A 144,179-nucleotide genomic window follows, 5' to 3' on the forward strand; every position below is an offset into this window, starting at 1 on the left:
GAGCTCAATTTCATATTTATATTCTCTCTCTAAAGTAAGTCATAATGTGTAACTTTACAAAAGACTTAATATCTAACCTCATACACAAAACATTTCTTACATTCCTAACATACATTTGCAGATGCAGAGACTAGGTTTTAAAAAATGAGAATGTGAACATTATTATACAAATGTGCAAAATTAATCTAGGTTCTCATTTGTTGTACTTGTTGAATGTAAATTGAAGAAATGTGTAAAATGGTATCCAATATTAATGACAAGGGCTATAGGGAGGAAGTAGAGCATTGTGGTCAAGTGCATATTATCTGTAACTGTGCTTTCTGTGATAGAATTATTATTCCACTGCTTATAAAATGTGGGCTGTGAACGAGTTACTCATTTTTTCTATACCTCAATTTCTTTGTCTGAAAATGAGTATATATATATTTTAAAAAGAATATGTACTCATTGGTTACAATGAGGAATTGATAAATCTTTGTCAAATAATCAGAACAGTGCTGGGCGTATGTCTTTGCTAGAATATTTTTGTATGTTCACATTAAAAAATTTGGAATAGCTATTGATTCTGGGATGTGGGGATGACAGTCTGGATATCTGTTTTCAGAAAAAGATGTGGTTTTCAGAGTATATTCTTACACTGTACATTTCCTACCAAATTTTTTTTACCAATCATATAGCTTAATTTGAAAAGACCCAAAATAAACGAGAGTACAACCAGTAGAATTTCACAACCATAAATTGCATTTGCCAGTACAATCACAGGAAAGTAGATGGCAGATATCTGTGATTTTATTTTGGACATTTGATCATATTATTTTATACTATGAAAAAACTGAAAAACCGAGAAAACTGTTCATTTCAGAAGCACTGTCCTATACTTTAATATCCTATATAATTTTCATAAGATATTCTTCCTTTTAAGTAGTTCAAATATTTTTGGCTAATATACATTTAAGATTTTTCCCATATATAACTATATATTCAATTGTCAGTTTGATCCCATTTGGAGAGTCTCCTATTTTGGACAATAGGAATGGATTTACAACAGTGTCTCTACAACCTAAATACTAAAGATGAGTCAGAAAAAAAAAAAAAGCTTTGCACACAGAAATAAATACAATATAGTACCAGGACAGCTGTGTCCTAGACATTATGGTAATGTTTAAGAGGGGCTATAGTCTATTTGACTCTGGGACCCCTGTGCCCAGAAGAGGATAGAATGTTAGGTTCAAGCATAAATTTTTAGTACCTTCGGGTGGGAATAAAAAGGAATCAATCCAATTCCCAGGATTAGCATTACCCACACAATAAGAGAGAGAATGGGCCACTGTACTTCTAAATGTTGAATGGTAGAGACTCCTGAGTTGGAAGGAATGAGAAATACAGCAAACTGGAGAGGGACCACACTATGAGTCTCTCCTCAGAAGGCAGTTGTCAGTCTCAGGGGAAGGAGTGAAACACAGAATTAGCGTAGTGGAGAGCTGAGAGCAAGGACAGTCTCATTCTTGCCTACAGGTTTATTATCTTACTATTCTTGTGATTTAAGTCATCCGTTGAATTACCAATATCTCTCTCTTTGGTATTACAAAAGCTTTAGAACCTCTTGTCCTTATGCCAGACTCCCCCCCTCCCACCCCCCATCCCCACTTTGGCATTAAGCATAAAATATTCTCCTTAATGGGATTTTTCTTCCAAATACCTCAACACTTTGTCTTCCTTTTCTGGTAGCAGACATTTTGCCAAGTAGTGTAGAGGAAATGTCCTTTCCTGTCACCCCAGCATGCCAGATGATAAATGTTTACATTTCTTTCAGATGGCAGCATCCAAGAGAACTACATGTTGGTCTTTGAGCCATAGGCTAAGGGCTCCTGTGTGTCTCTGCAGTAAGCTCCTGAGGATCACCCTGGTGGGGTTACAACTTATTTTCCCTCCCATCCCCAAGGTTACGGTTAGTAGGAACAAGAGGTGTTCAAATCTTAGGGAATATGATTTTCTGACTTCTTTATGTGGCTAGCTACTAGAAAATAAGGATCCAAAGTAAACACACATGGCACAAGTAATAAAGGTGTCTCAGTCACCTTCCAAGGGACTGCTATAACTATTATTGTTATAAATAACATATGTGAATTGAGTTAATATTTCATGTAATCTAGAATCTAAAACTTGGTGCCTTCTAGGCTTCAGGCTTCTCTTAGCACCTTCACCCCTATGAGGCTTCATACCCTGAAACTTCCTTCTGCTACAACAGCCACTGCAAAGCAAATGAATGAAACCTGCTGCTGTCAAGAAGTATTTCTATGGTGACAGTAGGTGACAAATCCCTTTTTTTATAGATGACTAATATGGACTTGCCTGGGGACCACTGGCTATGAAAAGGCAGTAATGCAAAGCATTCAGGACATCTTACAGCATGGACTCCTATGTAATTGAAGTGGCAAAGTGTGTCCTATTGTTATATTGTAAATCAGTGAGCTTAACAGAGGACGCCTTAGTAAGCCAAATCTGGAGTCTTTATTATGCTAGTGGTCTCAGAGGAGTTGTCTCTCAAAGTCTGAGCAAAAAACATGGAGGAAATTTTCCCTTTATACTTTCTCAATGTCTTTGTCTCCCAAATATGGGATTATACTTCCAGACCTTTCTCGGGCTTTGCAAAAAGCCCCATGTGCTGGGATGGGGGCACTGAGACCATATCTCAAGGCCTGGCCTGGTGCCAGCACTGATAACTGTGTCTGGGGGTTGTATTGTTCATGGTTTATGGCCTCTCTAAAATGGAAGTAGTACTTTGGGTAAACAGGTCTTGCAGGACCAGATAAGTGAGCTCACTTTTCCCTATTATTCGAGCAAGCGTGTTTACAGAAACCAAGAATAGCAGAGTTAATTCACAGAACAAAGGACCATTTTAGTGGAAAATTTCAAACAGCAGTTTTTTACAACATAGAGGTTACTGGAACAAGATGGCCTATGCTTCACTATAATTTAGGATGTGGAAAGTGTATCAGAGAATCAAATTTCCTAATTTACCTTCTCTTTAGATGCCTATTCAGAATCACATTATTTGAGAGTTTAGTTTATAGATATTTTTTGTCTTAACATACCTTAATATTATGAAAACTAGAATTCTACTTGCTACAGAGATGTTTTCAGCTTCTGACAAAAATAAGAGAAGGGAAGAGAGAATAGGATGGTGCTGTAGGCCCCAATGGAACTAACATGAAAAATACATCTGTTGGAGTTGCTTTGAGGCTCTAAATATTGTGAGTTCAGAATTCTTTTTCTATAGCCAACTATCTCCTTGCCTTCCCCTGACACAGAATGATATGGATTCCACAACACTGTTAACAACAGAGCTCAGGGATTTTCTTTTAAGTCATTTCTTACCCACAAGCATTTAATAACCTAACACTATACTAGGTTCTTTATTTCTTTTCTTTTTGGGAACAAAGAAAGGGAGGCTATAGATGTGGTTCCAATATTCATCTAGTGAAATGTACCATCAGAAAAAATATTTTGGATATAGAAAAGAAAGACACAACAGATTTTTCTGCAAAAGAGAGGTTCCATAGTAAATGAGGATGTAGCTTATCGTAAAGGAGACTGCTGTATCTGGCCTTTCTCAAGGATAGGGGAAGAGGAAGAAATGAACTGGTAACTTTTCTCTAAATTATATGCTTGGAGTTCTTGTATAATTGTCAGAAAGAAGAGACCAGTCCTTAAAAAGAAGAGAGGAAGCAGAAGCATGCTGCCTCCTCCTCTGAGTTTGGGAAGCTCTCTTCATGGCAGGAATCAGCTAAAGGGCATTGACATGAGCTGATATATGGGAAGTGTTTAGAGCAGTTGGCACTCTTATTATGCTCAGCACATCATACAGGGCTTGGAACATCATTGGTAATCAGTATGTATTTGTTAAATTAATAATTCAAGAAATGCTGGGCTCATGTATCATAGATGTTCAAAATATGTGAATACTGGGTTGCAGATGTATAATCATGGAAATAAACTAAGGAAAGCTATTGGTCAAATCTGTAACTGTTAACCTATGGAGCTGTGTGAAAGGGAAAGTTGAGAATTTAGAGTCTTTCTGGGTTGGGAATTTTAGCTCTATTTTGAGATAACGAATATGCAAATAACTAAATAAACTCTGAAATATAACATTTACAAAGGTTTTAAAAAACAGAATACAAAGTATGTTTGATTTTACAAGTGAGTCCAGATGAGAGATGTAAAAAAAGTAGGAGTAAAATAAACACACACATATATGTACTGGGATATGTACTGTTTTTAAATGCTCTGGAAATATTAAATTTTTTAATTATGCAGAGTGTATGGAAGATTTGCAAATTCATATGGAAACAAAAAATGAAATGTAGGTCAATATAATTACAAGAATGAATTCTCCCAAAAGGTCAGAAAGTGAAGAGACAAAAATATATAAAGTACGGAGAATTATCATGCAAAAGAATAAAACATAAGGTTTAAAGAGCAAAAATTGATATTCTTTACTACATGCTCAATTAATTAAGTTATAGGCTAGAAAATTAAAGGTGAAGATATTTAGACAAAAATAGCAAAATCACAGAATAAACGAGTAATTTTGCAGAAAGGTTTAAGGTTATGAAAATAGCAGATCAAGAAAGATTCAATATTTAATGATTGTGCAGGACAACTTCTGGGCACAATTAAAATGTGGTAAGATATAAAACTGTAAATAGGCTGGCATGAAAAATAAAAGAAACAAGAATAATTAACATTAATACATTAGAAAGGGGAAAGAGAGGATATAACAATTAGTATGATTGTAATATTCTATTCAAGAATGTTTTTATAAAGACCGACAAAAGTAGCCCAAATCTGAGCAACCAAGGTACAACAATACATAATAGACCCAAAATAGATGATTTCCATGGGAACTTAAAGAAAATGGATCAAAGGATGGAGTGGGGATATTTTTTAAGTTTAGATCACCAAAATGCTTCTGTTTCAGTAAGTTCTGATGTTCTCTTTCAGATTATGATATGATAGTTATGTTAATGGAAAATTAAATTTTATTTACTAAGGTAATCCTGTATATCACAGTACATGTTACTTTGATAGGCAAGGAACATAATGGAATAAACTGAACCTTATGTTTTGATATGCCTGGCTTAAACTCCACTTCAGCAATATTTGAGGTATATGTGTATCACTGTGTGATTTGGGGTTAGTTCAATTTTTTTGAGGTTATAATTTTTTTTCACCTAAAAAAAGATTACGAGTAGAGGTAAAATATGTAAAATAAATTGCACAGAATCTGTTCAAGGTATTCAATAATTGGTTCTTCTTTCCTCTCTTCCAAATTGCACATTTTTCTCTACCTTCTTTCTGAAGTGGGGATGTATCTTAGAAATGTCAAAAGAAACTTGCTGGCCACCAGGACAAGGAGTAGGTTTCTATTGCCTTTGCTTGTGAGGTTCCTTTTTACAGAGGTTCCTTTGATTGTCACCTCAATAGATTCACTTAAATTGATAACTAATTCCACAGGCAATAGAATAAGTTATTTCTGAATTCCTAATTCTGGCTTAAAGTGTCTTTGGAAAGACTGCATTGTGATGCCGCATTGAAATGTAAAGTTACATTGTGTACAGAAGATTACTTGTCACAAGCCAAGTAATTTAGTGACAGAAGAAATCTCTCAGAATAGAACATAGAAATTTTCAAAGCTAGCAGAGGTTGAAGTGACTGATGAGTATGCTATAAAAAACCATATCACTCAGATGCTATCAACCATCTGTCAAAAATTTCCAGGTGACTAATGAGAAGTGTTTAACTTCCATTGATGATACATACTTCAATTGATGACACAGAGAGAGGAGAGAGAGAGAGAGAGAGAGAGAGAGAGAGAGAGAGAGAGAGAGAGAGAGAGAGAGAGAAATAATTTAGTAGGAACAACAGGGAGAAAAGCCCAGAATTTTTCAATATGTCTTATTGTCCAGCAAAAACAAAACAAACAATAAAAACCAGAACCCCCAAAACATAAAGAACAGGAGCTACAATAACTATGAAAATCTGTAGTCTCCATGATGACGTATGTGTTAATTTTAAATATATTTTAAAGTTATGTCATAATAGTTACTATGAGCCAGGTATTTCTATATATTATCTTAATTACAAACTAACTTATTTAATCACAAATTAACTCATTTAATTTAGAAATATAAACTCAATTTTTCTAACAAATCCATTTATGAATGAGGAAGTTGAGGGATAGAAAAGATGAAAAGGTCACAGAATGAGTAAGTGGTAAAGCCAGGATTCAAACCTCTAGAGTCTATGTTATTCTCTAAACTGCTGTCCTTGAGACTTTGTATATAGGGAAACTAGTCTCAGTCTACCTTAACAGGTTCTGTTCTTAACATTTTTTTAAATGTATAAATAAGTTTAAATCTTGCAAGTTCAGGAGGTAGATACAATTTCTTAGAGCTACATAGAGGTGAGGTAAATTATCTTAACCATTAGGCTGAGATTTGTACCTAGGCAGCCAGCCTGGCTTCAGAACACAAGCAGCCAGTCCAGTCTGGCTTTAGACACGTGCCTGTAAACTGTGAAGCAATTTCAAGAAGAACTTAAGTAATTAAAGATGCAATACAACTGTAGTTATCCAAACTTTGTTTATTGCCACAAAGTCTTCTCTGTACAATTGATTTTCTTCACAAAATGGAAGCATGACAGTGGATTACTGCATATAACAGCCCTAAGTGCTAAATTGAAATAATATGCTCATATATCTATTTATTTATCAACTCTGCTATGAAAAGGAAAATTTATCTCACCTCATAATCTCCTTTTTCATCCTTCAAATGTTTGTTATAATAATAAAAGTACCCCTATTTTGTGTTTAATCAACATTCCTCAATATCTTGCCATTGCTTGATATAAAATAAGAATTATCATGATATCTCCTTTCTCTGTTTTTACTTCCTACCTTCTGTCAGTTATACTTTTACTTTTATGTTGCAAAGACTACCAATGTTTACATTCTGTTCTGCAACCCAAACCAAGGATTAGTGCATTGTCCACAGGTTGACTTTAGATGTTGAAAATTGGTAAGCACACCATTTATTTTATTATGACACCAGATATGTTTTACACCCAGAACAACAAGTATTTATTCAGTATTTACTAAGTGCCTATCATGTGTCAGATACTGTTTTAGGCACCAAAAATATTAACAGTAAACAGGATAGGTAAATAACCTATGCCCTTAGAGAACTTGCATTTTCTTGAATTTTTCAACTCTGTGGAGCCAATGTCACTGTCACTGCCTACCTAAAGGAAATGTTTCTAACAAGAAGGTTTAAAGTTTTCTTTCAATTATATCCCATTCATTACTTAAAATCATACCATATTTTACTTGTTACTGTTTATTTTTAATGGAAATGATGAGTAACTAATTTAGCACTTAATATGTGACAAGCATTCTGCTAAATATTTCATGTATATTTTTATCACATCTCTGAGATAGGTATTGATATTATCATTATTTTATAGATAAGGAAAAGAAGATATAAAAAGGTTAAATATGCCACAGAAGGGATGATGAATCTATAATCACTGAATAGAATCGCACTCAAATACATGAAAAAAAAACTATTAAAGATACAGGGAAATATTTTCAGAAATATAATCATATGGAGAGCTTTTTCAAGCTGTAAAAATAAATCTATAAAACATAATGTAAGAAAATAAAGGTGCTAAATGACAAGGTTTATTTGAAATCTATAAAGAAAAACTCTTATAATTTATAGAGAATATAACCTTTCCCATGTGGCAATGGAATAATTATAAACATTTTATATAGTTTTAATAGTGATTTAAAATTATGGAACACAAAAATTTATAAATTCCAAACATGTAGAAGTTATTGAGACTATATAAATTGATTCTTTTCCTTTCTAGCTTCCTTTCCTGCTGTTTCCTTCCTGGAATAATTAAGTGATGACCATGCTCCAACATCCATGTTGGAACACAAGGAAACTGAAGTTGAAAGTCATGCACTGAGGATGGCCAAATAGAAACATAAACACTAATGACCAAGAAACAGTAATATCAGTCCTGGCCTGTTTCAGGACTTCTTTAAAATTGAGAGAAAAAGAGCCCCACATACATTTAGCTAGTAGTATTGCTGGATTCTGTTGTTTCTGTTCCATGCAGCTAAATCTCATTCTCACTGATAGATAATATTGCTGTCATTTTTATTCTATTCCCAACCTCTAACTAAAATAATCTAAGGCGATATGGTCTATAGATGGTATTATCTTTTAAGTAAGATCTTGATATGGGAAACAAAAGATAATTCTATCTGCTTAACCCACTGCTTTGTGTAGATTTATAGGGGAGGTCCCTAAGATGCATAATTTCTCATTTTTGGTATTACACTACCCCCCACCTTTGTCTATGGGTAATATGTTCCAAGACCCACAGTAGATGCTTGAAATTTCAGATAGTACTGAATCCTATATATACTATGTTTTTCCTATGCATACATACCTATGATAAAGTTTAATTTATAAGTTACACACAGTAAGAGATTAACAACAATAATAAAATAGAGCAATTATAACACCATGCTGTAACAAAAGGTCTCTGAATGTGGTATCTTTCAAAATATCTAATTGAACCGTACTCACCTTCTTGTGCTGAGAGACAATAACATGTCGAAACAATTCCTGAAACTGTGTAACCATCCCTTACCTGCAGTAAAAGGTTCGATGTTACTTCTTTCATGGGATCCCTTGGTGAAGTCTCGGTGTGAGGCTCAACGCTCCCTGGCCCAACATGTTGCCTTCAACTGGAGCACATTCTCTGTTCATGTCTTCCACCCACATATTAATGCCTTCTCCATCTTAACTAAGCATGTATCAGGCACCGTGGCTGTAACTTTTGCAGTTTCAGGTGAGAGAGCAAAACTAACACGAATTTCTTTTTCCTTCTTCACAGTTTCATGGATAGAAGACCCCCTTTTCACCATAGATCTCAGCAACCTCAGCAAACGACGTTGCTTCCTTATTACCTGGAGAATTTTCACATAAAAGAAGCACTACGGTAAGGTGACCAGACGTCCCGATTTTTAACAATTTGTCCCGAGTCCCGTGGTGTTTTAAAAAAGTCCCGATTTTTGGAAAGAATGCATGACAAGCTAGGGAATGATGGGAGAACGGGAAGGGAATATACGGTTTTCGGCGGCCATGTGGCTATTTAGCCAGGATATGAGTTTTATATTATTTTTGTTAATTTTATAATGTTAAACTTTAATAATAACAAATAATTGTTGAGAACTGATTTTCAAGAACTGCTTATCAAAGTTCGCATTATTGATCAGTTGTTAGAATTCGACCACCATTGTTTGGACTTAATGAACAATGGCATTTTTTGGGATTGGCAACGACGAAAACATTTTGTAACTGTCTCTCAGACGATACACTTCGTACTGCGTGCTAGTAAGCTAGTTAAACAAGTGATGTCATTACAAATCAGCTATTCAGATAATTTAGGTAAGTAATTTATGTATTTATTTCATAAATACATAAATTTTCTTTAATTTAGCAGACAGTACTCGTATTATTTATATTTTATAGTGGCGGCAAAAAGTCTAGCGCCGGCCTTGAAAGTGACACTTACGACTTACGTTACGGCAAATTCAGAGGGAAAATAATACAAGTTAGTATTGTTATTATTTAGAAAGAAATATAGGATTAAAATAATTTTTAATCAATCAAATTAATTTAATTTATAAACTAACAATAAAATATGTTCATGTAATTATGTACCTACTTACTGTGTTTTTAAGCAATATGTCTATAATAATTTATAATATAATTTTAAATTATTTTTTTTAGATTTTTAACATAATGAGTAAGAAAAGAGGATGCAAATTCAACGATGATCTAAGAAGTGAATTTCCTTTTATTAAAAAAACCAAAAGCGATTACAATATAGACCAAATTTTTAATCAAGAACCGCCCCCCCCTTCCCCCGTGCTGAAACCGGTTTGGCTCAGTGGATAGAGCGTCGGCCTGTGGACTGAAGGGTCCCAGGTTCGATTCCGGTCAAGGGCATGTACCTTGGTTGCGGGCACATCCCCAGTAGGGGGTGTGCAAGAGGCAGCTGATCCATGTTTCTCTCTCATCGATGTTTCTAACTCTCTATCCCTCTCCCTTCCTCTCTGTAAAAAATCAATAAAATATATTTAAAAAAAATAGACCCCCCCCCCTCAACCCCCCCCCCCCCCCCGGGTCAATGGTGTCCCGCTTTACCAATGTTAAAATCTGGTCACCTTACACTACGGGCTTCCCTTTGCACACTGGAATCGCAGCATCACTAATTTGCGCGTTGGGGCCACTGTTAAGTAAAATAAGTGTTACCTGAACACAAGCTGTGGGAAGCCTCACAGCGCAGAGTCCATTCCGTCCAGGTGGCAAGATGGCGGCGGCCGCTGTGCGTGACCGAGGGGCGGGAGGGGTGCAGATTCCCGTCCTGGGAGAACCTCGCGAGAGTTCATCACCGCACCTCAGAAGGGTGTGCAATTTAAAACGTATGAATTGCTTATTTGTGAAATTTTCCACGTAGTATTTTTCGGGCCACGGTAGGCTGTGGGTAACTGAAACCACAGAAATCAAAACTGCAGATAAGTGGAGATTGCTGCTGTTACAACCTCCGCCCACAGCTGCTTCAAGGATTCAAGGTAAGCATTACCGCGCCTTCCGAAGTAGAGCCCATAAAACAATTTTAAAGAAGGGGGTCTAAGCAATCTCTGTGTGACTAGAAGTTATCTGGTGTTTAATGTGTTTCCACAATATAACCACAATCCACTTTAAATAACTAGATTTCTGTCAGAAGTTACACTCGATAGAAACATATGGTTGAGAGGTAAATGGAAAAGAAATATATCCTTATTCAGAACCCATTTTGGGGAGGGGTACATGTTGCCATCTCCCTTAACCATGAGTATTTTGTTCATCATTACAATAGTCTCAGCCCTAGCCGGTTTTGCTCAGTGGATAGAGCATTGGCCTATGGACCAAAGGGTCCTGGGTTCGATTCTGGTCAAGAGCATGTACCTCCCCAGCCTGGGCTCTGATCAGGGCACGTGCAGAAGGCAACCAATCGATCTGTTTCTCTCACATCGGTGCTTCTCTCTGTCTTTCCTCTCTCTTCCACTCTCTCTAAAAATCAATGGAAAAACATCTTCAGGTGAGGATTTGGAAAAAAAAAAAAGTCTCAGTATCCATGAGCATTTATATTTTTTCGGACCACAGTAGACTGTGGGTAACTGAAACACAGAAATCAAAACTGCAGATAAGTGGAGGTTGCTGCTGTTACAACCTCCTCCCACAGCTGCTTAAAGGGTTCAACTTAAGCATTACCATGTCTTCCAAAGTAGAGCCAATAAATATTCTGTCCACTCAGTGCCTTGTTTTTTCACTTAAAAAAAACGTATTACAGATGACTCATTCATACTATAAAAATACACACTTTACATAATCATTTTCCTGCTTAACAAAATTCAAACACACTATTGCAAGACAGACTTGAATGAGAATGATGAGAAATGAATAGAGTTTTTGCTGTGATCTTAATGACAGGACTGCAATTAAGCTTTCAGAAGCTAAGAGAGAGGGGGCACATGTGCACTCTGTGTTTGCCTGGAGAACGCTGCTCAAGCGGAGCACATTATGTACAACAGATTCAAGGAAGCAGTCCGCATATCTGACATACAATGGGCGATGGGCCGTGAGATGTTAGTCCCTGGAAACAGCTCTACCATAGAGCTTACTCACTTCACATAGTCTGCATGTATGCATGTTTACCTTTATATCTGAGTAGAATGAAAATATAAGCAGATCTAAAACTTCATACTGTAAATGAATAGGCTTTAGAGTGAGTGATGATTTGAGTGTTTGAGGACTTCCTTCTTAGGTCTCATGCACCTTGGTAGTGTGTGTTCAGGCACCAGAAGGCTGAGTCATATTTGACATCTCTGAGGTCTTAAAGCAGCTACCTTCTTTTGGGCAGGGTAACTGTTTCTCATGCTTTCTTATTAGTATCTTTGTAGGCTCAGAGCCCAATAAAAGTTACAAGATTTTTTTTTCAATGGACATGTTAGCAGTTTGTATCATCTGAGAAGGATGCTAGGTCTATATAGCTCAGGTCCTGCAGGTGCTCCTTTACTATAAGCCATATTTTTTTCATGAATATAAAATATCTATGGAAGATTTGGAGGACAAAACAAATCTTACAGAAAAATGGGAGTAAAATCAGCCTATCCAAAAGGTCTGTCTTCAGTAAAACTTAGTCTTCTTTTGAAGTTTTTGTATTTTTCTGGATGACATGCCATTGCTCACCTATTGTTTCAGCTTCTAATGGACTCAATTGGAATAAATGTGTGCAGTGCCTTATTTAGAGATGTGTCAGCAAAGTCATTAAAAGATGTAGGTTTTCTTGTTTCATAAAAGATGGGCTTAAAATGTAAAAGTCATGAGTCTGAAATATTTAAAAACTCCTTAAATGCAATTTTGCCATGGGAGGCTTTGGAAAAGGCACATGTAGTGGTTAATTTTATGTGTCAACTACACTGGACTCTGGGGTGACCAGATATTTGGCCAAATATTCTGTGTATTCCTATGAGGGTGTTTTTGGATTAAATTAACATTTAAATTGGTAGAGTAAGTAAAGCATATTGAACCACCTCCCTAATGTGGATGGGCCTTATTCAATCAGTTGAAGGCTTAAGTATTTAAAAAAGTCTGAACCTCTCCTGAGTAATAGAGATTCTTTCTTTCTTTATGGTCTTCAAAGGGGGACAACAGGTATTTTCCTGCCTTCAGACTTGAACTAAACACATTGGCTGTTTTGGGGTCTCTAGCCTGGTGGCCTTTGGATTAGAACTACACCACTGGCTCTCCTGGATCTCCCGCTTGCCAAGTCACACTGTAGATCTTGGGGCTTGCCAACCCATGATCGTATGAGCCAATTCCTTAAAACAGTTTTTTTTTTTTAATATATCTTACTATTGGTTCTGTTTCTCTGGAGAACCCTGACTAATACAGGACTTTTCATCCTTTTCATGTTGGGTTTGAGAATTATTCTTCATTACAGGTGATCTGCATGTATGTATTCGGAAGCATCATAAGACCCTCAAATGGGAGGTGCTCTCCCTATACCCCAAAGAAAGGAGCATCCTTATCTCTGAAGACTGGAGAGACATCAAGAGGAATCTGAACAGTACTTGCTAAGTTTCCCCCAGTTTACTGCACTTGGTTCGTACCCCTTTGTCCTATCATATTTTTCCACAGCTTTCTGCTCTTCATCAAGCCCAGTACAAAAATGTTCAGATTTAACATTTACTTATGAATGTTCCCATGTCAGAATAAACTTATATTAGACAAATTTGTGCTTTACTCATATATATATATATATATATATATATATATATATATATATATATATATATATATAATTTGCTTTTCAGTTGTAGGAAACTAGCTCACATTTTAAACAGTAACTGTAGCTTACACAGAAAGGCATATGGTGTTTTTTTATTTGTTTTAAAATAAAGAAGTTAATTTTTAGTTTCTACCTTACAATGAGGTTCGTAGTCTCCATGACTTAAAATGGCAGTTCATTCCAGCATGAAGTTAACCCCAAATTTTCTCAGTTAAAAAAAAAAAAATGCTTCATTGTTTTTTCCACCCCCACTGGCATTCTTCCTAAAGACTTGGCATGGCAAGGGCAATGCTTATATGGTTATCAAATTTCATTTTCTTCTCCCTGGGTACACTGGAATACAACATTTCCCAAGCTCCCTTTTAGTTAAATTGGGCACAAGTGACTGGGTCTTGGCCATTTTCTAAGGTAAGTTACACATAAGTCTGTCCCTTAAAATCAGCTCACAGTATTTCTTCCTCTGAGGTGGAGACTTTGGAAACCATATACTACAGAGATAGCTGCAAGATGGAGGAGGGTTGGCCCACTCATATTGGATTTGATATGAGCAAGAAATAATCATTATTAGATTAAACCACTAAGATTTTAGATTTCTCTTTTTTTTCTTTTCACAAAGTATAGCTAGCTTATCATGACTAAGTCATGTGTGCTAAACCTATATAAAAGTTGATACAAAAATATTTATTAAAAATTAAAAGATACTTATATAAAGGCATTTCCAAACATACATCAACATTTTCACCAGTAGTCTTCCAGAAAATTTGATATCTTATCAGATAAATGATAGTACTTTAATGCCAGGAAGAAAATAAGTTGTCTTGAAAAACCAAAATGCAGATTGGAGAAATCTAAATGTATTTAAGAACACTTAATAAGGCAACATTTTGAGTCAAAGTAAAATGTGGGGCTCAGGGTGCAGACTTCTCATGGGTCCTTGTCTGAGGAAGTTGAAGAATAAATTCGTTGACTAAAGCCTTCTATACTAATAAAAGCCTAGGTGGCCCTTGCGCCCTCGTGCAATGCCCTCACGTTATCACAAGATGGCCACCCTCATGTTGTCACAAGATGGCCACCACAAGATGGCTGGCAGGGGAGAGTAGCTATGGGTGGCCAGGCCAGCAGGGGAGGGCAATTGGGGGCGACCGGGCCAGCAGGGGAGTGGTTGGGTGTCAATCAGGCTGGCAGGGGGAGGTTAGAGGGCGATCAGGCTGGCAGGAAGGTGAGTGGTTAGGAGCCAGCAGTCCCAGATTGTGAGAGGGATCGGACCTAAACCAGCAGATGGACATCCCCTGAGGGGTCCCAGGTTGGAGAGGGTGCAGGATGGGCTGAGGGACACCCCCCAGTGCATGAATTTTGTGCACCGGGCCTCTAGTCTTTAATAAAAATGTAGAAGTTTATTGGAAGCATATATAAACTTCATCTAGGTGAAGGGAGGGGGAGGGTGTCCCCTTTGGGAAAGGCCTGCTCTCTCTCTCTCTCTCTCTCTCTCTAATGGGAAAAAATCTAAACAATCTGAATCTGCTGAGTCTCTTGTTTATAAAAGCTCTTTGTCTGAACATGACCTTTTCTAATTGATCCCTTTCCTTAATTTGGGATCCCCATGCTTTCCCCATTGGTCACACTACTACATAGTATAAGTTTCAAAGCTCAAAGCCCACGTGGTGCCCCCCTCTTTGCTCCCCCTTATTTTGCGGGTTAGAGTTGCTTTTATTCTCCCAGCTGCTCAGGCCAGAGATACCTCTGTCCTTGGTTTATGGCTGTTTTAATTGCTCAGGCCAGAAATGCCTCCATCCTTCCTGGATCTCCCCTTCCTGTCTGCCTAATTAAGCTAGCTAGCTAACCCTTATCAAAAGGCCATTGAGAACCTGCAGATGCTGGAAAAGCTCTAAAAATAGGATACATTTTATTTTTGTAAAAAAATATTTACATTTAAAAAGTAAATTTCTATTTGGATGAATTTATCAGGAAGAGGAGTCCTCTTCAATAACTCTTACAGTGGAGAAGACAGGGACTTCACTATGCATAATAAGCCTTACTAAAGCAATCCTTGTTTCCATACATTTCCTGATCACCTTTCCATAATTTGTGTACTTGATGATGGTTACTGCACATGCAGCCTGTGCAATAGCCTCACAAAAAGATGTCTAGGTGCTGGAGAGGAGAAAGAGAACACTGCCAAACCTGTCTGAGTGGCCAGGAAGATAAACTCTTGCTTTTGCTGCTTCTATACCAGTCTGTATATTACCATCAAACCTTCCTTTATTTCCCCTCAGAATTAATGTCTGCTTTCTTTAAATGAGCTAATGAATATGCCAGAGTCACACATAGAGACGGGCAAATGTAGAAGCTTTTAAAATGGTTGTACCTGAGATGATTTTACTTTACACTTCTAGGACATCCTACTTAGTATTAGCATTGGTAGAATGTTTGTCTCTGCCAGGAAATTATAAATCCCTCCAGGGTGAGACTTAATTTTGTTATCCCACAACTCATCCATGGTACCTCATTTTGGGCCTTATTTAATCTGTATTGCATGGTTTATTTATGTGTTTTTCTCCTTTTTACTAGATTATGAATTCCTGGAGGACTAGGTTGTGTCATCTTCATCTTTGTGTTTCTCATAACATCTAACACTACTTGATACATAATAAAGCTCTAAGGTTGTTTTGTTAAATTTGAGCAGTATCTCCTCAGGGTAATCCTATCTAATAAAAGAGTAATATGCAAATTGACCATACCTCTGCTACACCCACAAGCCATGCCCACGAGCCAATCAGGAGCGAGTATGCAAATTAACCCAACCAAGATGGCTACAGCCACGGAGCGAGCAGGAGGCTTGGGTTTCCCTGGCAATGGATGAAGGCAAGCTTCTTGCACACCTTGGCCAGCCCAGGCCTCTGCTCAAGGCTACAAAGTTTCAATTATAGAAGGTAAATAAATCCCAGATACCAGGGCCTCAGCTTGGGTCGCCAGGGAGCGTGGCAGGCCTGAAAACCACCACAGGCATGCCATGCCCCAAGAGAACCCCCACCCTGATCTGGGACACCCTTCAGGGAAAACCAGCTGGCCCCCACCCCTGCACCAGGCCTCTACCTATCTAATAAAAGAGTAATATGCAAATTGACCATCACTCCAACACACAAGATGGCTGCCCCCATGTAGTCAAAGATGGCTGCCTCCATGTGGACACAAGATGGCCACTACAATATGGCCAGCAGGGAAGGGCAGTTGGGAGGGACCAGGCCTGCAAGGGAGGGCAGTTGGGGGTGATCAAGCCTGTAGGGGAGGGCAGTTAGGGGTGACCAGGCCGGCAGAGGAGGGAAGTTGGGGGTGACCAGGCCTGCAGGGAAGGGCAGTTGGTGGGGGGACCCAGGCCTACAGGGGAGGGCAGTTGGGGGGACCAGACCTGCAGGGGAGGGCAGTTAGGGGTGACCAGGCCTGCACGGGAGGGCAGTTAGGGGTAATCAGGCTGGCAGGAGAGCAGTTAGACATCAATCAGGCTGTCAGGGGAGTGGTTAGGGGGTGATCAGGCTGGCAGACAGAAGTGGTTAGGGGCAATCAGGAAGGTAGGCAGGTGAGCAGTTGGGAGCCAGCAGTCCTGGATTGTGAGAGGGATGTCTGGCTGCCCGTTTAGGCCCGATCCTACCGGGATCAAGCCTAAACAGGCAGTAGGACATCCCTCGAGGGGTCCCAGATTGGAGAGGGTACAGGCTGGGCTGAGGGACTCACACACCCCGTGCATGAATTTCATGCACCGGGCCTCTAGTTTTATTTATAAAACATTTACACTTGAATAGGACTTGTTTTATCAAAATGATTTATTCTGAAGATTAAGATGATTGTGAATGAAGCTAGAAGACATGGAAAACTTTAAAGTATAGCTTCAGACTTCATTAGAGTTTAACAGGGTTATACAGTATAGGATGGCAAGATGAATGGATGCCATTTGGTACCTACTAGTAGTCATTTTCAGATTGTGTTTCTTATGAGAGGGTAAGGTAACCCTTGGGGGCTTTTTACAAAATGGGGTAGAGGCCCTAAAAATCATATCCTTTAAAAGACCTGCATTCTTTGTATACAAATTTTAGCAGTGATGAACTTAAGTTTGGACCATTCAATAGAAAAAGAATAGCCAAGAAGCTGCGCTAAGCACTCCGCTCAAATAATTGAGTTCTCAGAGAGAAATGTTTACTTATTTAATTGGTTGCCTAAAGCTGATGTTTGAGGCAGAAAACCTTTTAGTCAAAGGTGGGAAGACAGGGAAGGAAGTTCTAAAAATGATTTATATTTAATTCTTTTATCTTCAGTTCTATAAAGATTTTTTTAAAAGCCCACCTGATATATAAAATGTGCTCATTCATATGTATAGAGTATGCTTTTATTCCTGTTTTGGAACCTCTGCTGTAAAAAATATCTCTCTGTATCAATTTGTAGATATCTATGAAGCCTTTCTTAATTTCATTTCAGAATTGATCATTGATTTGTTTGACCATTCTATTAAGATAACACTTTGACATCATTGGAATTATTAAAATTAGTCCTTGAAGTTGGAGAGAACCAGGATTTGAAAATTATTCATTGTCTCACCCAAAGTCCAGCGAGTCCGCCGAGGGTCAGGAAAAGCCCAGCCTAGAATAAATATCCTCAGCATCCAATTGCTCTGAACTCAGAATGCTTGAGGACTTTGGTATTTGAACAGGTGAGAGAGTATGCCGTTTTCCAAGGGGCCTAACTACTGTTACAACTTACAGGGAGCTTCTTTTAATAGTAGCAGTCAGAGGTTAGCCTACATCTCCCCTGAAGAATTAATTTCTCCAGTGAAAACCTGCTTATTATGAAGTCCTGTGGATATAGGCCACCTCTGTCTTTGAAAAGGAACTTCTCTCATATTAAAGTTAGACTTCACTCTGCTTTGCTGATGGATATGGCAAACATAATTTATCACCCAAATTGAGACAATGAGAGTGAAGGGCACACTGATACTATACACAAGAATCCCAGTTATAAACCAGCACTGTCTCAGGATGTATATGGTCACCACACCAACAGAAATTCTGATAGTATGTTTGGTTCTGTTACTACATGAATCAGATTGTTTTCTTTTTTTACTTGTTTTATTTTTGGGGGATTGGATTGTGAGTTTATCTAGACTGGGTATCAGATTGAAAGTTTCTCAAGGCAAGACATTATCTTTATTTCATTTTGAGGAAACTGCAGAAGAGTCTTGTTTTATTTTTGTTTGTTTGTTTTTTTGTTTTATTCCACATACATCTATGTGATAGTGTAACTGGACAATCAATGGGTCCATGTTGCCTGTCACTACTTGAGTCAATTAAGCAAGAGACAGGGTTGAATCATATGAGCATTTATTCCAATACTGCCAGCAGTATGGGAGAGCAGCAGGTCATCCACAAAAATCTGCTCTGCCCCCCACCATAAGCCAGCTGCTTATATTGGGTAGGACAAAGATTACATGGGGAAGTAGGCAAAAGGGCATGCCAAATGGGCAGTTAGGAAATGCAGGCTGGAGATTTGCAAAGACCTGAGGGTATGCAAAGGGCTGGAAGTCTTCAAAGAGCTGGCATCTCTGGTTTCTGCAAAAAGGTTGTTAATCTTTCCATGATAATAGGCATGATGGGGAGGATGGGCTGCATTTCCAGGTGAGCTTGCAGGTCCCATATGCAACTCCCAGCCAGGTTAGAATGTGCCTCCTTTAATCAAAACAAAACAATCACTGTTAAAAGAGCATGATTAATATTTCTTACAATTTTAGCTGGTCCCCAATAATCTATTTCTGCCCCTATCAATAGGAATAAAGGAAAATTGCTTATAAGTCTTTTTCTTTCCTTTTCATCTCCATCTCCTCCCCAAACTTGTTCTCCCATTTGGCCCAGGTTTCTAAGGAGGAAGAATGACTTGTAGCTTGGTCAGCTAAAAGTCTTTGTTGTGCTCACAAGACTCTAAACGTGCTGAATATAGGAGTAGGGACACTGGAAGAAACTGAGAGGATAAGATGATCACCAGTATAGGAAATACCAAAGAGAAATTTGAGATTGGAAGTCAGGGACTTTGTTGAATTTTGCTTTAGAGACTCCAGTCACTGCTATTTAAAGTGACACTTAGAGGGAGTTGGGAACGTTTTACTGTTTAATGTGGAAAGTAATTCCAATACATTTTCAACTGAACTGTAATAAAGGTCAGCAATATTCTTAATGTTTTAAGGAACTGGACTTCTATATCTTTTGAATGTGATAAGATAACATAGTTTTGTGTATTGTATCTATTAAGCACATATCAGATAGCAGGCAATCTATTTGAGGAGGCAATGTTGAATAAAGCATATGTAATAGAGGATGTTTGTTGAGTGAATGAACAATGAGTGCGTGAATAAATGACCCACGTGGAAGATCAGAAAGTTTTTCTCCTCTGGAAAATTTAAGGCAAAGTTGCATACATTATGACCCTCTACCCTTAGTGTATTGTTCACTGGATCTTCTGAGAAGTTTTTCTAAATCTTAGTAGACTCTATTGGTGGCTCAGGAAACAATAGGAGGTCTAGACAGATTTAAATTGGTGAGAGCTTCCAAAGGTACCTAAAAGGAAAATTTGCAAACTTGTTACTGACAGGTCAGCACCAAGATGTAAGACTGCAATTCCTTGCTGCTTATTAAAATTTTTATCTTTTCAGTTAAGTTAAATAAGTTTTTAATTAGTTACTAGCATTTAACATAGAGATTTTGGCTGCTCTTTAAAATATGGAAGAGGTCAATGCGGGGGTGGGGGGGGAGACATATGTAATATTTTCAACAATAAAGAATTTTAAAAAAAGATATGCATTTACAAGACAACAATCTGCTATAGCTAATAAGCTGCTGACTTCTTTAGATGAAGTATATGGTTTGGTCCCTGCCACGCCTGTTTCAATCATTTATATTCCCTGCCTGGCTCTGGGAGGCATTTGAGTTTTTGACATCTCTATTAAGGGCTTGGAAGCAGCCTGTTTCAGGAGGTGGAAACAGGGCCATGTCAAGGTGATAATTGCCCTCAGAGAACACACAGAACTCGGGTGTTTCTTCTGTGGCTCCTTTGCCTTGGCCCCTGCTGTGGGTGATATTTCTTGAAAAAATGACGGATTGACGGACTGACCCCAAGAGTCACTCTGACTCCTTAATTACAAACCTCTGAAAACCTTTCAGCCCTAGCGAGTTAACAGTTGTGATAGAGGAGGCAGTGGTCTCACTTAGACACAGTATCCACGCATGAGGCCAGGGCCAAGGACAGACTCATGAAGCTTACACTCTTTGTTCAACTGGCAAGGCTTCCATCTTGCTGCTATTGGACTGGCCATTTCCTAAGAGGGACCAGTAGAGGTAAGGAAGAAACATGGAAGCCATTGATTGGGTCGGTCACATATATAAATGGCTTCCTGTCATGAGGTTGACTAATACTCTTCTTTGGATTCCTGTTGCAAATGAGTAATGTCTACACCCTTCTTTAGCTGCTCACACTGCTCCTGGCCCTCTCAGTGGGCGCTCCATTATAATCTTATGCTACTCTATCCCATTCACTTTGCTTCAGGCAACAGCTGTAGGTCTCCTGCAGGTTTTGGATGTCTGTATTAAAGGTTTGGAAGTAGTCTCTTTGGGGAGGTGGAGAACAGGGCTATTTCAGTGTAATAATTTGCTCTGAAAGGACATTGATCCCAGCGTGCCTTCTTCATGTTCCTCCAGTCTCTTCGTTGCCTAGGGGATTGGCTTTTGCTGTTGACTTTCATCTTAGCTGTCTCTTGTTCTCTTCTCATCTTGTAGGTCTCAGCTTAAATGTGCCATCCTCTAAAAGGTCTTCTTTGATTATCATATTCAAAGTGGGTTCACTCATTTACTCTTCATTCTGATTGATATCTTTATATTTAACCCAGTTATTAATTAACTGGAAAGAAACAAAGGGAAAACCAAATATTATAGGCATTCCCAGTAAAGTCTGGGTGACTCAGGAAAGATAGTTGACTTTCGGCCACACCTAGAAGCAGGCCATTGGCCAGAATGGGTGTGGCCACTGAAAGGGTGGGAAATCTAAGATACATAAGCTCTTGAACAAAGGAGGTCCCTCTCTTACACTCTTGCCTGCTCTTGCTGCTCCGCCTGACTCCTGGCTTGCAGTGCTCTCACACTCTGCACTCACCCACAGGGCCCACAGCCATGTGGACCCACACACAATGGACTGATGGACTCGAACTAGCCTGGTGCTGTGCAAGTTCCATCATGGAATGGAAACTTTGGACTCGGACTCTGCTTCTAGCTCTGCTCAATCCCCAGCTGCACCTTTTCCAGGACTGGTTTAAGGGAAAAGGGACTTTGCAACCCAAGAAATGTAATTCCACACAAATAAAGCTATCACATCTCATTCTCCTCTGGGGGCCTCTGGGAATTCATATTCCAGTGGCACCCAAAGAATCCTACTCCTACTAGGAATAGAGAAAGGCAACCCACCCAATTCTCCGATAACAGTATCACCTTATATATTTTTATCTTAGCATTTATCACAATCTGGAATTATCTTTTTATTTATTTTTATTGTCTATCTGTCTAACCCAGATCTGTATGTAAACTCTCTGACCACAGCAGCTTTGTGTATCTTCTTACTGATATATTCTTAGCACCAAAGCAGTGCCTGACTTATAGCTGTCATTTTGAGAAAGGTAATAGAATGAATAAATGTGTAACACATGTTGAGTCTTTTTTTGTTACTTTGTAATTTCTGTCTTCAATTTCTAGAAATAAATTATATTATTGGAGGACATTATATTAATTATTTTTACTCTAGGGATAAACTAAACTGAGAGCGCCAAAGTATGGAAGAAGATTATCATTTACTCCAATTAAATATTGATTTAATGTACTTAAAATAGAAATCAACAGTGCTATACACTTCTATTTCTAATAATCTTCTCCCATGATTCCTTTTGAAGGTCATAAGTTTTAAAACATGAGAGTAAACTTTGTGGATAAGATTGTGTCAATTTAATTTGAAGCACATTTATTTGAGAGGCATGTCACATGAACACTATAATTACCAAGTAGGTTTTAATATATAATTAAAATTATTTTAAGTCAAACTCTGAGATTATAACAGCCACTGCTTTATTTTCTATGTTCATTGGCATTTGATAATTCTAAAATAAATTTATTATTTTTAAAAGTCAAGTTGACTTTCAGAGGATGTTATAGCTCTTGAAAGCTCACCTTTGCATTTCTCTAAACTGAATCTATTCAACCTCCTCTATAGGTATAGACATACTCCATACTTATGATAGAGAAATTTAGGAATCTGTGCTATTTGCATATCCAGTCAGTATTGAGTTAGCTGTTGCTGCTTCCAATATAACCTGAGATTCCCCAAGAGGCAGTGGTAAGATTTACCACCACAATGCCACAGATCCCAGCATCCACAGTCAGTCGGCCCCTTTTTTTGGCTGTGTCCATCTTTTTGGGTCATCTATCCTTTGCCTTCCCCATTACTGTTCTAGATCTTAGTTTTTACTTCAACCTATATCAATTTTAATCTTACTCTATACCCATTGAACATGCAGTTATGTATATGATTCGTTTTTCACACTAGTCTACTTTTATTATGTTTCATTTGTTTTTAGTTATATCAAGCTTTGACTTTCTCTTACAAATAATCCCAAATGAAAAATATGAGATATCATTATATTTATATAATGGACTCTGACTTTCAAGTTGAGTTTCATTAGAAACAGTCTTTAATGTTTTCAGGTGTCCTTATTTTGATCATGATTCCCCTGGTGAGTTAATCTCTAGTCATCTCATTTTGATCATGGTTCCTTTGGTGAGTTCTTCTGTAGTCATCTCACCTCTTATTGACTTAGCTTTCTTGTTTCTAATTTTCTTAGGTCCACAGAAATGTCATTGCCTTCCTTATTTATGCTCACAGCATTGCCCAATACAAGTTCCATAGGAGATCTGATCTAAAATCAGACCAAACACCAGTGTTACTCTATCTCAAAGTATTTTCCTTCACTTCATTATTGGTTACCTTGAGTTCTAGTTTTAGCAAATCTTTATTCCCTGCAATAGTGCTTGTTGACTATCAAGCTGAGAGGGTTATTTCTGTGATTAAAATTTCATAGTTTCTTATATCTAAGTTCTTTGCTAGAGAGAACATTGAATATTCTCTGGAGGAAAAAGAAACAGCACAATAATTTTTTTGTGTGTGCAGAAATTTACCATTACAAATTCTAAGGCATGCTCTTTCATTAGTTCTCTCCAGGTGAAACAGAGTAATGATAATAAGCTGCTTTGCTAAAATCAGGTTTGACAATTTGTATTAATAATAATAAAATAATGATTTTTTTATATATGCAGGATAATTTTTTCATCCAGATTTTAATTTTCTGGACCAAATAGAAAATACAATTGAGACAATTAAAACAAGAATATGCTATATGAAAAATTTAGCCCTACATTATGCTATTTCCAGCCTATGTTTTTTTTTTATTCTGCTAATATGATCATGTTCCTCAGAATTTTTTCTTAATAAACCAAGAATATGTTGTGCAATTAAAAATTTGGAAGAAGAATCTTAATTGAATTAAGAATTGACGGTAAGGAGACAAATGTAATACCTTAATCAATAAAGAAAAAAAACCATTTATTATAATCCTGACATGTGCCTAGTTCTATATTGTTTAGAACTACAGGAGTGGGCAAAAGTAGATTTATGTTTCTGAGTACACAAAGCACAGGAGTTTATTCTTGTATTACTATTGTGAACAACCATAAACCCACATTTTCAAACCCCTGTATGAAAAAATTCATTTCCTTTGCTGCTGTAAATTTATTAATTATGACAAGGAAACAAGTAGAAAGGGCAATCCATTAGAGATATTATTAAGTTCTAGTTTATAACATAAAAGCTAAAATACTTTAAAAAGTCTGCATGTTGAAATTTTAAGGGGACATTAATTAAGGGGTGTGTGATTTTGATTATCTTTAAAGGGAGTATAGGAATTAAATTCCTGGATGGGTGAGGAGGAAAAAAGGAGAGGATGTAGTAGAAAAGAGGCCAGTTTCCATCAAAGGGTGTGCAAACTTCTTCCCTCTGCGGCTGTACATTTTTGTCTAATCCCCAAATTTCATTGGCCCAACCCTCCACAATGTGAATAGTGCTTCTTTCAGAACTCTAGGATTTCCAGGTTTCTTGCTGTTCATAGAAATGAACAGGCTTCACGGGGTGACTTATAACAACTGAATTAGAACACATTCAATGTTTTTCAATTTTGCCTCATGTGTTGAGACACTGCCTTAGCTCTGGAAGTTATTTAGGTTTTATTTCAATAATAGGAGGTTAACTGGTAAGGTCGCATTGTGACTCAGAGAGGAAAGACAAAATGTTCTGAGCCAGATAATGAAATAAAGCGAGACATATGGTCAAGATTGTTTCAGGTACTAGAATCTGAAACATATTTTGTATGTTGGAGAAAAAACAACAACAAAATTTGGTGAAATATGTTACACGAAAGAAGTAACATGTGATGCTGACAATTTTGCATATAGCATGCATCAAATTTTAAGTAGCTCCAAAGAGGTGGTTTTTTAAAAAAAACATATTTTTATTGATTTCAGAGAGGAAGGGAGAGGGAGATAAACATAAAGGATGAGAAAGAATCATTGATCAGCTGCCTCTTGCATGCCTCCTACTGGGGATCAAGCCCACAACCCAGGCATGTGCCCTGACTTGTAATGGAACCATTACCTCCTGGTTCATAGGTCGACACTCAACCACTGAGCCACACCGGCTAGGCAAGGAGGGGATTTTTAATATCAAATAGAAATATTTAAGATTAGTGGCTTCTGGAAAGTTAGGGAAAATGATTTAGGACCACTTAACTTGGAATTTGTTCTCTTGTTATCAAAATTCAGAAGCTATAGGACCTTCCCAGTGCTATGTTGTAGTGAAAGAAATTGAAAGTAGAGGTACAAAGAGTATTAAGCTAACGAGAGACAGAGACATGCATAGAGACAGAGAAACTGAGAGAGAATAAGGCAAAGAGAAAGAGAGACTGGATGATGAGTAAAATACGATTATCAGCTCTTTCCTTTAATTCAATACTTACTGCTATGAACTGATTTATGTCCCCCCACTAACCCAATTCATTGTTGAAGACTTAACCCCCAATGTCACTATATTTAGAGATAGAGCTTTTAAGGAGGTAATTAAGATTAAGTGAGGTCATAGGATAGATCCTTAATCCAATAGGACTAGTGTCCTTCTAAGAAGAAGAAGATACACCTGAAATCTCTCTCTCTTTCTCTTTCCCTCTATGTCCAGAAAGGCAAGGTCATGTAAAGGACACAGTGAGAAGGTGGCCGTCTGTAAGCCAGGAAGAGAAGCCTTACAAGAAACCAACCCTGGTGGCACCTTAATCTTGGACTTCCATCCCTCAGAACTGTAAGAAAATAAACGTATGTTGCTTAAGCCACCCAGTCAGTGGTATTTTGTTATAGCAGCCTGACCAGACCTAAAACACCCAGTATGCCAGTAAAGAAATAGTATGCTTTGCAGAACTGGTTGCAGTGTCCAGGAGTTAGGAACACAGGTTGGGGCATTACCTGGAGATTGGTGGCAGCACCCCTTTTCTGTTCACTGTATTGTACTCAGAAGGCAGATCTCAGAGTTTCTATCTGAGAAGTAAAGCCCAAAAGGAGCTGAGATGTATCTTCTCCATGACATGTACACACTTTTGCTTAAACCTGCTGGGTGAGCATAAAATTCAAATATAAAGCACCACTATCTGCCCCTCTCCCCTAAACAAAACCTCAAACCAAGAACTCTGTGTGAACATGTAGACATGACTGTGAATCCTGGCTTTCCTGGGTCTACCTTGACTGAGCCCTGAGGCTGAAAAACAAAGAACATAGCATTAACTTGAGACAGCTCCAAGGTGCATTTGGGGTGGGAGACCAGCAGCACTGGGGCCAGCAGCCTGGCTTTCTAGCTCCTGAACATTGATATATCCATCAAAATCATGTTTGTCTTCCTTAATGTGACACTTTCATTGCAGTAGACAGTTCAATACAACCAAGTCTTAAAAATTTAAGTTTAAAACATATTATTGATAAAACATTTCATGAATACATAGTACGTTAGTCCAGTCTTGTTCATACACACATATAATCCAGTGCCCAATGTAATGCTCACAAGTTGCTTTCAGAATCTCTTCATGTTTTCACTGGGCAGTAGGTTCTGTGCGAGGGGTTCACTCAGCCTATGCTCCTAATGTTCTGACATGGGGACTAGGAGGACCATGTGAGGCACCCACACTGCTGTGTTCAGGGTGGGTCCCTACTAGCAAAGTTAGGTCAAAACAAGATTATTCCGGAACAAGAGCCACAGCAGCAACTTCTAATCTTGTACCTTTTAGAATGTAAGAAAATTCTCAAGATGAAGACTTTGAAAGAGGAGAAAGGGAGCAAGAGGGAGGGTAAAGGGAAGTGAGGGGCAATTTGGGCTAAGTGAAACAACCATGTCTGCCTATATCCAGTCATCCTTATAACATAACTAGAGGCCCAGTACATGAAATTCATGCATGGTGGTGGTGGTGGTGGGGGAAGGTGTGTCCCTCAGCCCAGCCTACACCCTCTCCAATCTGGGATCCCTTTCACAATCCAGGACTGCTGGTTCCCAATCGCTTGCCTGCCTGCCAGCCTGATCACCCCCTAACCACTTTCTTGCCAGCCTGATCAACACCTAACTGCTCCCCTGCCGGCCCAATTGCTCCTAACTGCTCCCCTGCTGGCCCAATTTCTCCTAACTGCCCTCCCCTGCTGTCATGGTCACCCCTAACTGCCCTCCCCTGCCAGCCTGGTCGCTCCTAACTGCTCTACCCTGCTGGCCTGGTCACCCCCAACTTCTCTCCCCTGCAGGCCTGGTTCCCTCCAACTTCCCTCCCCTGCAGGCCTGATCACCCACAACTGCTCTCCCCTAATGGTCATCTTGTGTCCACATGGGGGCAGCCAACTTTGACCACATGGGGCGCCCATCTTGTGTGTTGGCATCATGGTCAATTTGCATATTACCACTTTATTATATAGGATGGCTCAATAGTCAAGAGGAGCTCAATTTTTTTCACAGGGTGCACATTCAGGGAAGACCCTACAGAGCATCTATATTTGTAGAAATCAGTTGAGTCATCTGCCATAAATATGTATGTGCTTCTAAAGCCAAACTAAGACAACAAATACAAAATAAAATAAAACAAACAAACAAAAAAAACTATCACCATTTCTTCTTAAACCCCTTGCTTCCTCACATCAAATAAACAAGCAAACAAACCAAATCTCATTCTTGAATAGCTTAACCACTGTCTTTCTGTATGGAGAAATGAGATGAGCATCTTCATTTGTGTCTCAGTGGAGGTGACACCACACCTGAGTTGGCTTCCATTTTGCTAGCACAATGGGTATGCATTAGGCCACTGACCAGCTTAGAAAGATCATGAGCTGCATTCCCACCCAAAACCAGTTACAGTGACGTTCCCTAAATTCAGTTCTATTACAAATTCAATCTCTACCCCTTCTTCCAAGAGATCAAAGTGAGTACTTTGTAGTTGCAATACATCGGTAAGGGTCCAAGCAGCATTACAGCACTGGCAGACTCACTCCCTGCTAGGTGACACTCAGTTTAGAGTTGGCTGTGGTGCCAGAGAAGTCTTGTAATCAGTAGGGAGCTTAACCAACGGGAATGGTGGTAGGTAGTGCTTCCTCCACTGTAACTGGGGAAGGGCAGCTTTTCTGTAGCTGCCAAGTCCTTGAATAAAATGCTTCCTGAGAGTGATCCTTTGCTTCAAAATCCCTCATTCCTGTCATGTCAGGCCTTCTCATCCTGGCTCAGCTCCCCACCATCCAGCCTATAAAACCTGTTCTAGTCTCACAGGAGTTGAAGCGGAAGAAAACTCTGCCTTAATTTGACTAAGTCATCTCTGTGCCCCAATGAGTATTGGCTTTTGAAACAAAAAAGCCAAGAAGAAACTTTTTTTTCTTTTGTCATATTTCTCCCCTGAGAAAATGATCATGGAAAATACTATACAGCTGCTTTGACTGTGGCAAGCAGAAGAAGAAAGAGGTGAGAAAAAGTAAACTCCAAGGAGGAAGGAGAAAGCAACAACATTGCTAAACCTCTGAAAATAGTTTCCTCTCATGCTTGTTATGCTACTGGTTGTATTCATGTATTCATGTAAAATGCTATAAGCCCCTTTCTACTAGTAGTTCCTTAAGAAGGAATTTAAAGAACTGGTGACCAATGGGAGCATGTTTAGAAATGTCACACAGGCTTAAACCATGGAGAAAGAAGTAATGCCATTGCATCAGTAGTTGTCAATAAGAATGACACTCTCCCAGGATGTCATAGTCCTAACTCATTTAATGAGAAAAGACCAGGAGTGCTGTTGTCCTGAAATATTCAGGGGCAGCCTTCACAAGAAAGAATTGTCCAGTATCCTGCATGATTTTCAATTGATCCACAGGACATCAGATAGATAAAAATCTACTCATAATTATCTAAACTTCAAACTTACCTCTTATATGTTTTACATATAAACACAAAGTACTTTTGCATAGAGTTGAAATGCATTTAATTTTCCAGTGTTGTGGAGCAGATGCGAGTGAATGACCACTGGAGCCCAGACCAAATTAAAATTTAGGGAGCCTTTATTAGCCGGCAGGCCGGGCGAGTGACTAGCCAGGTGACTGCTCTGCCATTCTCCGTGCAGGGAGACCAGAGAGCAGCAGCGACCCTTTGTGTAGGACCGCTTTTAAGCACATTAACCACATCCGGTTTTTGCAGAACAAGTAACCCAAGACAAAACAGTTTTCCCAAGCAATGTCAGGATCATGCCAATGACGACCATGTTATTCACAGGGTCATCCTGTTCTCCAGAAAGCTGACAGTGTTCTATGAAAGAAGGCCTACGTGCTGGGAAGGGGCCATGAGACCATATCTCAAGGCCTGGCCTAGTGTCAGCACTGACAATTCTATCTGGGGCATAGTCCACGGCCTCTCTGGAAGCATGCTCAAAAATTCCCACTCTCCAACACAAGGAATAATGCTATTGAGGGGAGATTACACTTTGAAATTTGCCGAGAGTTGTTAACTGTTTGGAAAAATCATGCCTCCAAAGATAAATGGTGCTCTTTAGCGGTCTATGTCCAAGCATCTGACTACATTATATATTGTAGTCATGCCCAGACAATTCCATGTTTAAATATCTATTATTTTATTACAAACTAGAGGCCCGATGCACAAGATTTGTGCAAGGGGCTTGGCCCTCGCAGCCGCAGCAGCTTGCCTCAGCCCTCGCAGCCCCGGCTTCGTCCGGAAGGACGTTTGGCTGTCCAGTCTAATTAGCATATTACACTTTTATTATAGATAACTTTCCTTCATGTGTTCTTTTATATTAAAGTAAATATCTTGTATGCTTAGAACAGAGTCCAGGGAGATCAGATTCAAGCTCATGGTTGTTGTCTCTCAGTGGAGTCACATGGACAGTGTTTAGTTCTTCTAGCCATAACATGTATGAAGTTTTGCCAACTCACTTAGACCATGGCACCCAGGATTTTTATTGGGGGTTAGTCAAATGGAATACTCATATGGCTGACCTTACTCAGTCTCCAGCAACTCCAAGATTAAATTGACACTGTGTGGCCCCATAAATTACTTCGTTAACATAAACTGTGTGCTGTGACCCAAAGCCATAGGTAAACATAGATACTCTTTTCAGGCATAAGATTCTAAGGGCTCGGATATTACCTTCCAGGAGCCAGTCAAGGCCAAACCTTTGTTTGGAATGTGCAAGGTTTGGACAACTCAGGCCTGCTGAGTTAATCCTTTACTGAATGCTATCAATTTCATTTCAGAACATGAAATATTATATTTGGGATTATAGTCACTGCATTGAGCATAGAAAGAGATTGAGAGACAATAGAACAAAATCTTATACTCTGGGAGGGAAGGAAAAGTCCACCCCCTCTTTCAGCCTCCTTAAGGTGGTGGAGTACAACTTTCAGTATATGAGTCTTTGGAGTTGGGCTTCTGGACTAAAAACCGGACCCTACTATTTATAACTAGTGTGATTCAGGGGAAGCTGTTGAAATGGTCCATGACTCAGTTTCTTCATCTGTTAGTAAACTAGAGTTGTAAATGCTCCTACCAAAAACATAGTCAGCTATGGATAAATGGTTCTTAATAAGCACTCAAAGTCTGTTAGGACTACTAATTGTATTAACTCTCCTAAGAGAAGAAATGGGATTACCAAATTCAGAAAGCAAAGGAAGGTTCATGCTCATTTGAAGTTTGGGAAGTGGTACCTTTTCAGGTTGGGGTTTTGGAGGGCTCTTGCTCTCAGTCTTTGTCCCAACTAATGAAAGGAATACATGCTATTGGAGATGAGTTTTGAATTCTGGGGAATGAGAAGCCAGGATAATGTGTCATTTATCTTCTGGGAGTTTGCTTAGTGCTTTTGGTTAAAAAAAAAAAAGAGATAGAGAGAGCTTAAAGCAAAACCTCTTTTTTAAATTCCTAAATTGTCCCAAATTATTCTCTAAGGTACAAATAACGGAGAGAGATTCAGGGCAGAAGCTCAAGTGATAAACATATTGGTGCCTCTCCCTTTGAGAGGCTTAGAATAGAGGCTGCATATAGCAAGTTCCACACACATGACAGTTAATGGACAGCCTGAACTCATAAGACTTTTCTTACTGAGGGTGAACAAATCACATTACATAAAGAGATTATGAACTGCTTTAGTCATTGCTTTCACAATATAGACACAACTGATAAGAGTATGAGAATGATTCATTTAGCCAAAATGGGTTACATAAATTGACTCGTCCAAAACAACTTAGGATAAGAGAATCAATTGATTGAAGACTGTATGACACCTCAGCTAAAGAGTCTCCATTGATGGAGGAGGAACATACCACTTGATCCAAAGGTAAGTGTCATCAAGCAGCAGAAAGTGAAAACACCTACTTTAGTACGTTAGAGAGCTTGCTTTCTAGATCAGCCCACAGGGCAAGGGGGTGGTTCTTGGGGAGGAAGTGACTCATGCTCCCACCCCTCATTAAAAGCTATTAATTTTTCTTCTTTGGGGGGAAACCTGTTAACTTTTTCAGAGAATTGAAGTACAATTAAGCTGTTGGATAATGCAATTTCATAAAAGAAACATTTCCTAGGAGCTTTCCACAGCTGTCACTTAAAGATATCAAGAAGTCTTCCCCCCTTGCCCCATCACAAACCACAGGGCATCTTTTCCAAACTTCAGCAACCCTGGGAAGCTGAGAGCCCACCACCCTCCAGGAACGACTGAAGTGAAATCCACTGCTTGGCATTCCTGTGGTTCTAGACACCCTGGTCATTCTCAACCACTTTCAAGTTCACATTCTCACAGTGCTCTGGGGTTTCTCTACTATGCTAGTCCCTCACACCTTTTACACTCCCCTTTCACTGTGTGTGCCATTTGCTATTCCTAATCCATGATCAACAAAATATTGTATAGTCTCAGTGTCTTCCACATGTTTGCCTTAACCTGACCTCCTCCTGGTTGTCCACCTGCTCACATTCATCTCTAGGTCAGATCATATGAAACACTTAAGCTACTATGCCTTGGCCACCTGCCTGAAGTGGTGTTATTTCATCCACCTGAGAGCCTCACCTCCCCATGTTCATCCTGTACCTTTTGTTCAACCTTAAAAATACCCAATTCAGAAATTTCACTTAAGGCCACAACTTCTTACATTACTTGTCAGCTTATATAGCCTATTGGCATAATTGTTTTTCCCCAATTTGATTAAGAAATAATTGACATATAATGATAATGTGTAAGTTTGAGAAGTATACTGTACCAATTTGATTGATAGATGTGGATATTACAAAATGACTACTACAATAAGGTTAGTGAACACATGTAACTTTCTCATGTTCTTCAATAACTATTTTAGAATTTTCCTCTATTTCTTTAAGCACCTTACTTCTATCTTACTCTCAGCAAATAATTTGGACTACTTGCCATAGATATTTAGATCTTTCCGACACCTCAAACTGAGTATGCGGAAAATATTTTTTGATCTCCCCTCCTCCATCAAAAATACCCCTTCTTCAGTGTTCTCTGTTTCACTCTTGTATCCTTACAGTCCATTCTATCAATATTTAAAAAGTGTAAACTCTCCTGTCTGTGGGGGATCCCATTCTCATATTAGAAAGTCCAAATGATTAGTAGTCGTACTGCTGCATAAGCTGGCTCCCACCTAGCTATCTCTCCAGCCACATAGTGTACGGCTCCTCACTGCTAATCTTTTTGTTCCATCCATAGTCAGCATCTTTTATTTCTTCTAATATACCCAGGGTCTTTGCACAGGCACTACTCTCTGTTTTCCATCACACCTACCACCTTTTCAGACTTCATGACTCAACTAAAATATCCCTTCTTCTAATGAAATTTCCATTGACCAAGCTCCAGCAGACTAGGTTAGGTCTAGCTGTTACAAAGTATTAAAAAGTTGCATGTCTCAATTAGAAGTATTGATTAAAATCTCTTTCTTACCTCAATTTATGCTCCATAATGGTAGAGTCTGGATCAATTTTGTTTACTCATATAGATGATCAATAACATCCATGAAAAAAGTGAATGGCCTGGCCAGCGTGGCTCAGTGGTTGAGCATTGATCTATGAACCTGGACAGGAGGTCATGGTTCAATTCCCAGTCTGGGCACATGCCTGGGTTGTGGGCTGGATCCCCAGTAGGGGACATGCAGGAGGCAGCTAATCGATGATTCTCACTCATCATTGATGTTTCTATCTCTCTCTCTCTCTTCCTTCCTCTCTTTGAAGTCAATAAAAAATATACATTTTTTTAAAAAGTGAAGGAATGACTTTAAATCAGCCTGTTTACTACACTTTAAAAATTGCAAAATATATAAAGAAATCATACAACACAACAACAAAACCCCAAAAATCTAATTAAAAAATGGGCAGAGGACCTGAACAGACATTTCTCCCAAGAAGACATACAAATGGTCAACAGATATATGAAAAGATGCTCAACTTCTTAGCTTTTAGGGAAATACAAATCAAAATAAGATACCACCTCACATCTGTTAGAATGGCTATTATCAACAAGACAAACAATAACAGGTTGTGGAGAAAAAGGAATCCTCATTGACCGCTGGTAAGAATGTAAAATGATATAGCTGCTATGGAAAAGAGTATGGAGGTACCTCAAAAATTAAGAATCCAGTACCATATGACACGATGACCTATTTTCTGGGTATCTACCCAAAACATTTGAAAACATTTATTTGCAAAGAGATATGCACCCCTAGGTCATTGCAGCATTATTCACGGTGGCCAAGACATGGAAACGACTGAAGTGTTCTTGGATAGAGAGCTGCATAAAGAAGATGTGTTACATATATACAATGGAATACTATTCAGCCATAAGAAAAGATGAAATATTGCCATTTGCAACAACATGGATAAACCTTGAGACTATCATGCCAAGCAAAATACATCAGACAGAAAGGGTAAAGAACCATATAATTTCACTATGTGGTGTATAAAACTGAAAGTAACAAATGAACAAACAAGACAAACAAACAAGAACTCATAGACACAGACAACAGTATGGTGGTTACCAGAGGGAAGGGGGAGAGAGGGGGTTTTAAGGGTAAAGGAGGTCAAATATATGGCTATGGAAGGGGATTTGATTTTGGGTAGTAAACACAGTGCAATACACAGATAATGTATCATAGAATCAAGGGGCACCCCCCCCACCCCTGTTGCCACGGCGGCTTTGTCCAGAAGGTCACCTGGAAGGACCTCTGGTCTAATTAGCATATTACATTTTTATTATTATAGATGTCATCCCAATAAATTTAATTAAAAAAACCCTACAATTATTTCCTCTTTATTGTGACTAACAGCAGTATAATTTTCTTTTCTCATAGAAGACATAAATAACTGCAGCCCTTCTATTTTCTCAATTTCATGCCTTGCTCTTAGGTCACTAGCTCCTATTTTTCCAGCTTACTTTCTTTGTTAATCCTATTCTATCAAAATTCTGTGCCTATACCCCTGAAGCTGAGCATGACTGGAGAAAAGCACACAGCCATGCTGACTGTTCCTAGCTTAAATTCATGGTCACAAACCTAGAAGTAAAGATTAATTCTGCCCAGCAATCATATTACATTTCCCCCAGGCTGCTCACCCTCCACTCTTCTGGAAGATTTTCTCATCTCTTCTTTTCTCAGGATTGGTTTTTTTTTTTTTTAATCTTTATTGTTGAAAGTATTACATATGTCCCCTATTATCCCCCATTGATCTCTTCTAGCCTGCCCCCCTCCCCCACCTCCAGCCCCAGGCCTTCACCACCCTATTGTCAGTGACCATGGATTATGCATATATAAGTTCTTTGGTTGGTCTCTTCCCACCCACCCTCCCTTACCTTCCCTCTGGGGTTCCACAGCCTGTTCCTTGCTTCTATGTTTCTGGATCTATTTTGTTTATCACTTTATTTTGAATACTTACCTGTGGCCTTCACCCTTAACTGACATCCTTGCTTCCTTCTCCCCTGAGAACACTGAAGCATTCAAAGGAGCGCTTTCCTAGATCCCACCACCACATCTACTAATGTACCAATGCCTGTTGCTAAAAGCTCTGACAACACATTGGTGCATGAGCTGCCCCTGAAGCAGAGTAACCTCCATCTTGGGTAAAAACTGCTGTTTAAAATTTAACCCTGCTATTCTGGCTTCTGTAAACGTTTGCTTGCTTAAATAATAGGGAAAAATAAGACTGCTCCCCATTCCAGAGAGGCCATAAACTATGCTCCAGACAGAGTTGTCAGTGCTGGCGCCAGGCCAGGCCTTGAGATATGGCCTCCCGGCCTGTCCCAGCACACAGGACTTTTTCTCAGAAGGTCGGGAAATCTCATTCCAAATTTGGAAAACAAAGAGCTGAAAAACATATAAATAGGAAAGACTTCCACCATATTGGGCCCCCAGAACTTGAGAAGCAAGATTTCCTCCGGACCCGCTAGTGCTAGCAAAATGAAAAGGACTCCAAATAAATTTGGCTTATTGATTAAGGCGTCTTCTGATTAACAATATAACACCCCTGCACCTGATTTAGGTGGATCCTTCCACTGGTGTATTTGACCTCAGCTCCTTTCACTCAGGTAAAGACATTGCTCCAGAAATCTGCCCCCCACTTCTTGTATTATGTTTTCCCAGTTTATACTGTTATTCTCAAAAAGTACAATGTTATTTTTCCCATCTGAAAAAATATTAAATCTTTGTTTGATCCCACTTTCCCCACCAAATACAGTTCCATTCTTCTGCTCTTTACAGAATCTCATGTTCACTGACTCAAAATCCCTCACCTCTAATTTATCTCTTAACTCCCTGCTTTCCCTCTCCCAGCCAGATGTTGGCCCCACCCTTCTATTGTCTATCTGGCTAGAATTTAATTCCCATAAGATCACAGATTTTGATTATTTTTGTATTTTTGATCATTTATAAATTTTACAACTCAAGAAAAGTGGCTGACAAAGTAGCTGCTCAGTAGGTATTTATTGAATGAACTAATGACTAAAGGATTGTTTTTTGTTTTTCCTTGTTAGAAAATCATTGGCATGTATTGTAAAATGTGTTCTCTGTATGTGAAATGTATTAAAATAAAGAAACCGATCACACCAGAGCACACTATCCTGAAACAGTCACCATTTTATCTACTTTTAAACTTTTTCTATAGAAGAAGATGTAACTGAGATGCCAATAAGACCGCTCTATCTCTTCTACACTGCTGTGTGCTCTCTATCCTCCCCTCACCATCACTCTACCATGGAACTTAGCACATTTACAAGTCCCCTACAGGATCTATCTGCTCACACAAATGTCAATGTGAACAAGGAAGGCTTTATAGAAGAAAGAATGTTTCTTTTTTTATTTAATTTTAATTTTATTTTATTTTAGAAGAAAGAATGTTAAGGAGGGGTCACAACAGAATCTTAAAATCTCTTTAGGCACTGTGTTCTCTGATGCCCTTGGCTTTGTTGTCACCAGAAGTTTCTCTGAACTTTCCCTGTAGTTATCAAGTCTTGTTGGCTCCAATCTCACTTACCTCCTGTTAAGTTTAAATACTTCTTTCTTTAATTTTGCAAGAGAATTCAGCTCTGTCTCAGTTTTTATGTTGAGAGTGATATATAAAAATCTAAGGAGAAGATCAGCAAAACAAAAGACACTTTCACTAAACTTTTTTTCTAAAAACACAAACAAATGGCCAAAAGACACATGAAAAGATGCACTACATCACTAATTGTCAGAGCAATTCAAATCAAAACCACAATCTGATATGAGCTCTCACCTGTTAAAATGGCTATTATCAAAAAGATAAAAAAATACTAAATGTTGGTGAGGATGTGGAGAAAAGGGAACCCTCATAAGCTGTTGGTGGTAATGTTAATTGCTGCAGCCACTATGAAAAATAGTGTGGAGATCCCTCAAAGAATTAAAAATAGAACTATATAATCCAGCAATTTCACTTCTGGGTATTCATCTGAAGAAAACAAAAACATTAATTCGAAGAGATACTTGCACCCTTATCATCACTGCAGTACTATTTACAATAGCCAATTTATGGAAGCAACCTAAGTAGAGAGTGTCTTCAATGAGAAGAATCTGGAGGTTGTTAAATCAATTGGCGAGACTTATAAAATGCGGACAAGAGGTTTCAGGGCCTGAACTCAAATAGTGGCAATGGAAAAGTAATTTTAAAATGAGATGTGATTAGCAGGAATCTATCAAACTTGAGCTTATTCACCAGGCTCCTTCTCTTCCTTTGTTGCTCTTTTTTTTTTGTCACGTCAGAGTCAATTTGGTGTATTAATTCCCTTCTTAGAAACTTGATCTGTATATACACCTATCTTATGGCTCTTAAAAGTATTTATCTCACCCATGGATTTCAAGTATTTATGATAGAAATAGTATTGGTTAAATAAAAAAACACACCTAGTAACTACTATTGGCATAGTGGTTTACATCTATAATAAAAGGGTAATATACTAATTAGACCGGGTCCTTCCTGATGAAAGCCGGGGCCAGAGGGAAACCAGCCCTAGCCCCGGGTGCCTGCTGGCAGCTGGAGGAGGGAAGCCCGGATACCGGAGCAAAGCCAGTGCCGGCAGCTGGGGGAAGGAAGGCCTACTCTTGCACAAATTTTCGTGCATCAGGCCTATAGTATTATATAATTGATACATACATTAACTAATTGATAGGTCAGATACAATTGATATCAATTTATAGATGAGTAAAGGTCAATGAAGTTCACAATATCTTTCATCTTGGTGATTTATATAAAGAGGTACAAAAGTCAATGTTCTTCCTTGTTTCATAGCATATTTAGTGTGTTCTACTAAAAAAGCATCATGCCTGATGTGAATGTAGTTTGAGGGCCAAAGACAGATTTGAGGCCAGTCCCACCTTCTATTACACGACCTTTAACCACAATCACCATCTCTGTGAAATGGGAGTGATAAAATTTACATGCTTTGTGTTAAGATTTAAGCTACAGGAAGTGTAAAAGTATTTTTTTAAGTTGAATAAATATTTGTTTTCATATTTCATGATATGTAGAGACTAGGAGGTCAGACTTTGGAACGAGTTAACCATGTGTTCAGAGCTGTGCTCTAGTATTAACTACATGTATATCCACTCAATTAATCGAAGCCTCAATTTCCACACCTTAATATAGTCATCATAGTACATCACAGGGATTTTGTACAGATTAGGGATAGGTTTGTAATGAGCACAGTGCTTGGTGCATGGTACATGTTCTGTATGTTTTAGGCAATATGTCCAACTTAAAAGAAATCTAATTCTTGACTCTACCTTTCAATTACAGCTTCTGGGTAAGATAACTCTGTAGCTTTCAGTACTGCTTCTCCCTTATTATTCAGGTAATAGGATTTATGTACCCTGGGAGGCATCATTTATACAGGCTATAGTGTGATTGATGCCTCCAGGAGTTGTGCAATTTGGTGGCTTGTTTGTGTCTTGTGTTTTCATAATGATCCTTACATATTAGGTCTTTTACTTTCTGGTTTGTGTTCCCATCACTGACTCAGGTTTAATTTCCCATTTAAAGTAACATTTTCAGTCATATATGTGCTGAAATTTATCAAAGAAAAATAGTTGATCATGAAAATACACACAAGCTAAACAATTAGAAACACTAAATGCATTCACAGTGGGAACTTATTCAGTTTAAACAATGTACACTTGCATTTGGAACTTTGATGATTACTTTTTCATTATTTGGAAGGAAAGTGAGTTTAAAAAACATGAAAACTGTCAAGTGTCTTATTTGTGGTTACTATTCAAATTTTTGGTTGTATTCTCTGTAGACATTAATGAACATAACTTCCCTTTGTTCTGTATTATTTTCTGAGAGTCAATAGAATAAAAAATGTTTAAATTTAGCACAAAAAGGAATTTTAAACAATAGCATAAATAATGACTTATCCATGAAATGGATGTTTTCAAATACTTCCAGGGGTGACAGCCCAAAATTACCTAGAAAATTGTCAATATAACAACTCATACATTTCAAGAGTTCATTAACTTTTTTATTGTTTGAAGTATTACAAATAGTGGTACATATGTCTCCTTTTTTCCCCCCTTGACCCCTCCCCCTGGCCTCCCCTACCCCCCAGTACATGCCCTTCCCCCCTCGCCCCCCCAGTGTCTTGTATCCATTGGTTATGCTTATATGCATCGTACAAGTCCTTCGGTTGATCTCTTACAGCAGTTCATTAACTTTTAATTGCATTTGCTTTCTATTTCTCACATGTTTTTCAATGTACTAGGTATACCAGTTAATAACGTGGATCTTTTTCAATAGATGGAATTACACATATGTTGATATATGTGACTCGATATGTATGCTATTTTGTTGTATTGACAGCAAGCTTCAAAACTTTATATGTCAAATTTGCTGAAGGTGTTGACATCATAGATAATTTTACTTAAAAATTAAGTAAAATGTTGAATTTTGTGCCAAAAAAAGAGTATTTGTGAGAAGTTTTAATTCATTACTTTATTTTTAAGAAAAAGTTACTGTATACTTCGGGAAGCTTATGGTGAACATGCTCCATTTCAAGATAATTGTGAACGCTGGCTTAAAGGCTTTAAAAGTGATGTATGTGAAAGACAAAGAACGTCCAGGTCAACCGAAAAAGTTTGAAGACCAATAATTACAAGCATTATTGGATGAAGATGCATGTCAAACTCAAAAATAATTTTCAGAAAGATTAAATGTTGCTCAGCAAACAATTTCCGATTGTTTACAAGCAATGGGAAAGATTTTAATGAAAGGAAAATGGGTGCCATATCAACTGAAGGAAAGACAAATGGAAAACCAAAAAGTCATCAGTAAAATGTTACTTCAATGGCACAAAAGAAAGTCTTTTTTTGCATTGAATTGTGACTGGTGATGAAAAGTGGATATATTTTGAGAATCCCAAATGCACAAAATCATGGGTTGATCCAGGTCAACCATCAACATTGACTGCAAGGCCAAATCGCTTGGGAAAGAAGACAATGCTCTGCATTTGATGGGATCAGGAAGGTGTGGTGTATTATGAGCTTCTAAAACCAGGTGAAACCATTAATACTGATCACTACTGACAACAAATAATCAATTTGAAACACACTTTGATCGTGAAACGACCAGAATGTGCCAGAAGACATGGCAAAGTAATTTTGCTTCATGATAACGCACCATCACACACTTCAAAACCAGTTAAGGACACATTAAAAGATCTTGCCTGGGAAGTATTAACCCATCCACTGTATTCACCAGACCTTGCTCCTTCAGATTACCTTGTTCCAATCGATAGCACACCCACTTTCTGAGCAGCACTTCAAAACATACGAAGAAATGGAAAATTGGGTCTCTGAATGGTTTGCCTCAAAACAAGAAAAGTTCTATTGGGACGGTATCCACAAATTACCTGAAAAATGGGGGAAATGTGTAGCTAGCAATGGACATTACTTTGAATAAAGCACTTTTGATGTTTTTCTTGAAATTATCATGTTTTCTTTGATTACAAAATCTGCCATTATTAACCAGTACTCTTAGTATACATTTTTCATTCCTATATATTGTATAAATTGTCTTTACAGATTATAACCTAATATTATGCCTTCTGTTTTGCAGAATGGAGATCAGTTTGAGATGTGGTCATATGAAGAATGTGTCTCCATTAAAAAGAAAACTAGAATAGAAACCTCTATAAATCAATTAGGGAGACAATTCTAACAGAAGAATGGGGAAAATCTTTTTTTTTTTAAATATATTTTATTGATTTTTCACAGAGAGGAAGAGAGAGGGATAGAGAGTTAGAAACATTGATGATAGAGAAACATCGATCAGCTGCCTCTTGCACACCCCCTACTGGGGATGTGCCCAGGTACATGCCCTTGACCGGAATCGAACCTGGGACCTTTCAGTCCGCAGGCCGACGCTCTATCCACTGAGCCAAACCGGTTTCGGCAGAATGGGGAAAATCTTAAACAATAAAATCCAAATTGCCAATCAATATATATGAAAAACTGATCAATACCACTAGAAAAAAATTTTAAAACACTGATGAGATACCATTTTTGTCATGCACAAATTGGCAAAAATTCAAATAATAATGCCAAGTATTTATCAGAGTATTTGGAAACTCATGTATTGTTAGTGGGAATATAGATTTTTAAATCATAAATGCTTCCTGGGGAAATATTTAGAAATATTAACAAGAATGACCATTTGTTTTCAGAAGTTTAGATTTCAATCAGGCTCCCCCATTTTTTGGATGTAAAGACTTAAGCAAGGACAGACAAGTCAGATCTTCAACTATTCTTTACCCTGCATTCTATACAGATTTATTTACTTGCTTCTTTGAGCTGTATCTCTTTTATAACAATGATTCTAGGTACAGAACATTTGGTTTTTCAACAAATATAACTACTTTTGAGCCAGTGCTGTATTGATTACCTAGTTGCTACAAACATTCCTTATGAAAATATTTTTTGAAAATTTGAGGCAAAGCAGAAACAAACAAACAAAAACTAACTGGTATACCCCAATGAATGGATCACCTGCTAAGGTATTTATAGGGACTTTTTCCAGATGAAAAAATGTAGCTAATATGTGTAAATGGTATTTATCTCTTTTAACACTTGACTAATGATTGTTTAATTACCCCTTAATGGAAATTATCCAGAACCTTAAATTAATAATTTTCTGGGGGAAAATGTATGTATTAAGTAAAGTGTTTAAGATACAGTTGCTTGAACTGTTGAAATATTGATAAATGGGTTACACTGCTCTCATGAGTGCCAAAAAGATGACTAATAAACACTTAGCAACACAGATGTCTCAAAATTAGATATGAAAAAGTTATTTTCTTCAAAGACAGACAAAAATAATTTATAATCACTTTATTTATTTTTTCAAAATACATATGAAACAGTAAAATTATATTTCAAGTGCTTTTCCATTTTCTTTTACAAAAGTAATCATAAACTGTACACTTCATAACAGCTTTGAGGTTTCATTGTTACATAATTCATCTGAACCTGACAAATATGTTCACACATTCTAAAGAAGACATTGTAAAAATACTGAAATGTGTACATCTTTTAAAGGGGGTTGCAAAACATTTGTTCTCAGGAATACAATTATATGCTGTCAAGTTTCACAAATGGCTGGTTACTGTGTACAAAAGCCAGAAACACGAATTTCAAACGATTTAAAAATGTTTCTTCTATATTACGGAAGTCAACGATATTGATTTGAACAATGGCTACGTATTACACCACAAAATTCAGTTAAAAAGTCACCTTATGAACAATGACTGAAGGATACAAAGAAGGATTAAATATGATGGATCCAAATTATTCAATTTACATGGTTGCAGTTTAGAATAATTGGAAAATATATCAGACTATTCATTAGTGAAATTGCTACATTTACAATGTCAGGCAGTTCTTTTCTATTTTGACTTTTTTTTTCATAATAAAATGAAGGTCTCACTTCATTGTGATCCATAATTTATCCCTATTTTGCAGATAAACCAAATCACATTTTCAGTTGGAAAGGTCAATAAAAAGTTAATGTGAATGATATGAACCTGGGTTGAACTATTTGTTTACAAAAAATTATAAATGCAAATATTTTGTATCTGGTCTACTTGGTTCTTTCTTATACAGTAATAAAATTTATAAAGTTAGTCACACTGGGGGTTATTGTGTTTTGTTTTGTTTTTTAAAATAGAAAGCTTAGATGGTCTTTTTAAAGGAAAAAGCAAAAAGATTTATAATAAAACCCACACAAACAATCTATATAAATAGAAAAAAACCATGCGATTTTTATAACGAACGATTCTGTGGCCAGTTTGCACATAGCTTTAGGAATGATAGGGATTCTTTTGGTTCACAAATTTTATTCTACAGCAAAATCCTAGTTAAACATAATTTCATGTATTGGTGTTCAAATGGGGAAAATTTTCTTTGAAAGACAGAAAAAGACAAAAATCCAATGTATTAACCTTTCAACTTCTCTTAACAATTTTGACTCATTTCTATAACATGCATTGTTTTCTAACAAATTAGTTTTTGAGGGAACAAAACATGAAATTGAATAATTGAAATCCACCACCCTGTACAGTAAATAAGGATTCTGTGCATAGCAAATGCAAATCTCAACATAATTTCCAAAGAAAATGGCCTATTTTTACCCTTTCATGACAAGATCAGGTATAGCTTGCTCTTTGGAGAAGGTTCTCATGACCCAGGTGAGCTTAGAAGTTATTGTCAGTTTGAGATGAAAGTGTTTCCATATAAGTACTATCTCCATCTCTAGATCCATCAATATCAAGTCACTTCCAGTGTGCCAGCATAGATACTAGTAAAAGTAGGATTATTCTAATCAATTCCTCCTTGTAGGAGTATATTTAAATCATTTCAGGCATGAAAACATCTATTTTTCTCTTAAACATCTTCCACTTTTTCTTCCAATCACCATTTCTAGCATTTAAAATGTTGGCATTCAATAAATCATTAAATCCCATCTCAAACCTTAATTTACTGATTTTTTTTAAGTCTCTATGGCATGATATTGTCATCCCATCAAGTCAAACCCTGGTTACCTATCTTCATGATGAACAGGGCAAAAATAAAAACAATTCTTTACTTTGATGAGAAACACCTGAACTGATTATTAAATGTCTCTGTTCAAATATACATATTTTTGGTGAACTGTTAATGGCAGAAGACAATGCATCGTTTATTAAATTACAATTCACTCTAATTAATGTAAGATTGAGTCAATGTAGGAAGTCTTTTAATTAAACAGAAAATTCTTATTTTAAAGAGCATCACTGAATAACGTATTAGAAATAGCATTTAGTTTAATTAGCTCTGTTGCTTATGTAAAATACAAATCACTATTTTCTTTACATAATGGGTCATAATAGGTTCAGATGAATCATATCCTGAGCCATTTCACTAACTAATAAAATACTGTGTCATGGGTTGTTGTTTTTTTAATAATATTGGAGGATTCACTTTCCATTAAAAGTTAAAATACTAAGGAGTTTTTGTTTTGCATTCAAATATGTTTATTTCCATATGCTATAACGCATTTGTTTACCATTTATTTATGTAGATTCTTACTTTAAGTTATTTTATGTTCCTTGCTTTTGTATAATTTCTTATTGTCAGCAATACATTTTTAGACTGGCAACTGAGTTTATCAATTGAAGTACCTTGGAATAACCGGAGTTGTTTCAAAAACAAGTTGTGAAGAAAACAGATCTCTGCATTTTCACTTAGATTTAATAGAATCTCTTTCTTACATCCTATCAACTCTAGTTTTCTTTTTTAAATTATCAGGTTATTAAATTACCTGGTCATAGTCACAACTAAAGTAGCAAAAAAAAAAAAAATTCACATGGAACTCCATTCTATGAAAACTTTTATTCTGAGATAATATCAAGTACTCTTTTTAAAGAAGTAATTTAAGAAATTACCACGTGTTCAATGTTAAGATTTTGTGTCTTTTTATTTGTAAGATAAAATAACTTGGATAACTCTTTCTGAAATAACTTACAATTTGTTTTATGGGTATTAAAATTTGATAAAAGAGTGGAAGTTTGGCTTTCTCATTTTTGAAACAGTTAATCATTAAGTGAAAGCCTTAAGACATTGATAGTTCTTTATTGAGTCTGCAAAATGTTTAAATAATAAACATCACAGGAGAATAAACACAGGTGAAAATGTCAATTAAATATCACAACCAAACAGGTTCAAATATATTTGCTTTTATCTAAAACCTGAGTCAGTATTGATCAGTGCGATCCCCCTGCAGTAACTAGAACACGCACTCACTCCCCAAAACTGCATGAGAAAGTGGGTGCTTGGCTTTGCCTTCCTGTGTCTTGTTCCCTGGCAATAATCTGGGTGAAATTTTCACTCAACTGTGAATGTATGAAGATCATGAGTTTTAAATGTAAATAAAGTACTAGAAACCAGGGCTGGTCTGACCAAAAAATTAAAATTGTCAAGAAAAATATTTTTAAGGAGCCAGTGTAAAAAAAGTCAATTGTTCAGAATTCTGTGAGATTACATATTCCACAAACACTAATGCTCTTCATATTCAGTTTCCTCATTCTCCTGATCACTTAGCAGTGGTTGGCAAACTCATTAGTCAACAGAGCCAAATATCAACAGTACAACGATTGAAATTTCTTTTGAGAGCCGAAAACCGACTTCTGCGCATGGGCCACAAAGTTTCAATTGCATGTACGTGCGCGCCCGCACGTGGTATTTTGTGGAAGAGCCACACTCAAGGGGCCAAAGAGCCGCATGTGGCTTGCGAGCCGCAGTTTGCCGACAACTGACTTAGTGAATCAGGTAAAATAAATAAATAAATAAATAAATAAATAAATAAATAAATAACCGAAAAAGAACATAGGTGTTGTTATGCGAATGAATCAACACTGGCTCCTTTTTCCTAGACTTAAGTTTGGCAAGTCCCTGAATAAATCCCTGAAAATTAGGCATTCATTACCTAAACTGCAACTTCATAATGTGTCAGTGTTATCGTTAAAATGTGGTATCCCACACAAACTAGTGGAGGAAATATGTAACATCAAACCTTATTTTAAACACATTTCACCTTCAATCACAAGTAGGAAGAGGATAAATTCTGGTTGTATGAATGTGTGGCTGTGTAGAGTGAGGAGGTGTTGTATTGAAAAGTGGTGGGATTACAATTTTATAATATGAGCTATCATTTTAAATGATTATGCTTTATCAATTATGAGTGTAAACCCCTCTCCTGTATTGCATGAAAGACAACTTGCTGAGTTTATTTTAATCCATGGGAAACATTTCTTAAAAATTATCTTTAAAACTTATTTAATCTACAATCCTGTTTGGCTGATGGCATTTTTTTCCCCATCACAATCATTAGCTTTTTCTCCATATGAGGCAAAGAAAAGCATTAGCTTTAAGAATGAGTATAAAGTTCTGAAAATATGTTTGCAGATGAAAATAGTTATTACATTCACTTAGGAAATATATTTACTAATTAATCGTAAGCTGCAGCTACATCTACTAATAAAACAAGCGCCTCCAAAAATGTCATTTTATTAAGAGGATAACTTGTCTTCCCATATGACAATTGTTATTTTCCAGTAAAATAAAGAATTCCAAAATGGGAGTGTCATATTCAGTGATCCTGTCTACAGCAATGATTCCTTTAGGCTGGATAAGATAGCCAGGTATTTTCAAACAGGTTTCTTCTACTGTTTTCAATTAGAAAATTTAGCTAGAAATACTCATTTTCATTAGGATGCTAACAAGCATTTGAAAAATTTAGGAAATTGTGTTTGCCTTTATAATGTTAAAAGTGTAAATTACATCTTAATGAACAGTGATGCCATCATTATGAGAGATGCCAATAAACAAATTTCAAGGTTTTTAAAACTTTTTATTCTTTAATATTTAGAAATATGGGATAAAATTTTAAAATTGCTAATACAAATTTCTCATCTTGATGAAGGTGCTTTTATATATTAAGTACATATTTTCTTGCCTTTTTGTTGTATTCTTTTAACCTCCTATCTTGGGATAAGCTTGAAATATGCACTATCCACAGTACAAATCTCAAAAGTAAGGTTGGGTTGTTCAATATAGATACCTTCCAAAAGGGCCAAGAAGTACAACAATAAAAAGTTGACATGATTTAAAAGAAAGTTCTGTCTTGTAAAAACGTTTGCATAGTTTTTACCGCTAGTGGCCTGATCCTTGATCCTTATTTAAGGCAAATGCCTTTTATGAAAAGACTGTGGGTCTGGGCCGTCAGAATTTATTTTTATTAAATGTTGAAATTGTATTATTTATGGTACATTTCTATAATTTCCTGAAAAATAGGTCATCCTTTTCTTTAAGAAAATACCCAATTTTAACGATTAGCTTCTGATTTGGTTTGAAAGTCACCAGTACTGTGTACAACCTAAATGACAATGAGCACAGATATTTATTGTACCTTTGGTGTCTGTTAGTATGATCTGTCAGAAACGCAAGATCTACACGAACACTTCATGTCACAAAATATACATCACAATACTTGAATACCTTACGAACACAAAAAATGAACGAATTCTAATTCTGTTTGCTTAGGAATACTACTGCTACATTTGAGATTAAGATTATTAGAATTTTAAAATATCAGTTAAACAGTGTAACAGATGTGTGAACTAATGTAACATTAAGACGGTATAAAATGGTAGCCCAAGTGGCTCAACCTCCATTTTCCAGCTGCTAAATATTACTTTTTACATTTATATTCAAAATGTTTCTTTAAATTATAGCTTCAACTGTATGTTTTAAACAATTAGCTTGAGAGACAACGTTCTGAGTTTAGCAGAGCCAAACCTCATCAAGGAAATAATTTACTGAGAATGAAAGATTATCAGAAAAGTAACATTAATTTGATGGCACAAGGATTTAATCCTGTGCAAATCACGTTCAAAATTTCCATTAAAGCTTCTATAGAAATATGTGCATAATGAGAAATGAACAGTTTAATAAAATCCAAACCATACACATGTGATGTGCTACTTTATATAATAGCAGCATAGACCATATTAAATTTTAGATAAGTATCGATTCTTTTTAAAAATGTGTTTCTTTGCTTATGCAAAGAATTACAACTTAATAAAACACTGTGCTAATTGGCATGTGATAAGAAGAATAAAACACCTCGTGGAAGTTAGGACTATCTGCTTTCAAGTAAAATACATCAAGATGTCCAAAGTTAATACACAGACAAAAAAGTAAACGAAAAACGGCACACGTTTGTTTACTACCAGGATATATTTTAAATGAGGAAATCAAACCTTCTGCTTTTTTTTTTCTGATCTGATGAGCACATGTCCTGGGTCCTCACTACAATGATCTTATTTTGGAGGCATTACGGTGTGGAAGGTGGTTTGGGAGATGAACAGGATCCTTGACTATCAAAACTGTTCGCCCGGCCAGGTAACTGAAAGACAATAATTTCATAATGTATGACCTAGTATAAAAATAATAAAGTGGGTAATTATTGCTACCTTTTATTTATTTTTAAAAATTTTATTTTTTATTGATTTCAGGGAGAAAGGAAGAGGGAGGGAGAGAGGGAGGGAGGGAGGGAGAGAGAGAGAGAGAGAGAGAGAGAGAGAGAGAGAGAGAGAGAGAAACATCAATGATGAGAGAGAGAGAGAGAGAGAGAGATAGAAACATCAATCAGCTGTCCCCTGCATGCCTCCTACCGTGGATCAAGCCCGCAACCTGGGCACATGACCTGACTGGGAATTGAACCTTGATATCCTGGCTCATAGGTCTACACTCAACTATTGAGCCACACCAGTCTGGCTATTGCTACCTTTTAACAGTGAATATTCATTCATGATATGCAAGATTCTGAAGAGAAAATATACATAACTCCCCCTGCCCTCCACAACTCACCTCCTGAAGTCACATGAGAGGACACAAATATATCATAGAGATGTAGGCAGGGTATGGTACACAGATGGTATGCAGAACAGCCAGGCATGGACAACTATTCCTTTCACATTCTATGACAGGCGCTTAGTTCTTATTGTAAATTAATTACTGGTTTACTGTAATGGGGGGGGGGGTGTTGGTGGCAATTGCTAGGTAAATGCAATAAGAGATTCTAGACACAAGAGACTGCATTTCACTTGCTCCAAAGCAGAAAGTGACTTTTATAGGAGCAATTAATGAGATGACAGGGACTAAGTTTGGCAAGTGGGAGCCACAAGTGATGAAGAATAATTTCTTTCAGTCCCCAAATATTATGTGTATTTTAAAAGTTTAGTTACAACAGAATAAATTCATGATCATCTAGGTAGAAGTAACCAGATTTTCTAAATGCTGCTTTAGTCTCTGTCCCACCAACTTACCCAGCTCTGGAATTGTTCCCTTCTCATTTTAATCCTTTCTCTGGCAACAAAACACATAATTACACACGCATCCCTTTCCCACAGTGCAAAATCCAGCCAGTTCTTAGGTCTCTAGTCCATATGTTCTGTTTGACCATTGAATGTAGGTACAGGAGTTGGATAAAAGGTGCTGTTTGCTGGAGAAAGTATATTTACATAATATTTTAGTCCACTTATCCTCTGATACTCCACTGCTAGAAAATATCTGGGATCTTCTGATATCCATATTGTAGCTCATTCTTCCTGTATATCCTATAATGTCTGACACAAATACATGCCTAGTCCATAGCTCCCCTTCATCAGATAAACGTGTAACTGCTTATTAAACAGTCATATGTCATTATCATATGCCCTGGGTTGCACAACATATGCCTTTTCATTAAAGTTCTTGCTCCCATTACCTCATTTCTCCCTACATAGTGCCTGTGAAGTCTGAGGGGCATGCATTTCCATTTTCATTAACTATGGAGAAATGCAGCTGTAGGCAGAGTGAGTGGTCTGCCCAGGATTATCCAGCCAGAGGAGCAAGGATTAGAATCCACGTCTCCCCTTCAGTGTGGTTCTCTGCCCAGCAAATTTTATTCCCATGCCTAGATTCTTAAAATTAATATATACTTTTCACCCAGCCAGTGTGAACCAGGGGTCACTGGTTTGATTCCGCTTGGGGCACATACCCAGGTTGTGGGCTCGATCCCCAGTGGAGGGTGAGCAGGAGGCAGCCCATTGATGTTTCTCTCTCTCATCAGTCTTCCTACCTCTCTATCCCTTTACCTTCATCTCTTTCTTTAAAAAAGTCAATAAAAACATATTTACAAAAATAAATTAATATTCACTTTTCAATCCTTAAATAAAAACAAAGATGAAAATCAGGAAAATGATCGTAAATGTACAATAAGCAGTAAAGTATACTTTATACTTTAGCCAAAAACACTGTTGAAATAAAATACAACCTTCCCAAGACTCACTGAACTATTTAGAGGATATACTTGTCTCTCGGAACCACTCTAGGGGAAAGTGCTGTGTACATGTGCATTTGTGTGAGTGTCTGACTTTTAAATGATGAGGTGAGGTAAACATGTGAAACACACACACATAAGCAGATATCTATGATGACAGTTCACCTCTGTTATCTGAGCATGCAATATTCACACCACATTCATCCAGTTTTCTCTATAATGTCCTGAGTAACATGGCCAAGGTCACATTTTTGTGACTAAGCTAAGATTAGGACCTGAGCCCACTGGCACTTAGTAGTTAATTACACTGCACCCAGTGCCAGAACAAGAAGCGGAATCGTATCCACAGCGAGATAGCAATACATCGTCCACTTACCATGTGGTTATCATAACTGTTCTTTTTATTGAATTGCATAAATTCCATCATCTGCCAACATGCATCACCTCTCAGTTAACCAGGTCATATAAATGACTCACTCTGTGACTCTTCCAGAGGCTCAGGCAATTGCCTTTCCATCTAGCAACATTCAGTGTTTCGAGTAGACTGACAATTAACTTCACGGCTAAAAATCCTGACAGAAGCTGGTATTGATACCCATTCTGGTGAAATAACTAATATTATAATCGAAGCTAACACTGCATCACACTCAGGGCTAAGAGTTCAACATTCAGCATGTTATTTAGTTTTACTCTCTCCGTTTACTACTATGACAGAGTAATAGCAGAACTTAGGTTTAAGTAACTCGCCCCAAGCTTCTCCAATATGTAGTCACACAGCACAGGCACGCTTTGGTCTCAAACAAGCGGACGCCTCTATATCTAAAAAATCTGTGAGCACTTTTACTTCCTGGCCAGAGTTGGGGTAGATATACCTGTCCTCCTACATAGATGAGTGGTATGCATTGACAGGACCTCTAGTTAGGGTTTCTGGAGAAGTTTAGGTGAGGTGGCGGTTTTCACAAAAGGAAAGCACCGACATTCCTTTTCCAGTTAGTAATGAATTTACTGGAGTGCCCCCACCATTCACTGATGTAAGTTTTCCCGCTATGGAAAGAAAATAATAGACTTGCAGTTTCTAGGGGCTTACTGTCCAAAGGAACATCAAACCCAGAAAGTTGAGTGATTTTGGAAATCTAACAAGACACACAGAACTTTGAATACTGGATGACAGAGTCTGTGGGGGCAAAGCAAGAGAAATATCTGTGCGGTGTTTTTTAAAAAAATAGGTGAACATATAAAACATCAGAGAATGGTTAGCAGATAACATATTTAAGCAAAGGGGATTTTAAATAGAGAGTAGGTGTCAGGGAATCACACTCACCTCCAGCAAGGGGTGCCAATGTGTTATTGGTTTTCGGTGATAGGCCAGCATTTCATTCCAGTGGTCTCGCCCAAGGCCCTCGGCGTCCAGTCCTGTTCTACATACTCCTATGACCTCATTGTGTCCTACCCTACAATTCAGAGTATGTTACATTTTCATTTCCATATTCAAAGATACACGGGGTTTCACACATCTTAGCAGAATTTTAAACATATGATTTAAACACTAGATTTTGTGACAGGTTCTACGTGATTTTGCAAATCAAACTACTTTAGAGCAAATAAAAAAAAGTCTTAAGTAAACCAAAAGTTACTAAACAGAAGCAGCATTCAAAAATGAATCTGTAAAGGTGCACACACAAACCATGTTAGTGCTCCGTAACCTGAGCATGTTGCACCACAATAAACATACTGTGAATGAGGAATGCCGGCTGGTCCTTACCTATATGATGAGTTTCTTTCTTGGAAGCAATCCTATTAACGTTAAGTGATGTGAATCACAATCTTGTTCTTTCCACAAGGCTTAGTGTTTTGTAATGATGCTCATATTTCTCACCAAGACCTCAGTATCCACTTTTTTTTTTGTATAAATGACCATATTTAATTGACTCTAAATGATGTGTCAGTGAATGGTATACTTGTACTATAATTAAACAGGGCAGGGCTATGTTCAATTCCACAGATTTATCATTGCATAGCAGCTGAGCATACTGAACAACATTGCTATTTTCCATTCATGTCCTGTTTTTACAGCAACAAATCAAAATAATAATGACAGTTAATAGTTTGGGATCTTATTATATACCAGACACTGTTCTAAGTAATTTAAAGGTACTGCCTCACTTAATCCTCACACCAAGACAATGAGTGGCATCACCATCATCTCATTTTACAGACAGAGACAGACACCTAGAAGTCCAGGGACCTGCCTGCCTTACATGTTTAGTAAAAGGTTGAGGCAGCATTTGAATTGAGATAATTGACTCAAGTGTGCAAGTGGTTAGGTTGCTTCTTAAGAATGGAGTATAATTTAAAGGCATTTCTAAAGGTTATTTTGACAGACATCTCTAAGGAGACTTTGAGGTTATTTTTAGGACATTTCATTACTTTCTTCCTGTCATTGATATCGGTTTTTATGTTTACTATCATTTTCCTCAATATTAAGTTTCCCAAACAAATATACTTTTAAAAATAAGTTTTTTTCATCTTCCTGTTTTGTATATTGTCAGGATCCATTTTCCCTAAACTTGTCTGAATGACAAATTCTCCATTGGATCTACCTGCAATCACTGTGGTGAGAAATCAATAGGAGTCATTTTCTTGGTAAAGCAGGACAAGGGCTCCCAATGAAAACAGCACAACATGTTTAGCGTTTGAAATTTCAGCTAACTCAAGAGCTCTCTCTTTCTTAGGTAGGATAGCTTTCTTTGTAAACTGTGATATAATTTAATTTCAAATATTAGATGATACATGTCATTTTATTTTTCACTGCTTCATTTTGTTAGCTCTGAGCCAGAAGATAGCAGATTAATTTCTCAAGGTTATAGGGTCCTGGTTACTACCATTTTCATGGTCCTATATAGTGGACGCTCCCTTAAAATATTGACATATGTGTATTCCATTCCACTTGTGTTATTATTAGAACAAAATAAATGTAACAAGATACTGTCTATTGCTGATAATTTTGTAGGTTAAACATACAATAGTCCTTTCCGAAAAGGATTTATTAATATGAAAAGCAAACCAATAGAAAGAAGTATAGAGCAAGGACCAAAGAAGAGTTATGAATGTTTAAGGTGGGACAAGAGTTCAGAGGAAGAAGAGGTGGGTTAGCGGAGAAAGAAGTGGTGACTTGAGCAGGGCTGTAAGGCGTGGGTGGGTGAGATACACAGAGCGAGGTGATACTATCTCAGACAAGGGAAGGGTGGGAAGATAAGAGGTAAGGGCTGCAATAGGAGGAACCTTCAGAGCTGTACCTGGGAGTTTGCAATTTCTCTCATGAAAGGAGAAGTGACTCCATGTGTGTGAGCTGGAAGAGCTGGCCACACAGCAATGTTTTAAGATAGATGTGAGAGCATCAAGACTGCATTCCTATGGCCACTAGTCAACTTCTCCTCTTAATGCTCACTGTTCACAGTTCCATATTATGCTGATGTTTTACAAATGGGAAAAGCAAATCTCCAAGAGATTGCATAACTTTCCCTTTCACACAGGCAGTTAATGATAGAGCTCTGATAAGAATCATAATATTCATATTCCAGCCCAGTTGGGAAAACAAACTCAGTGGATTTTAATTTCTGTTGCCACTGTCAAAAGGCTTCACACAGTGCTTTCTATAATGTGTTCCATACTGCGTCTGTGTACCCATTCTTTCACCAGCCCCAGGTGTCCCATTCTTCAACTTAACAGTGACTTCTTTTGGAGAAGAAAAAAAGAAATATAACATGGAATAAATGAGTTTTGAATGAATAACGTTTTCCTCTTCCAATGGACATTAAAACCGCTACAGTGGAATATGGTTTGCATATAACTAAACATGACTGTTCATCAGTGAGTACACAGATACACGTACCTGTCATAATCCATGACCGCGATGGAGAGGCTGACCTGCTCCACATTCTCCGGAGGGATGTCAAAAATAATGGCCTCATTGTACACAGGGTTTAGAGTGTTTTTCTTTGTAGTTGTTTTCCTCTTTTTTAATCTTCGACCCTCACACATCAGAGACACTTTGACATAAGGATCTAGGAGTGGGAAGGTAATTTTGTTAAAATACAGGTAATGGTACGAAGTAGAAATAAAATTGCTGTTAATTATTACTAAGAAAAATGGCACTTAAACTATTTAATATTACCAGTTTTAAATTCAAATGACTTAATTGGGGGGCAGTAGACTCTCTAGGACTTCTTACTTTAAGTAAAAGCATTTATCTTGAATGAACTTGAAAATAATTAACTTGATCTCACTATTTGTACTATAACAGAGAAAACTCACTTGTTTCTCAAGAGCCAATCCAGAGCTACAATGAGTCTTTTAGTCATAGCTATTAGAGGACACAGCGTGTTAGAAGTGATTTCTAAGGAATAGGATCCTAACAAGTAAGGATAATTATATTAAAGTTAATTTCTTTCAAAATAATTTACAATAAGAATACTAAAACGTATGAAAAAACAATACTCTATCTAGACCAGTATATATAGTCATAGCAAGTAGAAATTAGAAAGCAACAACTACAATAGCTGGCATTTTCTTCAATCACTGGAAAAGATACTACAATCAGAGGTCTCATTTTAATCATAGCATTAGTGCTTAGTAACGATCTCAGATTGAAGAAATGATTACTACACATAATTATTAGATGCTCAAGAGCATACAAAAAGAGGGCAATATGTGCCTTAAAGATGGCCACAAGGAAGGTTTCTATTATGACATTGTTTATATGATGCCAACTGGAAAGAGAAAAATTTAGTTGGGTTATATTTGTCTCTACTGTCTTACTCCTGACACCTTACGTAGAACAACTGTTACAGTACAATAGAAAGCAATATAGTATTACACAAAAGTTTTTTTTAAAAAACCTTTACTTTTTTATAAAAAGAAGGCATGGCTTTGGGAGGAGGTGTTGGCATGGTAGATGGTTAAAACAATCCATTTCTAAGCTCTATATTTATGTTTTTATTTTCTGGTCATCCTCCAACTATAGCACCACCTCCTTTTCTCTTTCCACCAATGTAATAATACATCTTATTTCCTTAGAATAGGCCAAAATGATAGCAATATTAATTTAGTTGAGCAAATTAATGTGTTTTTTTTTTGATCTTTAGAAAAATTTATCTATGTATTTTATAAGCATATCCTCCATGGGTTAAAAACATATTTTGTGGCTCGAATTGAGGTATGGAGAAGAAAACAAGGTGAAAGGGCAATGTTCAATGGCTGTTTTCCATTTATTTTCATTTATTTATTTTGCAAAAAAAATGTATATGTTTAGATTTTTCAATAACTGGAAGTATGTTCTAAGGAAGAAGCTCATTTTTGTGATCTATTTTTGTATATGAGCCCCTAGGCTTAGGCATTTCATTAACAATGGGAACAAGGCCTGGTTTATCCTTCCATGCCCCCATCGTGTCTCTGATGACATTTCTCTACTCTACTCATGACAAGGATAATTTACCGGCTCCTGAGTTGATTCACAAGCCTTTTGTGAGAATTAATGAGGTGGTGTTCTTAAAGCACGCACTCATCTCATAAAAAGCCTCACATAAATAAAAAGTAATCTTGTACTTAATTACAACTTTGATGCTGTTTGCTTGTCTCAAAATTGGATCTCTTTTGATTCGTGGTAGAAAGAATAGAATAAACAATAATTTGCGAGTACACTGTTTAACTTAAGTTCTTCAACATTTGTTGACCCAATAATTTTTCTTGAGTTATTTAAAAATAAATGTGGAATTGACTTACTTTCTTCTACATTTATATATCAACTATGTATTGCAAATTAAAAAAAAAAAAATGAATAGGCCCATGAACTCAGACAGTGGGGTGATGAAGGCCTGGGGTGGGGAGTGGGAGCGGGCTGGAGGGAGTCAATGGGGGGAAAAAAGGGACATAATCTTCAACAATAAAGATTAGAAAAAAATAAAAAATATATAAACAATAAAATGGCAACAAATACAATAAATAAATAGTAAATCTTGACATAGTTCAAAAGTCAAGATGCTAGAAAAGTATGTGCAATAAGAAGTCGTTCTCCCATCTGTCTCCATACCTCTCAACTCCAACCCCAATTTTTTTGTGTACCATTCCAGTATTTATTTATGCTAATATTAGCAACATGAACATATATCCTAAAAATTCCCATTCTTACATAGAAGGGAGCATGATATCCATATTTACATTTGCATCTTATTTTTTTATATATATATACTAAATCCTGTCCCTCTTTCCACACTAGAATTTAGTTTCCTCAGGCTTTTTGTAATGCAAATTTAGGGGGTATTTTTGTTCTTAAGAACCACAACATTATAAATTGCCCCCCATGTCATCCTTTATTGTATCTCTATTACTATTTATTATTTCTGTTCATTTCAACAAATGGTTACTGACCTCCCTACTCTGCTCTTATTTTTCCTTCCCCAGAGTATGCCAAAGGTCACATATTCAGTTATAAATAATCCTCCAGAACTGCAATGATGTAAATGAAGGGATAAAAGAATGATGTGGCTTTAATACTAACAAAGTTAGCACAAAAAATATTTCCTTCAAGAATGATTTTAAGAAACTTCAAGAAGCATTTATTTATTTTATTATTTCTTTCCATCCCTTAGAACATACTTCCAATTATTGCCAAATTTTTAGTTAGGTAGTAAGAATGCAAATGCAAATGGTGTTCTTGAAACCTGGTTATTCCTCTGCAGATCAGGTTAGGGAAATAAATTCAGTCTAAGTATGTCTTCAAGTGGTCCCCAGTCATAAACTAATGCAAGTTCGAAGTACATGCCTTCAAGTCCAAGAATTGTCTTTTATAAGCAAGTGATTAGCTGCAAGTAGGGAATTGGATAGTAAATCATATACTTTTCTTATACTCTTTTTTTCTTAAATATATTTTATTGATTTTTTACAGAGAGGAAGGGAGAGGGATAGAGAATTAGAAACATCGATGAGAGAGAAATAGCGATCAGCTGCCTCCTGCACACCCCCTACTGGGGATGTGCCCGCAACCGAGGTACATGCCCTTGACCGGAATCGAACCTGGGACCTTTCAGTCCGAAGGCCGATGCTCTATCCACTGAGCCAAACCGGTTTCGGCAGTAAATCATATACTTTTCAGAAAGATTTAATCAGTAGAGGAAGAAATAAAAATAAAAACCCAAGTTCAAAGTCAATCTACTTGGTAACACCTTTTAAAATTTTGTGATGATAATGCAAATAAAAAAGGTTATTTGGAGCACTTTAGTTGGTAATCTCTTTGTCCACTTTTATAGTACCCTAATATAGACAAATGAACTCATTAATTCCATCGCCACACATACTTTTGGGTAGGTACATGGACTATTTTATTCGGGAATGTATCTTTGGCTCACTAACCACTCTTGTGCATACCTGATGCGCCAGTAATATCCATAGCCTTCAGATTTCTGCACTTGATGACCGTCAATGTCATACGTCCAGCAGTTGGCAAATAACAAAGGGAAAACATGATTTCACCCAGGTCTACGCTTTCCTAGAAAGGCAATTGGCAATGTTAGCAATTTCAAACACCAGAGAGTGAATAAAAAATGTAACTGAAGGGGTTAAGTGAAAAATCACTTTAATAGAATATTTGAATGTCATTTTAAATTGTTTTATTGACGATACAAATAACATTGCGAGATAGCTATTCCAAGTGGAGAAAGAAAAGAGAATATATCCTATCTCAGATATTTACTTAACATCTCTACTTGTATTTCTGTTTTTAAAAGTATATTTTTTTATTGATTTCATAGAGGAAGAAAAGGGAGAGATGGAAACATCAATGGTGAGAGAGAATCACTGATGCTCCTGCATGCCCCCTATTGGGGATCTAGCCTGCAACCCGGGAATGTGCCCTGACCAGGAATTGAACTGTGAAATCCTGGTTCATAGGTTGAAGCTCAACCACTGAGGCATGCCAGCCGGACCCCACTTGTATTTTTAACAGGAATCTCAAACTTAATAGAGTCAAAACCAGACTGTTGATTCCACTCATTCCCCATCACCTTCTGAAACCAATGCCTCTGTCAGTCTTTCCACAATCAAAAAATAGTAGCATAATTCATCCAGAGGCTAGAGCCAAAAACCCAGCAGTCACTTTTATTCTTAGCTTTCCCTCATGCCTACATCCAACCCATGTCTTATCTACATTATCTACAAAATGTATCCCAAATTACTGAGTTTCTTTTCAACTATATTACTACCATTCAAGCCATTATCACCTCTTACCAGGATTATTTCATTAGTCTCTAAAATTGACCTCCCATTTCATGAGTTAGCCTTCATACAGTGGTCAAGGAGGTTATTTATAAATACAAATCAAATTATTTCACTTTCCTACTTAATACCATCTAAAGGTTCGTGACTATACTGTAATAAAATTAAAATTATTTACCCTGGCATATAAGTGGGATAACTATAAATCCTGGTGTATCTGGGAAATTCTGACTTTCTACCTATTGTCTGGTGTAATTATTAAGAACATCCTATTTAATTCTTATACATGTCTTTGTTTGGACAATGCATTACAAAGTTGTACATACAGGGTCCTGTGTCATCTGGATCATGCCTATCTCTCTAACTCTATCTTTTGCCTCTCCCCTCAGCTCACTCTGATACAGATACAAAAGCCTTTTTGCCTTTTTTTTCTGTTGTTCAAACAAATGAATTTTGTTCTTGCTTTTGGTGTTGAATTTTCTATTTTGTAAATCTTCACATTGGCTGACTCCTTTTCACCATGCAGGACTCAGCTCAAATAGCATCTCTCCCGTGAGGCCTTCCCCCTTCCTATCTTACACTCACCCTACTCACAGATCCCTCACATTTTTTTCCCCATAGAAGTTACCATCATCAGAAATTATCCTTGAAATTCACTTTTTGTTTCCCTGGTTCCCATATATAAGAGCAGAGTTCTTGTCTGTCTTATTTTTGCATCCTACTGAAGTGGCTGGTGCATAGCTAGCTCTCAGTGCACTTTTTTGAAGGAATGAAAAGATTATTAAGTGACCTGGATAAAAAATGACCTACTTTGTTTCATTTATAAACTGTCCACAGTGCCGTGATATAGATATATTTGCTGTCATTGGCGCATAGATTGTGGACAAATGAAAATGAGTGTGAACAATGCGCATTTAGGATGCTTCTCAAAAAGTCATTTACAGGATTTAATCAAATCATTCCTAGTTAAGACAATTTGTGGTGGATTTAATTTGGGGGGAAATAGGTTGCTACGCATTTAGGTCAAAGAACTAGGCTCTCAAAAATTGTTCAGGATAAGCTATTATCATTTATTGGACATATTCTTACAGATCAGGTTCTGATTTATGTATTCCCATTTTTTTATTCATGGTCTAGAAGTAGTAAAGCCAAATAATTAACAGAATAAACTTTGAGTCAGTTAAACTTGGTTTTGACTCCTGTTTTCTGCTTCTCAGCTGTGAGATCCTACAAAAGTTAATTACTAGTAAGCTTTGACTCTCTGAAACTTCATTTTTAAATTGAGGAAAATGCCCATGCCACAAGGGTTTTAATCAACATGCTCTAAACAAACCCCAACTTATTTAACAGTATCTGGCATGTGGTAAAAGATACTATTCATTGCTGTATTGCTATCGCATGGAGCAGTGCCTTATACATATCAGGTGCTCTGTAAGTACTGGATAAAAAAAAATTAATAAGGTGAAGCAAATATTATTTTTTAAGAAAATTATTAAAAATAAGTATTTTATTAAAAAGTTATATCCAACTGGGTCTCCTCTGTGCTATTGGATTGTTGCAGACCCAAAGTAGTGAGCAAGACCTAATAGGGGAGGCCTCAGGGAAAACAGCTTCCTGCCAAGGATTCATTCTTTTCACCACCAAGCAAGTACTGAGTATTACTTCCTGGGCCCATGGTAGGTGCTATAGACACCAAGACAGACGTGGCAGGATTCTGCCCTTGAAGATCTCCGTTGAAAAGGAAGAGTAGTCTGCAAAGGGAAAATAAAATAATTCTGAATTCTGTCTTTATCTGACGAGTCTCTCCTTGTTTCATTTTCTATCTCTTTTTCCAAATGTTCCTTTAGGCTTAGTCAAGGGGCTGAAGCTTCCCGTCGGCAGCCATCCCCCTCCTGCATTGGGTATTCCTCCTCCCAGGAACTATCGATGAGAGTCAGCATATTGTGTTGTCAGCTGGTAAAAATTATGAATGTAGAGCAAGGTACCAAGTTCCACCAGGAAACATGGGGGTGAGCGGTGGTGATGGAGGAGCAAGGAATGAAATAGGAGACAAGATCTCAGAGAGGAAATGCTTGGACTCCAATGGGAAGTGCACCAGATGCAAACTCGAAAAAAGTGTGAAGAGGCATCCAAAGGGATTCGTAAATAAAACATTTTCATGTGTCTGACTGACATGGATTTACTTTTACACATTAAATAATCAGAGGGAGTAATTTTGTACTTCTCTGGGTAGATGACATGCTTACTAGCTGAAACAAAAAAAGTTCATCATGTTTGGTCCTATCTCTCAAAGACCCTTCCTATGGATCCAGATACAACATAATTTTGACCGTTATTAACAGGTATTAGTAAACACAGAGTCTAAAGTGAGGAGTTGACCAAAGTACTAGCCCAAATATATGGAAAACAAAAAGCATGATCTCTGAGCAGCTCCGATTAACAAGCTAGCTGGCTTTATGCCTAGTCCAGTAATAAGAAACCTACTTAAATATTTAAACTACATGTAGTCAGGAGTTTGTGGTTTTTTTTAATTGGAATGAACTGGGTGGTAAAAATTGATTTATAATATGCAGCCATGATAATTGCACAAAAGTTTTATTCTTCAGTAGACTAAATGATCCTTCAGGAAGTATAGCTGTGGAAGAACTAGAAATGCCTACATACTGAAAAGGGCAGAATGCTCTCTAAGGTAAATGCCATTATTCTTCAACTTTTAAAATTTGGAAGCGATCAAAAAGAGATAATCATGAAAAATGAACTTAATGAAGAAAAATGGCTATGGGACCTTAAAAAAGGTCCTCCAGCAGATGTAGCAGCAGAATTCTGGATTTTAGCTACAGTGCTCTGAGCTGGTGTGCACTGATCCCCATTGCCCACCACTGAGTCTGTCCTGGTTGATGGCCCAATTCCAGGGAGCCGGTCAAGTTCTAATTGCTGCCTCTTCTCTCTCTGCTCCAGACCACTATGGTTTATAAGGCCATATTCAGTCTCAACAGTATGAACCCTCTGACGCCTAGCAAAGAACCAGGAAATAAGTTGAAAGGTGTTTGAACAACCAGCATAAATATAAAAAGTTATGCAGTAAATAAGCCTCTTATTTAATGAGACTATATCGTTTCTTATTCAACACCAATTTACTATTCTTTTAGACAAAATTCTAACAAAAATGTTTACTTAGTATATCAATATATATCAGGTCAAAACTCATGCGAAATGGGGAGGTGGGAAAACTTATACCTTTAGGTCTAGTGGAGACAGAAATAAATGATAGCTGCAAAGACGCCATACATATAAAAAAGAAGCCAATATTCTGAAAAGGATAGCAACCTAGGTCATTTTGTATCATGGGGAACTAACATTAATGCCTCAGCAACTTAAAAACAAGAGTTTGTTACAGACTTGAAAAGAAATTAATATTCAAAATGATGACTCTGAGTCATCAAGCTAAGGGAAAATATCCTAAATGTTCTGTTCAAGAAGGTAGAGACATGTACACTATTTTTTACAGTTATTTTGATCTAAAATCCTTAAAATGTTTGAAGTGGTAATTTTGGCTTACAATGAAAAGCTTTGAGTTTCTGAAATGTTTATTTATGGGTAATTTTATTTACTGTAATTCTATATAAATATGAACTTTACGTAGTAAATTTTAAAACATTGCTGTCTTTGGGCAAATAATCATTTGAAAGCTGGCTATAAAGTCTAGGATATAGTATTCTAAGAACTTTCTCTCATTTCAGACACGCTAATGTATTTGGTTGAACATTCACCCTGACCCAGTCTTCTGGCTGGGTCAGGGCCTGTACATTTGATTTCTTCACCCTGGCTCCACAGACAGAGCTGGGTGATGGGCTATAGTCAACCTCACAAACGAAGTCACAGTGATGAAGTAGTTTTGTTCCAGGCACTATCTCACCAAAATAAAAAGCACTGGAAAAACAAATTGATATACAAGTAGTTGCACTGTACATCCTATTTCAGGACTAACAGAACTAATAGCAAGATCGAACTACAGCAATTGAGTGTAAGAGACCTAGAGAAGGCACACGGAGAGCTCCATACTCGAGGGTGTGATAGCCAAGGGAAGTATTCTGGGAGGAGAATAATCATTACACTGGGGTTCGAAAAATTAAACAGATGGGATTTAGAGAGAAGAAGAGGAATAATGTGGTATGTGAGAACTATAGTTAGTAGGAATGGTAACAAAATTTGAAAAATGTTTATTTTGAGAAAGCTAGGTTAGAATGGGAAAAGATAGAAGAGGGAGGGCATTGAAGTAAAGAGGTATGAGAAGATGCTGGCTGAAGAAAGGTTTGAATTCAGTGATATATTAGAAAGTAAAAATCATTAAGACTTATTGGAAAAAAACACACACACCATTAAACAAGCAGTTGGTTGCCAAGGTAACAGCAGCCATCACATCCACTTAGCACCCTAAATGCAGCCTGCCTTCTACATTTCCTGGTTGGCAAGAGAACGGATGGTTTTCCACACACTGTTAAACAATGAGTTACTAGAGCAAATGAGATTCTTCATCAAATTACTTTAGTCCTTCATCCACCTGCTCATAAAATGAAGCTAGAGTGAAATGCAGACTCAGAAAGTTCTACTGGATTCAAAGTACCCTAACATTTTTATTTCTCTCTGATGCACACCCCCCATTTGCCTAAAAAAGATTATGGCATTTAACCTTGAGCAATACGCTTAAGCTCACTTGATCTCAGTTTGCTATAGAACTGGTGGAGCCTCATAAGAAAGACCACAAAGGATCAACTGGTGCTAATAACTTGATTTAAAGTCCAAGAACAGATGGTCATACAAAATGGGTATCGTGCTGATTTCCAGATGACACGCTAGATGAGGAGGATGCAATCCTTAAGGCAGAGTGCATCAGGGTTGATCTGGTTGGGGATCATGAGGGTTGATCTGGTTGGGGATCATGAGCCTTACAGGATAATGAACGTGATTGTCATTTATATTGTCTCCTGGCTGTGCTAAAAATCTCAAGGGGGTTGTTTTTTAATCTCTGAAATGTGTTGGACACACAGGGCCTGAAATATAGAGTCCACCCTCCTCCACATTACACATGTGGTTCCTAAGAATCTGGTCCCTATGTGTTTTTCTACATTCACCTTACAAATTTCTCGTGATGTTTCCACAACTCCAAAACTCTGCACTCTAGCTATATCAAATGCCATGTCAATCTCTAAACATTATTTTCATTCATTAGCATACTCTTATTTGTTGAGAGCATCCAGAATGCCAGGCAATGTTCTAGTTATTGGGAGAACACTGATGACCAAGACAAAATTTTTCTCCTTATAAGGTGATTTAAATAAGTCATGTAACCTCTCAGGATATCACGCAATTAATCAGGAAACAAGCTAGCAGAAACACATAAGTCTGCATAATTTTATAGTTCATGCTTTTTTGTTTGTTTGTTTTTGTTGATTTTTTTTTTTTTGATCCAGTGTTGCAAGTGATTTCTAGAGAAATTCGTGGGTTTTAATTATAGGAACAGAAATAAAAATTACCCGATTCTTCCCATGAGGATCTCGGAGGACTTCAGAGTAATTAAATGCATGACATTTAATCTGAACCTTTAAGAATGAGTAAAGGTAAAGGGGATTAAAAACAGAAGAAGATGCATATAAAGAGGCTTTGAGGGTTGGAATGTCCCATAAGGAACAGAAGGCAAACAGAGACCACAGGCTCTGGCAATGCCAGAGTACAATTTAAATGGCAACACACTGACTGTATTCTCAGGACCCCTCAGAATACTCATTCAGGTCAACCCTGATTTTCTCTGCAGTCAGGATGAGATGCATTTCCATAGCCAATAACAACTTCCTGGGTAGGTTGCATTTAGATTTAAAAGGGCTAATATAAAAAGAGAATGTATGTCATGGGTTTTATTTGCTGCCTGACACATAGTAGATATTAAAACATTACTATTTTTTTTCTTGTTTAAAACAGTTCTTCTGGGGTCAGTGACTGGCATAAGGTTGATGCTTAATACAAAGTTTATTGAATGAAGAAGTGAATGAATAAATCGAAAAAGCATTCGGCCTGATCATGACTTCAATGGCAGCAGGGATGGCTGCTCAAAGAGTAAAGACTACTCAGTAAGCAGGGGACAAGTGAGCAAACTGCAACACTGTTTTTGGGTGTTGTGGGTTTTGTGAGTGGAACCCCTGAGAACTGTGCAAGGGCATGTCTGTATATTGTGGCCCTGAGAGTACAATAAACTAACAGTCATAACAGTTCTGAGCCATTTAAAGATATATTTATGGTTTGGGGAGCTAAAGTTAGAGGAAACTTATCGACTAGTTTTATTGAACTTTATTTCTCCACAGGTCCCTCTGGTCTAGTGTGATTTGGGATACTGTGTGCTATAATTCCATAGCACATTGGCATTTCGGAGCCAAATGTATCCCTAAGGTGTATACATCGCTTTTTGTCTTTGAACATCTGGCCACCTCCTCCAACCCACCAGTAGAAGCTGTCTAGTGAGTCTGAGAGGCACACGAGAAGGAGGAAGCTGTTTGATACGCTTCCTACCTTGATATACAATTAGGAAATGTAATTAACATTATAACCCTTCCTCACTTTCTAGCCCGCTTCCCTCCTTTTCTTTCAAAGAACTACAGTTTTCACACAGCACTTCCTCCCTGCCCTTTCTTCTTCTGGTGATTCTGATTAAATTAGATTTCATTGTGTTCAATGAGGGTGGGGGCAGGAAGAGGCAAAGGAGGGTTCTCTCACAAAACCTAGTTAGATTCCTGGAGTTTTCTATCACGTTTCCCATGATGGATTCTTTCCTGCCATCTCCACTTGAAGACAGAGAAAATGCTACCAGGTCCCCTTCAGTAGGACCTGCTTGTTTTTCTGCAGGAAGGAAGAGATGCACTTTGTATTAAGCATATACTCTTAGGAATTGTGCTTGGCCATGGTACACAATCCAGGTGAAATTTTCTGAACTCAGGGCAGAAAAGGGCAGAGAACATGGCAGTGTTAGAGACGGGATAATTACAAACCCCAAGGAGCATTAAGTGATTAACAGTCGCAACTCAGAGCAATTGTTGCCAGGGATGCTATTTAATCGTGCCATGTGGCTGCTCAGTGGGAGAACCATTTTCAGCTCCAATGCAAGTGGGAAATATCCCTGCCTGCCAAAATGGGTTAGCTCTTATTCTATCCCACACAGCTGTGGACTTAGCTACCACCAGCCACGATGTGCTCAGGTTGTAGAGCTAGAGCTGAGGCCTTAAAACAGCCTTCCCTGGATTTAGCAAATCAAGTCTCATAACTACCTGTGGTATAAGGAGCCTGAAGCAAAGAGGGGACTGAAGCAAAGCCCAATACAGACACTGGGACAAGAGCAACCTAGGACGTAAGAAGAGGACACAAATTTGATGAGAACTCTTGCCTTTATCATACTGGATAAAAGATATCTTAAGCTTCTTGGTGAGCGGGGCTAGAGGCTTATTCCCAAACCTTAATCATTATTTATAGATAGGGGCATAGAAACTAGCGTAATAAACTGTACTAGTATACAGCTCTCCTTGGAGCATTTGATGCTTTTAAGTGCCTTTACAAAATCCCTAACGAAAGGAATCCCTGTCAGTATTGCTGTACATAACCTTGGACTGGATGAACTTGGCTTCACAATTCTCGAGTCTACCTTAAGTTGGTTCACATGGCTTCATTCCTGCTCTCCAAAGTCTATTCTTCACATAGTAGCCAGAGATTTATTGATAATGAGCCGATGGCTCACTTCTGATCAAAAGTCATGAATAATCTACAGAGGCACTCAGAATGAAATTCAAAGTTCTTTCCATGGCAGGGGTCCTCAAACTTTTTAAACAGGGGGCCAGTTCACTGTCCCTCAGACCGTTGGAGGGCCGGACTATAGTTTAAAAAAAACTATGAACAAATTCCTATGCACACTGCACATATCTTATTTTGAAGTAAAAAAACAAAATGGCAAAAACACCCGCATGTGGCCCGCGGGCCGTAGTTTGAGGATGCCTGGCCTAAGGCCTCTCAATAATCTGACCCTCAGCTGCCTTTCTGATCTCATCTATCACTCTTATCAGAGGCCTAATTTGACCACCCTATCTAGAGTGTCCCTGCCCTACCGCCACATCCTATCCCCTACTCTGCCTCATGTTTCTTAAAGCACTTGCATTCATTGGGCATATTATATATTTCCTTTGTTATTACATGTCTCCTCTCTTACAAAGTAGGACTCAGAGAATGGGGACATTTTATGTCCTGTAACATCCAGGAGAGTGGGTGGTAAGTAGAAAAACTAAACAGAAGTTGGTTGAATTGATGAATTTAAAATGCTTCTTCTAAAAAAGAAACAAAAAACACACGCTTGTTCTACAAGTGGACAGAGCAAGTAGCAAGCCTCTATTACAACATGTTTATTTAGCCATTATTTTCTCTGGATGAGCAAGCTATAACAATTGCTCTTCTCCATATAACTAGGTCACAAGTTAAAACATTTGCAGTCTACTTGGTATGATAGCAATCTATTTGGCACAATTTTCTGCTTTTGTTATCTATGCTCTTCTGTAGACTGGTATTTGATAGGTGCCTACAACATTTGTAAAGCATCCCTTTACTTACTATGGGGTATGGGATTGTGCACAGTTTTAAAAAATTAAAAGCACCCCCGAAAACATCAATAAAATTGATGTTCGGTCAGTAAGATCTTTGGTTTACTTAGTTTATGGAAAGACCACATGGAATATATGCCATGGTATAATCTTTTACAACACCGTTGTATTTTATTCAATTTCAAGATTGAGTTAAAGAGTACAGAATAAGTATCTCTCACTCATTAAAAAAATACACAAGGGTATACTTTTAAAAAAATTTAAATATTAGGGTGAAGCATTCAAGACATGAAAGAAATTGGGATATTAGTAATCAACTGGATAGCAAATAGTTGTTTTCTTTATGTGCAAGATTATGACACTTGGCAACTTTAAATTTTACAAAAACTTCACAGTTATTATCTCATTTTTTAAAATATATTTTATTGATTTTTTTACAGAGAGGAAGGGAGAGGGATAGAGAGCTAGAAACATCGATGAGAGAGAAATATCGATCAGCTGCCTCCTGCACACTCCCTACTGGGTATGTGCCCACAACCAAGGTACATGCCCTTGACCGGAATGGAACCTGGGTCCCTTGAGTCCGCAGGCCGACGCTCTATCCACTGAGCCAAACCGGTTAGGGCTATTATCTCATTTTATTTCAAAATATTCCTATGGGTTTGATATTATTATAAACCTATTTTGTTAATGGATGAAGTAACAAGTTCAGAAATGCTAAGCAGCTTACCCAAGTAAGAGAGAGAGAAGGCAGCAGAGCCAGGACTCTAGTTAAAGAACACCCGCCTCACTTCCTGGACTTTTCTCTTTCCCTCTGTATCCTCCCTAATGGAAATAGTGCTTCAAATGTTACTAGTCAGAGAAGCAAACAAAATTGTTTTCATGGTCTTCGATGTCAAAGCTAGCAGATGAAAAATGTTTAGAAATTAGAAAATCAGTGACCTGATTTACAGGAATCTGTTTAATGCAGTCTATTACGGAGGAGAATATTTTGAACATTCACACTTACAATTGAACTGCATATTCTTTTTCACTGTATAATAGCATGTTAATAATTAATGACTAAACTAGTTACATGCAAGAGAGATAGGGTAACTCAACAGTACCTTTAGAAATATACTAAACTCCTAAAACTTACAACATATCATATATTACTAAAACACTGTGGGGCTAAAAAGCTTCTCCTTATCTCTTACAACCTCCAAGCTATAAAATACCGCAAGATGCAAATGATCCAGTTAAATTATATCCCAAATATACGGTTTTCATTAATTGCATTTAAGAGAAAAACATTGCCTACAAATTTCCTGACGTAACACTGATACCAACTGCTTGTTTGAATGATGCTCAGAATTATTGCTTAATTCTCCATGAATTTAGATAAAAATTGTTAACAAGATGGATTTTATAAGATTGTAAGTTGTAAAGATGATGTATATATATTTTGTTGTATCATCAACATTTTATTTAATTTACACTATGTAAGTATTCTGCGATTTCAATTCTGTAAGTCAAAAGTTGAACTTTCATGTTAAAAATAGTCAATTCTTTCCAATTCTTTTTAGCATGGTAATACTTTGATATAAGTCAAGGCAAATAACACTGAACTACGAGTTAAAGATTTAAAGCCTAGGTTTTTTTAATCATCTGAGTGAATTTAAGTGATTTTTTAAACTATAAAATGGAATGATCACACTTGAACTCTACCAATTCTATAATAATATGCTCATATGATCTAGACATAACACTTCTCAAAAATTCTACTTATCTCACACCGATGAACTTTTAAGTTAATATGAAAACACTCCTGACCTGTTACAAGTCTCATGCACTTTATTCTGAGAACAAGATCTCAGGGCATTGTTTAAGATTTATTTATTTTATTTATACACAGTCTCCCAACTTAAGTGTTTTATTATACAATCCGAAAGCAACAAATTGGAGATGTAAAGAATGCAGGAAGCATGTACCTTTATAGTGGAGATAAAATAGTGTAATAGAAGAGCAATCAACAGAAATAAAAGCCTGCCTGTAAAATGTATTGTAATGGTTACTGGTGCTAAAGATCACCACTATTAAGAAAAGGTTAAATTATTCAGTAGATTCTACTTAAAAAGCAGGGTCAGGTATATCATTTTACAAGTAACACTGAAATTTTAATTTTAAATTTCTAAAGTAAGACATTGAATAGGTAAATCTGTGTTTTGAAACCTACAAAATTAACGAAAAATTATTTTTTCCAGATTGTTCTAAATAAATAATGTATTATTCTTGACTGAAACCTAGAGTTTAAGTGACAGGAACTCTAGCTTTTTAAAATTTTGATGAAATGTGACATTCCAGTTTAAGGAGTTCCTTCGAAATTTTCTGTGTCATGAAGATTAGAAGGTTTTAGCAATGGTCATGGTTCCCTCTCACTTTCTATGGTGGAAGAAAAGACTTGTCTTAATATCAAGATTTTAAGGAATTAATTTGGTGTCTCCCAAGGTAATGAACACACAGAGAATCATAGGTACCTGGCACCATCCTAGGTGGTTAAAGGAAATTAACCTGATTGTAATCAGGAATATTTTTCTTTCTTCAGGGTGTTAGTCAGGGATCCAGGAGGAAGCAGAAGGCGTGCACAAATTAGAGTAACTCCCTGGGGCCTAACCAAGGGACCACTTACAGAGATGTGAGCAGGGAGTAGGAAACGACAAGAGTTGATGCAAGTGTCTGAGGCTGGTGACAGGAGAGGCTGTAAGGACCCCTAAGCCTGAAAGGGCGAGGGAGGGGACAGTTACCTGGATTCAAGAGAAAAGTCTACTCTGAGAAGAACTACCTCAGGTGAAGGACATACCAGCCCGGGGTAATCTCACAGACGAAGATCTGAAGAGAATACATATCCGAATGTCATTCTCCTCCTGACGTCACATCTCTGCAGACGGCAGAGAATCTTGGCACCAAACAGGGCAGCCTCTGCGGCACCAAACAGGGAAGAGAACAGTGGAGAGGGAGCCTAAAGGGCACACAGAAGATACCCAGCATCCTTAGCTCTTGAGGTTTTAAAAGGTGCACTTTATAAGAGCATGTACAGACTGGTGAAGGAACACAGAGGAGGAAGCACCTAGTGGAGAGGGAAGAGTCAAAGCAAGTGGGAGATGAGGGCATGCTAGGCGACAGTGTATATATATATATATACACATCATAAAAAGAAAAAACCCAGTATCTACTCACAGAGTCACAGCATACAGTAACTAAAAAGATTTAAATTACTCCTCACACAAAACTTTCTGACTCAAGTAGAGAAACACAACCTAAAGGTAGCTCCTACCCTAGTGGACAGCCATTTTTAGCACCAAGATCTACTTTCCTATTTAAAATGTAAGCTACATTAACAACCAAAAACATATCCTGAGATATCATTCTGCTAATACTTTGCAGTTAACATACAGTGAGAATTTACAAATGGCTTGGCTCTGTGCTAAGGGAATATCTTATTTAGTTTATTTAACAAATTATGGTTGGCCTTCTTGCCTTGTCATAATTCCCATTGCACAGATAAAATAATTACAACTTAGAGAGATTTAGTAACATGCTCAAAGCCATCTAGGCTACACTGCTTTAATAACAGAGAGAGAGAGAGAGAGAGAGAGAGAGAGAGAGAGAGAGAGAGAGAGAGAGAGAGGCGTGTGGAGGAAAGGGCTAGATGGCAATTGTAATCTTTAGAGGTAGAACAATGAAGAAATTTAGATTGTAAATTATGTAGATACAAAGAATTTGGAAAATATCATCTTGCTTTATAAACAACCACAAATATTATGATTAAAATATGGTTAGCTTTCACGACTAAGTTCTGAATGACATTCTTTCACTGAATCAAAATATCACACTGTGCTTACCTAACAATTCTGTATTTATTTAAAAAGTATGGCAATAATTCTGATTAAGCATGGATAGAACTGGAGAGCATTATGCTAAGTGAAATAAGCCAGTCAGTGAAAGATAAATACCACATGATCTCACTCATTTATGGATAATAAAGAACATTATAAGCTGCTGAACAAAAATAGACAGAAGCAAAGAAGCATCGAACAGACTGTCAAACTACAGTGGGAAGGTAGGGGAGGGTTGGGGCAGGTAAGAGATCAACTGAAGGACTGTATGCATGCATATAAGCACAACCAACAGAGGCAATACACTGGGTGGGGGGGTGAGGGCAAGTGCAAGAGAGTAGGGGAGGCGGGGGGGGGGGAGGAGGGAGGTCAATGGGGGAAAAAAAGGAGACATATGTACTACTATTTGTAATACCTTAAACAATAAAATTAAAAAAATTAAAAATAAATCCTTGTATAGAAATAATTTATTAGTAAGGAAATTATGAATATAAAATGTGTGACTCTTGTTTCAATTTGGTATAATTTTTGGCAATAAATTAAAATATTCTTGGTTTATTTTACAAATAAATTTGTGCCATAGACTGAATAATAAAAAAAAAACACCTGTCCATAGAAAGTAGTTAATGTTAACAAATATAACTAAGCATATGTTTATTAATTTGTAATCAGAAGAGTACATCACTGCATTGTTTTTTTCCAGTGGTAGATTTGTACTTACATACATCCTTACAATTGACCTTCTATGAAAATTTATTTTAAAATTAACCACTAATTGCTCATATATGCCATGCAGGGTGCAAGAGATGCCTAAGATAATTGCTTCTTCCAGAAATCAGAGGCAAGTGGCAGACATAACACATATACTTCTAGAATGTTGACATAAGTGCAACAGATAATGCTTTCATTAACATATATTACCTTCTTTTCATTTCCATTGCTCCCAGCCTCAATCAGACTTTATTTCACCTACTTTACACTGCTGTTAAGCTCCTTCCTGACATCCTCTATTTCATAATCCTCCACTCCTATCCACTAAACACACCAAGATGCCACACAAGATATTTCCAGTAGTTTCACTTCCCTAATGAAAACAAAATAAATGTGAATCCCTATGGTATCGAAAGTCCTCTTGATTGTAGTTTAAATAACACATTCTACTTTGGGTTCTCTTTAGTACCTTCATCCCATATTCCCACTCACAAGTCTACTGTTTTTCCCCCTGAAAATATTCGAGTCTCAATTTATTTTCTTTACCTCATGCTGTTTTCTCTTCAGAGAGCATCTATCTCCTTTTTCCCCCCAGAATTCTATCATCATCCAAAGGTGATCTTAAATACTATTTTCATCTGAGATACAATCTGTGACAAAAAGTGTGTGTGTGTGTGTGTGTGTGTGTGTGTGTGTGTGTGTGTAGACAACAGTATCTTTGTGGAGATTATCAGGAAGTAATTAGATAGCATTATTTATATGTTGGCATATACTCTATTTTTTGGTATACTGGTTCTTCCATTAGATTAAATTTCTTGGCCAAAATTTGTATTTAGAGGGTTCTCAGTAAATATTTATGTAATCAAACTGAAGTTATTTAAATCAAATGCTATAGAAAAAAAATTTCATTTAATAAACTGGCCTAGAATGATTTTTTAAATAAGACTTTGGGCAGGCCTTTGGATAAGGCTCCACAGCAGCTTGCATTGCTTCACAGCTGGGCCTCATCTGGGCACCTCCAAACCACAAACAAAGAAGAGGAATCTGCAGATCTCTCTGTAGCTCCTGCTGGGTGGCCTCAGGCAGAGCTAAATTTGCACCTCCTTAGAGATCCAAGACCCAGTGTACCCAGTGGTCAGAGTGGGACCATCCAGATTACAACTCCTCAGATCCATAAGGGACACACTCAGGGGGCAGACTCAGTGAGCACCAAAGCCCCACTGAAGCAAGTCTTGTCTCATAAGCGTGTCTCCAGCACAGAAGTTCTCCCATCGTAGACACAACTGATCCTCATAGCCAATTGGCCTGGAGGTCAATTCCTCCCAGTGATACCAACAACAATCAAGGCTTAACTACAACAAGACTGTGCACAAAGCCCACAAAGGGGTGCACCAAGAGTGTCCACCTCAGTTAGCTGGGGAGGCTGAGCCACTGGGCCCTATAGGACACCTAGCACACAAAGCCACTCTATCAATACATGGAAGCAGCCAAAATGCGGAGACAAAGAAACAGGTCACAAATGACAGAAATGGAGGAAAGCAAACTACTGGATATAGAGTTTAAAACCATGGTTATAAGGTTATTCAAGAATCTTCTAGAAACCACCGATAAATTTAGTGAGTCCCTGGAGGATATAAAAAAGGACCAACTAGAAATTAAGCATACACTGACTGAAATAAAGAATAATATACAGAGATCCAACAGCAGACTAGAGGATCACAAGAATCAAGTCAAAGATTTGAAATACAAAGATATTAGCATATTACCCTTTTATTAGTATAGATGGATAGCATTATAGAGTACTTTAACTCTATGCTTTTTTCCAAATTAAAGTTATTTTATAATCAGAAAAGGCATTTTGTAGTAAAAACTTCTAATGTAAAAAATCACTTGTTGACCATTCAGCATTTCTAATACTGTAATTGTGTCTATTCCAAAAAAGCTTCTGAAGAAATGGGCTGTTTTAGACCAAACCAAAGACTTTTCAAAATATTATCAAAATACATTTTAGGCTTGATCTGAGGAACATGATCACCTTAAATACGTCAATATTAACTATGAGGTAATTAAGTGCTGGGAATAGGTGACAAACAAATATTTTATTTTATTTATGTTTATTTTTAAAAATTTATCATTATTATTAAAAGTATTATAGATGTCCCATTTTAAAAACCCATTGACCCTCTCCACCCTGCATCCCCTCAGGTCTTCATTGTGTCCATGGGTTATGCATATATGCATATAAATTCTTTGGTTAATCTCTTCCCATCCCCTCCCCTCCCCTCTTCCCTCTGAAATTCATCAGTCTGTTCCCTGCTTCTATGTCTCTGGATCTATTTTTTTAGTCAGCTTATTTTGTTCATTAGATTCCACATATAAGTGAGATCATATGATACTTGTCTTTCTCTGACTGACTTATTTTACTTAGCATAATACTCTCCAGGACCCTCCATGCTGTCTCAAAGGGTGAAATCCTTCTTTTTTAGTGCTACATAGTATTCCATGGCATAAATGTACTACAGCTTTTTTATCCACTCCTCAATGGGCACTTGGGCTGTTTCCAGATCTTAGCTATTGTAAATAGACCTGCTATAAACAGAGGGGTGCATATATTCTTTCTGATTGGTGTTTTGGGATTCTTAGAAGAACTATTATTTTTAGTAACTTATAAGAACATTTTTTAAAAATTTATCCAATCACTAATGTTAGCTACTAGTATGTACTGTTAGATACCTGAGTTTTTACTTGCATGTAATCAAGTCCTACCTTTGCAGGTTCTTTGCACATAAATTCCATAACTTTGTAAACTTATTTCAATAAGCTGGGTAATTCTTTGTTTTATATACCACTGCAGGTCAAATAAAAAGCAATATATTAGTAGAACTATTACTTACTGCGGTAGCCCAATGGATATCTCTCCATACTGTGGCTTCCCTGGAGAGATCAGAGATATCAAACAAATTTTCAAGAATCACTTCTCCAATCATGTCATGTCTAGAAAATCTGTCAAAGTCATATACACTGAAATGCAGTTTTCGATTGCTTATTTGATCATATGCTACAGGAAATTGAAAAGTTTCATCAAATTGAGGATTTAAAGTCTTTCTGTGCACGCGGGTCTGGAATTTCTTTTTCCTATCTGGGAGAAGATACATCTTCACATACGGGTCAGACGTTCCTGTGAAGTCTTTAGCAGGGAGATCTAAAGCTTTGATGAGTTTAACAACCAGAAGTTCATTTTCATAATCATACTGGAGGGTAAAGTTAAGTTTCCCACAGGTTTTGACATCTTCTTTCCTGTTGCCCTCGGAGTCGACTGATTTCTGTTTGTAGAGCTCTGGTTTTATCCTCCCAATGCTGGTTGTTGTTTCTCCTCTTTGTAAAACGGCTTCTGTGCCTATACTAAAATCGACACTGGACACGTGCATTTGCCGTGGTAGGTGTCTCTTGAAAGAACTGTGGCTGTACACACAAACATACACACAAGATCATTTAGGCAGACTATTGGTGACAATATTTAATAGTGGCATATAAACTGTCCCCTACCCCCATGATAATGAAAGCATTATATTTATATCAATAAAAGACACACACACACACACACACACACACACACACACACACACACACACACATACTTTTGAAAAACCAGAAATGCAATAATTCAAAGGAAAGGTCTCCTAAAATTATAGAAACACTGGAAACACTCAAATACAAATATTTATGACCTTTGAAATTTTGTAATTTTAGTTGTAAAGAAACGCAATTACCAACCAAGTTCAATATTTCACAAAACACTATGAATCATCAATTGTCTGGGCATATCTAAATGTAAACATTGTGTAGAAAAATCATACGGATGGTTGGTTTCTTTTCATCTGGATATTTATGTCTCATGGATTCCATGTTTCAGTGATTGAAGCATTAAAATAAAAACATTAATCCACATTTTCTTATAGAGTGTTAATTATTTCTAATACTTAAGATAACTAAATGACTATTTACTTTTAAAAAGAATATATAGTTGTGACAGCCCAAATAAGTACATTTTCCTTTTTCAACAGAGAGTGGGCTTCAGAAATTCTAAGGATTAAAAAAATGTAGACTTTTAGAATTTGGAACCTAATAACATAAGCAAGTTTTTAAAATTCAAACTGATTTTCTTATAGTTTCACCTAGTCAACATTTCCAGAACATTAGCTCTATTACCTTACTAGTGTCCTGTAAATGTGATTGACATTAAGATCTGCTACTCTTATATTTCCTCCCTGATTTCTGGCATGAGCTTGTCAACTACTAGTATGTGTCTCCTCAAAACTTGGTCCCAGTTTTTTTGTTCTTTTCTTTCCTCATCTGTCTATTAAACTAATCATCAGTTCTTGGACTACAATTATTATCTTGAATCTGATGGTTATCTAAATATATCTCAAATATATGCATTTCCAGTTCCATTCTCTATTATCTCCAAGAGAGATTTCTTACTGGATGTCCTAATTTTGTCTCAATTTCAAGCAAACTCATTATTTTCTTGATTTGCTCTCAAACTAGGTCTCTATTCTAGTCTCTGACAATAGCGTTAACATTTTTTATCAGTCACTCATGTTAGGAAACTGTATGCTTTGAATCACCTTTATCAATGGGATTTACTCAATTTTCTAAATCCTGATAATGTTTGCATTGAAATACCACATATAATTGTCCATTCTGTTCCATTTTTATTGCTACACAATCCAGATACTCATCATCTTATACTTTGTTTTCTAGAGTAGCTTTCAGCTGACTTTTCTTTCAGCTCTTTCTTACATTTAATACCTATCTAGCACTTACTTCAAAATCCTTTACTTATCTGTTGTCTACATCAGGTCTACATATTTTATAGCACAAATATTGATGACACTGTTTAATCAATACATGATGAACACATAAGGACTCATTTAAGAGTAATAACAAGTTAGTAAGTATCCAGAAGTAAGATACCTAACCATGATACCATTTGAGAAGTAGTTACAGGAGCTGAGACTGTTAAATCCAGAAAGAAGATTAAGAAACAGGAGTAGAGAACAAAAATGGGATTAATGCTGGCCATCTTCTAAAATCTGAAGGACTGTCATGACACAATTAATCGGATTTGTAGGAGTTAGAGGTAGCCAGACTTTGGCTTATATAAAGGAACATTTAAACACTAGAGGCTCACTGCATGAAATTTGTGCATGGGTAGGGTCCCTAGCGGCTGCCGGCTGCCAGCCGGGGCCTTCTTTCATTCTGCACCACCCCCTGGTGGTCAGTGCACGTCATAATGAGCAATTGAACTCCCAAGGAGACACTTTGCATATTAGGCTTTTATAAATAGAGATATCTAGAGCTCTAAAATGGAGAAGTAATAAACTTCCCTAAACAGGAAATGTAGAAACAATGTTAGATGTTGAACAAAAACATTTCTGTCTCAGTTAAGATGCTAGACCTCTAAGTGTTTTCTAATATTTAATTTCTATGATTCTCTGTTATTCTGTGGTTCTTTGATTATTTTATGGGTCTAAATATTTAGTATATCATTATTATGTATATTAATAAAGTTAAATTTTTAAAAATAAGAATTACAATCTGAGGTGTTCCAAATTCACTCTCTTACATTTAATTAACTTATTTTCTCTAACTGGACTGAAATACCAAACAATTAATTGAACACCATAAAAAATGCTTAAGTTGTATTGAAACAAATTCAACCTCTCAATAGTCACATTTCATACAAATGAAGAAGACAACCCAAAATGAGCTGTGCGAGTGTCAGAAATCTTTTGCCTTTTACTGTATTATTTATGGGCTTCTCAAAAGCTTTTAAAAAAGTAATTAGAGTGTTGTAACTGCTGGGGAGGAGGTAAAGGGGGGGTTTAGTTGGAAGATGGTAATAGGGTAGAAAATAGTGATGAAAAAAATAAAAGAAGAAAGGAAAAAAAGAAACAAACAAACAAAAAAGGAACTATAGTTCAGCACACAGGCTGCAAATTAAGGTAATGGTTGAGGCTGGTAAAGTGGAGGAAGAGACCACAGGTGAAAACACACTGCAGCATTTCTGCATGATCTTCTCCTCATGCCCAAGAGACAGACCTTCAGTGCGATGTCTTAGAGACTTCTATGGAAGAGAGAAGGCTTAAGGAAAAAAATTATATTCCAGTATTTTGAAGAAATAATACTCAATGAAAATATGAATGCAATCTAAGATTAAACACAGGAAAAAATGAAAAGTATATGCTATAAAATTTTCACAATGAAAACTTAAAGTGTGATCTTCCTCTTCAGATTTTGCCAGTAAAGGTTAATATAGTATTGAGTGCTTACTATGTGGAGGGTACAGCTGTAAATTCTTCATCAACTCACTTGATCCTCATGTAACCCTTTAAGGCACTTAGCATTATGTTCCCCATTTTACAAATTAGGTCACTGAGGCACAAGTGATAAGTAACTTATTTAAAGTCACATAGCTAGGCAGGTGCTAAAATTGAAATTTAACCAATATGGTTGAGGCACCTGAGTCTAGTAGCTATGCCCTTGAACCTTGTACTGTCATAATGGTGGCCCATTTGACTGAATTATTTCTAAGTAACCATCTATCCTCTCTAATAAAAGAGTAATATGCAAATTAACCATCACTCTTCTACATAAGCCACGCCTACCAGCCAAGCCACGGCCACCAGCCAATCAGGGCGAGTACGCAAATTTACCCCAACCAAGATGGCTACCAGAAGGGAGTCTTGGGTTTCCCCGGCAACAGAGGAAGCTAAGCTTTCCACACACTCTGGTGGGCCCAGGCCTCCACTCAAGGATACAAAGTTTCAATTATAGAAGGTAAACAAATCCAAACAGAAATGGCAGCAGCCACGGATCGAGCAGGAGGCTTGGCTCCGCTCCAGATTACAAAGTTTCAATTGTAGAAGGTAAATAAATTCCAGATACCAGGTCACCAGGGGCGTGGCTGGCCTGCAAACCACCACAGGCCCCTCGCCCAGGCCTCTCCATGCCCCAAGGGAACCCCACCCTGATCCAGGACACCCTTCAGGGCAAACCAACTGGTCCCCACCCGTGCACCAGGCCTCTAGCCTATCTAATAAAAGAGTAATATGCAGATTGACCATCACTCCAACACACAAGCTCAAGATAGCTGCCCCTATGTGGGTCAAAGATCCTGCCCCCATGTGGACACAAGATGGCCACCACAAGATGGCCAGCAGGGGAGGGCAGTTGGGAGGGACCAGGCCTGCAAGGCAAGGCAGTTGAGAGGGACCAGGCCTGCAAGGGAGGGCAGTTGGAGGTGATCCAACCTGCAGAGGAGGGCAGTTCGGGGTGACCAGGCTGGCAGAGGAGGGAAGTTGGGGGCAAACAGGCTGGCAGGGGAGCAGTTAGACATCAATCAGGCTAGCATGGGAGTGGTTAGGGGTGATCAGGCTGGCAGGCAGAAGCGGTTAGGGGAAAGCAGGAAGGCAGGCAGGCGAGCAGTTGGGAACCAGCAGTCCTGGATTGTCAGAGGGATGTCTGGTGGGATCGGGCCTAAACGGGCAGTCGGACATCCCTCAAGGGGTCTCAGATTGGAGAGGGTGCAAGCTGGGCTGAGGGACACCCCTCCGCCCCCGTGCACAAATTTCGTGCACCGGACCTCTAGTATATATATATATATATGGCTAATATGCTAAGTGTCTGACCAGTTGCTATGATGTGCACTGACCACCAGGGGGCAGATGCGCAACACAGGAGCTGCCATGACGTGCACTGACCATTTACAGAGAAACGGTACTGTGAACCTGGTGCCCACAAAGCAACACTCGGCTTCTCCCAAGTGGGACACAGGCCTCACCACCACCCTGGAGTGGCACCCCACCAAATTGCAGCCAACACTGCCGAGACCCCATGGCACAAAATGTGGCCCACAGCCCAGCCCAACCCGAAAATGGAGACTGTGGGAGCCAAGTAATGATGTCACGTAGCAACGCCTGGCTTCCTCTCCCTAGCGACTAGCCTCCTTGCAGTTTCTTCAGCCCAGGAACAAGACTTGCTTATAGCCAGGTGGAAACATTTTACACTTTAACCAAATGTCTGTGAAGCATTTTCCCATGCCTAATCTCGTTTGATCCTCACAGAAGTCCTGGAGTCAGTAGATAGGAGACTCAATGGAATCCTATTTTCTTTTCATTAGCCAGAAAAAGGAGATTTAGAAAGCTTAGAAACTTGACCCAACTGAAAAGAAGTAAGAAATGGTGGACTTTAAAAATGACTTCAGGTTTTCTCACTGCTCAGAATATAATCAAACACTGCTGCAGTTAAATATTTTACCCTTTGTTCTCTCTGTATGATCTACAATAATAATCTGCTTTGTGTTAATATTTACTGCTGTGTTGCTGACAATTACCTGAAAGAGAAGTTGGGTGCTTCACTGGGCTGGAAAAAGTTTAGCTACATCAGAAAGCAAGTACAATTAAGCAAATTTATTCTATTTCTATATATAAAACCCTAAACGACTGGGCGACCGTTCGACCGGTCAACCGTTTAACCAGAAGCTATTATGTGCACTGACCTCCAGGGGGCAGATGCTCAACACAGGAGCCGCCCCCCGGGTGGTCATTGTGCTCCTCAGTGGGGGTCAGCGAGATTACCAAGTGGCGGTGGCAGCAGGAGCAGCGGGGCCAGGATGAGTGGGAGCGCCGCGGCGCCAGGCCGGGGCTCAGGCTCCTCCCCAGCCACATGCCACTTTGGCACTACTACATCCCTCGGGGGATGTCGGACTGCTGGTTTTGGCCTGATCCCTGGCTGGTGAGAGGGCACAGGCCAGGCTGAGAGACCCCACCAGTGCACGAATCTGTGCACCGGGTCTCTAGTATAAATATAAAAGGCTAAGTTGACTCATGCATGCATGATACATATAAAGCTCTTGATGGTGCCAATCGCACCTGTGTGTTTCTATCTGTCATTGTTGATCGTGAATTTGGTTGACACTTCTATTATAGAGAAAGGGCAAATAGAAATATTAAAATATTTCTTCTAATTAGTTTCCTTTCAATGTGCACAAATTCATGTACCAGGCCACTAGAATAAAATAATTAGCAATATTTATAGTATATATTTTATTAAGTTTTTCTACTTACACATGAAATATGACATTATTTAATCCACTGAAGTACAAAGTTTACTTGGTTCAAATAATTTGAGATTTTTTTTGAGATGTTTTAAACATTTTTGGCTAGTTACCATAAATTGAAAGAAAGCAAAGATGTTTAATTTATAAGTTATGATCAGACATATACAAAATTCTTATAAATTCTACAGTCTTTGTAGTTTTTATTTTATATGAAACAACGTCTTGAAAACACTAAGTACCAAAAAGAAATTTTTAAGTATTTGTAAAATTTGTAAAATTTCAGTATTATACATTGAAAACTAATTAAGATATGATAATAATGAAAATATTATTTCTATGTAAAGAAATATAGTAAGACTATTCTATCTTATATGAGGGAATTAGCTCCTAATTAAAATCATACTGAATTTAAGACCCAATATTTTAGTTTCTGCATGTATCTATATCTATATCTATATCTATATCTATATCTATATCTATATCTATATCTATATCTATATCTATATCTATCTATACCTGTACCTATATCTATTTTTATTGGCTTAAGCTTGAAATAATCTGCTACACAGATTGATCCCATTTAAATGCATTAATGATACTATTAAATATATTTTGACCTTGGGATATACTGGATCAAAATCAGGGGCTAAATTAGTGTCAAGGAACCATCAAAGAGCATTTATGAAATAAGAATGTAAAAAGGCATACAGGTAGTACATATTATTGTGAATTCTTAAAAGGGCCTGGTATAACCCAGTTTAAATATTCAATGTTCCTAATAGATTTTGAATATTTTATTAAATAATCTAATATTTCTATAAAAAATCACTTTCACTTATGCACCAATTTTTATTTTTGTGAGCAAAAAAGAAACCCCCTAAAAATTAATTCCTCATTTTTTATAGATTGGTTCCATAACTTCACACTCACTTATACTTTTTAATATAATGAAATTTTAATCTTCTATCCTCTCCCTAATAATCAGTAATTTCTTTCTTATGCTTCAGAATATAATTGTAGAGCTGTAAAGAGCCCCTTTCTAACAGGAATCAGGGTAGTAACATTTTTGTTCTAGTAAGCCAGTGCCCTAATTATAGGGTAAATAGTGCATATTCTAAGTCACAGTTGAGCTAGTCAGCTAAGAGAAGCTTTAATTATTACAATGTTAAACTATTACCATGACAACACAGATCGTCTTGCTTGCTTTTTCTTCTCTTCTTTCTTTTGGAATGACAGAGATAAATGGCTATTTAGTGTCACAAAAATATTCAACCAATCCAAGTGTAGGCCATTTGATTATTTCTGATCCCATTCTTACCCTTCAAAACTAGGAAAGCACCACTCAAGTACTTTTACAGATGGTGAAGGAAAAACTTTCTCCATCTTATCTGAACACCTGAAAGTAGCTAGATATAGTCAATATTATTTGATACATGCCTCTCTCTGGTCAACATCTCATCTCTTCTACTCCAACTTAGACAACTTTCCCAACTCAACAGAACCTCCAATCCATAGATCTTACTACCATTTCATAATCACGAATGCCTTAATATAATTTTCCCTCTTTACCCAGTTTCAACCCCACGATTAATCATTAAAGCCACTCTATGCATACATCCCCAATTCCCTTATTGCTCTCTACTTTCTTAGTTCTAGAGCAAAACCACAGCACCAGTTAAATGCAATTTTCCATCATTGCTACACCTGCACATGTGCAAGTGAATTTGACTGGACTAAAACATAAAACAACTCTCACGGTTTCACTTTAAATTCAAGACCACATTTCTCATGTTGACCCTAATGCTGCACAGCAATCAATTCTCTCTCTTAAATCTCCTAGATCTCAAGAAGACTATTTCACACTTTCCCACCTTTCTTTACACATTGGTCAACTTCTTCCTCAGTCCCAGTCTCCATTAATGACCAGATTTTGCACTTCACTAAGAAAATTGAGGCAAAGAGCAGAAACCTTCCAGACTCACAATACCTCATCAACCCTCTTATCTGAATCTGTTCCCATATATTTTGCCTTCCAGTTGATATTAAATTAACCACCAATGCTCCTATCTAAAGCCAATCCCTCCACTTGTAGACTAATTCCCATTTTCTCTCATGTTACCTTCAGGAATGCTCTTCTCTAATTCCTGCATAATTTCCCCTCTTTATTGGATTATTGCCATAAGCATAACAGCATACTCTTATTTCTCCTATCTTAAAGGAACCTTCTACTCACCTCACTTTCTCTCTCTGTACTGCTCTGTTTCTCTAACACATTTGCAGTAAATTCCTTGAAAGAGTTAAGGATGGTATGTTCACCGTCCAGTTTATCTCTTCTCATTCTATTTAAGCCCACTCTAATTAGCTTTTCACATCCCAACTCCAGCATAACTGATCTTGAGAACATCACCAATGTCTCCCCCATATTACTAAACTCACAGGTCAATCCACAAGTCCTCAACCAAGCTGGGAAGATCGGAGTCACTCCTGGTTGTTCACATACTCTCTTCACTTGGCTTCTGGGTTATTTCCTCCTGGCTTCCCTCCTACTTCATGCATCTACTATGTGTTCCTTATGTCTTAACACTAGAGTTCCTCAGAAATTCATCTCTGGTTTTCTCTCTCTTTTTTTTTTAATCCACAATCACCTCTTTGATGATATCATCTCCTGTTTTTGGACACAACTGTACCCCAAATTTATATACGTATCACAGATTCTCTCCAGAATTCAAGTATTATCCAGTTGCCTACTCAAACTCTCCACTTTGATTTCTAATAGAATTCTGAAATTCAACAGAAACAGATCTCCCACTCACCCCATCTACAGTCTTGTCTATCTCAACTTGATCTTTCCAGCTGCTCAGGCCAGGGCCTCGGAGTCTTCCTTGACTTCCCTCTTTTTACTCATATGCCTCAGCTAATCTGTCAAGGTATTCTGCTTAGTCCAGCTGGAGTGGCTCAGTGGTTGAGTATGGACCTATGAACCAGGAGGTCACGGTTTGATTCCCGGTCAGGGCACATGCCGGGGTTGCAGACTCGATCCCCAGTGGTGTGTGTGTGTGTGTGTGTGAGTGTGTGTGTGTGTGTGTGTGTGTGTGTGTGTGTGTGTGAAGGGCGTTCAGGAGGCAGCTAATCAATGATTCTCTTTCATTATGATGTTTCTATCTCTCTCCCTCTCCTTTCCTCTCTGAGGTCAATAAAATTTTATTTAAAAAAAGATATTCTGTTTGTTCTACCTTCAAAATAGATCCTGAATCCAGCCTGTTCTCACCATCATTAATACCACCTTCCTGGTCTCACTTACCATCACCTGTGGTCTGGATTATATAGCCTCCGTAACGGCCTTTCTATTTCTATCCTTGTGCCTCTGCCAATGTTCATTCTCAAAACAACAGAATTATATTTTCAAAGCATAGGTCAGATCATGCCACCCCTTTGAATAAAAACCTTGTAGTGGCTTCTCATTTTACTCAGAGTAAAAGGCAAAAATGTTTTAGCTCAAATGTTTCAGCTTCTGTTACCACTCTGATTTTTCTCCCAGCATTCTCCGTCTTGCTCTCTCTTCTATAGCCACTGGCTTCCTGGCTGCAGTTGGAACACAAGTGGCAAGTTCTAGCTTCAGGGCCTTTTCAGGGAGAGCTCTCCCCAGGCACTCTCATGCCCACCCTCCCACCTCTTCAAGTTTTTGCCAAAATATTTGAGCAAACTCTATACTGACTGTCATTTTTGAAATTACAATGCTACCCCCTCTCCCATTTAGACCCACCAATCTCTTTATTTTGCACTATTATTTTCTATAGAACTTATTACCTTCTAATACATCATGTAATTTACATGTTGTGTGGTTCTTTTTCACAAGAATGTGGGTAGGAATTTTTGGCCATTTTGTTCCCTAATATAAATCAAATGTTTAGAAAAATGCCTGGCACATAACAAGTGTTCAATAAATATCACTGAATTAATAAATTAACTGATTGCTTTTTTCCCAAAAAATTTAGACATCTCATAAACAACCCAATAACAACAAAAGTTGTTTACAGGGAAAACTGTTTTCTTCTCAATTATGCAATATAATAATTAAAATTCATTTAAGTAATCTATTTTTATTCTGTTCAAATAATTTACCAGCAATCTATAAATTAATAGCAATTAATAAAATAAAGATTCAAACAAAGGTTATACTGAAAAGACTTCCCCCTGACCTTTCTCCATGTTAATATATATATATATATATATAAATCATAACAGGTGATAAACAATTGCTTTTGCTCTAATATATATTCACAGAAATGTTATGAAGCTATTAACTAGGTTGGGAAATATATCTTGGTAGTTTTCAACCTACAAATAAAGTTCTGAGAACATATTTAATATTACTAAAAAGAAGCAATTCAAAATGAAGCTTTAAATATATATTAAAAAGAACCCTCTGTAATAATAATACAGATAAACCTCTGGTCAAAATAATAAATCTAAGAACATTCTATTTAGTATAACCAGTTCTTTAGAGGGTCTTTTGATCTAAACTCTGTATTATAGCTTTACATTTCTAGCTCAGTGTGTCTGCTAGTTATCATGAGCCTACTTCCTGGTGAGCACAGCTAAGTTTTAGAGGAGGAAAATGTCTTAGTCTTCCCACTGAGTTCACCTACCACCCTGGGTGACACCTCTTCTATATTCCACATTTCATTGAGTATACTACAAATAGTGTATTAAAATTCCCTGTTTTCAGATTAACATTCCATTCTAAAATCCTTTTACTTGATTGTGGTCTTTATAATGGTGGAGTCAGTAGTATTCATGTTTTTATGAATTTCATAATAATATATACTGGAACTAAGGAAATGCCATTTGAAATTTGTATCAAAATAATTTACCTTAACATTTCTGTGACTAATAGAATCAAACCCCCCAAACATTGTTTGTATTATGAAGAAGGAGGGCCCAGTAAATTTAAAATCAGTGCTTTTAAAGAGATGATATTTATCAGTGCCAGAAAAACAAACTCTCCAAGTTTAAATCTATTTTGTAAGGTTTTATACATGACCTTGATTGATTCAAAGAGCCATCCTATTTCAGAAAAGAAGTTAATGGGTACATCAAATGCATATATTTCATAAAGGGGATTATTTAACCACTTCAAGCACTTGTATAGAATGATTCATGCAATTTTATTTCAAGGAGTTAGATCTCAGTTTTTCCCATGGTTATGGACAAGTCCTGCTTCTTGATATCCTAGTTAACTATAAACTTTTTTTAAAAAGTATTTTTATTGCTTTTTAGAGAGAGAGGAAGGGAGAGGGAGAAACATCCATGGGAGAGGCAACATGCCTCAGTTGCCTCTTACACACAACTGGGCATGTACCCTAACCAGGAATCAAACCAGCAACCTTTTGGTACATAGGACGACACCCAACCAACTGTGCTACACTGGCCAGGGCAACTATATACCTTTTAAATTCTCCCTTGGCATTACATGTTGCTTTCCAGTCCTTACAGTGTCCTGGAATGGGTAACTGCAATTTTGGCTATCTTTTGAGAGAAATTTAATGTAAAAAATATCTTAAAGAATACTATGCAATCCAGTTTTACATATCCTACATAATAATGTGCAAATTGACCATCATGCCCTCGCACAAGATGGCCACCCCCATGTGGTCACAAGATGGCCACCCCATGTGGTCACAATATGGCTGCCACAAGATGGCCGACAGGGGAGGGCAGTTGGGGGAAATTGGGTTGGCAGGGAAGCAATTAGGCGTTGATCAGGCTGGCAGGGGAGTGGTTAGGGGGTGATCAGGCTGGCAGGCAGAAGTGGTTAGGGGCAATCAGGCAGGCAGGCGTGTGGTTTGGAGCCAGCAGTCCCGGATTGTGAGAGGGATGTCCGACTGCCGGTTTAGGCCCAAACAGGGATCAGGCCTAAACCGGCAGTCAGACATCCCCTGAGGGGTCCCAGATTGGAGAGGGTGCAGGCTGGGCTGAGGAACACCTCCTTCCCTAGTGCACAAATTTCGTGCACCAGGCCTCTAGTTTTTACATAATTCTTCACTTCTTGTTGAAGAGTTTAAGAGTATACATTGAGTGTTCTTTCTGACATTGTGTGTGATGATTTTAAGACTTACCTTTCTAAGCAACCAAAACTAATTATAAATCCATCAGCACATATGAGTCAATGATTTCTTTCCATTTACCTTTATCTGCTTTTGTTCATTGGGTCTGCCATTAGGTTTCCTGATTATTTTCAGTAGGTACTTAGAATCCTAATAGTGGCTAACCTATGTTATTCATCATCCTCAACAAATTATTTTGCCACTTTTTATTCACTTCACTTTTACACCACTAATGAATGCCCTGGAAATTGGTCCTCATACTCATTCCTGGGAGTATACCATCATTAACCTCTTTTTAATATGAGCACAGTTTATATCACCACCTGTTGCTGCTTTTAAAGGAGAAAGTGAAGTGGAGAGATGTCAATAAAAAGCATTCACTTGACGTTTATTATGTACCTACAAAGCAATGGAAATCAGGTTTCACAGCCTTGTTCTCTGAGAATTTAGGATGTAGTTTGGCAGAACAGCAGTAGTTCAATATTAAGATAATAAGCATTAATTGCTACATTGTAACTGTGACTTTAAATAATACAGGATAATAACTTATGATTGGGCAGAAAAAGTAGACTCTCAGATGCATTTTCTTTAAAGATCTTACAGTAAACAAAAAGGAGGTCATCATTCCAGACCAAGGAAACAGCATGTGCAAAAAGCACAGAGGCAGAGTTAAGGTCTATCGGAGGATGATAAAAAAAACCAGAGACCCTCCTCATTGGCAACCATGAAATATCTATTAGAAAGGATAAGATGAAGTCATTGCATTCATTTGTTGTTGATATTTTTTATTCAATAAATACGGAGGTTGGGGGAGAGTAGGTTTACAGTTGTTAAGTATGCAAAATGTAAGTTTACTCTTGCATTATTATTTATTAATTACTATATTATTTTCCATACAAACAACTGTAAACCTACTTTTGCCCTACCTTATATACCCTGAGTTCCCACAGTGCTTTGTCAAGGTGTCAAGAGCAATACAGAAATGAATTTGGCCGATTCTCTGCCTCAGAAAGCAGTATAGTGCTATGTGTGTGGAAGTACCAAAAGTGCTATAATGGTAGTTTGGTATCATCAGATTGTAATAGTTTGAATGTCAGGCTTTTAAAATGTTTGGACTAAACTTGAAAAGACTAACGTGACACTTAATTTATTTTTTATAAGGAATCTTACATTCTTCCTGTACAACTTTTCTCAGGTTTCTGTCTTTTTGTTGTTGCTTGCTACTTCCTGATTTTTATTATGTTTTAAATACTGTGTTAGATACAAAATACTAGATGTCTTCTCCTCTAATCTATCCTATGGACTTTTGCCAAATTTATTTTCCTAAAACACAGCTCTTTATTCAAGGGAGTCTTCTGCAAATATTTTTGACAAGACAGACTTTGAATGTCTTGGCTATGATTTCTCCTCATACTTTAATTCCAGCTGATTTTATTTTCTATTACTCCCCTATATTCTGATTAAGGTAATTTACTTGATGTTTCCTTAGAGAGATTTCTTGTTCTATGTCTTTTCACATAAATTGTTTCCATGTGGGATGCACAACCTCTCCCAATTGCCATTTATGTAAATTCCTAGTTTCCTTTAGCCTCAGCTTACTGGCTGGCACTCCTCCATGCCTCAGCTGGCAATGATTTTCCTATTATCTGAATTTTGCATTCTCCACTATACAGTTTGCACTTGTAATTCCTTATATTGAAGTTGGTATTATTATGTTGCCAATTTTTTTTCCAGCTCCTTAGAGTTAGCAGAGTGGAAGAGTGTGTAGAATACATGTCTATTCCCAGAAGTAAATATGTACAGAATAAGCCTATTGGATAAAACAAAACAAAACAAAAAAAACCCACCATCAATCAAGATGGATGCTAGAAGAATGTGTAATGAAGTTATCACATGAAAGTCTTCTGGGTTGTTTGGTTACCTGGCAGGCTGATGGGGCCAAGTGTCCAGATATTTGAGCAGGGAGATGAGAAATTTAAAAAATGTGGCAGTTTCCAGCAATGCTGTTAACTTCTGAACAAATCAGGATGTTAAGTATACAGACAATTAAAACTTGAAAGAGTCTGATATTTGTCATCTATTGCCTGAGCCAAATATAGAAGAGTAGCTGGGATATCTTAATAAGGGGAGGAAACCAAGCATTAATGTTAAATTCATTTTTTGTGTGTGTATATATGGTTTGATTTTGCTACATCTCAGTGAAAAGTTAGCATTTGAGCAGAATAATCTGATTTATAATAATGTACCATTGATCTCTGTGTCTAAGTGGACTGTATAATGAACTCAGCAATTTCCTCTTCCTATCCATGGAAAGGTAATTTCTAGCATGATAAAGTAATTAATGTAGATTGGGATTTTTGACAACTAGATATAAGTAAGTTTTCTGCATGGAATTCATCCCAAGGCCAAACAGATTAAAATCATGACTCTAGTCATTCATAATAACCATATATAATTCCTTATTTCTGAGTAGAATGAGCAGAATGATACTCTCATTCTCTAACCTCCAAACTATCTGTCCTCAGCAGACTTATAACCAATATCTTTGCAAAAAACTATATCTGCTTGGCTTTATTGCTTAAAATGTATTTCATCTAGATAAATTTGAATTCTAACTCTTCGCCAGCTTCATGACTTTGGGCAAATTTTGAAATCTCTCTAAGCTTCAGTTAACTCACAAGTAATGGGGATAATTAACAATACTTACTTCATGCAGGTTGGTGGAGGATTTGTAGGAAGGGTGCCTGGCAAAGTGACTAAATTGCAAGCAATAAAAACAATATTTTTTTTCTTTCTTTACCCGCCACTCATATAAACAAGAAAATTCAAAGAGGCTGGTGAAATAATATCAAAGTTCTAGAAAAACTATGAACCTCTATTTCACTTTTTCTTTTAGAAAATATGAGATGTGTACAATCCAATTTTATGTTTTTTAAGATTCAAAGAAAATGTGTTTTCTGATTTATTCAATTGCACATAATTACTGAGAAAAGGAGATGTAGAATGATGTGTCTTAACCCCTATTGTATATTGTTTCTGGAAACCAATTCTGTAGCCAAGACCAAGTCTTCACACGTGTTCTCAGTACATATTCTTTCATTCTCCCCTAGCTAGGAATAAAAAGATAAGCCAACTCTTTACACTCAAGAGATAATACTTTGAAGATAGTATTTTTTTCTGAGGTTTCCAAAAAGCTTTTGGGTAGAGCAAAACAAGTAATTTTCATAGCTTACCTCAATTTTTCTTCATGAACTGAGTGTCCTTATGGAGGGTGCACTTCTCGACTAAGAGTTGAATAATTCTGAATGCTAATAAGGTGATATATATTCATGGCTGTTGTTAATATTTTTTAAATGTTTGTAAATCAATTGAATATTTTAACTGTGAAATTCCTGGGTGTCTTAATACTTTATTACATATAATATTTGGCCACAGTGTGCAGCCATGATAGTAGTGATTACCAAGTAACTACATGAGATAATTTTAAAGCAGTTTTTCCTATAGATATTTAAAAAAGTGGCACATGGGATAATTATTTTATAAATATCCATAATAAACATATATTGGGTCATGTTACATAAAAATCATAAAAAATTTTAAACATAACCCTAAGTGCCACCGCTCAGGAAGACTTGTCAAAATAATAACTAAATATGAGGCATACCTTGGTAATAAAATTTAAATAGAAAAGTACAACATTGAAAAGACACCCCTATATATCCTCTTTATCCCAAAATTCCTTATCCCCCAAACAATAATTATTTTTACTTATACATTTGGAATTTATATCAGAAAGAAGAGGATTTATTGATAAATACAATTCTTTTTTACTTCATAAAAGACATATTGAATATATTCTTTCAATTCTAGTAGCAAACATGACCCATGCCCAGTTTTTCAACTTGATAGATTTCTAAACACACAAAAATATGTCATGTCGGAAAGCTAGGCTGCACCTTCAATTTAGAGTGGTAGGAAGGGAAGATCAGAAAGTCAGTTAGCAACTTACCTGCCAGTACCATTTATTACCCCGCACTAGGTTAAAATTAGTTACTACTTCTGGGAAATAAAGAAAAACTGCTACTAGCATGTTGTTCATTTTAAGGATTGAAGACCACATACACTTAGTAGGAAAAATGACTCCTCATAAGAATCTCTTTTACCTTAACAGTTAACACAATCTAAAATACACTATAGCAACTTATTTTCATTAAAGCAAATTTTAAATGATTTTTTTCCAGACTGAGGTAAAATGTCTCTCTCTTTGTTCTTTTCATGTCTGTTTCTGATATTCAACAGAGCTCTTGTGGAACTTACCATACTCAGTCCAGTGTAAGAGTATGGTCTATGTAAAATCAAAGAAGCAATGAACATTTCCAGCAACCCCACGTTTATGGTGTCATGCTGAACAACTGTAGAGTCAACATCAATCTCTGTTCCTAGGCTTTGATTGTGAACTTCTAGATGATTTCATGCCATGCCTGTTTTCTTGATATTTATTGGTTGAATTCAACTAAATTGAAAGATTATAAGCAGTAATTATCAACTAATAATATTTCAAGGGAAAGAGTCAATAATAATAATCTGTCCTACCCATTCCCTCTATCCAATTAATTATGTTTCATATGTATTTCTCATTTCTTCTGTTTATCTTTTTTCTCCTTTCCCACCTGTTTTTCTCTCTTCTGAAATCACACAATACTCACACAACACACATACATAACACACACACACACACACACACACGCACACACAGTTTTAAATGTTTCAACTTCCCTTACCGGGTTGAAGATGCAGGCTCAGTAATTTGTCTTTGCACACGTGCATGCTTAATTAAATGTTCTTTTAAAGCAGTTTGAACTTCTGCTGGGATATCGGGGGAAGTGTGGCTGATTTTTATTGCAGGCTCAATAGCTTTCAGTGCTGGCTTTCCATTTTCTTTAAGCTCTTTCTTCTCTTCAGTCTCAAGCACTTCGGCAGGAGCACTCTCAGGGGTCTGCGGGACAGCATTGACATTGGAGGTCACGGGATTGCTCTTCCAGCAAGGCCAGCACAACTTCCAGAAGACAAAAAGAGAGACGACCAACAGGGCCAGGCCACAGAAGCCGACGACGACTGCTAACAAGCTGACCGAAATATCTGGGGGAAAGTTACAATGTGAAGAAATATTAGTTCATTGATACATATATAAAAGAGCAGAAGTGGCGAGGTGATTTTACATTATAACTATTAATAATAGCTTCCTCATTTAGAATTTCAAAAATTAAATTTTAAGTTATCTTGGTAGGGAGAAGTTAGTAATTATGTCAGAAAATTCTCAAAGGACATATTTAAAAAATCCCATCCCAGGGAAAGTTTTGGTTGTATACCAAAAAAGCATGATAGATGCATATTATTTCCAAGGACATGACAAGGGGTCCAAGAGTTTGCAAAATGAAGGTTGGCTACTTGCAAAATGCCATGAAGTCATGAAGCTTAAGAAACTCAGAAACTGCATAGGCAGAAAAAGCTTCGTTTGCTTCACCTTTAATTCAACTTTCTCTCTCTCCCTGAGCAGGGAATAATGTTAAATATTTGTATAAACCACTTTATATAGTATAAATGAGAATAACATATTACTCATAGAGAATGTATGCACTATTAGCTATATTTTCAAACCCCATAGTTTGATAACTTTGCATGCTCCTAATTTCCAAAGTCCAAAACTAGTTTAGGATTTGTTATCTAAGTCCCTTTACAATATTCTTATTGCAAAATATTTACAAATTAACATATACTTATTATGTAAAATGATTCAAAGAAATATAATACCAACATTACTAAGATTGGCTACATAAATGGGAGAGAAGTGACACATCTCTTAGGCAGAAGAATTACAAACAATTTATGGAGATATTTAGCCCTCAGGAAGGTGGAGCACATGCCCTTACTCAAGTGTGGATTGCACACAGTAACTTCCTGCCAAAGAATGCAGTATGGGAAGGGGTAAAAGAGGCGTAACTTTACAGTGGAGAAACCTCACCCAGGTGGTCAAGTTGAACATCAAGAGTGATAAATCGTATCGATAGCATGTACACTTCATATGACCTGATGGAAATGACACTTTACCTCTGTGGTCTTCCTCCCTTAAACCTGTAGCCTGACTCCAATTATGAGAAAAACGTAAGACAAATTGCAGTAGTAGAGCATTCTACAAAATACCTGACTGGTACCCTTCAAAACTGGCAAGGTCATCAAAAATAAAATAAAGTCTGAGAAACTGTCATAGCCAAGAGGAGACTGAGGAGACATGACAACTAAGTGCAATGTGGTATCCCAGGTGGAATCCTGGAATAAAAAAGGATATTAGGTAAACACTAAGGAAATTTGAATAAAGTATACACTTCAGTTAACCATGTTCCAATACTGCTTCATTAATTGCAATAAATGTACTATCCTAACATAAAATCATAATAAAAGAAAACTTGTATTATCTTCACAATTTTTTCTGTACATCTAAAACCATTCTAAAAAGTAAAGTCTATTTTAAAAAAAGTAAATATCTCCCTATCTGCTTCCATTTTCATATCCCTAGGTAACCAATGCTAGCAATCTGGTGTTCTAGTATTCTTCAAGTTCTGAAGACCAAATAGGTTTCCCACGAAGGAAAATTGTTCTAGATTCAAATAACTTTGCAATTTATTTCACAAATTTAGTTTGGCCTCCGTGTCAAATATGAATCCAATTTCTTTCATTTGTTTTAAATAAAAATGTTAGGAATATGTTATAGGCTGAATTATGTCTGTTTCTCTACCCCACCCAAATTTTGTATGTTGAAGTCCGTTCCTCAGACTGTGACTGCATTTGGAGATAGGGCCTTTAAATTAGTGATTAAGGCAAAATAAATATGAATGGGCCCTCATCCAATATGACTGGCGTCTTTCCAAGAAGAGGAGATTGGGACAAAGACACTCACAGAGGGATGACCGTGTGAAGACAAAGGGAGAAAGTGGCCCTCTGCCAGCCAAGACGAGAGACCTCAGAAGAAATCAACCCTTCCTGACACCTTTATCTCAAGCCACTCTGTCTGTGGAACTTTGTTTTGGCAACCTTAGCAAACGAATACAGAATAAACCTAATTTCCTTCAACCGGTGCTGTAAATCCAGGCGTTCTTTTCCTCCCCAGAAGCAACCACTGATCTCTGTTAGGTGTGTATCTATCCAGGCCAAGCACTAATAAACAAAAATATCTCTGGAAAAACATAAAAACACAGAATTGTTTAACATACTTTTTACAACCCTACCTGGTTTGGCTCAGTGGATAGAGCGTCAGCCTGTGGACTGAAGGGTCCCGGGTTTGAGTCCAGTCAAGGGTACATGCCCGGGTTGTGGGCTCGACCCCCAGTAGGGGGCGTGCAGGAGGCAGCCAATCAATGATTCTTTCTCATCATTGATGTTTCTATCTCTCTCTCCCTCTCCCTTCCTCTCTGAAATAAATAAAATATATATATATATATATATAAGAACAAAAACATACTTTTTACATAAATGGTTTACTTCATATTTCTTCAATTTGTTTTATTTTTTTTTATTCAGCAACACTTGAGGTCCAAGTTCATGTCACATAGCAATCTATAATACGTCATCATAATGGATATATAGTTTATGCCCAAAGTCTTGCTATTACAACACAGCTATAATTAGTGTCCTTGTACCCTCTTCCATATGCATATCTGGGGATGTTTCTCTAAGGTTAATATCTAGAAAGAATTGTAGGGTCACAAGTTAAGCACATATCTAGTTTAACTAGGTATTTCTAAATTTTGACCCCAGAGAGGCTGTAACAAAACATCATGTGAGTTTGTCAGCTCCTATAATCTCAGAGAAATATTGTTGTACTTTAATTTTCGCTGATCTGATGGGAGAAATGATACCTTATTTTAATTTACATTTTCCTGATTAGTAAGATAAAATGGTTCTGTTTAAACTCCCAATTTGTAGCTAATGAAAATCCATTCAGAAATTAAAATAATTCCAAATTTTTACTGCTACTTAATTATAAGGATAAATATTAATTTGATATGTGATATAGAGCCATTAATATTTTCCTCACTTTCCAGTCATCAATAATTGAATATATTTCCCATTTATATTCCCTTGGTGAGGAATGTCTGATCATATTTTATATTTTGTACTTCACTTTATTTTTACTTTTTATTTTCATCAGCAGCATACTTGTGGGAAAGACAAAAATATATAAAATTATGGTGCTTCCTGAGTATTAACTATGGTTTTAAAATGGAAGAATAAATATGACAATTATGGCTTCCTAATTTTTTTAAAAAGTATATATTTTATTGATTTTTTACAGAGAGGAAGAGAGAGGGATAGAGAGTTAGAAACATTGATGAGAGAGAAACATCGATCAGCTGCCTCCTGCACACCTCCTATTGGGGATGTGCTTGCAACCAAGGTACATGCCCTTGACCGGAATCGAACCTGGGACCTTTCAGTCCGCAGGCCAATGCTCTATCCACTGAGCCAAACCAGTTAGGCTGGCTTCCTAATCTTCAATTATTTTCAGCCCCATTTACATTGTATTTTATGAATATTTGAACCAAATTAACTTCTCCAACAGGCTAACTTCTCCAAACACCAAGATATAAGAAAAATGTGGGACAATGTGAGGTAGGGAAAAGGAGGGGAGTAGTTTTCAGTCTATAACGGAACACTCCTCCTTTCTTACTAACGGGGGTCAGACATTAGAGATCTTTTATTACTCCACCCACAAGGATTTTATGAAATCCTCTTATGCCCTTGTTCCTTAGTGATGGGCTTTGGCATTCATAAGGTTGTTCTCATCTTAGAGAAAAGCTCTGTGGCTGACCCAAGTTCCATCTTGCCCATTGCTGACAATATTCTTTCTAAAATCAATATCTGGTTCTATAATTTGGGAGAACCATAAAACATTTCAACCAAGTCACTTTTGCAAGTGAAAGGGTGTGTTATCAATAATTCCAGGGTAGCACAAAGAAAAACCAAGTCATGTCCTGGCAACTGAGTTATATACTCACTGTCTTAGCTCTATTAGCCTAACATCCTTCCAGGTCACTTCTTAGCCAAACTTTGCATGGCATTCCATAGCATCTTTGTGATTTGACTCCTGGCTATTGACCCAGCTTCATTCTTCTGCCACTCTCCTACCTATACTTCTTACTCTGACTACACCATTACTCTCTCAGGAATTTGTTCAGGCTGTTTCATGTAGCTCCACTATATTTTCTCCTCCTATTTGGCTGCCTGGAAAATTTCTATTCATTCTTCAATAATGAGATACAATAATACCTCTTGCCTGAAGCTCTCTCTGCTTCTCCTATTCCTACAGGCTTTTAAAGCACACCCACCACTCTAACACTAGTATTATAATAATTGACTGGCCTATAATTCTTTAACCCGCACTCTTAGAACATGATATGTTTCAAAATTATTATTATTTTATTTTGGATATTACAAAGGTAACATGGTACACATTATCCGGGATAACATCTAGTAATTAAACACATTAATATATCTATAATGAACTATCTGAATTAGTTAACACTGAGTGTGATGATTGAAGACTGTAAGTAGTTAATGCCAATTCAGGTGAGGTGTTAATACCAAATTGTCATAATTTACAAAGTAATGTTCAGTTTTCAGGATTTTGAGGTTTCATAATTGTGGATAAGGGATTATGGATCTGTACTTATTTTGATTTTCCAAATGTTCCCATACTACCAATACACTCACTCCCCTATCCCTCAGAACAAAATCCAAACTTATTCACTTTCTTATTTCTAGTGTCTAGTATATATATCACAAAGTCAAAAATGTTTATTAAGCTACTGAGTAAATATTTTGGGAGTTGTCTAAAAAGACACTCTGGAGTTCAAGGTGGCTGACTGACCTAAAGTTGACTCATTTGGAGGGAATATCCAGAAAACACTTCTACTAGGAAGGTAGTATAACAGCTTATACTGTGGAACAATTTAGACATGGATTCAAATGTCCACTCCACCATTGTGTGATTTTTGGGCAAGCTGTTTAGGTTTTAAGAACCTCAATAAAGTAGGGATATTTATTTCATAGAAATGTGGTGAGATTTAAATAAGAAAATGTATATAAAGTATTTAAGTAATTCACATAATATATATGAAAATGGGTTGCTATTATTATCAATTATCTTTTTTAAAACCAAGAGTAAGTACTGAGGAGAAAAGAGGCAAAGACATGGATTGGGTATAAATTGAATGGTGGGTCACAGTTTAGAAAGGAGAGCAGAGGCTTATCTTGTGATGATATCTGGTACTGAAGAGTGAATTTTTTATAATGGAGACCAATATTTCTAAGTAAATGTTTCATGTTTAGGAAGCTAATAAATAACATTCTATTTTCCTACTTATTTTGTGCAGAGCACAGCTGAGGGACAGACACAGTATTCAAGCTGGTGGCAATTAAAATACTTGGGAATATCACCTTAGGTCTATTAGAAAGTGGACTTGCTAATATAGCACCTTGAATTCATTAAACTTACCATAGGTGTTCCCCATCAGGACTCAATCCTGTAAATTTCACTACATGGAGCAGCAGAGAATATTTGTTTCCTGAGCATACACCTCAAAGGAAGGGTAACTGCTAAGTCATATCTCAGAGATGGGAGTGGGATAAGGTTCCATAAATATTCCCATCTTGCATCTCCTTCCATCCAGAAACATAAAGCAAGGAGACAAGGTATTTCCCCTCAATAGCAACAAGTGAAAGAAGGTAGATTAAATGCAATTTTATTTTTTAAAGAATAAAAAAAATACTATAAAAATAAGCTTCTTGCATTTTATATAATTTTACATTGCTTGCAATTATGACTAATCATTAAAAATATTTTAAAAATCTGTTTAATACTTAGATTTTTATGACATGATTTTTTCAACAAAATCTGTTTAACAAAATAAAAAATAATCTATCAAAAGATTATGGGAGGATTTATAAAGTCATCAAAATGTTTCTAATGATTCTTTTGTGATTGTGATTCAACATTTAACCATGACATAAAGAATATTATAACTTTGGATTTAGTGCAGAGAAAAACAAGTAGCCCTAGTAACATTTTTAAGTCAATTACTGAAATGGTCCGGTATACACTTCAGAAATGCTGCTCTGGCTAGGGAGAAGATAAGAGTGCAAGCCAGAGTAGAAGAGAAACTAGTTAACAGAATTACAATAGTCATCCACATAAAAGATTATAGCGGCTACAAATGAGGGTTTCTCAAATGGGTAAAAAGATCAGATTCCGGAGATAATAGGGAAGTCAAAGCTGTAGTGAAAGAGTGTGGACTGAAGGACAAGCATGTGACACTTTAGGAGACAAACAGGATGATGATGTAAGGAAGACCCTAACTTCAGCTTTGGCCTTACTGAGTTTCCAGTACCTGTGGTCATGCTAGTAGAAATTCTGAGCAAACTGCAACTCAAGATAAAATTGAAGGACTTACTTAAATAGTGGAATCTGAATCCAAGAAAGAGAAGATAAACTCCTCCACAAAATCCTGATTACACCAATATTTAAGAAATATAACTTTAAGGAACAAAAAGTTTGCATGGATAAAGTTTGGTAAAGAGTAGGAGTATAAAAAAAAAATCAGATCAATGTGTTTTCATAAGTTTGAAGGAGAATAATTTGAGGGTTAAGTAACCATTAACTTTAACAAGTAGGTCTTTAATGAATTCAATGAGGCTAGAGAAACAAAGGTGTTAACTAGATTAATGGAGTGAGGATGTGAATTCTATTACTAGATAATTCCTTCAGGAAACCAGATTTAGGAAAAGAGGAGAGTTAGAGCAACAACTCGAGTAGAATGTGGCATTGATGAAGGTACTTTTAGTAGGATGTGTAATACTTAAGTACGTTTTAAAACTTATGGGAAGGAATGAGTACACAGAAAGAGACAGAAAGTTAAGCAGAGTGAATAATTAATATTGAAGTCCCATAACACATGAAAATGGATGGGGGCTGACGCAAAGGTAAAATAATTGGATCGCTTCTTCCATTGTAAGCAAAGGAGGGTGGTTCTGGAATGAGGTAAGTTTATATGTCTTTGGTAGGAAGTCAAGTAAATTCTTATTTGTATTTTCTCTCCAAAGTGGAAGTTAGGGTTAACCGTCAGTTATTTGGGAATAGTTTGGAATATTTAACTAGAGTGGAAAAGTTCGAAATAGGAACATAGAGGACAAAAGAAAACTTAATAGGAAAAAAATAGAATTTTTGGTCAAAATTGAAGCTTCTTTTGAAATTTTATACTAATAGAGTGAGTGATACTAGTCTGCCTGGTTTTAAAAATCACCTAATTATTCCAGTTGCTTTGGTGTAGGGATAGAGAGACAGATGAATTTGTCCATGAATGATGTCCCCCCTTATCCAGGAGACTGATAAACCTCAAAGGAGAAAGTGACTGCAATGATGAAGGATGCCTCATAAGTGTGATGCCATATTTTATTGATAGAATAAAATTGAATTCACAGAAAAGTAGAAAGGTGAATGTTTTGAAGTTTCTACATGAGAAAGATGAAATCATAAGAGCTTTTGGTTGTAGACTGAGATACCTGAATTTATAATTCTAAGACAGTATTTTTTCATCATTATAGCAAGTGTTTGGGCATGATCATAAAGAAAAGAGATAAGGTGGTGAAGAAGAGAAGATCACTGGAGGAAAGGTGCCACCAGGGAGTCCAGGATGATGAGTATGAATGGCTTGCCTTTTCCATACGGACTATAAAGTTGCTCATTGCAGTGGGCCAACTCGATGACTAGGACTTGCTGGCTAAAATTTTTAATGCCTGTATAATTAAAAAGAATCCACTATATAACATTCATCCTATTATATCTTTGTAAGACTAAAAGTTAATGAAATTTAAGAAAATTAGAGAAGGCTCTAAGATAATTAGATTTAAAATTGCATAAGTTCTGGTTTGCTTACATCTACCTAATAAAAGAGTAACATGCTAATTGACCATACATTTGCAACGCCCACCAGCCAATCAGGAGTGAGTATGCAAATTAACCCCACAAAGATGGCAGGTTAATTTGCATACACAGGCACCACCCCAGCTGCTCCAGGCCTCTGGGCAGCGTGGGAAGGCGGAAAGGCGGCTCTGGCTAGAGCAAAGGCACTGCCTGCAGCCAGGGGGAGGAAGGCCCATTCTTGCACGAATCTTCGTGCATCAGGCCTTTAGTACATATATAACCATTGCTCTACCACTCTCTATCTGTCTGACTGTATATTTCTGACTCATTTTTTTTCTAGAGAAATCACACTCTGTTATCACATCTTGGTATCTTGAAATAAAGTGACACATTTCTGAAAAACTGAGAAAACAGAGTAAGCCTAAAAATGCCTATTTCTCAGAAACTTTTACTAAACTCTGTATAACCAGATCATAACATCCACAAGGTCCTATTCACTGTGGATTGTGAAAATTTAACTCTAATTACCTACTCCCCATGCAGATGGCTATTATCGAACAGAAAAGCATAGACCAACTGGCATGTTCTGAATTCCCAATTACCACTGCTTTAGTTGATACTCTTACCTGCACGTTCTGTATCTTGTTTCCAAATTTTTAAATGCTAGTAAATTTTCAAAATGTACAAAAATATACTTCTCATAATTAAATTCTAATTTAGTTCATGGATATTCCTAGCCTTTTGTTTTTATGGTGGTTTCCATTGTTGCCTGACCACAGACCACATTTATGGCATCATTCTGTCAAGAAAGAAGGGCAATAAAACTTAAATCAAAGTAAATATCCTATTCAAAAAAACTAAAGTGAGCTGCCTCAGGGAAGTTGAGGCAAGCTGCTGCTAAGATGAAAATTTGGAATTACTTATGGTAATCCTATCTTATAAAAGAGTAATATGAAAATTAACCATCACTCTGCTACACCCACAAGCCACACCCACAAGCCAATCAGGAGCGAGTATGCAAATTAACCCCAACCAAGATGGCTGTGACCACTGAGCAGGAGGGAGGCTTGGGTTTCCCCGGTGATGGAGGAAGCCAACCTTTCCACACACCCTGGCGGGTCCAGGACTCCACTCAAGGCTACAAAGTTTCAATGATAGAAGATAAATAAATCCCAACAAAAATGGCGGCAGCCACGGAGTTGGAGAGAGCAGGAGGCTAGGGTTGCCCCCGTTGATGGAGGAAGCCAAGATTCTGCAGCCCTGGCCTGTCTTGGCCTCCGCTTAAGGCTACAAAATTTCAATTATAGAAGATAAATAAATCCCAACATAAATGGCTGCCGCCACGGAGCGAGCAGAAGGCTTGGCTCTGCTCCAGGCTACAAAGTTTCAATTGTAGAAGATAAATAAATCCCAGATACCAGGGCCTCTGCTTGGGTCGCTGGGGGGCATGGCCAGCCTGCAAATCACCACAGGCCCCTCACCCAGGCCGCCCCACACCCCAAGGGAACTCCCACCTTGATCCGGGACACCCTTCAGGGCAAACCAGCTGGCCCCCACCCATGCACCAGTCCTCTATCCTATTTAATAAAAGAGTAATATGCAGATTGACCATCACACCAACACACAAGATGGCTGCTCCCATGTGGTCAAAGATCCTGCCCACATGTGGACACAAGATGGCCACCACAAGATGGCCAGCAGGGGAGGGCAGTTGGGAGGGACCAGGCCTGCAAGGGAGGGCAGTTGTAGGCGATCAGGCCAGCAGGGGAGGGCAGTTAGGGGTGACCAGGCCTACAGGGGAGGGCAGTTAGGGGCAAACAGGCTGGCAGGGGAGCAGTTAGGCATCAATCAGGCTGGCAGGGGAGTGGTTAGGTGGTGATCAGGCTGGCAGGCAGAAGCGGTTAGGGGCAATCAGGAAGGCAGGCAGGAGAGCAGTTGGGAGCCAGCAGTCCTGGATTGTGAGAGGGATGTCTGACTGCCTGTTTAGGCCCGATCCTGGTGGGTCCCAGATTGGAGAGGGTGCAGGCTGGGCGGAGGGACATCCACCCCATCCCCCCCCTCGTGCACGAATTTCGTGCACCGGGCCTCTAGTACTATTATAATAGGGCATACTTCTGATTTCTATAACAAGGGACAAAATTAATAGTGGTTTAAACAAGACAGAGTTTCTTGCTCAGGTAACTAACTGTCCTGGCATAAGCAGGCCAGGGCAGTATATTAGCTTCAAGGTGTCTGGAATCCTGGTTTCTTCTGCATTTTTGCTTTGCTATGCAAAGGGTTTTGCCTTTTCCTTCAAGTCTAAGATGGCAAGACACCATGTCCACATTCCAGGCGGCTGAATGGAGGAAGAATAACAAGGGACAAGGGATGTTGAGTGACAGTCCTTTCATTTTAAGGGCACAATCTGGAAGAAGTGCACATCACTGCTGCTAACATTCCTAGCAACAGAACTTAGTCATATGGCTGCACCAAACTACAAGTGAGATTGAGAAAAGTTGTCCTTTTTAAGTTGTTGTGTTTCTTTTTTTTTAATTTAATTCTGCCACATGCCACTTGAAAAGAAAGGATTCCAATCTGTGAAACAGAAGGGGAAAGCGAATATAGGGAAACAACTAGCAATCTCTTCCTCATCTACAAATTCAATACAGAATCATTCCATGTACTTACCCTTGCAGCAATGCCTCTTACAGTTTCCACTTGAATAGTATTGCTTTTGCCTTTGTTTTGAATTTCAGTAAATGATAAAAAAAAAGAACTTTATATCATACTAGAGGCCTGATGCATGAAATTTGTGCAAGGGGCTCGGCCCTCATAGTCCCGGCTTCATCCAGAAGGTCATCCGGAAGGTCGTCCGGAAGATTCTTCAGCCATCCAGTCTAATTAGCATATTACGATTTTATTATTATAGATTTGATTATAAAATCAATATTTTTAAACATTTTCACTTCCTGAAATCAGAGTCAATATCAGTATCAATCGCTTGTTACAATCGCTAATAGCCAGGAAGTAATGGTGCCATTGCTTTCTCTATGTATGCACCACAGGAAAAGCATCATTACTGAAGGCCACTGAATAAATCTCAGTGGCTGGGAAGGAAACATTGGAGAGAACAGTGAAGCATACCTTTGACCCTTTAAGCCAAATTTTTGGCGGGATTAGGTGGGAGCATATTGTGTGTCAGTTGAGTTTGGCAACATTGCCTACATTCCACATAATTGTACAGCTAACTTAGGAGCACAACAAAAACAGCCTTTGTGTTTTTGTAAATTATTTTAAGAAAAAAGAAAGCATCAATAACTTTCTTGACAGCACTCTTGATGGCATACAGTCTAATAATGAGTGGAATAACAAAGGCATCTTCAATTCTGAATCAAAAAAGCATTCAGAAAGATTAGACTCAGAACTTTAAAGTTACTTTAACCCATTTGGTTGTTTTATTTTTCTGGGACCATGTAAAATAACGGTGCATCTCATAATCAATAACATCTTAGATTCAATAAAAATTAGATTAGGCTCTAAGATAATATGATATCCCAATATGGTATTCAAATACCCAAATTTATAACAAAAGTCTTTATATATGCTCATTCCTGAGTAAATGATTTATAACCTGTGATTGTATGTTAATTATATATTTAAATTAACTTGCACAACTGTGCACAGCATTCAATTAATGGCACCAGTACATTTTACTATCTGGAACAGTGGCTTTCACATAGTAACTGCTCAATAAATAGTTGTTGAATAAAAGTGTAAGACTAAAACCACTTCGTGTATACACTAATAACTCATACAAAAACATATTAGAAATGATAGTAAGCTTTTTAATATTGTTATATCAATTATCCCTTAAATTTATGACTTCTGAAACAGAACTATGGGGATAATAAGGGCTGAAGAGAATACAATAGTCTTTGCTGTTCATTTAAAATAATTCTGCCCTATGAACAAACTGACATTTACAAGATTTAAAAAATTGACTGTAATTGTTTCCTATTTAATGATGAAATGTTAAATTGGACAGTAGATTATAACACACTTCAGGGTGTACCTGAATGAAATAAATAGTTATTAATATCAGTCGCCTCCCCCATCCCGTCCCAACCACCCCAAGATGATTCTACTTTTGTAGCTCTGAGGCCATCACAGCACAATTCCAATTATATGTGGTGTTTTGTTTTCTAATAGTCTACATAGGTCATGTTAATGTCAGCTCTCACAGCTTCAGTGGCCACTTAGGATATTTAATGTTATGAGGAAAAGGAAAACTAATGTATGAGATAATAATAAGAAGCTATCTCTTCAGTCAGGGATTTTGTTTCTAAACTTGGCCAGTGTTGGGTATTCCACCAACAAAACAAATTGGTATTGTACAAATTAGATACAAGTAAAATAATTTATTGATCTTTAATAACATTCCCTATCAGGAGGTCTAGTTTTCTTTGACACATTCATACCAATTATACTTTGGAATCTTTAAATAGATACCTTTCATCTCTTTTGTAATATTCTGTCTTCAATGTTCATAGTACTGAATTTTAATAATAATAAGGGCTGTTAATTACTTAGCTAAAATATGGTGGGAAAATAAACCAATGCAATTTTAATGTATTGTTTTTCTAATTAAAAATTAAAAACACCTTAGCCGTTTTGGCTCAGTGGATAGAGCATTGGCTTACGGACTGAAGGGTCCCAGGTTTGATTCCAGTCAAGGGCACATGCCCAGGTTGTGGGCTTAATCCCCGTCAGGGGCGTGCAGGAGACAGCCAACCAATAATTCTCTCACATCATTGATGTTTCTATCTCTCTCTCTCCCTCTCTCTTCCTTTCTGAAATCAATAAAAATATAATTAAAAACAATGTAACTGGTAATTTAATATCTGCTTTCATTATTGTTTTTTTTTATGAACATATAAAAGGAGCTATATTTATAATTATATCAGTTCAAAGTTGTGTATTTGAAACACACTAAAACCTTTTACAAGATTTTACTGTTGAAATAAATCAATTATATATTTGGCAAAGGATATGAGTAAACAGTTGCTATACTTAACTGCATATGCATGCATATATTCAAGTAAAAAATGAACACTGTATCTTATACTTGGATGACAGCAAATATAATAAAAAGAAAGTTTAGGGTTTGGGTCATAATTGTATACTAAGAAATCTTATAGATATCTTATGGTTTACCACTAATTACAGCCAACAGTATAATAAACTTTACAAACATTTGTTTCAATGCCCTTTAGCACCATGAATGCCCCCAGGATCTCTTCTTATTCCTACTTTTTGTTGAGCCTAGGATCTTAGGAGCCCTGGGTTCCTAGCTCCATCACTAACTAGTTGTAATTTGTAGGGAAGTTGCCAACTTTTCCTGCATTAGTTTTCACAACTGTACAACAATGATTTCTAGTTCTAACTGGAATGACTATCAGCAATTTGAATAATGATATATTATTTTCAAGCTCATTTCTACTTAAGGAAACAGGCTTTCCTTTTACTACTATACATGGATATATTAAACAGACATATACACTTTAGTAGAACTTCAGTAAACTCATACATTTATTATACAACACAAATATAGTGACGGTGTCCATTGCTTTTTCATGAGCATGTTGCTCATTACATTTTAGCTTCTAAATGCCTCAAGTACTGTAATTCCTGTCATTCCAGAAATTAAATATTTTGATGCTTATCTACATAGGATACTGTATTAGAAACTGGAGGCACAAACATACAACTATATGCAATTTCTTTACAAAAGGGATTTGGAGGTTATTAAATACCACCCATTAATTTTATAAATAAGGAAGTTGAGGCTTCTTGAGGACAAATTCATTGATTCAACTATTCATTCTTTCATTCATTGAGACTCTATTAGGAGCCACAGATTTTTCTAGGCACTAAGGACAAAACAGTAAACAAACAATTGTCCTCAAAGAGTTTATATTCTATTGACTTAATGTGCACATCATTAGTAGATTACAATGTAAATCAGGAAGAACACAATTATATTTTCAAGTATAGATCATTTTAATTGGCACTGGAAATTTTATTAAATATTTATGATAATGTTTGTTTTCTGCCAGAATTTTATACAACAAATGAATCAGATATACCCCCCAAATAACATTTTTTTTTTGCCACTAAACAAGATTACAATAATGATTAGGTTTTAAAGAAAATGTGATTTGAATAAAATGGGTAGCTATATACTTTGTACATAAAATCAATCTTATAAGAATCAGATGTCAGAGACTTACTGCTCAAATAAAGAGAATTTATAGATCTTAATTTGTTATAAGAGAAAATATCTTGCTAATACTGCAAAAATATTGATGTTTTAGAATTAAGAAAATTAGATGCTTGCTGGGACCTGTTTGGCCTTTGAAAGTAGTTGTCCATTTCCCTTTAGAGAAAATTAAGACAAAGCACAACATGTATTGATGAGCAAGCAAAACTGAGACCAGAAATATAAGAACCAGGTCATTCATCAGTGGAGTGACAATGGAGAGGAAGGATGAAATCCTCTTATGCATCTTCTTCAAATGGTCCATACTTCTGAATTCATTGTGATTTACTTGCTTTCTTCCAAATTTACAAGTCACATACAAAAAAATTCCACTGTTTCTAAATTGTAATTCTTTATACACTGATTAGAATGTGTAAAACTCAGCAGTTTAATGATATAACAATTATAAATAAATTAACTGAGTAATCATTGCTTTATGTCTGTAGAGAAAAACTTATGAAGTCCCCTTACTCATTTTAAGCTCTTATGTTAAAATTTAAATTCCTTAACCACAGAGGAAAATCATTATGTAACTTTTTAAAATTTTACGTAGCTATCTCTTTTCTTAATAATTAACTTCAATGAAATTCTTTGCCATTTGCCTACTCAGCACTACATCTAAAACTTTTATTTTAAAAGTTTAGTTTCAAATTAAAAGTGGCAAAATGCAAAATTAAATCATTGATGTATTAAATGTTTATTTCAACTATTTACATTAAACCTGATCTATACAATTGTGATATGACTAAGTTTAAGTGGGTGTGGTTAGCCATGATTTATGAGGTCTGCCTTGCAAACAACCTAGTTTTCTAAAACCTTAAAAGCATTTGGACATGGAGTAGTAATTAAAGACTGACTGGAAATGAACCCAAATCAGGCTCAGAAAATATTACATATATTTAGTCACAGTATATCTAAAAAAAATATTTGAGACCAATATATTGTTTTGTATTTTCCCTAAGTGTTTTAGTATTAAATCATATTGTGCATTAAGATAATTTAGTGGGTGACATATCTTTATATATATATATATATATATATATATATATATATATATATATATATACTAGAGGCCCGATGCACAAAATTCATGCAAGGGGCTCAGCCCTCACAGCCCTGGCTTCGTCTGGAAGGTCATCCATAATATGCTAATTAGACTGGACGGCCAAACAGCCCGTTGCACTGTTTGGCCGTCCAGTCTAATTAGCATATTATGCTTTTATTATTATAGATATTTATTGATTTCAGAGAGAAAGGGAGAAGGAGAGAGAGAAAGAAACATCAATGATGAGAGAGAATCATTGGTTGGCTGCCTCCTGCACACCCCCTACTGGGGGTCGAGCCCACAACCCGGGCATGTGCCCTTGACCGAAATCGAACTCGGGACCCTTCAGTTCATAGGCCGATGCTCTATCCACTGAGCCAAACCAGCCAAGGTAGACATATTTCTTTAAGGGGATGGGAGAATCAGTGGTAAAAAGAATGTGAAAATCTGATTTTCTAAAAATTACACATAATGAAGTTTCTAGTGTACTAGTGATGTTGACATCAATGATGTCTTTAACAAACTGTTCCAAAAGAGTAGAGTAACTAGTGCTGATAGCTGCAGGAAGTCTAAGTCTTTACAAATTTTACTGAAATATGGGATTGGTCAACTTAATTGGTAAACTCTCAATATCAATATCACTGCTACTGCTGATACAGAGAAAGGGGTGGTGAAACTTGCTCTTTATTGACATTTTAAAAACCTGTAGGATAATGTCTTATTTAAATATGTAACTCATGACTTCTTTAATGCAGATTGAGTTTAATTGGGATTACCTCAATTTCTCTCCCTCTACTCCGTGTGAAAGCATCTAAAAATACACGCAATCTGGAAGCCTGCAATTGTCACTGCAACCTTAGAGTAACTGACACCATCTGGGCAGTGCTGATTAACATTCAAAGTAAATAACCACTGTACCATTCAATGTCGAGGTCCTCCTACCAGTGATGTGCTTCTAATTGGCGAACAGTGAGTAGAAGGATCACCTACTGAAAGTGTTATTTGGAACCTATGATAAAGGTCACAGGTGCATAAGTTATAAGAAAATCTACTTTAAAACACGTGAGGCTGAGTGGCTGATTAATACAACTAAAGATTTGGTAACTAATCTTAGAATTCACTTCATAGATACCTCTTGATATTGGGAGTTTATTTGCCAATTAAAGCATTTTACTTCTGTTGCCTAGATTTACAAATGGAAAGTGTGATGAAATCTGGTGCATCTTTGTATGTCAGACACAGCCTAGAAGAGTGTCTTCTTTAGTGACAGCCACTCAATATATATATTCATATGTCAAATTAAATTCCACATTTGAATAGCATATATTTTCCCGTAAGGGGAAAAATGTCCATGTATTTGTTATAGACTAACCTCCCCTTTTTTTGTTCCCAAGGGAGAGTCCAAAGGAATTAGGGTGACCACTACTTCTTGTAGTGCTTAGGCTAAGCTCAGAACCCTTTCTTCAATTCATATGCAGCACTGTGTTTTACCTTAGGCTAATAGAGTTGTGCATTTGCAAAGATTGAGAAGCTAGTACTATTTGGTTTCCAACCCTCACAAATTTTCCACATTATCAGCCAGTCCGAGACCCAGGAAAACACTACTTGGTGTATGATCACAAAGGGGAAGGAAGGGAAGAAATTAGTATTTTTCTCCACAGCATCAACTATTAATTGACACCCCCCTCCCCAAAACGGGTCTTTAGACGGGTCATTTCTCCCACTGTACACTCTTTTCTGAGTCTAATCTTTAGCATGTGAATCCCTAAAGACATTTCAGAAGAGCTTATCCAGTTATGGTCTCGCTATTTTGACAGTTTACCCCATGCTTAGCAACCATACAAATGACACGCGTCTATGTGATGTTCACCCAGTCGCTCCCTCTAATAGTTGAGTATCATCCATTCCTAGGAATTTAACACCTACTGAACAAATGGAAAAGACTTCTGTTGTGGTTACTATAGATTCACAAAACGTCCAAGTTTCCAGCACGTGGACAGCAGCAATAATGGATTATGCTGCTCCGGGGACCAAGGAGCAGCATCTCCTCAGGTTCTGCCAAGTGCACACGGGAGCCTCTCTCTAGGTTTCTCTCACCTAGGATCAGAGCATTCAAAACCCCGCAGACATTCCATTTAAATTACGGTGCGTAAAAGCTAAACCAAATTTATTCCCACCTCCATCCCCTCTCCCTCTGTTTTGGTGGTGGTGGTGGTGGGGAGGGTGGGGGTGGGGGGGATGCACCCTTCTGGCCTCCTTCCCAGCAAGCAAGGCTCTCCGCAGTAGCGCTCCTCGCAGAGCTTAGAGGTCCAGCTCTTACTTGTTGCCCTGGCTACCTGCAACGCACAAAGCCCCTCTGGGAGACTAGAGGGACAGAGGAGCATAGGGAAGAAACAAGACCCTCCAGGAGGCATGGAAACCCTATGCCAAAAATCCCACAGCCAGTGTTTATCTCCCAAAGCAACAAGTGACTCTCTCGGGGGACCCTGGCTAACACGCGAACCACAAACCCGGAGTCCATCCCTCCCAGGTGAACAGAACAACAGGCTGACCACGTCATTGCGCAGGTGGTTAAGACCCTTGCCCCAAAGCGTGGCCAAAACAGAGGTTCTGAGAAGGCCCCTCCCTCCGTCCCTCCCTCTTGAGAGAAGTCTGCCACCTGAGATTTCTTCCCATCTCCAGATTTCTGATGGTCAATGTCCTCCTTCATCCCATCCCATTTATTTCCAAGTTTCCTAAAGGGGTAGGAAGACGCCTGTAGGTTGGGGTGCGTCTGAGAGCGTGTGCGAGGGAAGGATTTATAACCTTTTCCCTCTCCTCCACTCACTCTGTGCGTGTCCCGAGGGGCGATCAATCACCCCTGCTGCTTTGCCAACGTGGACACGAAGCCTGGAGAATCATATATATTAAAGGGCTTTGGAAACTATCAAGTGCTCAACAGGTTGCAGCTCCGAGTTACCCTTTCCAGGATCCCCTCTGCCTTCCGAGGCCAAGGCAGCCCCGGGTGCAAGGCAATTCTTTGCATCCAAGCTCGGACGCCAGGCCCCTTCCCCAAGCCCGGGGGCAAGGTCGGGCAGCCCAAGTCCCCCAGGCGAGCGGCCCCTGCGCCGCAGCCCGCGCTAGCCGCTCCGCTCCGGGAGGGAGACGCGAGGCGTGGGAGTGCGCGGCGAAGGGGCGCAGAAGCCCGGGAGCCAGACGGCGGGCCAGGAGCGGACCTGAGAAGTGGAAGGAGCCGGGCGGGTGGAGATGGGGAGACAACACAGGAAAAGCCCGCACTCCCAAGTAGGAGGAAGGAGCAAGGTAGGAAGGCGCTGCGTCCTAAAGATGCCGCCAGCGCGGCGCGGGAGGACGGGGCCGGGAGCTCGGAGGGGAGCGCGTGGACGCGAGCGGGCCCTCCCCCGGTTACCTGTGCTGCCTCCGCCCTGGCTGCCTCGGTCCGGGGGCAAGATGCCCGAGCACTTCTCCGACTCCACCTGGCCCGCGAAACACAGCTCGTAGACGATGTGCAGCGCCTTCTGGCACAGGCTGTTCACTCGGTTCTCATTGTGGAAACTCATCGTTTGGCCTCTTTCTCCTCAGTGGGCTGCCCTCCCCTGGCCTTTACCTCTCGGCTGGCAACCTCTGGCGTCCTAAGCCATATCCCGCCCGCGGGGACTTTGGCCGCAGCGCGCGCGGCGGAGAGGCGGCAACTCTTAGGAGCCCCAAGTTGGCCCCATGGCGGGAGCGGGGGGCGCGGGAGCAGGCGGAGGGGCTGGGCGGGAGCCCGCGCGAGGCGGCTGCGGCGGCGAGGTGTGCGCCAACTCCCGGCCGCCGAGAGCCAGCCGAGGCGAGCTGCCTAGAGAACCGGGGCAATGGAGTGCGGAGGAGAGGGGGGAGACGGAATGAAGCAAAAGCCCTGGGCTCCCAAGAACGGCCCCCTCCCCTTCCCAGCGCTTTGGTGTTCCCGGCGGGTGCCGGAGGCTGGCGCGTCCAATCGCAGCTCCGCGCGGGTCCGGACGACTCCAGGGGGAGCGCACAGCGCCCCTGCCGCCCTCAGCTGGGGAGGGTGGGCACCCGAGGGGGCGGTCCGGCGCTGGTGCCGGGCCTCCCTGCTGAGGCCGAGGGTGCACGGGTGGGTGCGCAGCGGGGCGGAGAGATCTCAGTTTTCTCTGTACTTTTCCCAGGCTCAGACCCCGCCCCCACCAATCCTCAGTCCTTTCAACTTTACTACAGATACGTTCTCCCGTGTTCTCTCCGCTTCTTCTTTAAGGAAGCGTCAATCCAACGGAAGACACATGGAAAAAGTTAAATTTTAAAGATGTATAGGTGAATAATCTAACCAGACGTCCATAGGCAGAAGAAAGACATCCCTGGAAAGCATTTTTAAAATGATTTCTATCGGTGATGGTTTAACACAGAATATTTAACCTAGAGGTCTTATTATTAATACTTGTAAAATTCAACATGTGCATTTATTTTTCACCCAGTCCAGTTTTTCTTTATGCATAAGTACAGTGAATAGGCAAATTTAAATTGTTTGCTTTGGTTTTTTTTTTTTTTACCCTCTTAGAAGATCACAAAACGAAGTGTGTTGTTTGTATTAGTAGTCAGAATTCTGTCGATTAATCCGTTAATGGCAATTGAGAATACACCACTTGGTAAGTCCCCTTTGGCACCTGTGCAAGGGACTTAAGTCTGGAAAAGACAAGGCCTGTATGTTAAAGGGGAGAAAGGTTAAATTCAAATCTGTCACACAACCTCTGCTTACCCTTGAAGAAATTGCTCTCAGGTCTTTACCTCAGTCTGTAAAATGAGGGGCTTGGACTTCCTGTTCTTATACTTCTTTAATGTAAACGGGTGCACATTACTTATTGGAGCTAACGCTACAAAATAATGTTGATAAACACGAACCACAAAGTTATAGTACATGCATTTACCTTGTCTTTAGATCGTTTTTAGGCAGAGTTTGATCCCATATTGTAACCTGAGGATTGATTTAACCTTTAATTAGATGAGGATTCTTGATTTTTGAAATGGAATATCCTGAACTTGTTAGCATATTTTTTACTAGTAGAATAGATAATCTTATTTCCAACTACTGGTCAGTTTATGATAAATTATTTCCTCTGTAAGGACACTATGGTAAAACTTACTATAATTATTAGGCACTGCCTCCCAGTAGGTTAGCATTCATTAGTTGAATCATTTTGACCTGATTCATAGAACAATTGCTATAACTAGGACTATTTTTATCATGAATGAAGACAAACTAAAATCTGCAGGCTTCATTTGCTTTTGTCTTTATGCACATTGATTTGGGTGTTTTTTAGATCTGATTGACTAAAGAAATAAATTCACTGTCAATTAAAATATTAAATATCTGCTGTATGTTTGGAGAGAAGTAACACACCTTAATAAGGCTCTCTCCAATTGTCCTTGCTCTCCAGTTCTCCACAATCTAGACTGAAATACAATGCTGTGCTTTGTATTTCCTGTATGAACACACTGCTATGTGGGAGGACCAAATGAGTACCTTATACTACTTACAGACTCTAATTGCTTAACTGGAGTAATGCAGAAGGTCTGTCTAATATGACCCTCTTATATTTGATTTCAGTGTTAAATATTAAGTAAACACATTCAGAAAATAATTTTTTTTTGGTATTTGTTTATGCTGTTCCTGACCGGTTGCTGCTCTTACTACTGTTTACACAACAAACAGAGTTAATTTCATATGGATATTCATTAATTTTTCAGAATTTGCTTGCAACATTTTTGTTTTCATCTAAAACTAATACATAAAGTTTTGATGGTTTTTTCCTTTGTTCTTTAGATTATCTCACAGCTCATCAGTAGGTGAATCAAACCAGTTTTTCTTATTACGTATTAATAGCTCAGGTAAGGGTTAGGGAAAAGTAGAAATTGCATTCAAGGTAATTTTTTTTCAACGATGAAGGATAAGATGACAAGAATTTCAATTTACAATCTTTTAAAAAATCACCAATTATTTCAACTAGCAAGAGCCTAATAAATATGCCAAACAATACAGATTTGCATATTCTTCTTCACCCACACTTTGAAATTGCTTAAACAATAAAGAAAAGGAGAGCATGTTAGACTGATACTGAACACCATTTGCTGTGTGAAGTGCTATATGAGATATTGATAGTAAAAAATATGGACTGTAAGGGTGTCTGCCTCAGCTTCCTTCTTTATGACCTCTGCATTAAGTAGAGGAAGAGTTGGTTTGGAGGGGGAAGAACTTAAGAGAATTCCCTTGTGAGCTAACCTAACCTCTTGAGTGATAAACTTGAACATTCAACATTCATTTCCCTGCTTGCTCAAGCCTCTTCCGATTCTTTCTTTCTCCCCTTCCCACGCCCCTGTCAAAGTCTGGAGGGGTAGGGGTTATCTCCTGAAGCAGAGATATCCCTAAGGTAAGGGGAATTTGGGAATCATTTCTGAGATTATAATTTCAAACATTACTTAACCCCCAAGACAAGAACTAAGAAGTTGGGTAAATGAGGAAATCTCGCAACGGCCGAGATTGGTCTGGATGAAAATCCAAGACACATATTAAATTTCAGTTTACCTTAAAAATTCTGTAGTGAGCACATGATGCAATAGACAGATCTTGTAACAAAGAAACCCACGCCTGAAACCTGTATGTTCATGTCACCTAATGTCAACCAATTAATTTAATAAGGAAGGAAGGAAGGAAGGAAGGAAGGAAGGAAGGAAGGAAGGAAGGAAGGAAGGAAGGAAGGAAGGAAGGAAGGAAAAGAAAGAAAGAAGTTATAGGCCTGGGGGAAAAAATCCCTACCTTACTTCTCTGTGTTCTATAGCTAACTCAGATTCATAAGAGCCCAATTTTAACTTCCTGTACATGCTTTGGCCTGCTCCTGTATTTCTTAATTCAGAAAAATGAAGGATGACCATTATTCCAAATGGTGAGGATGATGACCAGACTTCTGATTTGCATGGATGGGTATTGCTACTGAGAAGTCCAGTTCTATTATAACTCAACTCTGAAGGTTTGGAGTCTTCTCATTGTCCATTTATTCACTTTGTTCATTCATCCTGACAGGCACTATTCATTTCAGAGACTCAGTTTTGAGTTCTTCAATTTTGAGAAATTCTATTGATTTATTCCTTCAATAATTCTCTGCCTTCCTTTTTTTTTTTTTTTTGCAGTACCTCCCTGGAACTCATTTATGTTGGATGTTTTACTACCAGAATTGAATCTCCAATGTGTATTTCTCTTCAATTTCCATCTCTAACACCTTTTACTCCTTGTACTTAGATTTTAGGGAGATTTCTTTGACTTTTTCTTTTGAGCCTTCTGAATAATGATATCATTACGGTTTCAAGTATTAGTTATCATGGTTTTAAAATATGCATACTTTTTGTTTGTTGTTTTTTTTTGTTTCTTATATTATGAATACACTAGGGGCCCAGTGCACGAATTTGTGCACTTTGAAAGGAACTGGGTGGCTGCAGGTGGCACAGGGTAGGTCTCAGCCCATTCTCTGTGCCCCCGCCTGACTACTCCCACAATGCCCCTGGTCCCCTGTCTGCTAGCAACCCTACTCCCACTGCTGCTGCTCCCATGTGCTGACAGTGCAGAGTGATTGGGGCCAGTGCCAGCAGTGGATGCAAGCATGAGATGGCACCATCAGCAGGTGTGAGTGGCGGCTGCTGCCCCAATCACCCCTCAGGAGCAGAGTGAGTTGGAGAAGCCCTTAGGGATGATTGCGGCTGGCAGCCGCTGCTCACACCCGCTGACGGTGCCGAGCAATCGAGACCGGCGCCATGCATTGACAGTGGCTGTGAGTGGCGGCTCTGGCATCAGCAGCGGGTGTGATAGGACCAGCACCAGCAGCAGGTGTGAGCACCAGGCGGGACCGCAGTGCATGGGAGCAAAGAATTTTCAGTAACCACCAGAGGCTCGCCCAGATGACAGCAACTGGCGTCCTGCCTTGATCTGGCACCCCCCCCCCCCCCCCCCGCACTCACCTGCTCCACCATCCTGCCATAGCCGTCGCTGGCATGTTCCATGCGCGCGCCCTGGTGGTCAGTGCTTGTCATAGCGACCAGTTGTTCAGTTGTTCTGCCATTTGGTCTATTTGCATATTAGGGTTTTATATATATATATATAGACTAGAGGCCCAGTGCACAAAATTTGTGCATTGGGGGGGGGGCTGTTCCTCAGCCTGGCCTGCACCCTCTCCAATTTGGGACATCACTCTCACAATCCAGGACTGCTGGCTCCTAACCGCTCACCTGCCTGGTAGCCTGATCGCCCCCTAACCGCTCCCCTGCCAGCCTGATTGATACCTAACTGCTCCCCTGCCAGTCCGATCACCCGCAACTGCCCTCCCCTGCCAGCCCGATCATCCCAACTGCCCTTCCCTTTTGACCCAGTCATCCCCAACTGCCCTCCCCTGCCTGCCTGATCACCCCCAACTGCCCTCTCCTGCAGGTTTGGTCACCCCCAACTGCCCTCCCCTGCTGGCCTGATCTCGCCCCCAACTGCCTTCCCCTGCTGGCCTGATGGCCCCCAAATGTCCTCCCCTGCCAGCCTGGTCACCCCCAACTGCCCTCCCCTGCAGGCCTGGTCACCCCCAACTGCCCTCTCCTGCCAGCCTGATTGCCCCCAACTGCCCTCTCCTGCAGGCCTGGTCACCACTAACTGCCCTCCCTTGCTGGCCTGATCTCACCCCAGACTGCCCTCCCCTGCCGGCTTGATGGACCACAATTGTCCTCCCCTGCCAGCCTGGTTGCCCCCAACTGCCCTCCCCTACAGGCCTGGTAGCCCCCAACTGCCCTCCCCTATAGACCTGGTTGTCCCAACTGTCCTCCCCTGCAGGCCTGGTCACCCCCAACTGCCCTCCCCTGCCGACCTGGTCACCCTAAACTGCCATCCCCTGCTGGCCTGATCACCTACAATTGCCCTTCCCTGCCAGCCATCTTGTGGTGGCCATCTTGTGATGACGTTGTGCGGCGCCACCTAGGTTTTTATTATATAGGATAATCTGCTTATTTCTCTAACCATATTAACAATGTATTTTAGTTTACTCTCCCCATTTCTGTCTTGTGTCTTTTTTCTCCAAATAACATCCTGTTGTTGTTGTTTAGTTGTTCTTCATGCTGTAGGATTATTTCAGGTGTCTGCTGATATAAATGACTAAATGTAAATACTTTCCAGTTATAGTTAAGAGCAATATAGCATGGAGTTGAAGCTCCAAGTGCATTAGTAAGGATTACTAGTATAACCACAGGCTTCACTGATGGGTGATTCAGGGTATTTTGAATTGGAGAACCCCCAAATATTAAAGAGGGACTATTTAATTAGGGATGCAGAGTAATAATTAAAACCTGCCTGCTTGTACTTAACACTCCATTTTCAATTTGGGACCTCATTCTGCTCTCCTGTAGTTTTGGTGTCTTGAGTTGGACTCTTTCTAGTTAAATAGTGTTAGGGATAGACTCTCTTTATTTGCAAGTTTGGGGAAAGGTAATTACCTGACTAAAGAGTTGTGTGATTGGAGACTTGAGCTTCAAGAGGCCTTAAGAAGTACAACTCCAACCCCACCTCTTTCGGCCTCTCACCTTGCCCCCTCTTTTGCAGAATCAGTAAAAGGAACCTCCATTTCTGGTTTTGCCTGAGGCTCTGAGAGGTGAAGCACTAGCTTCCCATTGTTGTCTCCCTCTAGAGGTTTAGCTCCCTCTGCTAAGCAGTTTCTACTCCTTCACCTGCTCCATCTTCAGAAACTGCTGACATCTTTTGGCCTTTTGTTGTCTTCGGTGTCCTCTTCTATTCTTTTATGTTCTTTTGGATTTATAGCTTTCATTGCTCTATTGTCATTTCAGTGTAATTTTAGGTGGGAAAGGAACACCTGCATGTCTCTAATCCGTCATTCTTAATCAGCTGTTTAAAGGGCAATTCTGGTTGTGTCACTTTTGGTGCCTTCCCATTGTGCTTTAGATACACCAAGCACCTTGAATGTGGCCTTCTTGACCTGGCTTCTGTCTATTTCCTTTTCGGAATTCTTTGACTTTGTGCTTTCTTTTCATTCTCTATTTCCTTTTTGTAGCACATGGAATTTAAATCAAATAATTGGATAAACTGTTAGGTAGAGAACATTGTTTCCTTTGTCTCTGTTCTTTTCCAAGTGTCTTGTACTGTGCCACCAATAATAGTCACTAAGTAAATATTTGCTGAGTGAATAATGTAAGCCATTTATTAACCCTGCCTTTTTTCCCTCTAGTTGTCAGCAATAAAAGCCTTATCCTTGTTTCAGGAATACCAGGGTATAGTAGAAACTAATAAATGGTTCTTTCCAGAGAAGTTGGGAGAGGAGGGAGTAGAAGGAAGAGTGAGTGGTAGTAGTGGAATATGTCCTTCAAAAAGGAGTAACATGGTCATTTGTATCTTAGGCACAGAGACTAACTTTGGAGCACCAGCTTTGTGTCAGTTCTATTGTTTATCTTATACATATCATACCTAATAAAAGAGTAATACGCAAATTGACCGTACCTTTGCTACACCACAAGCCATGCCCACCAGCCACGCCCACCAGCCAATCAACGCAAGTATGCAAATAAACCCAACCAAGATGGCTACAGCCACAGAGAGCAGGAGGGAGGCTTGGGTTTCCCAGGCAACGGAGGAAGCCAAGCTTTCCACCGGCCCTTACCGGCCTAAGCCTCTACTCAAGGCTACAAAGTTTCAATTATAGAAGGTAAACAAATCCAAACAGAAATGGTGGCAGCCACAGAGCTGGAGAGAGCAGGCTAGGGTGGCCCCTGGCAACGGAGGAAGCTAAGCTTTCCACCTTCCCTGGCTGGCCTAGGCCTCCACTCCAGGCTACAAAGTTTCAATTATAGAAGGTGAATTAACCCCAACAGAAATGGCTGCCGCCACACCACGGAGCAAGCAGAAGGCTTAGCTCCGCTCCAGGCTACAAAGTTTCAATTGTAGAAGGTAAATAAATTCCAGATACCAGGGCCTCTGCTTGGGTCACCAGGGGGCATGGCTGGCTTGCAAACCACCACAGGCCCCTTGCTCAGGCCACCCCACACCCCAAGGAAACCCCCACCCTGATCTGGGATACCCTTCAGGGCAAACTAGCTGGCCCCAACCCGTGCACCAGGCCTCTATCCTATCTAATAAAAGAGTAATATGCAGATTGACCATCACTCCAACACACAATATGGCTGCCCCCATGTGGTCAAAGATCCTGCCCTCATGTGGACACAAGATGGCCACCACAAGATGGCCAGCAGGGGAGGGCAGTTGGGAGGGACCAGGCCTGCAAGGGAGGGCAGTTGGAGGTGATCAACCCTGCAGGGGAGGGCAGTTAGGGGTGACCAGGCTGGCAGAGGAGGGAAGTTGGGGGCAAACAGGCTGGCAGGGGAGCAGTTAGGCATCAATCAGGCTGGCAGCGGAGTGGTTAGGGGTGATCAGGCTGGCAGGCAGCAGCGGTTAGGGGCAATCAGGAAGGCAGGCAGGTGAGCAGTTGGGAGCCAGCAGTCCTGGATTGTGAGAGGGATGTCCGACTGCCCATTGAGGCCCCATCCCACTGGGATCGGGCCTCAATGGGCTGTCGGACATCCCTCGAGGGGTCCCCGATTGGAGAGTGTGCAGGCTGGGCTGAGGGACACCCCCCTCCGTGCACGAATTTCGTGCACCAGGCCTCTTGTGATTTAATAATGATAATCAATATTTGCTATATAAAACTAAGTACTTTGTAAGCTAATTGTTATAGTAACTGAGGTTCTAACATTTAGAACAGTGATAGGTATAGTTCTAAGCTTTTTAGGATGTGAACCCACTTAATTCTTACAATAAACTTGTGAGACAGGTGCTATTCTATTCCCATTTTACAGGTTTGAAAACTGAGCTACAGAGAGCTGGAGTAGACTTTCTTAGGCCATGATGCATTGGTAGCAGACAGGGTCTGGATTTGGAATAAGATCTTAAGGTTATAGAATTTAGGTTCTGAACTATTGCAGTATGCTGATTTTCTTGTAACCTCATGAGATGATTATACAGTAGACAGAATGAGATTAAAGTGCTATTCAGCCTGGCAGCTGTACTTGATAAAAACATGTTATGATAAAAGTATAGCATGGCCTTTACCTACTTCTTAATTCACATTAGCAAAAAGTCCATGTCCCCAATAATTATGCCATTTAAGAAATTTATGTGCATCTTGTCAAATTCTTCTCCTCTCTCATATAATTAAAAAAGCATGTAGGTAGATGTGTAGATAAATAGGTGTTGTTCTGTCAATGTCTATTTTCCCAAAAAGTGCAGTTTGTACCCAACAATAATCAACAAAATCCCTTCATTTCAACTGGGTACCTTTAACTAGTTATTTTAAATGACTATAGGTTTTTCAATGGGATAATATACCAGAATTTATTCAGCTGTTTTCCTACTCATGGGGATTCACTTTATGTTTCATTATTCACCACTGTGGGTCCTCTGTCATGCATTCACACATGTTGTAGTAGTGCATAATGGTAAACATCCTTGTAATATTTATTTATATACTGATATTTCATTTATATGATCTGGATTCCCAAGGAAGAGAATTCTGGTACATGAAATCATGTTTAAATTCACATTTCCACCAGAAATATGTAAGAATATATTTTCTTCACAATCCCTGCTTACAAAAATAGGTGCTACTATTTTTGAATTCTTGCCATTATTTTGAGTATATTTTTTAAAGACTGCACTAGAAAACTGTAAGTGATATGGCCATATTTATACACATTTGTAAATTTTAATCTATATAATATGTATGTGTATAAATGAAGTTAATATGAAAGTTTAAAATATTTTTTAATTAATAAAAGGATATGGAGGTAGGCAGAATTACCTGGAAGGCTTGTTAAAATAAAAATTCTGGGCCCATGAATAATGTATGTCATTTGTTAATTCTGGGCCCCACTTCCAGAGTTTCTGAAATGTGGTCTGAGAATTTGCATTTTCAACAACTTCCCAAGTGATGATGCTGCTAGTCCTGGACCACACCTAGAGAGTCACTGTTCTGTATGGTCTCCTTAAAACCAAAAAATATTCCTAGCAATGTACACCAGAACTCAGTTCCCCAACATTCATATCCAGTCAATTCAAATAACCAATCTAAAATAGCAAAAGATTGTGCGTGTTAGTCAAATTAGATAGAAAACCTTAGTCGTGGTCTGGGTTCCGTCATTTGCCAGTTGTGTGGTATATAACTTACCCAGATTCTTTGAACTTCGATTTACTTTTCTACTGTTAGAATAACAGTGTGTTTTACTTTTATCAAAGGATTGTCCTGAGACTCAAAAGAGACAGTGAGTTTGAAAGTGCTCAAAAACCTATGGAACACTATACCAATACAAATCATCACCATCATTCTTTGGCTTAGGATTACGTGATATATGAACCAGTTACAATTTAGCCTTGTTACTCCCTGTCAAGGCCTTTCTCAGATCAACATTTCATTCTAAAGTAAAACAGTTGAGACCCACAAAATCCTTAAAAAGTAGCAATGCACCTTTCTCAAGAGGCAAGAAGTGATGAATAACCTTACACAGCACACAGCACACCATTAACCTCCCTAAAACCATTCTTGAGGCAATGTTCTCCAATTTCTACTCACTGAGGAGGATGCAGGTTTCTTTCTTTCTTTCTTTTTCTGTTTTTTTTTTTTTTTTTTTGTTAATCCTCACCCTGAGGATATCTTCCCACTGATTTTTAGGGAGAGTGGGAGAGAGAGGGAAAGACAGACAGAAACATCAATGTGAGAGAAACACATTGATTGATTGCCTCCTACACATGCCCTGACCAGGGCACAGGCCTGGGAGGAACCTACAACCAAGGTACATGCACTTGACCAGAATCGAACCTGGGACCTTTGGTCCACAGGCTGACGCTCTATCCACTGAGCAAAACTGGCTAAAGCGAGGTCCCAGTTGTTTTAAATCATACTAGGATATCTCTATAGCATTAGCTCCTTTCTGAAAAATATATTTAAAAAACAAAGATGTAGAATTAGCATACAATATCTTATGTCAGGTGTACCTAATATGACTTGATATTTGTATTTATTACAAAAGTATTCCCATAATAAGGTTAGTTGCCATTTGTCACAATACAAAGTTATTACAGTATTATTGTTTTTATTGCCTACAAGAGGCCCGGTGCATGAAAATTCATGCACTGGAGGAGGGGGGTCCCTAGGCCCGGCCTGCCCCCTTTCATAGTCCGGGAGCCCTTAGGGGTGGGAGGCACCCAGTGGTCAGGGGAAGGCGACGACCCCATCACACCTCTGCTGCTGCACTGCCGGCAGCACAAGCCTCAGCCTGCCCTGGTTACTTAAGCCTAGCGTGGCCCTGGGCGGCTGGGCAGCCAACATCTGAGGCTTGCCTGCGCCTCAGGCATCGGCTGAGCAGCCACCATCCAAGGCTTGCCTGCACCTCGGGCCGGCCCTAGGAAGCTGGGGGGCTGAGGGGACTGGGCGCCACCATCTTGTGGCTGTGGTCACCGCCATCTTTGAGGACATGGCAGTCAATTAGCATATTCTATCCTTATTGGCTGTGAGCGCTGCCATCTTTGAGGGCGGGGCAGTCAATTAGCATATTCCCTCCTTATTGGTTGTGGGCACCGCCATCTTTGTGATGGCATGAGGGTATTTCCATGACATACTATTTTATAATTGAAAGTTTGTACCTCTTGCTCGCTTGTTTATGTGTTTACATTCTATCTTCCCCATATTTGAGTACAGACTCCATGAAAGCCAGATATCTGACTTTTTCACCCAGTACATCCCCAGAATTGAGAACAATGATGGGAAGATTAGGAATAAAACAACAATTTAGCTTTTTAGTGACGAAATGAAACTGTATAATATCTTGTAAGCAGCTTTTATCTGGGACTGACAAGTTTGAACTAAGAGCTTAAGTGTGCTATGCCAATTTTTAAACATCAGAAAATTTAAACATTACTAGTTTATTTTGAGAAGTGTCATAGGGAGAATATGTCGACCAAAGGCTTCATAAATTACTATGATTACAATTTCTTCATTGAGCAAATATTCATATAATTTATTCATGATAAAAAAATAGCATGTACATTTTCAGCAACTTTTGAATTCCAAGTCCTGTTCTTGCAAGAAAGCTAGCCTAGAAAAAAGCAATACTAACTTGGTAGACTTCAAGTGATTCTCCTAATATCAAGTACACTTCCCATCAGAAAAGATAATGCAATTGTGTTTTACTCTTGAGAACAGAAATAGGATAAAAGGTGTAGGTTCCAGGTTAATATGAGAAATGACTGCCTGAGAATGATTATTGTTCTCACAATATTTCAATTTTAATTTGTTGAAAAGTTTGTAATATTCTTGGCTCCCAACATTAAAGAATAAGTACTAAAATATAGACTGTGCCTATAAAGTAAGCAGTATATTATTGTTCTGAATAGCTATTTTTATAGGGTTACCACTAATTTCCATATTGCTACATTCACAAAAATATTTTTGGGATTCCTTCTTCACCTGTTATCAGGAAAGCCCAGAGAACTTCAGGATAACACCAATATCTTTAAACCCAAATTGTAATAGTGTTATCTGATTAAATATTTTACTTATCAATCTTGAATACTGGCTGATAAATATGATTGACTTTAAAAACAAATATATTAAAAACCTTTCAAGATAAAAACACTCAATCAGCTAGGAATATAGAGAGACTTCCTCAACCTAATAAGGCGCATCCACAAAAAAACCCAGCGACATCATAGTAATAGTGAAAGACTGAAAGTTTTCCTCTTAAGATCAGGTTACTTGCCCTTTTTAGTCAACATTGTACTGGAAATTCTAGCTAGGGAAATTAGGCAAGAAAATGAAATAAAAAGGTGTCCATATTGAAAGGAAGAAGTAAAACTATCTTTGTTTGCAGAGGACATGATCTTAAAAATCCTAAGAACCCTGTATCAACACTATTACAGCTAATAAACAAGTTCAGCAAGGTTGCAGGATACAAGGCCTATATTTTAAAAACTGTGTTCCTGTACATTAGCAATTAACAATTCAAAATGAAATTAGGTAAACAGTTCTAAATACATAAGAACACAGTTAATGAGTGAAATGCAAGACCAGAACCCTCAAAACTACAAAACATTGTTGAAAGAATTTAAAGACCCTTAATAAATGAAAAGTTCCCCATGTTCATGAGTCAAAAAATTCATCTGCAAATATAATGCTATCCTTATAAAAATCCTATCTGCCTTTTTAGCAGAAATTGATGGAATATTCCTATAATTAATATGGAAATGTAAGTCACTCAGAATAATCAAAATAATATTGAAAAGAAGAAGAAAGTTGGAGGACACACACTTCACATTTTTAAACTTACTGCAAAGCTTGACAGTAATTCAGTAGTGAGGTATTGGTATAGACGCATAGATTAATGGAATAGAATTGGGAGCCCAGAAATAAACTCTTCTATTTATGGACAATTGATAGTTAACAAGGTACCAGTACAATTAAATGGGAAGAATATTCTTTTCAACAACCTGGGCTGGCACAACTGGTATCCACATACAAAAGAATGAAGTTGGACCTTTTATTTTCACATTATCAAAATTACTGCACTATAGCTCATAGGCCTAAATATAAAAGCTAACATTATAAACTTTTTAGAAGAAGATAGGAAATTTATTAGTGACCTTTTGTTAGAAAATGATTGCTTAGATATGACACCTAAAGCTCAATTAATGAAGGAAGAAAAAGGTAAATTCAGCTCCATGAAAATTAAAACTTGTGCTTCAAAGGAAACCATCAAGAAAGTGAAAAGGTAACCCACGCATGTGGAGAAAATATTGCAAAACACACATATAATAAGGGACTTTTTAATCCAGAAAATGTAAAAAACTCACAAGTCAACAATAAAAAGACATATAACACAGTTTTTTTAAATGGGCAAAGGATTTGAATAGATATTTCTCCAAAGAAGATAAATAAACGATCATTAAGCATATGAAAAGATGCACAACAACAAAAATAAATAAATAAAATTTTTTAAAAAGATGCTCAACATTAGTCATTAAGAAAATGCCAATTAAAACTATAATGTTAACACCACTTCAAATTTACTAAGACAGTTATTACTAAAAAGACAAACATAATATGATTTAGAGAGAATGTGGACTAAATATGTAGAACTTTCATGCATTTCTGGTGGAAATATAAATGATGTGGTCACTTTGGAAAATAGTTTGAAACTTCCTACTAGGTATCTATGCACCAATTCACTACTTATTATCTACCCAAGAAAACTGGAAACATGTGTTCACACACAAAAAAATTGTACACTGATGTTAACAGCAGCTTTATTCCTAGTAATCAATAAGTGGCAACCTCTATCAGTTGATGAATAATAAACAAAATGTGGCATATCCATACAATGGAATATTTTTGTCAATGAAAAAGAGCAAATTATTGACGTGCATAGGTTAGCCACAAAAATTTGTCTTAAATGAAAGAAGCCAGTTCCAAAAGAATACATATTGTATGATACTACTTATACAAAATGTCCAGCATATAAGTACGTAGAGACAGAAAATAGATTACTGGCTTCCAGGGTCTGAGTAGATGGAGAATGGCTGCTAATAGAGATGGGGTTTCTTTGTGGAGTGATAAAAGTGTTCCAGAATTAAATAATGGGATGTTTGCACAAGTCTATGAATACACTAAAGCCCACTGAATCACAGAATTTTAAAGGCAACTCTTATGGTATGTGAATTATATCTCACCGAAGTTATCTTTTTAAAGCTAATTTATCACCATAGAGCTCATTTAATTTTAAATGCCTTAAATACATAAAATTATTCATAAAATGAAAAATTCTTTTAGAGAATCTTAAATTGTAAAAATTGAAATATATAGGACAAAAATATACTGAAAAGATTCCATTAAAAATTGAACTGAGAATAATTGAACTCTTGCATATAAGCAAAAAAGGTTAATGACAATATTAAAATAACATCTTAATAATAATTAAGATCTCTTACAAATTAATTAAAACAAAATCCAAATTTTAATAATGAATTAGGAAACCATATTTTTAAAAAATGTATGTATGACAAATAAACATATAAAAATAAACTCATTCATAGTCAAGTAACTACAAAGTTTAACAATATGATAATCCTTTTAAAAATGATAAGACCTAGTGTGGGCCAGATTTGGGGGAAATGGAAATTGTGTGCACTGCTGGTTTGAAAATAAATTGATACAATATTTCTCTAAACGAACTTCAGTGCAGCTTTGCATACTTAGAAATCCACTTCAAACAATTCATCTAAGGAAAATATCAAAATATCATAAATGTGTTCATTGATTTAGCAATAAAAATACTTCTTGAAACATTATTTGTAATATTAAAATATTAGAACAATCTGCATTTTCAAAATGGTTGATTTATTACATCAATTGTTGTATATCCATAAAATTGAACAACTATTTAGCTGTTTAATTTTAAAAAATCAGATTATAGAGAAGTAGGTACAAATGTATTGACTTAATGATAGTAAGAAAAAGCAATAAACTGCTCACAGTCCTTATGCTAGAAGTTGGGATTAGTGGCTATGCTCACTGGAGCTCAACATCTCTGAATTCTTCTCTATACTGTAGAGACCGGAAAGTTAGAAATTTCACTCCTTAGACTCCTCTGAAGCTTGTGTTCTGTATGTAATTAACATCCACGAGCCCCATGTCATTGCAAGAGTTTTAGAAGGTGCCAGCAAGGCAGAAGCTATACTTTTGTTACCTCTCTGTTTCTACTGGCAAGCATCTCTCAGAAGCATTTGATTTTTTTTTTCTGCAGCATCATCAGGGGTCCCAAAGTCAAGCCACTTGCACTACGCTTGTCATGAAGCAGTGCATGGAAGGTCCATTCTGCTGTGTGGGTATAGCAGGCACAGGGTAGATAGCGGAACAGTTTTCTAGGCCTGGCAGTGGTGGCATGGTTTTGAATCCTAACTTCCAATCTTTGAAGAATCAATAGTATGGCTGTGGGATTCATTTCTGAAAGCATAACCTGGAATCCGTCTCCTTACTCTCTACAAAAGTTACGTAGGCCTTTTAGGACTTAGTAAAACCTTAGTGAACACTGGAAGAAAGATTCTTTCCTCCTCAAATGAACACTGAACATTGATACATTGATACAAGTGGATTATTTTTGTTTTCATTCCTTAGCTTATATGCATTATTTAAATGTTTTACAACAATTGTGTATTATTATCCTATATAATAAAACCCTAATATGCTAAGTGTATGGTCATCTGGTTGTCCATTCAACGAATCAAAGTGTAATATGCCAATGATATGCTAAGGCCACTTAACTGCTTGCTATGATGTGCACTGACCACCAGGGGACAGACAGTCGAACCAGTAGGTTAGCTTGCTGCTGGGGTCCGGCCAATCGGGACTGAGCGAGAAGGGCCGAACATGCCCTGGAGCCCTCCCGTGCTCCCTCCCTGGCTGGCCAACCTCCTGCATCCCTCCCCAGCCTGGCGATTGTGCACTGGTGGGGTCCCTTGGTCTGGCCTGTGCCCTCTCACAATCCGGGACCCCTCGGGGGATGTCGGAGAGCTTGTTTTGGACCGATCCCGCTCAACACAAGAGCTGCTCCCTGGTGGTCAGTGTGCTCCCACAGGGGGAGTGCTGCTCAGCCAGAAGCCAGGCTCATGGCTGCTGAGCGCAGTGGCAGTGGCAGGAGCCTCTCCCGCCTTCGTGGCAGTTGGACATCTCCCAAGGGCTCCTGGACTGTGAGAGGGCACAGTCCAGGCTGAGCCCCCCTCCACCCCCCGCAGTGCATGAATTTCATGCACCGGGCCTCTAGTTGTAATATAAAAACAATATAATAGTGGTAATGACAATAGTAATAATGTTCGGAATAAATCTGAAGTTTACAACGGGGTTTCTTTTAAGATTGCAATTAAAACATTTTTAAATTAAATTTATTGGTGTGATATCCTATATAATAAAAGGGTAATATGTAAATCAACCAAACAGCGGAATGACTAGTCTCTATGATGCACACTGACCACCAGGGGGTGAATGCTCAATGCAGGAGCTGCCCCCTGGTGGTCAGTGTGCTCCCACAGGGGGCCGCTGCTCAGCCAGAAGCCAGGCTCACGGCTGGAGAGTGCAGTGGTGGTGACAGGAGCCTCTCTTGCCTCCATGGTAGCACTAAGGATGTTCGACTGATGGCTCCTAGGGGGAGCGGGCCTAAGCCGTCAGTCGAACATCCCCGAAGGCTCCCAGACTGCGAGAGGGTGGCAGGCCGGGCTGAGAGACCCCTCGCAGTTCATGAATTTTGTGCACTGGGCCTCTAGTTGGTTAATCAGAGTATATAGGTTTCAAATGCATTGGAATAAAGTATTATAGTTTAGTAATTAAGAGTCTGGGCTCTGAAAACATTGTAGGTTTAAATCCTAGCACTGCAACTTCCTCTCTGAGAATTCTTAAGCAATAACACTTCCAAAACTTCAAAGTTATTTTCTATAAACTAAAAATATGTCAATTTATGATGTGAAGATTAAATGAGATGATTGTATAAAGCAGAGGTCTCAAAGTTTAAATTTTACAGGAATTCAATAAATGGTGGGAGCCTTTGCTGTCTCCCTTAAACGTTCATAGAGCTCACATTTCTCTATCGTGGTCATAAGAACAACCATGCATATCTTTCTTAAATGCTTTCCTTTGAACTGAATTTCATTATACCACATCAAAATAAACCTTGAAAAATGTCCTGATCTCATTTAAATTAGATGCCAGGAGAATGAAAATATTTCTCCATGTGAACTCATACTTCATTATCATTGACACTGCTGAAGAAAACAAATGTTACTTTGGACTCAAGTGACTTTAGGATTCTTTCAGCTCACTAATTGTTTCAAATTGAAACAAGTACCAGCCTGGTATTTCAAATACAGCAGCACATCAATGTCTGGTAATTAAGGAGTCTGTGCTTTCATAGAAACACATCACAACTCTTAGCAGAGTAAGTAGCAAATGAGGGCACACAGTGAATTTCTGACAAATTTAAAATAAGAATATGCTTTTGAATGGTTTTAAACTCAAGTATGCAGAGTAGTATGTGTACACCTAAATATTGTGTGATTATCAATAGATCTCAAAAACTGTCAGTGAGCTCCAAGCTCCTTGTTTAGTAGAGCTGATGGTTTCTACTGATGTCCTTGCAGTCACATTCTTTTGCAATGCTGAATTGCCTCAGGAGAGGAATGCAACATGTGATCACAGCACAAACAAATAGAAAACCACCTTTTATGGAATTCAAACTTATCACCTTGGTTTTACTGGCATATACTGAGCTGATCTGCTAAGTATTAATTATGAATAAATCATGACATGTCACTATTAGTTACTTTAAATGTATAATTCCTGCATTCTTGAGAAAAATGATGTTCATGAGGATTATCCCTTGAGATGTGCTCCTGAGTTGTAGGTAACTATTGGAAATGACTTCCTGCTTTAACCAATGAGAATGAGATTAGGGATGTCTTCCTTGCTTACAACCTCTTATTATAAATAATCGCTTGCCACTAGTTTGTTAAAGTGAGAACTTGTTAGTAAGTACTAGAACTATGTTCATTTGCTTGTTCATTCATTCAACTTACTCATGCATTGAAACCTACTAGGCAGTGTTCTAAGTGCTGGAGATACAGCAGTGAGCAAAGAAGCAAGGAATGTAAATTGTGCAGCCACTTTGGAAAACACGTTGGGCATTTCTCAAAATGTTTAATATAGGGTTAGCATACAACCAGAAATTCCGCTCCTAGAAATTTATCCAAAAGAGTTGAAATCATATGTTCACACACACAAAAATTGTGCACTAATATTCATAACATCATTATTTTTAGATATTTAGTAATATCTATCAACTAATGGAGGGAGGGGAACCGTTTTTCTACCAAGTGCCATTTGGATATTGATAACATCATTTGTGGGCCATACAAAATTATCAAGTTAAAAGTTAGCCTGCTATATTTGGTCAAACATTTAATTAACTCACCCCTAAATACCTTGGCAGGACCGGACCAAATGACTTCATGGGCCTTATACGGCCCGTGGGCCAGACATTCCCCACCCCTGAACTAATGAATGGATAAACAAATGTGTTATATTCTTATAATGGACTATATTTGCCAATAAAAATGAAGTAGTGATACATATTATAGCATGGATGATCCTTGTAACATTGTGCTAAGCGAAAGAAGTCAATCACAAAAGACCACATATTATCTGATTCCATTTACTAGTATACGAAGTATTCAGAGTACACAAATCCATAGAGCCAGAACCCATAGAGACAGAAAGTAGATTAATCACTCTCGAGAGCAGTGGTTCTGAACCTTTTTAATGCCGCAACCCTTTAATGCAGTTCCTCATGTTGTGGTGATCCCCAACCATAAAATTATTTTCGTTGCTATTTCATAACTGTAATTTTGCTATCATTAATGAATCATAATGTAAATATCTGTGTTTTCTGATGGTCTTAGGCTCTACAGTCGCGACCCACAGGTTGAGAGCCACTAGCAGGGTCGCCTAAGACCATCAGAAAACACAGATACTTACATTACGATTCATAACAGTAGCAAAATTACAGTTATGAAGTAGCAACGAAAATAATTTTATGGTTGGGGGTCAGCACAACATGAGGAACTGTATTAAAGGGTCGCAGCATTAAAAAGGTTCAGAACCACTGCTCTAGAGTAAGAGGGGAAAATGAGGGAATGGGGAATGATTGCTAGTGGATATGGGATTTCTTTCTGGGATGATGAAAAAATTTATAAATTGTGTAGTGGTGATGTTAGACAACTCTGCAATTGTACTAAAAAAAACAACACTAGATTATACATCTTTAAAAGCTTGAATGTTATGCATGGTATGTGATTTATATTTCATAAAGCTTGTGTGTTAATATTGAAAAATTAATTGTGGATCTTCTTTATGCCAGGTAATGTTTCAGGATCTAGGGGCACTTTAGGTGTCAAAAAAGCATAAAACTGCATTCACAGCTAAACATTTTCAATACATGTTTTTGAAACTGAAAGACCATGCACTATATTTGAACAAAGGTTTATCATAAATGAAATTATTACTGGGTGTTATAGTTGGAGGACTATTATCTGGAAGGGGTAGGATTCTTCCTCTTACAATATTATGTAAGGAGCTCAAAATCATGAGGATGAATTGGAGCATGACAGAAATTGTCACTAAAGAAATGGAGCATACCCCTTCTATTTAAGATAAATTTTAAAACACTGATGAAGCTTTTAGAAACATATTTTTCTATACTTTTACATCAGAATTTCATGGAAGATGTTCACAACTTATAAAAAATTTCAAAAAGTGACACCAGTGAACTCTGTGCCTACCCTTGTATCAGAATATCAATGTAGCTGCTGATGACATTGTGTCAAGGGCAATATTCCTCTCTCTCTCTCTCAGTGTGAATGTTGGTAAATAGACAACATTGTGTTTGTTATATATGTGCATTTTTCTAATTAACATTTGAATAGCACTATAAACAAAAATGGAATTAAAATTTTGAAACATTATTGAGCTTATTTCATTTGAATTGAAATGAAACAAAGAACTAAATGAAATCAGGAGACTAATGTCTTATAAGATAGAGAATACCAATAAGGACTTAGAAATTATAAAAAGGAACAAAATAGAAAATTTGGAGCTGAAAAAAAAATACACTTAGCTGAAATAAAAGATTCCCTAAAGGGGATAAAATATATATATTTGAGTAGGCAGGAAAAAAAATCAATAAACTTAAATATAGGACAATTGAAATTACCTGTTCTGAGTAATAGGGAAGAAAAAAGAATGAAATAAAATAAACAGATACTAAGGAAGCTTTTGGGCACTGTCAATTGTAATAACATTGAATTATGGGAGCCCCAGAAAGAGAAGAGAGAAAATTAAAGAGGAAGAAAGAAAATAAGAAGACATATGGCTGGAGAAACCTTACAAATTTGATGACATACATAAAGCTACAAATCCAAAAGTTCATCAAACTCTAATAGGATAAAGTAAAAGAGATTCACATTCAGACACATTATAATTAAACTGTCAAAAGTCAAAGAGAGAATCTTGAAAGTAACAAGAGAGAAGTGATGCATCACCTACCAAATGATCCTCAATAAGATTAGTAACTGATTTCCCATTAGACATCATAGAGGCCAGAAAACAGTGGAAAGAAAAAAGTTATCAACCCCAGATTGTATATCTGGGGAAACTATCCTTCAAAAATGAAAGGGTAATTAAGACACTCAGAGAGAAACAAAAGTCATATAAGAAATGTTAAAGAAAGTCCTTTATGGTGTAAGTAAAATATATTAGACAGTAAGGTAAAGGGATACATGGAGTAAAGAACTCCCTTCAAACTTTTAATAGAGCAAATAAATGAGTTCAGCAAAATTGCTCTGTGCAGTTGTTTTTCCAACAATCACATACACACCTGAAACCAACACAAAATGAAATTAAAAGAAAAGAACTTTAAAAAGAAAAATTAAATACATGAAAAATAAGTTATATTTCTATATAAGAACAATTAATAATCTGAAAAGAAAATTGAGAAAACGATTCCATTTACATTACCGAAAGAATAAAACACTAAATGTAACCAATAAAGTGAAAGACTTATACACTAAAAGTTATAAAATGTTACTGAAAGAATTTAAAGACCTGAATAAATGGAGAGGGATCCTGTGTTAATGGGTTGGTAGACAATATTGTCAAAATGGTAGTATTACCCTAAAAGGAGTAGGGTTTTAATGCAATTCCTATCAAAATTCTAACATCCTTTATGATAGATTTAGAAATGCCAATTCTCAAATTCATATGAAATTTCAAGGAGCTCTGAATAGCCAAAACAATAATGAAAAAGAATAAAACAGTTGGAGAACTCACTTTTTTTCCCCAAACTTAATACAAAGCTGCAGTTAATACAAAGCTGCAGTTAATAGAAGTGTGGTACCAACATAAGAACAAACATACAGAAAGATGGAATACAATTGAAAGTTCAGAAATAAACCTATACATCATCCACTTGATTTTCAACAAGAGTGCCAAATCCAATCAATGGGGAAATAATGGTCTCTAAACAATGATGGTGGCCCAATTGGATATCCACCTGAAAAAGAATAAAATGATTCTTACCTCAAACTAGATATAATAATTAACTCAAAATGGATCAATGACCTAAATATAAATGTCAAAATCACTATATTGTACACCTGAAATTAATATTATATACCAACTATGCTTAAATAAAAAATAAAGATAAAAAAGAACAAAGTACTAAGCAATACATTTAACCAAGGAGTTGAAAGACTTACATATTGAAAACTACAAGACATTAATGTAAGAAATTAAAGAACACACAAATCAAAATACATTTCATGCTATGGGTTGGAAAAAAATAATATTGTTAAAATGTCTATATTACCCAAAGCAATATACAGATTCAGTGCAATTGTATTAAAATTACAATAGCATTTTCCCAAGATATAGAACAAATCTTAACATTTTTATGGAACCACAACTCCCCCAATAGCCAAAGCAATTTTGAGAAAGAAGAACAAATCTGGAGGCACCCTGATTCTAAACTATATTACAGAGCTATAATCATTAAAACAGTATGTTATTGGCATAAAAACAGATACATAGATCAATGGAACAGAATAGGGAGCTCCAAGCAATTGATTTATAACAAAGGAGAGAAGAATATACAATGGGGAAAGAACAGTCTCTTCAATAAGTAGAGTTGGGACAACTAGACAGTCACATGCAAAAGAATGAAAACGGACCACTATCTTTTCTTTTTTTAAAATTCTTTGTTGTTTAAAGCATATAATAGTACATATGTCTCCTATTTCCCCCATTTACCTCTCCCAAGCCACCCCACCCCCAGCACATGCCCTCACCCCCCTAGTGTCTGTTAGGCTGTTTCCAAATCTTAGCTATTGTAAATTGTGCTGCTATGAACATAGGGGTGCATATGTCCTTTCTGATAGGTATTTCTGATTTCTTGGGATATATCCCTAGAAGTGGGATTACTGGGTCAAATGGGAGTTCCATTTTTAATTCTTTGAGGAAACTCCATACTGTTTTCCATAGTGGCTGCACCAGTCTGCACTCCCACCAGCAGTGCACGAGTGGACCACTATCTTATATCATACACAAAAATTAAGTCCAAATTGATTAAAGACTTGAATGTAAGACCTGAAACTATAAAACTCCTAGAAAAAAACATAGGTGGTAAGCCCCTTGACATAGGTTTTGACAATGATGCTTTAAATTTCACATCAAAAGCAAAAGCAACAAAAGCAAAAGTAAGTGGGACCACATCAAATTAAAAGGCTTTTGCACAGCAAAGGAAACCATCAATGAAATAAAAAAGGCAACCTACTGAATGAGAGAAAGTATTTGCAAATCATATCTCTGATAAGGGGCTAATATCCAAATTATATAAAGAACTTGTGCAACTCAATAGCAAAAATAATCAAACTTATTTAAAAAATGAGCAGAGGATCTGAGCAAACTTTTTTCTAAAGAAGAACTATAGAGGGCCAAGAGGTACATGAAAAGATATCAACATTACTAATCATCAGGGAAATACAAACCAAAACTACATTGAAATATCAGCTCACACCTATTAAAATGGCTATTATAAAAAAGACAAGAAATAATATGTGCTGTCAAGGATGTAGAAAGGGGAAACCCTGGTGCACTATTGGTAGGACTGTAATTGGTGCTGTCACTATGAAAAACAGTATAGAAGTTCTTCCAAAAATTAAAAACAGAACTACCATACAGTCTAGCAATTCTACTTCTGGGTATTTATTCAAACAAAATGAAAATACTAAGTGGATAAGATATATGCACCCCCATGTTTATTACAGCATTATCTGTCAAGATATGGAAACAACCCAAGTGCCCTTCAATGGGAAAATGGGTAAAGAATATAATATATATATATATATATATATATATATATATATATATATATATATATACAATGGAATATTATTCAGCCATAAAAAGGAATGGAATATTGCTATTTATGACAACATGAATGGAAGTCAAGGGAATTATAAGTGAAATAAGTCAGAGAGAAAGACATATGTCATATTATCTCTCTTATATGTGAAATCTAAAAAAAAAATGCTCTTAGATCAGAGAACAGATTGTTGGGAGTAGTAGTGGAGTAATGGTGAAGGGATCTATAAAAAAAAGAAAAACAAACATAAAAGATATATAATTGGAAAAGATGTAGGTATGGCATGGTGTTGAAATAATTATATGAGGTAAGTCATGTAGCATATATAATCCAGTGCGTGGCAAATAGTAAGCTCTCAATAACTATTATATTGTTAACCACTCGGATAAAAGTATATCATGAACACTATTCTTTTTTTTTTTTTTATGAAAAGCACTTCTTGGAAATCTTTTCAAAACAGTACATAGCCAGTGCTTTTTGCTATATTACTTTTATAATTACAAAAACAGAAAAACAATAATCTTAGGGGGGGATGATCTGCATGTCATCTGCTGATGACTCATACTTTAATTAATTCATGTTGCTAATGGATACCTCTGGTTGAACAAGGCATAATTGTATTTTAATAGCAGTTCTTTAGTGGAGAGAATAAGAAAAACATATTTAGCATCAAATTTATGGACACATGGGTAGTCACATTAATTTTTTCTACTTTTGTAAAGCTCTGAATCAAAAGCACTATGAAATTAAAGCCGGTGTCAAAACTCATTTCTTCAACCTATGGACAAATCCCTACTTGAAGACTGACATGACCAGACACTGAGCATATGTCAAGGAGGCAGCAGTGAACGAGATAGAGTCCCTGCCCTCATGGGGCTCTCTCATTTAGTGGTGGGGAGACAAATAATAAACACCCAGGCGTACATGATGCATAATTTAGTGATAAATTACAAAGAGAAAAGGAATGAAGTACTGATACATACTATAATATTGGTGAAGCTTGAAAACATTATTATTATGTGAATGAAGGCAGACACAAAAGGTTACAATATACGGTACCATTTATATGAAATAACCAGAATAGGCAAACCTATAAAGACGAAAAGCAGATTGGTGATGTTCAAGAACTGAGGCAAAGGGGAAATGGGAAGTGACCACTTAATGAAAACAAGGTGCTCTTTTAGGGTGAAGAAAATGTCTTGGAACTAGCTAGAGGTAGGTGGTGGCGGTGAAACAACATTGGGAATGTATAAATGCACTGAATTGTACACTTTTTAGTGGTTAATTTTATATATTAAGTAAATTTCACCTCAAAAAGAAAGCCAAGAGGCCACTACATTTTTTACAAAAACAGATGGGATGAAACTGAAAGTATACTATCAGGATCCAATCAAGAGACAGAAACCACAGAGTAATTTAACAGTGAAAATTTAATATGAAGAATTATTAATTATAACGGAATACCTACTAATGGGAAAAGAGAACTCTGAAGAATACAAGAAGAGCAGATGTGAGGAGATGTCCCTGTCTTTTTGGCTGAGACAGAACACCCAAGGAAGAAATGAGCAAGGCAGAACCTCCCTCCACAGCGGAGACCCAGACCATAGGAATGTCTGCTGAGGTGCTGTGCTGTGAACTCATTCGTAATGTCCTCCAAGGGTGATGACCTGGGAAGCTGCCTTCTGGGGGAGGCTGTCCGAGGTGAAGTGCTGCTGGCTGCTGTCCTATGCAGGTCTTTACTAAGAGGAGCACCCTGAAACCAGGAAGAAAACACCTTTCCTCCTGGTGGGTCCCTCCAGCACTCGGCACTAGCAAAGCTGAACATTGTGCCAACTGGCAAAAGAGAAATGTTTACAAGATCACATTATGATTTCCATTATTGCATAGCAAGACACAAAAGAGCGTCTTTAGCTGAGAAACAATAAAATTGACAACTGGGACAAAATTAATTTAACAAAGTAAGTTTAGATGAAATGTTATACAAAGGTCTCTAATTTTGGCAATAGCTTATAGTATTGCTTCATGAGGCGTGTAAAAATCATCATGTGATTACTTTGCTGTCATTTGGTTTTGTGCTATTACCTCTAATCATCTGGAAGTTGAAAAGATATATTCCTTAGTGGGGGGGGGATGTAAGTTTGCTTTAAAAAATAGGCATATTAAACTATGATGTTCCATTGAAGGTATTAAATAAATGTCACGATTAATTTTAAAACATCATCAATTAAGATATGCTTATTGATATTAAAAGGCATGATCTGCCATTTAGGCACTCAGGTGCTAATCATTATTTCAAGTAGAGCTTGTACAAGGTAACTGTATAACGGGTAAGATGATAACTAGCTGTCCTGGAATATACACTAAAATAAATATTTCTAAATGATTAAGAAATGTTAAAAGCCCAGTTATGATCGAGTTAAATAATCGTAACATTGAATACGATAACAAATAACTGTTAGGTCACAGTGATAGCATTCTTATAAAATAACTTTTCTAGCATTTTTAGAGCAAGTTATGATCTATCAGAAATAAATTATTGCAATAGGAGATTGTTTAAAGGTTATTATTTTATGGGATAATAATTTTCATCTCAACTTGGATGTATGTTTTTGAAAAATGGGCTTCACTTCAATATTTATGGAGCAGCAGGAGGCCATTATCTGTGACAACACTTCACTGCATTGACATTATCTGTTAATTATCTTTGCCACCACTAATCTTGAACCTGGTGTGCTGTGTATGCTGGCTCCTACCAGTTGATGATTGTTCTTTCCTTCTTCATTGATGAGTCTGGAAAATATACAAACCTTAATTACAAGTGAAACTCAGACAAAGGTTATACTTTGCACAAAGATTTCTGGAGACACTATGATCACACAGGGTGTTTCAAAAATAATCTTCAGGTATTCAGATTTGCCTCTGATAGTCACAGTCTTTATTGGTATGGCCAGAATGGCCCTACAGAGTTTCTCTCTCCTGGTTGCATCCATCCTTTTCAAATAACCTTTGGGTGTAGTTCTATAGTCTTTACCTAAGTTGTCTTCCACTCATAAATATCTTGTATAGATATTTAAAAGGCATTTATTCTGTAAAAGCATACTCACTCATAGGACCTTTGGGGGGACAACAGAAAGAGTAAGAAGAAGACCTGATGAAAAATAGGAAATGAATGAGAAAGACCCTGTCCCCAGGGGAATTATGGCCTTGTAGAAGAATACACCTTTTTGCAACTATGTAAAGAAACATGTTTTCCATCTTGCTTCTGGCAGCCTCTGTTTTAAGTGCCCAGACTTTGTCTTCCTATCTTCTTACACAGAGCTTTCATAAACGTCCCCAGCCTGTTAGCTACTATCTTGTGCTCTTTAGGGGATGATATACTACCTCTCTTCACCTGCCATGCTTTCCAAAATGAAATATATTGCACTGTGCCCCCTCTGAACCACTGCCTTTTCCTCTCCTCCTGCCATAGATTATTATTCTTGGTGCTCCAGTTCCCAAATAAAGGGCTGGGAATGTGGTTCTGAGCCTTGGTCTTCCTATTGCCTGGCAGTCTATCCTCCCCTTTTTACATGGTTTTCTCATACTTCCATTCAGACGACACTTCTTGAAAGGATGTATAACTACTGATACATAAGAATATTTAGGAAAGGAGGAAAATTCTATAAATATAATAATACAACAAATTATTGTGCAAGGAAATTTATTTTTATAGACAAGTACTAGAGGCCTGGTGCATGAAAATTTATGCACTGGAGCAGGGGGGTCCCTCAGCCTGGTCTGCCCCCTCTCACAGTCCGGGAGCCCTCAGGGGCGGGAGGCCACCCGGTGATCAGGGGAAGGCAATGCCCCCATCAGACCTCTGCTGCTGCTGCCGGCAGCACAAGCCTTGGCCGGCCCTGGTTACCTGAGCCTCGGGAGGCCATGAGTGGCTGGGCAGCCGCCATTCGAGGCTTGCCTGTGCCTTGGGTGTCGGCTGGGCAGCCACCATCTGAGGCTTGCCTGCCCCTCTGGCCAGCCCTAGGTGGCTGGGGGGCTGAGGGCAGGTCCAGCCACACTGCTTGCCTGCTACCCCCGCCAGCGGGGCTGAAAGGATTGGGGGACTCGGTGGGGCTGAGGGGACTAGGCGCCGCCATCTTGTGGCTATGGGCTCCGCCATCTTTGTGACAGCATGACAGTTAATTTGCATATTCCCTCTTTACTAGATAGGATATCAATGAATTTCTAGCACTCAGCCCATCAGTTATTGTTGTTATTAAATTGCCCTTTTATCACTGTCCTCATTACTTAGAAACATTTTCAGAGAGGTAATTATTAGTCCTGTCTGTGTGTGAGTGCATGCACAATTTGTTTTTAAATTAAAAAGTCATCTATTGAAGGCTTACTTTTTTCTCTTTATTGATTCAAATGTATTAAGTATGGGCATACAATACTTAGGAGTTTTCTTTTTTTTTTTTAATTTACAAGCTTCCCCTCTTCCCCTTGGGAAAACTCACAGAAGAGTGTATCTCCCATAAATTTATAATACTAAAAAGCAACTCAAAAGACTAATTGATATTACTGTATTCTTTTAAAGATGAGGAAATTGGGACAAATGTTAAATCAAATGAACTGCCCATGTGTAGACACTTATTGAGATTATACACATGCAATGCATAGTTTAGTGTCTGACACATGTTAAATAGTCAACCCATTGCAGGTGGTACTGAAAATAACCAAATACATACAAATATATTGAATATTTGATCAAAAATGTGAAATATTCTCTGCTATTAAGCCAAAATATGAATGGATCCTTTTTTTGCTTTTTTGAGATATTTTCATGGTGTTTTTATGTGTGTCTTAGTCTCTGTGTGTCTATTTCTGTCATTTCCTATATAAATATTCCTTGGGCAATATCAAGGAGGAATATACAAAAAAGTATGACATTTAAGAGTATAATATTTTTCAATGAGAAAGTGTTTTATTTTCTACTCTTAAATAAAACACAGGAATAGTCTCTCCAAATCAGGCCTTAAATAAGACTTGAACAGGTAAATAGGTGGGAATAAGTTGATAGCACTTAAAACTTTCTGTTTTTATTCACTAAAATAATATTTATATTACAATGTCAATATAACATATATTTTATAGCAAAATCTATTTAAGAAAGGTCAGACTATAGTTTAACAGGTCAGGACTCTGTGAATATAATTTACTTTTAGACATTAAGCTTGTAATAGCCTACTCTCAGAATATATTAGAAAAACATTGAAATAGTTATAAACATTGGTGGATAAATTAACCATCACCATGTGATATTTCAACATATGTATTAAATAACAGATCAAGCAGACATTAATAAGGATATATAACAAAATTCATAAGCTTGATAAAGTAGGTAAAATGAAATAAAAAATTGAACAATTCATGTCCTTCTTAAACATTCATGGAATATTTACCAAAATTGGAAATTAGTATGCCATAAATGAAGACTCAAAATTTTCAAATAACTGGGAACCATACAGATAATATGCTCTGAGAACAATTCAGTTAATAACAAATAAAATGTTAAAGATAATATATTTGTAAATGCCTTGCAGAACAAAGAATAATATTTTATGTACATGATAATATAGTTAGAAGTTTGTTGAAAATATCACCTATTAAAATGTGGGCACAGCCTTTTGAAATCGTACAATGAAAGAAATAGGTAGTCTTAAATGTAAGAGAAAGGAAGAAATGTAAAAATCTATGGCATTTCTATATAAGTGAAGTAAAAAGCCAGAAGTTTAAAATTAGGGGGGATAAATGATGATGGAAGGAAACTTGACTTGGGGGGTGAACACGCAATGTAATGTACAGATGATATGTGCTGGAATTATGCACCAGAAACCTCTATAATTTGGTTAACCAACGTCACCCCAATAAATGCAATAAAAAGGGAAAAATATAATTTGTTACAAGGAAGGCAAGGTGGATTAAAAGCTGTCCACATTTATAATGATAATAACTACAGAGTGACAAGACACTCATTTCCTGAGAACACTGAGGTGGCTTCATCAAAGTACCAAGTCTTTTCCAGGACATGAATCACTGTATGTTTTCTATCCACGTACTTTCCTTTTCACAAAAGAAAATACGACAATGCAATTGTCTGTAAGAACTAGAAATGACAGTTCATTTTCTTTGTGATCCTCTGTCTCAATGTTAATATTATAGACGTATTTAGAAGTGGTAGGTGAGAAGGACTTTCATTTTGCATTCTACACTCTTGGGAATAATTTGAACTTTTCTTAGGCATGAGAAAAATACGTAACTTATAAATATGCATTAAATAAAAGTGATTACTGAAAAAAAATAAATTTAAATTTAAAATAAACCATTAACAATAGCACTTAAAATTGATTTATTCCAAGAGAGTAATGTTTATTAAATATTGCCTTCCTATATAAAAATATAACCTACTGCCTAAAAATATAGCATATATAATACTAATAAGAACAATCAGAAAGATATAACATTTTCCTTTTTTATAACTAAACTATATTGAGCACCTATTATTTATAAGAAATGTGGCAGAAAATATTTCTTTCATTACCAAATATATATACCTTGAAATGAAATGCAGTAACTCTGGCTGAACTTTTGTCAACTATTATCCTCTGTGTTCCTATGAATTTTGTTTTTAGCTGAAATTTGGTATAGTGGTTCCTCTTTAGGAGGAGACCTAGTTTTTAAACACCCATGTAATCTATTTTTATACCAAGAATTTAATAGTTTGTATAGTTTTGTCATTATTTTAATGATGCATCAAAGAATGTGTACAATATATTTTAAGTAGAAACAACACCATTTTCTTTTGTCCTTGACATAATGTGGTAGAATTTCTCAGGCTAACAAGGAGGCAGGCAGGCTCCAGGCTGATAGAAGCCCAAAGTATAATATTTTATATCAAGCTCAAGATTTGTTGCCTTATCTGAAACTGGCAATATCACTTTGGTATTCAGATCGAATAACCTGTGCTATGTATTTTAAAGTTGACATACAGGAATTGCTGACAGGGTCATGAATGATAACATTAAGAAGCTTGTTCAACAAATCTTGCCTCTATGGGAACTGAATTTCTATATTTGTGTGAATTTAAGATGTTCTATCTTATGCATTTATTATTTCATTGATACCTTTATTCATGTATTCCTTCATTTCCTCAACAGAAAGGATGTTATATCTTATGCATTCATTATTCATGTATTCATTCATTTCCTCAACAGAATTTATTGGTCACCTGGTAGGAGACACATTCGTTTTGATAAGTGACGAGTAGAATTAAAGAGCTGCATTCGGTCTGACCACAACACATGGCATCAGGTTTTGGGCTTTGGGAATCTTTAAGGCCCCTTCTTGTTCTGTAATTCCACCTATGTTATAAATTTTTACAAGAGAGTATCTGACCTCCTGTCATTTACAACCTAATAGGAGATGAGAAAATGGCATATTATGTTAGGAAACCAGGAAAATAGCTTTAAAAAGTGTTAAAGTTTAAAGCAATTCATTTTGGAAGTAAAGGTGTTTGAATGAAGAGGCAGGCACAAGTGCAGGATATGGCAAAGATATGACAGACATTCAAGTCCAGACTCTTGATTTTAATATCCCGGTGACTCAACCAAAATTATGAAACTTTTCAGTGTGTAATGTGGAATGCCAACTTGTTCATTCATTTTAATTTTCAGTAACACAGGTAGCAAATCATCTTGAGTAGTAGATTACTTACACCAGAGAAACTACAGAGGAAGCTAAGCTATCAGCAGGACTTTTAGTGTACACATATAGCCTTAAGCAATGGGAGCTACAAATAGTGTTTTATGTTTAATAGCATCAGATTTTATGGCCTATGTACTCAAGTCAATGAGATCAGGCAGTCTCATAGCGAGGTAAAATGTTTGTAAGTGCCAACTCCAACTATTTTACTAACTCTCATTATCTAGATTCCTGGCAGATCAACCTCAGTTCAGCATAATACATTACCTCTAAAGGTTTATCAATATATTCAACTAAGAAACAGTGACGTGAGTGTTATATCTTTTTTACTGTCTCTACTAATGTGTGTGTAGAATTTAGAGCATGTACCACTAAAGGCAGCATTAATCATTTATGTCCAGGAACATGTGGTGTGGATGGGGTTCTTTACTTGTTCAGTACATACATCTGTTTGGGAAGTGATAATGTCCTTTAAACTTTTTAAAGTCCAATATTGAAATAATAATAATAATAATTTTTTAACATTTTTATTGATTTTTTATGGAGAGGAAGGGGAAGGGAAAGAGAGTTAGAACATTGATGAGAGATAAACATCAACCAGCTGCCTCCTGCACACCCCCTACTGGGAATGTGCCCACAACCAAGGTACATGCCCTTGACTGGAATCGAACCTGGGACCCTTCAGTCTGCAGGCCGATGCTCTATCCACTGAGCCAAACTGGTTAGGGCGAAATAATTATTATTTTGGTTATTTATGTACTATTTTACTTTTTGAGACATTGAGATAAATGTTCTATGTTCTCTTTAGGGTGGTATGCTAATTTCTATGGTTGTTATCTCTGAGTTATCCTACCATCTCCCTTTTGTTCTTTCAATACTCCCAAGGTTATGTAACCAACTTTCTATATTAAAGTTCTTTGGTGGAAATATGTAGATGTTTTCTATTTTCCTGGATGGATCCAACTGCACCTGAACTTTTTCTTAACTATTTCAATGTTATGGCTCTAACAGTCAGATTAAATGGGAAATTGAAAGATATTGTGTCCTTAGATTACTAAATTAGAATTATGGGGAAATTTTCTCCAGCTTCTATATCTTTATCTATCTATACCTGTATATATATCTATCTCTATCTATACATATGCATCTATACATATATTTATGGAAGTAGTTGAAATTCAAAAGAGAAACTTTACCTTGGAACCTGATTATAACTTGTAACATTAAGTTCTGCTATTATGGTATATGAACAGAGGTATATGTGGTATATTATTAATAAAAAATAAATACATTATTGTTTTATTATTCTACTTTTAGAGAACAATAAAAATATACTTAAGAGAAAGACTACAATTACAAATACTGTTTTAAGACTAGCATTCAGGGAAATAATGTGACAATGCTTTAAATATTCTAATCTATACATTACATTTAAATAGATCAGAAGTAGTTTATGTGTATTTTCCATGTGAGAAACTTCAGTTATAAATACTTTACTATTTTTTTTCCTATGATAGCTATTTAGGATTCATGTAGGGAATAATAGGATCATTGAGATATGATCGGTGCATTTTCTACTTTCCTTCCTTTATGTTTAGCACAAATGTAATATGCCCGAAAACAACGATTGGTAATCCATGATAGCATCCAATATAATACAGAATTACTCCCTTTCAAGGGAAATGGAAAATTGTATCCATTATACTGTAGTATTATGGTATGATTTATAAGAGGTGTTTAACTTTTAAAAACATAACACTTACCTCAGGTTTTCTGCCAAGAAAAACAGGGTTGGTATGGCAGATATTCATGAACTGTATCTTTGCTTTATAGTATGAGATATTAGAGACACTTTGTCATTAGAGGCAGAACTAAATAAGGCACATGTCATGTCTATTTTCTAGGTGGAACAGAGTTTACTTTGAAGTAACCACTAAAATAAAAATACTCAGTATAGAACTATTTGGAAAAATGCATTAAAAATAGAGATTTATGCTAATGGATTCAGAAAACAGGTACTAAAACTATAAGAGCTTAAGAGAACAAATCTGTAAGTAAGATAATTTAAATGTAACTTGTAGTAATGTATATCATGCAAAATGTACATAGTTGAAAATTTTGTGCAGATGGGTAATAAGAGATCAAAGGTTTTTGGAGAAAAAGACCATAAAATAAATAAGTAAAACATATATATATTAGAAACAAGTGATTCTTGTATGATGATTTCCACCTTCTTCCTAATAAAACTCTTTAAGGCACCAAC

The 144,179-nt window shown here is 37.5% G+C and overlaps 1 protein-coding gene across 1 annotated transcript; it reads right to left on the reverse strand.

The window, feature by feature from the left end:
- Window positions 1-48,078: 48,078 nt before the first annotated feature.
- On the reverse strand, window positions 48,079-110,655 carry SYT10 (synaptotagmin 10; the record flags this gene model as incomplete). Its single annotated transcript, XM_079775879.1, has 7 exons — window positions 48,079-48,150; window positions 51,389-51,518; window positions 53,960-54,131; window positions 57,490-57,610; window positions 74,443-75,010; window positions 91,561-91,918; window positions 110,505-110,655. 7 exons carry the CDS (start codon window positions 110,653-110,655, stop codon window positions 48,079-48,081), a joined length of 1,572 nt encoding a protein of 523 aa, XP_079632005.1.
- Window positions 110,656-144,179: the final 33,524 nt, after the last annotated feature.

The sequence above is a fragment of the Cnephaeus nilssonii genome (assembly GCF_951640355.1).
Source record: "Cnephaeus nilssonii genome assembly, chromosome: 6".
Lineage (NCBI taxonomy): Eukaryota > Metazoa > Chordata > Mammalia > Chiroptera > Vespertilionidae > Cnephaeus > Cnephaeus nilssonii.